The following is a 111,183-nucleotide window of genomic DNA, read 5'->3' on the forward strand; positions in this document are numbered from 1 at the left end:
TAATAATTATTCATTGCCAATCATATTTGTCATAAAGAGTGTCATTTGAAAGCTATTCTTAGTGTAGAATCTGAATTCTGTAGTATTTATTCTACATATTATAATATTAATTCTGAAGTATGTGGGATTAACTCCAGAAATCGTTATTCATATGATGAACATGGCGTGCTTTTATTTTGAAAAGTTCACCGGAGGTACGTTCCCTAAACCGCTAACCGAAAGCTTTACACTCCCTAAAAAAACATTCTTTGTCATTGCTTGTGGTGTCACTAATAGATTTTTTTTTTTCGTTAGCAAATGCTGCTAACCAGCTGTTGAGTGTTATTCTATGACTGATTGGAACTGTACTGCATTGTTTCGCCACAGGGTGTGCTGTCGTGTATTTTATGTTTGGTATGAAGAAGAAGAAAGTTAAAAGAGGCATTAGCGGCCTGTTCTCAACTTCTCCCTCACTGCACTTTGGCTCTCATGGAGAGCAAGTTTGCTCATGTGTTCGAAATAAACGATAGCCGACGTGCAAAGTAGCAAGTGGGCTGTAAAAATAGCGAGCTTAGTGGTGTGAAAAACGCGGGAGAGCTAAGTGAAGCTGACGAACAGCTAAGCGGAGCTAAGCGATGCTAAACGGAGCTAAATGAAGCTAAGCGACTGCTACTCAGTCCGTCGACGTGGAACAGTCCATTGTAGTGCGTGTGTGTGTGGGAGATATAAAACAAATGCAGCATTCAAACGGCTTTCTTTTTTGTTTTATTATTTGTTTGTTTGGTATGCTGAAATAATTATACATGATTAATAGTTGTGGGTGCTGCTGGCTCCGACGGCCCAAGCCCTTGGTGGTTGGGGCAAGGGCAGCTGGTTGGGGCCCCCTACTGGTTGGGGGCCTAAGGCGATCGCCTACTTCGCCTGAATAGTCGATCCTCCTATGACTCTAAAGAAGCTACTAACCTAATCATGTGAATCAACGAATTAACTCTAAACACCTGCGAAAGATTCTGGAGGCTTTTCAAAACTCCCAGCCTGGTTCATTACTCAAAACCGCAATCATGGGCAAGACTGCCGACCTGACTACAGCCCAGAAGGCCATCATTGACACCCTCAAGCAAGAGGCTAAGACACAGAAAGAAATTTCTGAGCGAAGAGGCTGTTCCCAGAGTGCTGTATCAAGGCACCTCAGTGGGAAGGAAAAAGTGTGGCAGGAAACGCTGCACAACCAGAAGAGGTGACCGCACCCTGAGAAAGACTGTGGAGAAGGGCCGATTCCAGACCTTCGGGGACCTGCAGAAACAGTGGACTGAGTCTGGAGTAGAAACATCCAGAGCCACCGTGCACAGGCGTGTGCTGGAATTGGGGTACAGGTACTGCATTCCAAGCCACTTTTGAACCTGAAAAAGCGGCAGAAGCACCTGACCTGGGCTACAGAGAAGCAGCACTGGACTGTTGCTCAGTGGTCCAAAGTACTTTTTTTCCAGATGAAAGCAAATTTTGCATGTCATTCAGAAACCAAGGTGTCAGAGTTTGGAGGAAGACTGGGGAGAAGGAAATGCCAAAATGCCTGAAGTCCAGTGTCAAGTACCCACAGTCAGTGATGGTCTGGGGTGCCATGTCAGCTCCTGGTGTTGGTCTACTGGGTTTTATCAAGGGGAGGGTCGATGCAGCTAGCTATCAGGAGATTTTGGAGCACTTCATGCATCCATCTGCTGAAAAGCTTTATGGAGATGAAGATTTCATTTTTCAGCACGACCTGGCACCTGCTCACAGTGCCAAAACCACTGGTAAATGGTTTACTGACCATGGCATAACTGTGCTCAATTGGCCTGCCAACTCTCCTGACCTGAACCCCATAGGGAATCTGTGGGATATTGTGAAGAGGAAGTTAAGAGACACAAGACCCAACACTGTTGAAGAAATACCCCTCAATGTCAAGTTATAACTCTCATTTATTGACAAAGATGAGGGAACCCTGAAGAACAAGAAAATAGCTAATTAGCCACAGCATACTAACTTAACTGAATAGAAGTAAACAGAACAACAAGTACTAACACAACTGATAACATATCTTTCTCTGTACATATATAAGCCAAAATACAACAAGAGGCACTTAATTGACATTAACAGTGGGTAGACTTACAGAAATATGTGTGGAGCACAAATAGCACACAGCAATAGCATAAACGTCTCATACAACTACTAACTCTCCCACTGTTGAGATGAATAACACTACCATGGAACGGCTCCAACTCCCTAGCGGCCAGTGGCATTCTCTTCAACTGTGGATGAGCTTAAGGCCGCTATCGAAGCATCCTGGGCCTCCATAACACCTCAGCAGTGCCACAGGTTGATTGCCTCCATGCCACGCCGCATTGAAGCAGTCATTTCTGCCAAAGGATTCCTGACCAAGTATTGAGTGCATAGCTGATATAATTAATTGAAGGTAGACTTTTTTTATATTAAAAAACACTTTTTTGTATTTGTCGGATGAACTATGTTAATTTTTTGTGATTGGGATTTTTGGTTTTTTGACTTTTTTGCAAAAAATCATCAATAGTAAAACAATAAAAGGCTTGAACTACTTCAGTTGTGTGTAATGAATCTAAAATATATGAAAGTCCAATGTTTATCAGTACATTGCAGAAAATAATGAACTTTATCATATTATGCCAATTTTTTTAGAAGGACTAGTATTCTATTGTGTTTGATGCAATACCAGAGGGTTCTTAAAGTATACAACCATACACTTCATATGGATATTAACGGGTCAGATTCAACCTTCAGTGCACCACGCCTTCAAGTAGGGGGCCATCCTACAATCCGCTTCAGTTATTCGCAGTCGGTCTCAGCGACACATGCAGCGATCCAACGCCAGATTTAGGTTGAAAAAGCACGAAAGCTGTACCGCGTACAAACAGGAAGGATTGTCTCAGGAGTGATTTGTTCGAGGATTTTAAGTAATAATTATATTTTTCTTACCATGCATGCATTTTTAAACGTTGTGAAAAAAATCAATGGGAGAAATTAGCTGCTACAGCATTAGCATTACACTTCGCAATATTAACAAAAAATAAATGCTACCTGCACAGTTTTTTTTTTGCTTTTAACCAAGAATCCAGACTATTTTACGTCCATATCTATAAAGAATTCAGGGATATAAGCATTTCTTCAAAAGAATTTTCAACGGAAAAAGCTCTGTTTACATTTGGTGGCCTCTAATTTCCTTACTGACTAGCCTCATATTTCGTAATATTTACGGAAAATAAATGCTACCTGCACGATTTTTTTTTTTTTTTTTTGCTTTTAACCAAGAATCTGGACTGTTTTACGTCCATATCTATAAAGAATTCAGGGATTTAAGCATTTATTCACAAGAATTTTCACCGGAAAAGCTCTGTTTACATATGGCGGCCGCCACATTGACAAACAGACTACCATCGTACTTTGACTTCTTTACGTAAAATAAATGTTACCAGCATGTTTTTTTTTTTTTTGCTTTTAACCAAGAATCGAGACTGTTTTACGTTCATATCTATAAAGAATTCAGGGATTTAAGCATTTATTCAGAAGAATTATCACCGGAAAAGCTGTGTTTACATATGGCGGCCGCCACATTGACTGACAGACTAGCATTGCACTTCGACATATTTACATAAAATAAATGCTGACTGCACATTTTTTTTTGCTTCTAACAATGAATCAAGACTGTTTTACATATATATATATCTATATCTATAACGAATTCAGGGATTTAAGCATTTATTCACAAGAACTTTCACAAGAAAAGCTCTGTTTACATATGGCGGCCGCCACATTGACTGACAGACTAGCATCGTACTTCGACATATTTACGTAATATAAATGCTACCTGCACGTTTTTTTTTTTTTGTTTTTTTTGCTTTTAACCAACAATCAAGACTGTTTTACGCCCATATCTATAAAGGCTTCAGAGATTTAAGCATTTAATCACAAGTTTCTATCAAAAAAGCTCTTTGTCTGCGATTCCACCTGGTCAGCTTTGACGGCTACGCCATCAATGCAGACCCCCTATCAATCGGTCCAGCGCCCCGTCAATATCATTATGAAGTCTATGATTATAACAATATTCACCTAAAGGTGGAAATTGTGACATTCCAATCTTTGATCCAGTCCCTTTATAAATACCATATAGATAAATAGATAAATACTATTTATCTCCCAGGGTGCAGACAATTAAAAAACCGGGTGGCATTTGCCAAGGCCCACAGCCTGTCAAAAGGATGGACGCTGGAAAAGTGGCAAAAGGTGGATTTTTCAGATGAATCTTCCACTGAATTACACCACAGTCGCCACAAATATTGCAGGAGACCGACTGGAGCCCGCATGGATCCGAGATTCACTCAGAAAACAGTCAAGTTTGGAGGTGGCAAAATCATGGTCTGAGGTTACATCCAGTATGGGGGTGTGCAAGAGATCTGCAGGGTGGCAACATAAATAGTCTGAAATATCAACAAATCTTAGCGGCCTCTTACATTCCTAACCATAAAAAGGGACAAATTCTGCAGCAGGATGGTGCTCCATCGCATTCTTCAATCTCTACCTCAAAGTTCCTCAAGGCAAAGAAGATCAAGATCGTCCAGCCCAGTCACCAGAGATGAACATCATTGAGCATGTCTAGGGTAGGATGAAAGAGGAAGCATGGAAGACGAAACCCAAGAATGTTTATGAACTCTGGGAGGCATGCAAGACTGCTTTTTCTTTGATGTTCCTGATGACTTCATCAATAAATTGTATGAATCCTTGCCGAAGCCCATGGAAGTCATACAAAATATTAAATTGGGATCTCACAGCACCACTACTTAATTTGCTTATGTTATGTAACATATTTTTGTATTTGAAGTACATTTTTTGTTCAATTTTCACACTACTTTCTGTAGGCGACAAAACTTTGGTCTCTCCAAAATTTGACCTTTATGTCTTCATTGAATGATACATCTTTTTTCAGTGAAACAAATATATTTTTGTACATTCAACATCATTTGGGAGGGTCTTGGCTTTTATATGAGCCATTTCTGAAACCAATTGAATCATTAAAAGTCAGGTTATTAGCAATTGTTTATTTAAAAAAAAATGGATGAGCAACAACACTTTTGTCAGGGACTGTATTAGCGCTTTCAATTTTTCATAAACTAACTAAACTAGGCTTTATTATTGGGTTGTTACTTGTTATGAATTTTTACATTTTATTCTACCTTTACTATTTTTTGAGGAGTTGGGGTGACATTTTGGACTAAAGAGGAGGCGCTGCAGACTGATTTAATGGCTGGTTCCAACCAGCTAATCTCTGGCTGGTTGGTGTTGTTTTGAGCGTTATAATTGCATGAAATTAAAGTATTTTTTTTAAATGTATGTTGTGTTTTATATTGATGTTTATGTGCAGCAGCAGTATCATAATAAACATACAGACCACAGAAATGTAGGCTACTAAACAAAATGTGTCCCCGCCCCCCCAACAAGCCAAGTCTTAAAATTTGATTTGAAGCTATGACCAAAAAAATGGTGGGTGATGAGAGAAAAATGCATACAGTACCTGTCAATCTGTACGGTTTCGGCGTAATTTGTACAAATGAGCACTGATTTTTAAATGTGTACGCCGTACATTCAAAATCTGTTCGTACAAAATCGTTTTTCGTACATTACGTTTTTTTTTTTTTTCTCCGTTCGGATTTGGTCACCGTTTCGGCAACGAGACAATGTGTGTTACTATGCGTTAAGTTGGTTGAATGACGCGAGAAAAGTCAGAGACACGGAGAGAGAAGCGTGTTTGTTGTGACGCTGTAGCAAACGCGATGCTTGGCTAGGTGGTGCCAATATTTCCTGACTTTAGCTGACAGCCTACGCCTAGATATCGCATGCATATAGAACTAAATGCGAAATGACAGACGCGGCGGCGTTGGTAAACAGCCGCCATTTTAAAGCAGTAGACTTCTCAGAAAGGCTCTGTTGTAGTGAACCTTCCGAGTTAACCTAAGTAACTTTTTATCTAAAATACTCCTAAATCAACAAAATCTTGACTTGAATCTACCTTTTTAATGAAGAAACAGTAAATTTTCACATGTCGAAAGTAGACAGAAGGGAACTAATGCAAAAACGGGAGCAATTTTAACAACTTTAACGGTTGATTCACAACATTAAATGACTTCCAAATATATCAAAGGTTACTTTTTTTTTTTTTTTTTTTAATGAAAAATAAATGAAAAAAAAAACATGAAAGGTAACACCAGTTACTTTGCCAAGTATCTAATTACTCTTACATTCTGGTAACTGAGTTACTAACTCAATAACTTTTTGGGAGAAGTAACTTGTAACTGTAATTAATTACTTTTTAAAAGTAAGATTAACAACACTGGTCATAAAAATGAAGTCTGCAGAATGAAAAGTGCCGAAAGCGCAGATTTTATTCTGCCAATTTGTTGCTGAACACAATATGCCCGCAACTCTTGCTGAGCACTTCTCAGAATTAGCAAAAGAAATGTTCCCTGACTCAAAGATTGCATCGGTAAGTTAATTTTATCAATTGACCTTTTTAATTTCTAACTGTACACACTAACGAACTACCTTCAAGTCAAACTGAATTGCGAGCTGAAATGCAGCCATCAAAAGACATGATAGAAATTGCCAAAAGTGCTACATACAATTATAATAAAAGTCACATTTAAATTTTAGTAATCAGGATGTAGCTGGAGATATTGATTGTTCTTTGATTGCACCAGGTCTTTCCAAAGGAAAGGCCAAGGTAATGCTGTTCTGTGACTTTATTGTACTTGGCATACGTCACTATTTGTAAGATTGCCAACGGCCTTGGGTTGACAGGTTTAAAAATGGTTAACGCGTTTGGACGGCTGACATTCTACAAATGGAGTGTACATGTTTTTTTTTCGTTTTTGTTTTTGAAAATGTTCTACATATTACAAGCACGCTGGTCCCCATAAGCCTGCGATTGCACAAATCAGTGTATTTTAAAGACTATCAAGTTATCCTATGTTGGGAGTTATAGCGCCATCTCCAGATCAAACTGCATCAACGCTAGTGTTTTTTTAAAATTTTCTGTCTGTCACCACTGTCATCTGCTCCCGTCAATCAAATTTCCAACAAGCAGGGTGTATGTTTCACCTCTGCCCCTCGTCTGTGCACAACAGTAATCACCAGCAACAAGTGCGGGCGCCTAACTGAAGGCTTTTACACAAGGTATGTTCCTCAAGTTCCTCTCTTGTACAGTTGCACACTTTCAAACTAAAACCACTGGAACTACCTCAACGACCTATTTTGAGACTTGTGCTCAAAACGGTACCCAAATTACATCTCACCTTCTCATTTGCAGATTAAACTACGAGGTCACAAGCAAGCAATAATAAGTAAGACTTGATTACACTTGAACGTTATCACATGTTGAATCCATTTTGTGATGAATGGTTTCTTGTTCAGTGTCCTATGATAGGATTTTGTCCATCCAAAATCTGAACGAGGTTTCAAATCCATGGAAAGGCTTCACCATGAACCGTTGCCTGGTGTTGGCGCTGGTCGTGCTGCTTGTGGGCGCAGGGGTCCATCAATTCCACAGTGAGTTTAAATTGTATACTTATATAAAGTCTACACACCCCCGTTGAAATGCCTTTTTTGTGAATTTTTAGTCACAAAAAGTTTCTTTAATATCACAAAAACACGGCATTTGAACAGGGCTGTGCACTATTTTTATGTAACTACGTATTTTCACTCAATGTTTTGTCCTGTAGATGCCGTGGACATGTTTGTAGAGGAGACGGGCATTAGTTCTTTCATTGGAAGTATACAAGATGGGTCAATAACTCAGGTATTTTTTGTCTGCTTATATAACGTAAATACCGTAATTGTCGGACTGTAAGCCACTACTTTTTTCCAGTGCGGCTTATTTTTTGATTTACTGGGTTAATAGGTAACACTTTGTTTGACAGAGGCGTCATAAGACTGCCATAAGAACGTAACAATTATGACATGACACGGGCATTAATGAATGCATATGATATACAGTATGTCATTTAGTGTCATCCTGCAAATCATGTTACTAACTCCATTTATGTCCAGCATGTCACGAACTCCATTTATGTCCAGCTCTGATCTTTTACATCCATTCTAAAGTGAGATAATTTGTCAGATGACACAAAATGATACAGTGGGGCAAATAAGTATTTAGTCAACCACTAATTGTGCAAGTTCTCCCACTATTAGAGAGGCCTGTAATTGTCAACATGGGTAAACCTCAACCATGAGAGACAGAATGTGGGAAAAAAACCAGAAAATGACATTGTTTGATTTTTAAAGAATTTATTTGCAAATCATGGTGGAAAATAAGTATTGGTCAATACCAAAAGTTCATCTCAATACTTTGTTTTGTACCCTTTGTTGGCAATAACGGAGGCCAAACGTTTTCTGTAACTCTTCACAAGCTTTTCAAACACTGTTACTGTAGAGTATTTTGGCCCATTTCTCCATGCAGATCTCCTCTAGAGCAGTGATGTTTTGGGGCTGTCGTTAGGCAACACGAACTTTCAACTCCCTCCACAGATTTTCTATGGGGTTGACATCTGGAGACTGGCTAGGCCACTCCAGGACCTTGAAATGCTTCTTACGAAGCCACTCCTTTGTTGCCCTGGCTGTGTGTTTGGGATCATTGTCATGCTGAAAGACCCAGCCACGTCTCATCTTCAATGCCCTCGCTGATGGAAGGAGATTTTCACTCAAAATCTCTCGCTACATGGCCCCATTCATTCTTTCCTTTACACAGATCAATCGTCCTGGTCCCTTTGCAGAAAAACAGCCCAAAGCATGATGTTTCCACCCCCATGCTTGATAGTTGGTATGATGTTCTTCGGATGCAATTCAGTATTCTTTCTCCTCCAAACACGAGAACCTGTGTTTTTTATCAAAAAGTTCTATTTTGGTTTCATCTGAACATAACAAATTCTCCCAGTCCTCTTATGGATCGTCCAAATGCTCTCTAGTGAACCGCAGACGGGCCTGGACGTGTACTTTCTTCAGCAGGGGGACACGTCTGGCAGTGCAGGATATGAGTCCCTGGCGGCGCATTGTGTTACTAACCCTTTGTTACTGTGGTCCCAGCTCTCTGTAGGTCATTCACTAGGTCCCACTGTGTGGTTCTGGAATTTTTGCCCACCGTTCTTGTTATCATTTTGACACCACGGGGTGGGATCTTGCATGGAGCCCCAGATCGATGGAGATTATCAGTGGTCTTGTATGTCTTCCATTTTCTAATAATTGCTCCCACAGTTGATTTATTTAAACCAAGCATTTTACCTATTGCAGATTCAATCTTCCCAGCCTGGTGCAGGTCTACAATTTTGTCTCTGGCATCCTTCGACAGCTCTTTGATTGTGGCCATAGTGGCGTTTGGAGTGTGACTGACTGTGTTTGTGGACAGGTGCTTTTATACTGATAAAAAGCTAAAACAGGTGCCATTAATACAGGTAATGAGTGGAGCCTCGTTAGAAGAAGATAGACCTCTTTGACAGCCAGGAATCTTGCTTGTTTGGAGGTGACCAAATACTTATTTTCCACTCTAATTTTACAATACTTACAGTCGCCGCTGCTGGCGGAAAAAAACTTCTAATATTCTTCGTCTTCGAAGGGGGATGTGGCATGTTGTATTTATGTCGGGGCTGTGTGCGTGTGTGTGCGTGTGTGTGCGGGTGTGTGTATGGGGGGGGTCAAGTCATCAGCCAATCAAACTTGTTTGAGGAGGAAAAAAATGGACTGGCACATGCAGCAAATGAAAGGGTCAATGTCAGAACTAATGAAAGGAATTAACTTAATGATGGTAGGGTCAATTCTATCCTTACAACATATGGGAAGACGATCTAAACTATCTATGTAACTGAATTCATTATATAATGCAAATAAGTTGCTTAAAAGTTGGTGGGGACAATTTGAGCATCTTGAAAAGTTGGTAGTGTTGTGTCCCTACTGTCCCTATGCCAACCAACACCCTTGCATTTATTAATGCTCATGGCAGTGCTGTTTTTTTTTTTTTTAAATAAAAATTGCAAACCTTTTATGTCTTTTCTTTCCAGATCTCATTGTGGGATAAGTTCACATCATGGTGGGCATCTGAAGAACTTGGCGCGATAAGGAGACGGAAAAAGCCCATTGGCAGTAAAGGCGTTCTCAAGCCTAAAACCACGAAACAATGATGGACTCCTACTTTCAGATTTAAAATGATAAAAAACAAACACCATTGTCAACACCGTAGCGTACTATGTATTTAATAGCAAACAAAGACAAGAATTTGGTGAATTCAAATGTCTGAAATAAAAGAAGATAAAAAAATATATATGAATACAGAATAAACCAAATATATATATATATACAATGACTTTTGGGACACTCTGTATGAAAGATGTTTAAATATTTATGCCAGCAAAATAAACGTATCAGAATGAATATTGATTGGACAGCTATGAAATGTTCCGATAGGTATCAGATTTATCAGAACTGTGTGAATAAATGTAACCGGTTGAACAATTCTCATACCCGCGCCACAAGACGTGTCCACACGGCAGGCAGATGTGGTGACCACTAGGCCAAAGGAAGGCCTGGGTTAAAACTTCACCTGCCAGCGCACCCACTTGAAGGCATCGTGAGGGAGGTTTCCACGCATCACACACTACGGACCCGCGTGTACCCATTACATACACTGCTGGCCAAAAGTATTGGCACCCCTGCAATTCTGTCAGATAATGTTCAATTTCTCCCAGAAAATAATTGCAATTACACTTCTTTGGTAGTAATATCTTCATTTATTTTGCTTGCAATGAAAAAACACAAAAGAGAATGGGTAAAAAATTTAAATCATAATCATTTTACACAAAACTCCAAAAATGGGCCGGACAAAAGTATTGGCACCCTTTGAAAAATCATGTGATGCTTCTCTAATTTGTGTAATTAACAGAAACCTGTTACTTACCTGTGGCACATAACAGGTGGAGGCAATAACTAAATCACACTTGCAGCCAGTTAAAATGGATTAAAGTTGACTCAGCCTCTGTCCTGTGTCCCCGTGTGTACCACATTGAGCATGGAGAAAAGAAGACCAAAGAACTGTCTGAGGACTTGAGAAGCAAAATTGTGAGGAAGCATGGGCAATCTCAAGGCTACAAGTCCACCTCCAAAGACCTGGATGTTCCTTTGTCTACCGTGTGCAGTGTCATCAATAAGTCATCAATAAGCCCATGGCACTGTGGCTAACCTCCCTAGATGTGGACAGAAAAGAAAAATTGACGAGAGATTTCAAGAAAGATTTTGCAGATTGTGGATAAAAAACCTCGACTAACATTCAAACAAGTTCAAGCTGTCCTGCAGTCCGAGGGTACAACAGTGTCAACCTGTACTATCCGTCGGCGTCTGAATGAAAAGGGACTCGATGGTAGGACACCCAGGAAGACCCCACTTCTGACCCAGAGACATAAAAAAGCCAGGCTGGATTTTCCCAAAACTCACCTGAGAAAGCCAAAAATGTTTTGGAAGAATTTTCTCTGGTCAGATGAGACAAAAGTAGGGCTTTTTTGGGAAAAGGCATCAACTTAGAGTTTACAGGAAAAAAAACTGGCCTTCAAAGAAAAGAAAAAAATACGGTCCCCACAGTCAAACATGGCGGACGTTCCCTGATGTTTTGGGGTTGCTTTGCTCTGGCGCTGGACTGCTTGACCGTGTGCATAGCATCATGAAGTCTGAAGACTACCAACAAATTTTGTAGCATAATGTAGGGCCAAGTGTGAGAAAGCTGGGTCTCCCTCGGAGGTCATGGTCTTCCAGCAGGACAATGACCCAAAACACAGTTCAAAAAGCACCACAAAATGGTTTGAGAGAAAGCACTGGAGACTTCTAAAGTGGCCAGCAATGCGTCCAGACCTGAATCCAATAGATCTCCCGTGGAGAGATCTGAAAATGGCAGTTTGGAGAAGGCACCCTTCAAATCTCAGGGACCGGGAGCAGTTGGCCAAAGAAGAATGGTCAAAAATTCCAGCAGAGCATTGTAAGAAACTCATTGATGGATACCGGAAGCAGTGGTTCGCAGTTATTTTGTCTAAAGGTTGTGCTACCAAGTACTAGGCTGAGAGTGCCAATACTTTTTTCCAGCCGATTTTTGGCGTTTTTCGTAAAATGATGATAGTTTTTTTTTGTTTTTTTTTGTAATTCTCTTTTGGATTTTTTCCATTGCAAGCAAAATAAATGAAGATATTACTACCAAAGCATTTGTACTTGCAATCATTTTCTGGGAGAAATTGAGCATTTTCTGACCGAATTGGCCAGCAGTGTAAATACATGTAAATAAAAGGAACCTTTATTTAATTCACTGCCATTGACGGCGATAGACGTTCAATTCATTTGAACTGGGAGGGTGACAGCGATCATTTCAAATTTCAACTGTACTGGCTGGATATCTCTGCAGTGGGGCAAATAAGTATTTAGTCAACCACCAATTGTGCAAGTTCTCCTACTTGAAAAGATTAGAGAGGCCTGTAATTGTCAACATGGGTAAACCTCAACCGTGAGAGACAGAATGTGGGAAAAAAAAAACAACAGAAAATCACATTGCTTGATTGTTAAAGAATTTATTTCCAAATTAGAGTGGAAAATAAGAATTTGGTCATCTACAGACAAGCAAGATTTCTGGCTGTCAAAGAGGTCTAACTTCTTCAAACGAGGTCTAACGAGGCTCCACTCGTTACTTGGATTAATGGCACCTGTTTTAACTCATTATCGGTATAAAAGACACCTGTCCACAAACACAGTCAGTCACACTCCAATCGCCACTATTGCCAAGCCCAAAGAGCTGTCGAAGGACACCAGAGACAAAATTGTAGACCTGCACCAGGCTTGTAAGACTGAATCTGCAATACTGTAGGTAAAACGTTTGGTGTACAGAAATCAAATGTGGGAGCAATTATTAGAAAATGGAAGACATACAAGACCACTGATAATCTCCCTCGATCTGGGGCTCAATGCAAGATCTCACCCTGTGGCGTCAAAATGATAACAAGAACGGTGAGCAAAAATCCCAGAACCACACAGAGGGACCTAGTGAATGACCTACACAGTGGCACCTCCAGAAATTTTTCATAGGGGTGGCCAGATGGGGCCACTTGAAATCTTGGGGTGGCACACCAAAACTAAAAGCCGTAATTTCAGGTTTTCATTATATTATTGCAGTAAAAAGGTCAGGGGGAAACTATCAGAAAGACTTAAGGACACGGTTACTGATATACTTTGGTGTATTGTGTAATATTTGATGTTACGAATGATTTAATGTGCATAGTCCATAACTGTCCAGTCAACATTTTGAGTTCCATAACAATTCTGTTTTATTGTGTTATGTATATATTAGGCATAAGGTGTACATTTGACAAAACAATATAATTACTGGGGAAAAGCAGGTGCTGGCAGATTTGCATTTGGGATGAAATGCATAACTGATGCTACAACAATCTAACGATATACTGGCAAGCGAGGTAGCCAGTGGGGTGGCCAACAAATTTATAGGGGTGGCCATGGCCACACCTGGCCACCCCGTGGGGGTGCCACTGGACCTACAGAGAGCTGGGACCACAGTAACAAAGGCTACTATCAGTAACACAATGCGCCGCCAGGGACTCAAATCCTGCACTGCCAGACGTGTCCCCCTGCTGAAGCCAGTACACGTCCAGGCCCTTTCTGTGGTTCACTAGAGAGCATTTGGATGATCCACAAGGACTGGAGAATGTGTTATGGTCAGATGAACACAAAATAGAACTTTTTGGTAAAAACACAGGTTCTCGCGTTTGGAGAAGAAAGAATACTGAATTGCATCCGAAGAACACTATACCCACTGTGAAGCATGGGGGTGGAAACATCATGCTTTGGGGCTGTTTTGTCTGCAAAAGGACCAGGACGACTCATCTGTGTAAAGGAAAGAATGAATGGGGCCATGTATCGAGATATTTTGAGTGAAAATCTCCTTCCATCAGCAAGGGCATTGAAGATGAGACGTGTCTGGGTCTTTCAGCATGACAATGATCCCAAAAACACAGCCAGGGCAACAAAGGAGTGGCTTCGTAAGAAGCATTTCAAGGTCCTGGAGTGGCCTAGCCAGTCTCCAGATCTTAACCCCATAGAAAATCCGTGGAGGGAGTTGAAAGTCCGTGTTGCCCAACGACAAAACATCCAAAACATCACTGCTCTGGAGGAGAGCTGCATGGAGGAATGGGCCAAAATACCAGCAACAGTGTGTGAAAAGCTTGTGAAGAGTTACAGAAAATGTTTGGCCTTTGTTATTGCCAACAAAGGGTACATAACAAAGTATTGAGATGAACTTTTGGTATTGACCAAATACCTATTTTCCACCATTATTTGCAAATAAATTCTTTAAAATTCAAACAATGTGATTTTCTGAGTTTTTTTCCCACATTCTTTCTCTCATTATTGAGGTTTACCTATGTTGACAATTACAGGCCTCTCTAATATTTTCAAGTGGGAGAACATGCACAATTAGTGGTTGACTAAATAATTATTTGCCCCACTGTATCTTTGTCAATGGCACTGAAACAATCATTTACTGTCAACGACAGCCAGTGAGTTACGAGAAGTGCATTTGTTGCGAATGAAGCAGACACGCTGGTTTAGCAGACTTAGCTTTAGCGACACTCACACTTCGTCGCTACCATATCTGGGTGCTTATAGAGATGCGTGCCATGCTGGTCTAAGTCCACCACTTCCAGAGACTCGTAGGCAACCGGAACACAACACGGCGCCCGCTCTTGCGTGTTGCCGTTCTCAATATGAGAGTTGAGCAGCACGGCGTGGTCTTTGGTGTTGACCATCGGGAAGGTGCACAGGCCGTGGCAGTTGTTGATGTTGGCCGTGTTGGGACCTACCAGGAAACTCTGCAGGGAAACAGTGAGGCTCTTCAAGCGGCACGCGTCCTTCTGGGTCGAGGGGTCAGGCTGTGCTCGGGTGGCCCTCGGTTTGGGTAAAACCTCACGGCTAACCATCTTTAAGGCCTTCAACAAAAGGAACGCGCTGTACTGGCTTTCTCCTGTGGGGTAAGAAATTTCAGTTAAAGAAAATCGAAGAAAATTGCGGCAGACTAACATTGGCAAATATCGTATCATTGTCCCCCTCCAAAATAAATTGACATTTTAATGATTTACACCCTTAATAATCAAATATTTCATTTGTTTCCAAACGTTAACCAATGTTCCATTGAAAGAACCCAACATTATATGGCGGAAAACACAGGCAATACTGAAAAAGCAGTTTCTGCTCTTGCGCTCCTCTTTAAAAGAAACTGATGTATTTTAAGGCAAAACAACTGTTGTTTTTGATAGAACAATATGTCTATATGCTGCCATAGCAGATTCATGGCCTATTAAGCCCCCAAACTATTTTTAATTTGTCCCTTTTACCCTGGAAACCCCTGTTTACAGACATCGCGCAACCGCTTTTGTTTCAACCCAGCCATAAAAATAAGGTAAGTAATTATATTTATTATTCAAAATGTCTGTCATTTTTAGCTTAGAATCATTATTCAATGTCCAATATTTTGTTAAAAAAAAAAAAAAAAAAACGACTTTAAAAAATTGTTCACTCGCATATTTTAAACTTTTAAACAAATGATGTCAGAATGAAAAAATTGGTGTCTGTAAAAAAAGTCACAGATATCTGCCTCATAACTATCGCCTAATTGTTTTTTTTGTTACTTTCGCATTTTCCCCAATATGTTAGATGATATGGAGCTGATCCAAACAAAGAAATTAAAAAAAAAAAACAGTTTAAAAGGGTAAATACATGCAAAAGAACATCTCGACCATTCCTTGGTGTCTGCGATTTCTGCGTCGCAACCCTTGTTATATTACCATGTTTCACCCATAAAATTCCCAAAAAATCCAGCTGTGGCCATTCACAGCTGTGTCTTGACACTCAGTGATACATGCTACATGATGTTTTCGGATCGAAACAAGGTAAGTACGTGATAATAGTTTGTTAAAATCATGGCGTCTGTAATTCTGCTCTCGCGTGCTCTCACCTCCAGATAAGGTTTTGCTGTTTTTTTAAAAAACATTTTTTTCAAAAAATGCCCTCCTGTTCAAAATTTTTCTTCCCCCAGAAAATTGAGATTTTAAGCTTTCCAATAATGTATCACACATGCATATCGGACAACTTTGAAATTTGGCCAAATTGGGGGTCTCAGAGCGGAACTTCAAGTCACCTGAGTGTTTTCCGCCATATTCCAAAATCTTCACTATTCTGCGCTTCTGAGTTACCTGATACAGGGTTCAACTTGGAAAAGGCGCATAGTTCCCAAAGCCTCTGTAGCCTCGTGATGCTCCTCTGGCTATCACCCTTGTCTCGTAGGACCTCTGTGACCTGCGCCATGTTGAGCTCCAAACTCTGCCTGAGCTCGTCGATCAGGCCCGGGGGCATGGCCAGCTCACCCCGGTGGACGTGATAAGTGGAGCCCGTGAAGGAGAATACGGTGGGGGCCGACGAGTTGATAAGTTCCGCCAGAACGGATTCACTGGAGGACGGGCCTAGCGTGACCGGGGGCGGCGCCTGCAGAGAGTCCAGCCGCAGCGGAGGAGAGTCCGGACGGTTCTGAGGAAGGACACCGCTCAGAAAGCGGCGCAGCTCGCACAGGAAGGAGATGGATCGAGAAGAGTCGGTAGCACTTGTGCTTTTGACAAATAAAATGTACAATGAATGAATGAATTACATTTACTCCTACTATTGTTACTAACTAGTTTTTTTTCATGTAACTTGTAATTTTTATTTTTTTTAAACTTTTTTTTTTATTAAAAAAAGAAGGAATGAAAAGAGCACGAGACGGGCAAAGAGTGGGAGGCTAAAATTTGAAAGCATTTCATAAATGTTCTGATGTGTACAGTAAAATTATTTAATTTATCGTGTTTATGACTAGGACTGCAGCTATCGATTATTTTAATAGTCGTTTAATCGATGAACTAGTTTGTTCGAATTGTCGAGTCATCGGATAAGGAACATAAAAAATTAAAATACCTGTGCTGAGCCTCAAAACGGTATAAAAAATTAATAAATGAGAATGCAAGTACAACAAAAGAACAATTGGTTAACTTACATAGCAAAATTCCGCTAGCTTAAATGCTATATAATGCTAACTTTTTTTTTTTTTTAATGTTCTTAACCAATGGTTCAAACACATTCCCATAAAAATACACTACTAAAAAAAGCTAAACATACCTATAAACTAAATTCTGAATGCATTAAAAAAATCATTAGCTCAAACAAAAACTTAGCTTATGTTGGTCTTAACGGGAGCAGCTGCATTCAGCTATGTGAAATGAGTTATATCATATTCACTGTTGCAATTAGAGGGCGGTGTGTCCACCCAAATAAAAAAAAAAAAACTAATTGCAAACACTTTCAAAACGAACCATTACAACGCCACTTTAATTAAACAAATACCCAAAGCAGTAAAATGTTATTCGAATCTTTTTCTAATCGAATAACTCGAGTTAATTGATTAATCGTTGCAGCACTATTTATGACAAACTAAACCATTTGAGAAGAGGTCAAATATTGCGAAATCTAAAGCTATTGTAAAGTACACGCTCCATTGACTATACTGGTGTGTTTATCAAAGGCACACAGACAAAATGGAGTGAATCAATATATCTCATATTCATGACTCTTGTAAACAGAACAAGTCAAAGCATGTCATAATAGTATTATAAGCAGGGGTGCACATAAGTGGTCCGCATGCGCGCATGCGTACTGGACGTAGACAAATGCTCTGGCCCTCAACGGCTTCCATACGCTTTTGCGTACCGATGGCTGACCACTGTATTTGCGGCGGACACGAGAAAATAACTTCTCAAAATTTTGAAGAGGCAGGCCACACTGAGTAATTACTTTCGTGATGGGACGAAATGAGCCGAGGTTCCGAAGCTTGTGTCGAGTAATGGGAGGGGGGTTTCCACGAAGCTTATAGCGAGGCACGCTTCATTTCGGCAAAACCCGAAAATGATGACGTGGAAAGCCTCGCCGGCGGCCGGCTGAATCTCGTGAGTGCTTCGGAAGTGATCCAACGTTTGGCGCACATTGCAAAAACAGGACAGACTACGGTATAAATTGGTTGCAAAACGCAATGGCGATCGCCTGTTATCTCACATTTTGTGGATTTCGGGCTCCTGTACTTGTTACATCTGTGCGCAACAGTGCAACCAGTGCAATCTTTTTTCGAGCCTTGTCCTTTGCTTGCGATGGAACCTGCGCGAAAAGAGCGATCCTCCCCTGTATGGGAACATTTTGATTTGATTGCTTTCAATAAGGTAAGGGAGAAAAACTATAATATAAATGTGAGTGTGTGTGTGTACCTATCTGAACCAAACATCAACAGAATGAACAATCCATTAGTGTACTGGGAGGCACAAAAGAATACCTACCCAAATTTATATAAACTGGCACTCACATTTCTCTGCACCCCAGCTTCATCTGTGCCTTGTGAAAGAATATTTTCTAAAGCTGGTGAAATATTTTCCAAAAAAAAAAAAGAAACTGTTTAAAGCCAGCCACTGTGGGAAAGCTATTATTTCTAAATAAAAATGAATAACAAATTACCCTTAGCACTTGTTGAATTTTGTTCACATACTAAATTACTAACACAAGCACATTCATATCTTTGTCTTCAGCAAATAGCCATTGAATTCATAACAATGTTGACCTCTTGGGCTTCTAGACCACTTGATGGCGCCATAGGGTAAATGAAGCACCATTAAGCTTTGCTACATGTGCAAACCAATTGGCTGCAAAGCTTCATTGCTTCATTTGGCCATCACTAAATTACTTCCGTGTTCCCCCACCCCCGTCAAAAGACAGACAGACGACAGAGACGTCACCGGAGCTACCGAAAAAAAGGACTTTTGCTGAAAAGTGGCTGCAGGAGGTACCATGGTTAGAAGCAAATGATGCTCGCACGGAAATGCGGTACAAAATGTGCCGTGAGAATCCCAATGTCGCCGATAAGAGCAGCGCATTTTATGTAGGGTCAAAGAATTTCAGCCATCCAAACTTTGAAAAGCACAAAAAAAACAGAGCATGTGGCAATTAAGCAAACTATCGATGTCAAACAGGACCCCACTCGCCCTATGGACAAGTGGCGGAATAAAGGTAATGAACAGCGACATGCACTGACAAACGTGTTTATGCTCGCATTTTACAAAGCTAAACATGCACGTTCAATGAGGTCTTATGAGGAGGATATCCCACTTTTAAAAAGGCTTGGAGTTAATGTGGGAGCCGCATAATGCCCTTTATTTTGAATTGGTGCTTCTTATTTCTTTACATATCACTTCAAAGTAATGGCAATTTTGTTGTGCCAGTTGATGTTAATCAAGCATTAATTGTTAATATAATTAATTAAAGTTAATTGGCTCTAAGTAAAGCTTGTCATAAATTTATCGCATCAGGCGGGTCGGCTCTCAAGCTCAATGAGGACCAAGTCACATCTCCAGGTCCTCCTCTGAGAACCTGGGCAAAAAACTAATGTGCACCCCTGATTATAAGGCTGACTTCAAATAGCATTTGCAACAAGCTACAAGCTAGTATGCTTAGCATTGAAGAAACAAATGGTATGGCTGCAACATAATGTCGCTAATTAGCATAGCTAACATAATTTGCATCACACTGAAAGCAGTACTCAATCAATCAAGGTCATTTGTCTTAAACCGTTTTGTACAGTGTGTAAAAATGTACCGGTAGCACAGGCGGAGTTTGACTTTTGGGGCAGGGGGGGCACAACATGTTGATGACCCAAATACGCAGAGTCAGCAATAAAATTAACTTACAAGAATATTTAAAATAATAAGTTGACAATGAGCGTTTTTTGTTTCCCATCATTCTTGTAGGGAATTCTAAATCAGGCTACTTAGGCAATACTTTTCGCCAAGATCGTCATCCATTGAATTTGGTACGCCCCCCGGTGTCGTGCCAATGTAGTTACCCCAGCCAAAAATTGTATCCCCTGGGCGGCGCCATATGGAGGTAGATTTGTGTCTTTATTATTCAACAAAAAAAGTTCAATTCATTTCAAGAAAATTTTCAATCATAGAAAAAAGTTTTTGAATGCGAAAAAATATTTGAGATTGAAAATTTTGCATATGAACACTTGATTTTTCATTGCAAAAGTTTTCTTTGATTGAAGCAATCCTTTTTGTTTTTGGGCCATATTATGATTAGGACGTTTGTATCTAAATCATTCAATCCGCCCAAAACTTGCTTTAATTAAAAAAAAAAAAAAATTTCAATCAAAGAAAAAATAAATTATTATTATTTTTTTTTTTACTCTATTATATATATATATATTTTTTAAATTATATGCAAAGCAAATGACTGTCTAAGGTGCTCGAAAAATATTTTTGACCCATTATAAAACTGTTTTTTTTTGTTCATTTCATTCATTTGTGTTGCAGTTTTATTGCTTTACAACTTATATATATATATATATATATATATAAGAAAGTCAATTACCTTCTACAAAAGTGTTTGCCCCACACGCAAAATGTAACTGAGTAACTTTTACATTGAATTAATGTTAAAAGGGCTATATTTTACTTAAAGTAGATTTATACACAGTGGTATGAAAAAGTATAACTATTTGGAATTTCTCACATTTTTGCATAAAACACCATCAAATGTGGTCTGATCTTTGTCAAAATCACACAGATGAAAAAACTGTGTGCTTTAAGTAAAACCACCCAAACATTTATAGATTTCAATATTTTAATGAGGATAGCATGCAAACAACGACAGAAGGGGGAAAAAATAAGTAATAGAACCCTCTGCCTAAGGAGACTTAAGGATGAATTGAAACCAATTTTTACCAAACACTTTAAATCAGGTGTGTGCCCAATCACTGATGTGTGGTTTAAAGCTGCCCTGCCCACTATAAAACACACACCTGGTAAGAATTGTCTTGATGAGAAGCATTGTCTGATGTGAATCATGGCTTGGTCAAAAGAGCTGTCGGAAGACCTGCGATCAAGGATTGCTGATTTGTATAAAGCTGGGAAAGGATACAAAACCATCTCTAAAGGTCAGGATGTTCATCAATTGACAGTCAGAGAAGTCTACAAATGGAGAGAGTTTGGCACTGTTGCTTCTCTCCTAAGGAGTGGCTGTCCACCAAAGATAATGCCAAGAGTTCAGAGCAGAATACTCAGCGAGGTAAAAAAGAACCCTAGAGTGTCTGCTAAAGAAATCACTGACACAGTCCAATATCTATATGCACACATCAACTATACTGTATGTAAAACTATGGCCAAGAATGGTGTTCAAGGGAGGACTCCACAGAGGAAGACACTGCTGTCAAAAAAAAAAAAAAACAATGTTGCTTGTTTAATATTCAAAAAAAGGCACTTAGACACTCCACAGAAGTTTTGGCAAAATATTTTGTGGACTGATGAAATCAAAGTTGAATTGTTTGTGAGTAACACACAACGTCGTGTGTGGAGGAAAAATGGAATAGCTCACCAACATCAACACCTCTTCTCCACCGTTAAGGATGGTGGAGGGAGCATCATGATTTGGGGCTGTTTTGCTGCCTCACGGCCTGGACAACTTGCAATCCTTAATGGAAGAATGAATTCAAAAGTTTATCAGGATGTTTTGCAGGAAAACCTGAGGCCATCTGTCAGACAGTTGAAACTAAAAAGAGGATGGATGCTGCAACAAGACAATGATCCAAAACTCAGGAGTAAATCAACTTCAGAATGGTTTCAGAAGAACAAAATACATGCTCTGGAGGGACTAAGTCAAAGTCCAGACTTGAACCCCACTGAGATGCTGTGACATGACCTAAAGACAGCGATTTATGCCAGACATCCCAGAGATCTAACTGAACTACAGCAGTTTTGTAAAGAAGAATGGGCCAAGATTTAGTCCTGATCAATATGCCAGACTGATCTGCAGCTACAGGAAGCGTCTGGTTGAAGTTACTGCTGCCAAAAGGGGGAGCACAAAATATTAAATGTGATGGTTCACTTACTTATTTTTCCCCCTTCTGTCATTGTTTGCATGCTATCCTTGTTTTCTTACCATTCTCAATAAAAAATGAAAACCTATATACATTTGGGTGGTTTTAGGTAGTTAAAGCATACACTGTTTTTTCATCTGTGTGATTTTGACAAAAATCAGATCACATTTGATGGTGATTTTATGCAGAAATATGAGAAATACCAAAACGTTCAGATACTTTTTCATACCACTGTACACCAGTACTTTTACCTGAGTAAAATTTCATCTGTGTAATAATACTTTTACTTGAGTAGATGTAATAGATTGTTACTTTTTCCAGTCTGCTTCAGGATGATAAAAATGATGGTTTGTATCAAAAGTAAAAGTAGGACTACCTGATGTCTTCACGAGGGAAAAGAAGAACTGGAGTCACGCTGCTGCTTTGTGTACTTCCACCCGAAAGAAGTTCTTTGATTCTTTTCTCTGCAATAACGACACATGGATGAGTGTGTGTATGGCAAAAACCGTTTTTTAAGGAAATACTTAATAATATGATACAAAAAACTACACCAGAGATACCCAAAAAAAAAAAAAAAAAAAAAAAAGAATAAAGAATAAATTTTTTTTTTTTTTTTAAATAAAAACGTGACTTTTTTTCTTTACAGTCTTCACTATGTTCCCAAATTAGCAACACTGGTAAAAGAATGAAAAAACAAAAACAAATTGGAATCATCAGATAAAAACTAAAATTTTGTCCAACCAGAGTGTTCATTTTTCTAAAAGAAACAATTTCTTTGAATATTTTCAAAGGAAAAAGTTCATTTTCCCCAAAGATAGGCTTAGGAAAAAAACACAACCAAAGTTTGGATCCTTTCACAAAAAATTAGGCAATTTTTTTTTCTATGTCAATAAGCAAAATGTCAAACTTTATCTCTTATGAAAAATGTCTCCCTCACCAAATGTTCATTTTCCTTTTTTTTCTATCACAAAAACGTTTTTTTTTTGTTTTTTTTTTTAAATGGAGATAAAGTGATTGCCGGTATATAACTAGAAAGTCTCAACATAGACTTCATATTTGTATTGACGGGTCACAACCGCCAGCCACTGCGCAACCCCTTCAAGTAGGGGCTGTCCTACAGTCTGCTTTAGTTATTCGCAGTCGGTCAAACGCCGGATTTAGGTTGAAAAAATACGAAAGCTGTACCGCATGCAAACAGGAAGGATTGTCTCAGGAGTGATTTGTTCGAGAATTCAAGGTAATGATTATATTTTTCATACCATGCATGCATTTTAAAACGTTGTGGAAAAAGTCAATGGGAGAAATTAGCCGCTACAGCACTGGCATTATACTTCGCAATATTAATGTAAAATAACTGCTAACTGCACGTTTTTGTTTTTTTTTGTGCTTTTTACCGAGAATCGAGACTGTTTTATGTCCATAGCTATAAAGAATTCAGGGATTTAAGCATTTATTCACAAGAATTTTCAATAGAAAAAGCTCTTTGTTTACATATGGCAGCCACTAATTTCTTTACTGACTAGCCTCATAGTTAGCAATATTTACGTAAAATAAATGCTACCTGCACATTTTTTGCTTTTAACCAAGAATCGAGACTGTTTTACGTCCACATCTATAAAGAATTTAGGGATTTAGGGATTTATTCACAAGAATTTCACAGAAAAAGTGATTTGTCTAATATGGCAGCCGCTAATTTGCTTACAGACTAGCATCATAGTTTGCAATATTTACGTAAAATAAATGCTAATTGCACTTTTTTTTTTTTTTTTTGCCTTTAACCAAGAATCAAGATTGTTTTACGTCCATATCTATAAAGAATTCAGGGATTTAAGCATTTATTCACAAGAATTTTCTCCGGAAAAGCTCTGTTTACATATTGCGGCCGCCACATTGACTGACCGACTAGCATAGTACTTCGACATATTTACGTAAAATAAATGCTAACTGCACGTTTTTATTTGCTTTTAACTAAGAATCGAGACTGTTTTACGTCCATATCTATAAAGAATTCAGGGATTTAAGCATTTATTCACAAGAATTTTCAAGGAAAAAAGCTCTTTGTGATCCCACTGGGTCAGCTTGGACGGCCACGCCAACAATGCAGGCCCCCTATTAATCGGCCCGCGCCCCGTCAATATCATTCTGTACTCAATGGTGTCAAAGTGTCCAAATTTTGAGCCAAATTGAACATGTAAAATGTGAATTGTCTTGCATTCCTCTCAATATGTGTACGTTTACAGTTGTTGGCGTTGTCATATTTTTTTCTCTTTATAGAAATATGAATCTAAAAAAAATAATGAAGCAAAACAACAACAACAAAAACATACTCATATTCAAGGACTTTGTTTCAATTGAGAGCTTCCATCTTAGGTCTGCCGTTGCTCCTTGTCCTGTCAGCAGAATATATTGCATTCCTTCTGATAAGCACACCGCCTGCAAAGCAACAGCAACAAAAAATATTGTGGACATGCATATACCACTGAATTGTCTAGACTGTGATGGAGTTTACCTGTGTATTGGGATACAGAGACTGACTGGTGAATGTGATCTGGTCCAGGTCACCTCTGTTGACCGGATGTTCCAAGGTCAAGAGCAGTAATGGCTTGCGTTGGAGCAAAGGGGATTGTGGGAAGCCAAAGTCGAGCATCAGGGCTTCCTGATCCTTCTCTTCAACCACCAAAGACACTAACAAAGAGCAAGTTTGTCATTCCAAATTTGATGGACATGTTGGTTTGAAACATTTTGAAAAATAAGCCTTCACTTCTGTAGTGTTCTGCTACATAACAGGTACAGTGAGCCCAAAAGTAATAGCACCCCTCTAATTCTGTCAGATAATGCTGAATTTGTCCCAGAAAATGATTGCAAATACAAATGTTTTGGTAGTAATATATTCATTTATTTTGCTTGCAATGAAAAAACACAAAAGAGGATTGGGGGGGGGGGAATCATTATCATTTTACACAAAATCATGTGATGCTTCTCTAATTTGTGTAATTATCAACATCTGTTACTTACCTGTGGCACATAACAGGTGGTGGCAATAATTAAATCACACTTGCAGCCATTTAAAATGGATTGAAGTTGAATCAACCTCTGTCCTGTGTCCTTGTGTGTACTACATTGAGTATGGAGAAAAGAAAGAACACCAAAGAACTGTCTGAGGACTTGACAAGCAAAATTGTGAGGAAGCATGGGCAATCTCAAGGCAAGTCCATCTCCAATGACCTGAATGTTCCTGTGTCTACCGTGCGCAGTGTCATCAATAAGTATACAGCCCATGGCACTGTGGCTAACCTCCCTGGATGTGGACGGAAAGGAAAAATTGATGAGAGATTTCAACGAAAAATTGTGCGGATGGTGTATAAAGAACCTCGACTAACATCCAAACAAGTTCAAGCTGTCCTGCAGTCCGAGGGTACAACAGTGTCAACCCGTACTATCCGTTGGCGTGCGAATGAAAAGGGACTATATGGTAGGATACCCAGGAAGACCCCAATTCTGACCCAGAGACATAAAAAAGCCAGGCTGGAGTTTGCCACAACTTATCTGAGAAAGCCAAAAACATTTTTGAAGAATGTTCACTGGCCAGATGAGACAAAAGTAGAGCTTTTTGTGACAAGGCATCAACATGGAGTTTCCAGGAAAAAAATGAGGCCTTTAAAGAAAAGAACACGGTCCCCGCAGTCAAACATGGCGGGGGTTACCTGATGTTTTGGGGTTGCTTTGCTATCTTTGGCACTGGACTACTTGACCGTGTGCATGGCATTACGAAGTCTGAAGACTACAAACAAATTTTGCAGCATAATGTAGGGCCAAGTGTGAGAAAGCTGGGTTTCCCTCAGAGGTCATGTGTCTTCCAGCAGGACAATGGCCCCAAAACACTTCAAAAAGCACTGGAAATGGTATGAGAGAAAGCACTGTAGACTTCTAAAGGGCCGGCAATAAGTCCCATAGAACACCTGTGGATAGATCTGAAAATTGCAGTTTGGAGAAGGCACCCTTCAAATCTCAGAGACACGGAGCAGTTGGCCAAAAAAGAATGGTCTAAAATTCCAGCAGAGCATTGTAAGAAACTCATTGATGGATACCGGAAGCTGTTGTTCGCAGTTATTTTGTCTAAAGATTGTGCTACCAAGTATTAGGCTGAGGGTGCCAATACTTTTGTCTGGCTCATTTTGTGTAAAATGATAATAATTTTTTTTTTTTTCATTCTCTTTCGTGTTTTTTCATTGCAAGCAAAATAAATGAAGATATTACTACGAGAGCATTTGTAATATCAATCATTTTCTGGGAGAAATTGAGCATTACCTGACAGAAATGCAGGGGTGACAATACTTTTGGCCAGCACTGTAATAAAACTTAACTTACAGAGAAAGTTTTTTTTTTTTTTTTTTAATTACATAATTTATTTGATATTTACAATATTTGGCATGATTCCAGTAACAGGGTTGCAAATTCTTATTAATGTTATCCCTTTTATCAACGGTGGAAGATAGCTGTTACTGTTAATCAAGAGGAAAGTAAAAATATGGGTTTTATCAGCTGGAAGCTCAAAATGTCTGAAAATAAACAAATGAATACTTGAAATCAAGTAATAATAGGCCCTGAATCTATAATTTATGAAAGTGTACCTTTCCATCCACTGAAATTCAACAGTTTCTTACCTTGATTTCCGCATTTAAAGTTTTGACCCCTGAAGTAATGGAGAGGCACTGTTTATGCGCCATCTCATGTTGAAGCTTAATAATGTTGGCTGAACTCAAGCTTCTTATGCAGGCCGTTTTCAATTATGTTTTTCCATAATTTGTTGCAAGCCAATAAAAATGGGCCGATGGCACTTCTTTGGACACCTGTTTTAGTATTTTGTATGTAGATTGTTTAAATTTGAAAGGTGGAACATAAACTATCTCCCAATTCTGGAATGACCCAATTATCAGCTGTGCTCAATGTATTTTTAGTGGCTTATTTAGCTCATCACCTGCCATTGACGGTGATTGTTCAGAATTTTTGAAATGAGGCTTAATCTTCGAGTTAGCGGGTTTTAATTAGTCGGTGGTGTTGATTTCAACAAATTCCGTGCAATTTGTTAGTTTCAGTGCTCCAGAGTGGCTAAGCTAGTGATATCACATCTATTTTTTCACCGCTAATTTTTTTTTTTTTTTTTTTTGTGGGAACGAAAGGGACACACTCCAATAGAATGAGCACGAGTGGCAGGAGCACTCCTCTATATTGTGGTCGCATTACGCATCTAAAAAAAATATGCCTGCAGAATGAAAATAATAACTGCAGTTTAGTGTGATACTGTTTTGGCCGCATGGGTATTTCGAACAATGATCTGCTTTTTTAATTTATTTGACTATGTTAAATCTGTTAATATCGTTTCTTATGGCATGCTAGGCAGGCACCATCGACTCGCGCTAGCTTAGCCACTGAAACGAACAAATAACTGAATAAACTGCACGGAATTTGTTAAAATCAACTCCACGAACTAATTAAACCCACGTTAAATTGAAGATTAAGTCTAATGTCAACATTTCTGACTTTCCCCTTTAAAATAAAGACCTAGCCGTTAAAATGTCTGTAAAAGTTGGAAAGCAATAAAACAAAAAAACAAAAATGAATGAAATGAACAAGAATCCTACGAAGTATTTAGTCATCGGTCAAAATTATTTTTCGAACGAATCATGTGACTAGCACCTTAGAGACTGTCCTTTGATTTGCCTGCCTAAAACTACACCTGAAGAAGCGGATTGAACACGAAAAGTGTCAAAACGTGTACATATATTATATATATATGGCAGAAAACACTCAGGTGACTTGAAGTTCCACTGAGACCCCCAATTTGGCCAAATTTCCTATATGCATATGTGATACATCATTGGAAAGCTTAAAATCTTAATTTTCTGGGGCAAGAAAAATTTTGAACAGGGGGGCATTTTTATTTAAAAAAAAAAAAAAAAAAGGTAAACAGCAAAACCTTAACTGGAGGTGAGAGCACGCGAGAACATAATTAAAGACACCATGATTTTAAAGAGATATTATTGCGTACTTACTTCTTTTCAATCCAAAAACTCCATATAGCATGTATCACCCAGTGTCAAGACACAGCTGTGAATAGCCACAGCCGGATTTTAGGGGGATTTTATGGGTGAAACATGGTTATATTAACAAGGGTCGCGATGCAGATATCAAGGAGTGGTCGAGATTTTCATTTTCATATATTTACTAGGGCTGTCAAACGATTAAAATCTTTAATCGAGTTAATCACAGCTTAAAAATTAATTAATTGTAATTAATCACAATTCAAACCATCTATAAAATATGCCATATTTTTCTGTAAATTATTGTTGGAATGGAAAGATAAGACACAAGATGGATATATACATTTAACATACTGTACATAAGTACTGTATTTGTTTATTACAACAATAAATCAACAAGATGGCATTAACATTATTAACATTCTGTTAAAGCGATCCATGGATAGAAAGACTTGTAGTTCTTAAAAGATAAATGTTAGTACAAGTTATAGAAATTTTATATTAAAACCCTTCTTAATGTTTTTGTTTTAATAAAGTTTGTAAAATTTTCTATCAAAAAATAAACTAGTAGCTCGCCATTGTTGATGTCAATAATAATTATGGTGCTGAAACCCATAAAATCAGTCGCACCCAAGCGCCACCAGAGGGCGGCAAAACACCAAAAAACACAAGTAACAAGTGGAAATGACACTTTGCTGTCATTTTAATCTGTTTGAGTGGGGCATGTGCATTAAATGCGTCAAATATTTTAACGTGATTAATTATAAAAAAATAATTAACACCCGTTAACAGGATAATTTTGAAAGCCTTAATATTTACCCTTTTAAACTTTTTTTTTTTCTTTGTTTGGATTGATTATTGATCATCTAAAATGCTGGGGAAAATGCGACAGAAACGAAAAAAAAAAAATACAATTGAACGATAGTTATGAGGTAGATATCCATGACTTTTTTACAGACGCTAATTTTTTAATTGTGAAGTAATTTGTTTAAAAGTTTAAAATATGCGAGTAAATAATTTTTTTAAGTCTTTTTTTTTTTTTTTTTTAATTAAATATTAGACATCAATTAATGATTCTAAGCAAAAAATGACAGACATTTCAAATAATAAATATAATTACTTACCTCTGTCGTCTACGTCTGTAAACCGGGGTCTCCAGGGTAAAACGGACAAATTAAAATAGTTCGGGCACTTAATGCGCCATGAATCTGCTATGGCAGTATATAGACATATTGTTCTATCAAACACAACAGTTCTTTTTGCTTAAAATACAGTAGATTATTTTAAAGAGGGGTGCAAGAGCAGAAACTGCTTTTTAAGCCTTGTCTGTGTTTTCCGCCACATTTATTATATGTATTGTATGTATGTATTGTTAATTTTATTGCTGACATTGCGTTTCGGGGTCATCAACCAAGGGCGTAGGTTTTTTCTCACTATTGGAAGGGATGATATAACAGCATAACCTGCATGTACACTTTTTGCTGGTGACGGGAAATTAATAAATCCAAACATATTGGGTGAACGGGGGTCACGGCAACATTTCTCACCAATGTGAACATAATTAATTAATAGGCTAAATGATTAATGCAAAGTAAATCTGTATTGACCTGTACTAACTTTCACACCTCAAATTTATAACGTCTTAATCTGATCATTTTCGTTAAATCTAGTCAAACAATTTTCTCCATCTTGTTTTGAGTGTTAAAGCCTAGTTAACACATTAATGCGTCAGATTCTTCCACTTACTTCAAGTAAATATTACTATTTGTTCATACTGAGCCCATACATCTAAAAGTTGGTCATTTTTTCACCTAAATCAAGAAAAAAAATTGCTTTCAAATAATGTTTTGAACAATATTCTTGAATTAAGAACATTTCTGACAAACTAGTTTTTCTTTTCAGATTAAATAAATATACAAACTTTTTGCTTAAAATAAGTCTATTAAGCTTATTTTCAGCAAGCTCTTATTTCAAGAACTCTAAGTGTGTAAAATTGACTTGAAGCACGGTAGCAGTAGCAAAATTAGTGTTGTGTACCCCACCTCCAGAACATTGACGTCTTTTTACATTACTTTGAGGGGCTGCTGCTGGCGGAAAAAAAAAACTTCTAATATCCCTCGTCTTCGAAGGGGGCGGGGGAGGCGGCATGTTGTATTTCTGTCGGGCTGTGAATGCGTGTGTGTGTGTGGGGGGGGGGTCAAGTCATCAGCCAATCAAACGTGTTTGAGTGAAAAAATGGACTGGCACATTCAGTGAGTGAAAAGGAGTCAATGTAAGTCTGAACATAATGAAAGTTCTATAATTCACTTAATAATGGTTGCATCAATTCTATCCTTACAGATATAGGAAGACAATCTAAATGACCTATATAACTAAAGTCATTATATAACGCAAATAAGTTTGCTTAAAAGTTGGTGGGACAATTTAAGCATCCTGAAAAATTGGTAGTGTCTCTCCCTACCGTCTCTATGCAAACCTACGCCCTTGTCATCAACATGTTTCCCCCTCCCCACAAAGTCAAACTGCCTATGGTGACTATCACCATCGATGGTGATACACATGATCATTCACCTTCCAATTAAAGCCCATGAAGTTTTATAATAGCCTCAGGTTTTGACATCATTACCTTCAGTGGAATGGAGGAGCTCCAGTCCACCTCCTGTCCTCTTCGTTGCGTCTTTTGCCAAGTCCATCAAGACCACCAGATTCCCAGATGCCGCGCACGTTCCAAATGCACCCGGCATCATTTGGCCACCGACCCCTAAAGCCTCTCGCATGGCGGCCAGCACGTCTTCCAGGAAGCACGCGGTTGTGCTCCGTGGCACGTAGGTGGCTGGTGTGGAGAACATCAGGGGTGTCAGGCTCCTTTCTCCTGTTGAGAGATAAAATTTCTTGTTCAATTGAATGTCTTCTGAAAATATATATTTATATATATTTTTTTAGATTACCTGTCATCGTGGCCTCTGGCAGGCCTACACAGCAGAGCATCAGCAAAGCGGACAGCAGCATTTTCTCTCGCACAAACTTTGCCGTGGGAGTGAGCGTTGAACTTTTATCAAGGGGTGAGGCGTATAGATGGTGGGTGTTTTTTCTCACCCACCTCCTGTTCTCGCCAAAATAGGAAAATCCTGGTGTCCTTGATCCTCGTGGATTCCAACCAAGAGAGGAAAAAAGTGTCATATGGGATCACACAAAGGTATGAAAAGCATGTTTGTTGATTGAATGGAAAGTAGACTCAGGAATGATTGCTATTTTATCAAGCTGAGGGATAGCGCTGAATTGAATAATACTGGTTAACATCCATTCAAATTCATTTTTATGAACATTTGTATGTGAAGCCACTTTTCCTTGATGGAATTGAAAAAACATGGATTGTTAAGTGAAGGTAAATAAAGACTATGCTTCCTGCAGATGTTATCAATGCTGGTACTATTCCAGCCAATCAAATGGGTGTACGCCAGATTGCCTGCCCTTCCTCGTGACGTCTTACTTACCAATACCCATCATCACGTGCACCTGTGCTCAAGTGTTTATTGGCGTGGGTATAACTGACATTACAAAATGAGTGTGCTCATAAGCAGTATCATTTTTTTGTGTTAAATGTTATTTGCTACTAGAAATTCACCATTTGCAAACATAAATACTAGGGTTGTTCCGATCATGTTTTTTTGCTCCCGATCCGATCCCAATCGTATTAGTTTGAGTATCTGCCGATCCCGATATTTCCCGATCCAATTGCTTTTTTTTGCTCCCAATTCAATTCCAATCATTCCCGATATTTTTTCCCGATCATATACATTTTGGCAATGCATTAAGAAAAAAATGAATAAAACTCGGACGAATATATACATTCAACATACAGTACATAAGTACTGTATCTGTTTATTATGACAATAAATCCTCAAGATGGCATTTACATTATTAACATTCTTTCTGTGAGAGGGATCCATGGATAGAAAGACGTGTGACTTTGTATATTGTGACTAAATATTGCCATCTAGTGTATTTGTTGAGCTTCCAGTAAATGATACAGAAGGCCATGCCCAAATGCATGATGGGAAGTGGAACCATGACAAGTGGAACCATGAGTGCGTAGTGCTACCAATTCATATAGCTTCTCTGCAAGTGGATATAACATAAGGTGTTAAGAAAACGATTAATTGATACCATGCTTCCCCACATTGCTTCCCATGATTTTTCTTATCGTAGGGAGAGGGATTGTAAGGCTTTAGCCAATTAAATAGGCTCCAAAGGCTTCCAAAATTCACTCTACTCATTATACGCCGCCTTTTAGCTCTCTATATAGGCAAAACGGCGCCTTTACAGATGGAGCGCGACAATGTGTGAGTGGGTCGTGCAGCGCATGCATTAATTGCGTTAAATATTTTAACGTGATACATTTTTTAAAAATGTAATTACCGCCGTTATTGGGATAAATTTGATAACCCTACCTTAAGCCTAAACTAAAGACTCTGGATAAGTGTAACATATTATGTCTGTAACGTTAAATACAATTAGAAAACGATTTAATTAAAAAAAAAAAAATATATATATATATATATATATATATTAAAAAAAGGCATGGCCGACATTTTTTTGCAGATTCCGATACTTTGAAAATGACGTGATCGGACCCGATCTACATCTCTAATAAATACTTTGTCTTGTCTTTGTCTTGACACTCGGTGAGACATGCTCCACGGAGTTTTTGAATAGAAACAAGGTAAGTGCTCGATAATATCTCGTTAAAATCACGGTGTCTTTAATTGTGCTCTGTCACTCTCTCACCTCCAGTTTGGGTTTAGGTGTTTAGAAAAAAATTTTTAAAAAAATTTAAATGCCTCCCTGGACGAATTTTTTTTCTTCCCCCAGAAAATTGAGATTTTAAGCTTTCCAGTGACGTATCACACATGCATACAGGACAATCTTGAAATTTGGCCTAATTGGGGGTCTCAGAGCGGAACATCAGGTCACCTGAGTGTTTTTCGCCATAGTCATGTACAGTGGGGAGAACAAGTATTTGATACACTGCCGATTATGATGGTTTTCCCACTTGCAAGCCATGTAGAGGTCTATAATTTGTATCATAAATTCTCTTCAACCGTGAGGGACGGAATCGAATACAAAAATCCAGAAAATCACATTGTATTAATTTTTAAATAATAAAGTTGTATTTAACTGCATGAAATAAGTATTTGATACATTACCAACTAGTAAATATTTCGGCTCTTAGTTCTTTTTTAAGAACCCCTCCTGTTCTCTACTCATTACCGGAAGTAACTGCACCTGTTTGAACTTGTTACCTGTATAAAAGACACCTGTTCACATGCTCAAACAAACAAAGAAACAAACTCCAACCTCTCCACAATGGCCAAGACCAAAGAGCTGTGTAAGGACATCAGGGATAAAATAATTGACCTGCACAAGGGTGGGATTGGCTACAGGAAAATAAGCAAGCAGCTTGGTGAGAAGGTAACAACTGTTGGAGCGATTTTTAGAAAATGGAAGAAGTTCAAGTTGACGGTCAATCTGCCTCGTTCTGGGGCTCCATGCAAGATCTCGCCCCGTGGGGCATCACTGATCATGAGGAAGGTGAGGGATCAGCCCAGAACTACATGGCAGGACCTGGTCAATGACCTGAAGAGAGCTGGAACCACAGTCTCGAAGAAAACCATCGGAAACACATTACGCCGTCATGGATTAAAATCCTACAGCGCACGCAAGGTCCCGCGGCTGAAGCCAGTGCATGTCGAGACATGTCTGAAGTTTGCCGCTGACCATCTGGATGATCCAGAGGAGCAATCGGAGAAGGTCATGTGGTCGGATGAGACCAAAATTTAACTTTTTGGTCTAAACTCGGCTCGTCGTGTTTGGAGGAAAAAGAAGGATGAGTACAACCCCAAAAACACCATCCCAACCGGGAAACATGGAGGAGGAAACATCATTTTTTGGTATCTAGTGTGCGCGCTGCACCGCTTGAGTCTTTTCTGGCCACAGAAGTCACTTCTGCTCATTACTGCACAACACCAGCATATGACAATAGACTTTCATAAACAGGACGAGTTTGAAGTACGGCGCTCTTAATTTGCCACTCATTGTTCATTGTGAAACCATGAGCTTGCTTAGTCTCGCACGGTCTTAACCTTTCTGATCCCATCGGCGCTATAACAGCATGCGTTAGCTTACGCATGCTAATCGTTTGTGAATGCCGTATTAGATGAGCAGCGCAACATCGCGCTTATGCGTTGTAGTTTACATCCTTAATATTGAAGACGAAGGTGTTAATTTCGTTTGGTAATTTCGAGACAAAGACATGCAGATGTCGTGCATCGGGATTTGGGAAGTTACCTCACGTGGGGAGGACAACACATTTACGTTCAAGTGATGCCAGTAGATGGTATCGGCGACCTAAATGTTGGTACTCGCCGATACCACCAATTCGGGCCGGATCGGCGCCCCCTGCCGGTACTGGTATCGGTATCGGTGCAACTTTAAGTCATATACATACACCCATACAGAAATTTGAGTCAATATTGAAAGAAAGAACCAGAAAATTCATTAACAAACTCAAAAACTCCATAACTTAGCTCAGGGGTCGGGAACCTTTTTGGCTGAGAGTCATGAACACCAAATATTTTTTAAATATAATTCTGTGAGCGCCATACAATATGTTAAAAACTAAAAATACAAGTAAAATGTGCATTTTATGTAATTTCAACACTTTTGAAGTACAATAAGTCTCTGAATTCTTTTTAATAACTCATACAAATAATAATAATTAAATCAAATAATAAATATTAAAATAATTATTTTAATATTTCGTTGTGTCCACAGATTGATTCACCCTATGTTTAAAATGTTTCATCTTATTTCGTTGTGTCCACAGATTGATTCACCCTATGTTTAAAATGTTTCATCTTATTTCGTTGTGTTTGTGGAAAATAGACACACAAGTTTCAGCCTGAAAAGACTGTTGTACTTACGGTTTTAAACCAGTAGGGGGCAGCGTTCGTTTCTTGACGTGCATGGGCAATAAATGTTCGCATTTAAGAGCAAATAAGGAATCAGCAGTCTTGGCAGCAATGCGAAACAGACGTTGTAAACTAATTTTTTTTCTTGTTTCAGGTGAGATAAAGAGTACAATTTGACTGTTATATTAGCGGATTGCTTTATTTTAGGATGATTGTGATGTGTACTGTGTGTTAATATAGTTCAGAAATATGCTAATCATTAAGTATGTTTATGTATGAGTGCAGATGTGTTCGTAATGGTGAGCGGACGACGAGTGAATGCTAGTAGTGTCTAAAATGCAGAAGTTAAATGTTTTGTCACAAAAACTCGTATTTGTTTATTAATAAGAATCCGCATTTTACAGCGAATAAGAAATGCGGCAATGAGAGACGTTTTTTTTTTTTTTCTTGTTTCAGCTGTACAAGAAAAATGAAAATAAAAGAAAATTAAATGTGAAACAACAGACTGAAGCATTTAATCTCTGTCTGCACCACGCTTCAGATGCATAGCTATTATTGCAACCGACTGCCACACGCATCATCAGGCTTTTCAGGCGTTCGTTCTCCACTGCCGCTGTGCCGCACCTGTCCTAGTGTCCTGAATGTCGCCTGATCACTGGATTGCCAATGGAAAAAATGTGAGCGCCCCTTACTGGTTGCTCTTTTTAACGCTTCCCCTGTGGCTCTTACGCCTGCCAAGTTTTCCCCAAAGTCCTAGCACCCTTCGCATTACATAACAAACTTTTTTTTTTTTTTTTTTTTTGAAAAATGAAGATTTGTCTGCGAGCCAGATGCAGCTATCAAAAGAGCCATAGGTTCCCGACCCCTGACTTAGCTTATTGGGGGATTGCACGCAAGCATCAGGTGCATATCGCCACCTTCGGTACAAGAGTCTGCAGCACCCATCGGAAGGCGGGCTGCTACACTGATGGTTTTCATTGGTCGATATCTTGTTCACCTTCCCAATCTTGCTTTACTCGTGTTGCTGCTGCTAGTGCTCGATTATGGTATTGTTGCACGGGGCTTATCGATTGCGCTGGAGGCAGGAAAAAAAAAAAAAATCAATTCACAATGACACAAAAAAGAAAACAAAAGTAATGTGTAATGTAGGCGAAAATTTGAAAAGTAGTAGGAGTAAAAAGTAAAGATGCACCGATACCGATACTAGTATCGGCAGGGGGCGCCGATCCGGCCCAAAATGGTGGTATCGGTATCGGCGAGTACCAACAAAGACGGCGCCGATACCATTTACCGATCCATTATTATAACATTTGACCGCAGCCTTTTTTTTTTTCTCCTGGCGCTCACTACACTTTGTCTCTGTGTTGTGTGATGACACGTGAACACCAAACAGCTATCGCTATTGGCCTGCTCCAGACCAATGAGAACGGGCCAATAGCCACTTCTGACCAATGACATGGCCGACATGGCGACATGCGGCGGTCGGGAAATATTTCAAAATAGAAATCCCGTCAATTAAAATCAATGGCTGCGTGCAAGATTTGCGGCCTGAAAGTTTCGAGATGTGGAGTTAAATCGGCCAGTTTCAATACCTCGAACCTGATCAAAAAATTTGAAGACGAAACGTGAACGAACACAACGAGTTTGAGCCTGCAAGAGCAGGACTGCTATCTAGAGGAAGGGCGCTGGACAGGTGCAACAATCTCTGGTCAGTTGACTACGTCTACTTTACTTTTATTGTCTTTTACTGAAAGAAATGCTGCAGTAATTTGGGAACTGTTTCCAAAGTAGAGTTGCCACCTTTCAGAAATAGAAATAAGGGATCCCCCCCCCCTGAAAAAAAGAGGCTAATAGAGAGACGGGATGCTGTGGTCAAATATTATTACTTATAATTGTTAGCGTCCACAAATGCGGAAACAAGGTTGGACCTCGAAGCGGACAACAAGCGGGGGATAAGTATAAGGGTTTAATGATTGCAAACAAAAAATAACACGCGATCGCGGGATAGTAGAAATAACAAAAGGAGTCCGTGACAGCAGGTCAACGGAGCTCAATACTACAAACTCGAGGGTTACCTAAGACGATAGGCAGCGAGCCAAAAAGCCAAAATAAAAACACTCAAATACCTGCACAGGGTAGAGGTTACAAACGAGTGCAGCACACTAACAGAAAAAACCCAATGCAGGGACGTAACAAGCAAATGTAGCGAGACTATAGTGCGAGATGTCAAATGGCGATCAGCAAAGCAAATATCTCGGCAGCCTTCTCTGAGCTCACCCGTGCTTAAATGCTGCTTTGATGAGCCCGCATTGGATTCAGGTGCGACGTCAGGAACGCCCCCACTAACAGCCCAGCAACAAAACACAATCTAACCAGCAGCAGAATGTGACAATAATTTCATGAAAGTTGCACTGTTTGGCCTTTCAGAGGTTTAAAAAAAGTTTACTCAGTTCATTCAGAGTTTATTATTATGAACTTATTTTTACTTTCTTACTGTTGGGCCAGTATTATACTTTGTACTAGTCTTTTTCCTATTTTGCAAAGGTAAGCAACAGCCTGACAAAGCCTTGCTAGCAATGATTTCACATCCAATTATGTAGCTCTTTGGGGGGGGGGGGGTAAACAAAAAAAATCATATATATATAAACGGGGTGGTATCGGTATGGTATCGGTATCGGCCGATACTGCACAGCCAGGTATCGGTATCGGGGCCAAAAAATGGTATCGGTGCAACACTAGTAAAAAGTACAGATACGTGCCGAAGAATATAGTGAAGTTAAAGGAAAAAAGTACCACAAGTACAGGTACACAAAAATGTACTTAAGTACAGTTACAAAGTACTTTTACATAGTTACATTCCACCACTGCTGCCAGTTGGACTTGGATAGTATTATTCACAGTTAGGGCTGTCAAAATTATCGCGTTAACGGGCGGTAATTAATTTTTTTAATTAATCACGTTAAAATATTTGACGCATTTAACGCATATGCCCCCACTCAAACAGATTAAAATGACAGCACAGTGTCATGTCCATTTGTTACTTGTTTTGTTGCCCTCTGCTGGAGCTTGGGTGCGACTGATTTTATGGGTTACAGCACCATGAGCATTGTGTAATTATTGACATAAAAAATGGCGAGCTACTAGTTTATTTTTTTATGAAAATTTTACAAATTTTATTAAAACGAAAACATTGAGGGGTTTTAATAGAAAATTTCTATAACTTGGACTAACTTTTATCCTTTAAGAACTACAAGTCTTTCTATCCATGGATCGCTTTAACATGTTAATGCCATCTTGTTGATTTATTGTTATAATAAACAAATACAGTACTTATGTACCGTATGTTGAATGTATATATCCGTCTTGTGTCTTATCTTTCCATTCCAACAATAATTTACAGAAAAATATGGCATATTTTATAGATGGTTTGAATTGAGATTAATTACGATTAATTAATTTTTAAGCTGTGATTAACTCGATTAAAAAATTTAATCGTTTGACAGCCCTATTCACAATGTATGTACTTGCAGTAATCATAACCTACAGTCTGTTACAAACAATGCAATGTAGACACAGTAGGTCTTTGCAAATGTTCGCTATGTTGGCTTCCAAAATACATACTTATTTGTAATGGACAAAAAAAACTTTCATCCTAACAAACTGCAGCAGCTATGATATGCGCTTATTGTGTTTTCGAGGCACCTGTAAGTAGTATTTATTTCCTAACAGTTAAGAAAAAAGGATTTCCACAGAGGTGTTGATGCTCTCACAGCTGCAGTGATGTTATGCAGACAGTCAAGGTCGATGTTGCCCAACACATTCAGCCAAAGCTCATTCTTGAGCATCATAAAGCATCACTAAAAAGAGTTGTCTTCTACACTTCGTTGGTGTTCACCGCAGGATATATTGTCGTCTGGCCTTTAGTCCTTTTAAAACGCACCTTTCAGCACCATGTTGAGCAGAGGAACGTCCTCCCTGCTTCCAAGGATGCTTGTTGGGAGGTCTGCTCTTCACATGGACATTGTTTTTCCCTTCATAGCTCGTTGTAAAAAATATTAGAAAAAGTCTGCAGATGAGTTGACCCTGTGACAGAGGTGTATGAAGTCATATTTGAGAATGTCTGAACCTAAGTTCTGCTAAGTTCTTGTAAAGAAACATGACTGACTGCAGCTGCTCACGGCTTTAAATTTAAACATGTTTGAAACAGAATTCAGCTCAAAAACACAAATATAGCTACAGAAAAATATTTAAAAGTATATATATAACCACAATATACAACCATAACTTCATAATGTATTGAGGGGACACAGGGCGCGGGGCCGATTCATAGGGGGCCTATCTCAGACAAAGAGCTCCATTGAAAATTCTTGTGAATAATTGCTTAAATCCCTGAATTCTTTATAGATATGGACGTAAAACAGTCCCGATTCTTGGTCAAAAGCAACAACAACAAAAAACGTGCAGGTAGCGTTTATTTTACGTAAATAATGCGAACTATGAGGCTAGTTAGTAAGGAAATTAGCGGCTGCCATTATTAAACAAAGAGCTTTTTCTGTTGAAAATTCTTATGAATAAATGCTTAAATTAATTCTTTATATAGATCCTACTCACATGACGTCACAACCACGCCTCCTCGCCATATTGTCCGTCAACTCGTCGTGTTACGCATTACCACTATGTAAATTCCTCCTATTATGGCGTGTTTTTCTGCTCGTTAACATTAATAATCAAAATGGTGAAGGCGTGTGTGGCAGTTGGTTGCAATAACAGAGAAGATAGATGGAGAGACTTGAAGTTCTACCGTATTCCGAGAGACTCGGAGAGGAGAGCGAGATGGACTGCTGCAATTCGACGAGAAAACTGGGCTCCAAACGATTACCACAGATTATGTAGTAGTCATTTTATATCTGGTAAGATGCATTTAATATATATTTAGAGGGTTTTGGGCTGTCAACCACAATTAAGATCATTGCGAGGCTAATCGCCGACAACATAGTTTCAAATTCAAGATGCTGATTTCTTCCACCATCATTACATTTTGAATAATATTTAGCTGGTACCAAGTGAAAGAAGCTGGCCTCGTCTATGGATCATCAGTTAAACAGGTGTGTCCAAACCTTTTGCAAAGGGGGCCAGATTTGGTGTGGTAAAAATGTGGGGGGGCTACCTTGGCTGATTTACATAGACAAATTTTAGCAAGCCGTTCTGTGTGTCACATTTGCTTTATTTTTTTTCTTTAATTCATAATTTCAACAGTCTCGTCTTTGTGGCGTTCTCTTTCGACACTCGGGCTTTTGCGAAATACTGCTGCTGTGAAATTAAACTAGCTTCAAGTTGCTATAATTTCGCGCTGCGTATCTTCCCTGTAATGTTGTCGTACATGTCAGCGTGTCTTGTTCGGTAATATTGCGTCACATCGAACGCTTTGAAAACAGCGACTGTCTCTTTGCAAATGAGGCAGAAACAGTTGTTGCGTGTTTTATTGAAGAAATACTCCAATATCCACCTATCCTTGAATCGTTCGCCATCGCAGTCAACTTTTTTTTTATTGATTGTCGCCATTTTAGAAAATTGGAATTAAAGGGTCACACGGGGTAATGTTGCTTAGAGTGCTGCTCTTAAAGTTTTTCAAACTTTCATGAGAATAGGCTGATTTTGTGTGGACAAGATAGTTGTAGATATCAGGGTAGCAGATGTCAGGCAGAGAGGGCGAAGACAGCGGGTCAAAAAATATCGATTTAGAAATCAAATATGGATCTGGTGAATGGATAGACTGAAGCTTTTCCACATAACGCCTTTATGCAGCGCATCCAATGAGTTTACAGCATCTGAAAGCACCGGGGCTTCCATGAATTGCACGACAAATTGAAACCATTGAGAATACGGATAAACAAAGACGCACAATATGGCGGCCGGATACAGCGACACGTCATTCTGTGACGTTGGTGAGTAGGGTCTATAGACGTAAAACAGTCTGTTCTTGGTTAAAAGAAAAAAAAAAAGAGTGCATGTAGCATTTATTTTACACGTGTTGTTTTTAGCAGCCATTTTAATTTTCGTCTCAGTCTTAGTCTTTTGGATGATAAAACGTATTAGTCTTAGTCATATTTTAGTCATTTCAAACTGTGTTTGTCTTCCTCTAGTTTTTGTCAACGAAAAATTAAGACTAATTTCGTCTAGTTTTAGTTTACTCAATATTTTCGTCTGTAAAATTCGAAAGTTTAACTCCAAAAATACTGTAAAAATTGTATGTAAAAAAAAGTTGTCCGAGAGTTGGAGGACGCTCGCTGTTAGCAATAGCCTAATATCAACACGAACGTGAATGATATGCTAATGCTATGAGTTACTAGTTAGTGTGTGATGATCACTTAGCACAGAACTGTAAAGGCTCAAGTCAACATTGCACATTCTCTCTTGCCAAGATAAAAAGACAAATGAGAAGACTGGAGAGGACACGAGTGGGTGAGTTGGGGGATGCGCAGCATGTCACAAGAGGGACACAACCAGACACTGCTACAATGCAAGCTAACTACACATAAAATGTCACACATTGTGGACATGTGACGGAACCTGGCGCATACTAGTCTTGTTAAACGAAAACTGGCATTCGTGTCGTTATATTTTTGTCTCCCAAAACAAGTTCTTAGCTCGTTATCCTCTTGTCATCGTCATGAAAAAATTGTTCGTTGACGAAATATTTTCATTTAGTCATGGTTGATGAAAACAACACTGATTTTACGTAAATATTGCGAACTATGAGGCTAGTCAGTCAGTAAATTAACGGCCGCCGTATGTAAACAAAGCTTTTTCCATTTAAAATTCTTGTGAATAAATGCTTAACACTAGAAAACCCAGCAAAGGCCGAATCGGCCTTTCTCCAAGATAAATACTCCTAATATTCCCATATATGAATGGCTCTTGTCTGACAACGACTTGCCAATTCAAAAGCACTTGGGTCATTTTGCCCACCTCTGGATTTTTCCGGGTAGAGGCCAAATCGGCCATTGCTTGGGACTATTAGGAGTACAAGAATTCTCTGGGACTTCTAGTGTTACATCCCTGAATTCTTTATAGATATGGATGTAAAACAGTCTCGGTTGAAAGCTTAAAAAAAAAAAAAAGAGCAGGTAGCATTTATTTTACGTAAATATTGCTAACTATGAGGCTAGTCAGTAAGGAAAATGGCGGCCGCCATATGTAAACACAGATCTTTTTCCGTTGAAAATTCTTGTAAATAAATGGTTAAATCCCAGAATTCTTTATAGATATGGACATAAAAGACTTTCGATTCTTGGTTAAAGGCAAAAAATTGTGCAGGTAGCATTTATTTTACGAAAATATTGCCAAGTATAATGCCAATGCTGTAGCGGCTAATTTCTCCCATTGATTTTTTTTCACGCATCAAAATGCATGCATGGTACGTAAAATAGAATAATTATCTTGAATCCTCGAAAAAAATCACTCCTGAGACAATCCTTAGTGTTTGTATGCAGTACATCTTTTGCACTTTTTCAACCTAAATCCAGTGTTAGATCGCTGCATGTGACTGATTGCTAATAAATAAAGTGGAGTGTTGGACGGCCCCCTTCGGGAAGGCGTGACGCAGTGAATGGGGAATGTGCCATGTCAATACATTATCAAGTCTATGATAGAACATTGTTTTCATATATAAAAAAAAACTTCATAAAAAAAAATCTAATACGTAAGTTGTTTTTTTTTTAATAATGAGTTTCCTGTTTCTCTTAAAAATATTTTAAATAAAACTTTATTAAATCAGTTCTACAATAGAAAAATTGATTTGCCTGTAGTTTTAACAAACGTAAACACAAAAATTGACAATATTTACTCAAATATTTACCTCAAAAGAGAATTTTAATCATTTTTAAGTCAACAATGTCTTTAAACTCTTCATCGACCATTAAATAATTTTAGTTGTTTGATCATTGATTAGTTCATTTGCTGTTAACCACTCAGTTCAAGTAGATTGGACATCTATCACCGTTTATGGCAGCCAATAAGTAAGAACACCTTAATCTACAATTTGAGCAACTACAGTTAAAAGGTCAGTAGTGTTCATGTGCAATAAAACAGAGGTCTGATCTTACCTTGCACAATATCAACAAAATTCCTGTAATACAGACAAAAAAGTGACAGCAAATTTCAAATATCATATGAAACATTTTATTACTATTCATAAAATGCAAAGGAGGGGGGAAAAACACAAATAATTCATTTGTTATGATTACATCTTAGGCTAGAAAGCACCAACACCAAACTGTGAGCAGCCGGGTTTTGCTGTTATTGCACCTCCTAAAAGCTGCCGTAACAGTCAACACACGACAGTAGGACTACTACATGCTGAAAAAGTCGTCGCCGTGTCGTTTGAGAAGACTACACTGACTTGGCTTGATGGATGGATGTGCGAGTGAGACCCCGCGTTCCCCAATGGCCTTTTTGTCCCCACGGAAGATTGTCCATTAAGAGAGGGATCTGACTTATGCCAACTGTACAAGTATGGAGATGTGATAAAAACATTCCTGAGTTAAGACGCTTGGCAGGACTGAGCATTTACAGCCTTTAATAGAAAGGCTTTTCGTTGAATTTCTACAAGATGAAAGCTTCATACTCTCGTTTCCAATGCACATTGTCTTTCGACTTTGCCAAAAGTACTTTACTGTTTGTTTTGGAGTTAAAATATGAGAGCCCACTGGACAGCTCAAGTCTGGTAAGCATGCGTGTCCTGATGTACACTAAACTTCGGTACTAATGAGATGCCATTACCCACTAATAGGGCATTAATTTAACTCATCGGGTGTCACTGACGGCACGACACGTCCAGTTCATTTTGAAAGGTTAAGGGCAATCAACATCTGTTACATATGAACTGGAGGGGTTGGTAGTAATGTTTTACTTAGTTGTCAATCACTGTCAATGGCAGCAAATGAGTAATTAAAAACAAGAAAACAACATTACGATTAGGGATGTAAATCACCAATTTCATGATCCGGTAGATTCTTTACGAAATATATTTTTGCTGATTTTACAGTCCACCACTATTCGATTCAAGGGAAAATAGTCAGTTCTTTATTAAGAAATGTTCTCATATCAATGTCTGATCTTGTTTTTCTTTATCTCTGGAAAATAAAGTGATTTAATTGCAGGTAAACAACAAAAATTAACATTGTTTTGTTCATTAAACCAAATTTAATCAACAAAAATGCAAAATCGAACTGAGGAAAAAGTTAGGACACCCTCCCACCTAATAGCTAGTGTTACCCCCTTTGGCTGAAATAACTTCAGTGAGACGCTTTTTGTAGCCATCTACCAGTCTTTGACATCTGTCTGAAGAAACTTTGCCCCACTCCTCAACGCAGAATACTTTCGACAGTGACTGACTGTTGAAGTGAGAGAAAACACCATGGTAAGATCAAAGGAGCTGTCTGAGGCCTTCAGGAAGAAGATTGTAGATGATTATGAGTCTGGTAAGGGATTTCAAAAGGTCTCAAAAGAATATAAAATCCGCCATTCCACTGCCTGGAAAATAGTCTACAAGTGGAGGACATCCAAAACAACTGCCAACATGCCCAGGTATGGCCGTCTAAGCAAGTTCACCCCGAGAGCAGGCCGCAAAATGCTAAAAGAAGTTTCCAAAAACCCTAAAATGTCACCACGGGACCTACAGCAGGCTCTTGTTACGGTTGATGTGAAAGTGCATGCCTCTACAATCAGAAAAAGACTTCACAAGTTTAACCTTCATTGGAAGGGTGCAAGGAGGAAACATTTGCTCTCCAAGAAGAACATGAAGGACAGACTGAAGTCTGCCAGAGTGAATGCAGACAAAGATCAGGACTTCTGGAATTATGTTCTTTGGACAGATGAATCTAAAATTAAATTATTTGGACACCAGAACAGAGGACATGTTTGGCGTAAACCCAATACAGCATTACCGGAAAAGAACCTCATATCAACTGTGAAGCATGGTAGTGGAAGTGTCATGGTTTGGGGATGCTTTGCTTCAGCAGGACCTGGCCAGCTCACCATCACAGACTCCACCCTGAATTCTATCGTGTATCAGAAGGAGCTTAAGGAACATATGAAATCATCTGTGAAAAAAAGCTGAAGTGAAACGAACCCTGCAACATGGCAATGACTCAAAACATATCAGTAAACCAACCAAGGACTGGCTGAAAAGGTAGAAATAAGTCTTGGAAGGGCTGAGTCAAAGCCCAGATCTTAATCACATTAAGATGCTGTAGGGTGACTTGATAGGGGCTGTACATCCAGGAAAACCCTCAAACATCTCACAGCTGATAGTATTCTGCGTTGAGTAGTGGGGCAAACTTTCTTCCGACCGATGTCAAACACTGGTAGGTGGCTACAAAAGCGTCTCACTGAAGTTATTTCAGCCAAAAGGGGTAACACTAGCTATTAAGTGGTAGGGCGTCCTAACTTTTTCCTCAGTTAGAATATGCATTTTTGTTGCTAAATTTGGTTTAATGAGTAAAACAATGTTGTTTAGCTGCTGTTAAATCACTTTTTCCTTAAAGAAAAACAAGATCAGTGAATATCATAAAAAACTGAATATTTAATGAGGTGTCCTAATTTTTTCACATTACTAATTTTGCTGAAAGCTAAAAGAAATATAAAGTAATTTTGATATTTTTGACAATTTAGATGCTGATACATTCCAGAAATTTTAAGAAAAATCGTTTTAGCATTGACTTTATCGGATCGTTACAGTCTACTTTGTATGCTACCCGGGCCAGACAGCATAGAAAAAGGTAACACAGCAACAACAACAACAAAATCTGTTTTTTTTCCAAGTGAGAGCTCACTGTCGAATGATTTGCTACATCACATTTAAACAATTGCCATTTGACTTTGTTCAATCTCCCGTGCCATTGTGGGTGTTTTGACAAACCACCATACTTCTGAAGCGACAATAATGTATTTTATATTTAACAAAATCACTGCAATCCATGTATGACACAGAGTTACAAAAGTGTCTGGAAGCTGAAATAATAAGCAGGTTCTCACTTGCACATCCCAAAAAATCTTTCCGTTTTTTTCCAACGAGAACAAAAGGAACGACGGCAAAAGAGTCGCTTTTTGAACGATTAGCTAAAAACATCCTTGTTTTACGTGAAGGAGAGCACCAAGCTGTCTTGTCCGACTAGCAGTTCTACAAACAGGACAGGAATCTGTAAGACAAATTTTAACCACAGAGATATGACAAAAATGTCACTAATGATTTTTAAAAAGCATAAAAACGACTCAGTGCTGGCTACAAATGAGACTACAGCAGGGTGGGGAACATCAGCAGACATTTGGTGTACTCAATGACTCTACAAGATATCTGGGCTTTTGGGTGAAATAGCAAGTTAGACCAAAAATGCGCTGTAATCTTTGTAAATGAAAGTCTTAATCTTGAATGTTTCAATTTCACAACAGGTGAAACTTCCTGTTTGTCAGAATTGGGGTTATAAACAGTGTTCTTTATCTTGATCACATTTTCACATCATGACACCAAAATATCTTCTGTAATTTTTGCACTATAATGCGCACCTGACCTATAAGCCGCAGCTGTCCTCAATCTATTATGGGATATTTACACCAAAAGATATTATCCGGGAACACTAATTGACAGCGGCATCATACGACTGTCATAAGACCAAATGAACCACCGTGAAGCTTTGAATCAATTGGCTGCAAAGCTTCATTGCTTCAAGAAGCTTCATTTGGCCATCACTGTTGTTGCCCAACATGCCTCCTAGCATGCTTTGCAGCGCTACAGATGTAAACAACAATCAAAATTCATGTTCTCTGCTAATTATATGTTCAGTTACTGTTCCAGTTGTTTCATTAATTGCTTGTTATGGTATTTGGTAACACTTTATTTGACAGTGGCGTCATAAGTCTGTCTTAAGACTAGGAGTGGGAACCTCTTGGCACCTCACGATACGATATGCGATACAAAGCTCCTGATAACGATCTGACGTTATGGCGATACGAGGATTATCGGTACATTGGTCAGGAAAGGATTCTAAGATATTCTACAAACAACTAATAAACAGAAAAACAAGCTTCTGCTGTGAATTGGAATGAGTTTATCACTAGTAGACGTCCAATCCATTTGAACTGGGAGGGTGGCAGCGAATGAACGAATGTTCATCCCATCCCTTCCACTTCAAACAGATTGAACGTCTATGGCCGTCAGCGGCGGCCAATGCCAGGCAATGAGGTAATTTTGGGCCATTTAAGGTCATTTACCTGTTGATTTTCAGTCACTTCCTGTTGATTTTGGGGTATTTTATGGGTCACTTCCTGTTCTGTAACTCAAAGTAAACATCACTTCCTGTTTGAGTTACAGAACAGGAAGTGACCTGTTCATTTTGAGTTACAGAACAGGAAGTGACCTGGGAATCACCCAAATGAATAGGCAGTGACTCAAACTCAACAGTAAATGGCCTGTAAATGCCCTAAAATGAACAAGTGACCTGTAAATCGGACCGAATACCTGTGAATGCTCTGGTTTTGAATGAACAAACGTTTCCCAGTCTAAATCGATTGGGCGTCGAGCACTGACCTGTAGCATTTTTTTTTTTTTTTTTAAATATTTTGACACCTTTTCAAAACGATATCTCGATTCTTGACAGGAGCATATCGATAACCTTTTGGGATAAAAAGTATCACAATATATATCACCATTTCGATATTTTGTCACACCCCTACTTAAGACAGTCATAATTATGACATTACACCATCATTGGCATTACCGAATGTTTATGACAGATGTCATTTTCGTCCAGCAAAGTATGTTACTAACTCCATTTATATCCAGCTCAGATCTTTTACATCCATTCAAAAGTGAGATAATTTAACACTAAATGACATCTGTTATAAGCATTTATTAATGCTCAAGACAGTGGCAAACAAAGTGTTACCAAAAACCAGAACTAGAAATTAATGAAACAAATGGAACAGTAACTGAATAAATACCGCATTGGCCCGAATATAAGATGATTTTTTTGCATTCAAATAAGATTGAAAAAGTGGGGGTCGTCATATTCGCGGTCTAGACATTGTACCCATTCACGACACTAGATGGCGCAAAATATCATTGAAGCGATGTTTTGTCATTAAAGATCTCAGCTACTCTCAAGTTGAACCAGTTTGCATTATTTTATTGCAATGTTTTTCCTTGTTTAGATTTGTTTCAAGACTACAGTTAGACTTTGTGTTGATGGTTAGTGCAGTTATTGCAATCTTGTTTTATCACAATAGATTGGTTTATTTACATTTCAAAAACCAGAAGCCATTCATTTATGAATGTGATTGCACTTTAATTTACATATTTAAATGTTCAGATATTAAGATTTGAATGAAGCAAAATAACATGCTTTTTTTCTCAAATATATTGTTATAATCATTTGTTTCAGATGTACTGTAATTACTTTCTGTATAAAAATTAATTTGGTGCTCAAAAAGTCTTTTTTCAAACTTGAGTCTTGAAAAAGAGGGGGTCGTCTTATAATCAGGGCCATCTTATATTGGGGCCAATACGGTAATTAGCACAGAACATGAATTTTGATTATTTTCATCTGTAGCCCTGCTATGCATGCTAGGAGGCATGTTAGACAACAACAGTGTTGACAGCAGGTGGCAGAAGAGGTTGGCTGTTTCTCCAAAGGGAGCAGTGATGGTCAAATGACGCCTCTTGAAGCAATGAAGCCCATTCGGTTAAAGCTTCATTGTGGTTCATTTCGTCTTATGACAGTCTCATGACAGTCTTATGACGCCGCTGTCAAATAAAGTGCTAACGGTTAATACCTTTTGGTGTTAACACAGCCGTGTTTACACCAGGACAGCTGCAGCTTACTGTCCTGCGCGTGTTACATTTGGTGGGCGGCGGCTTATAGTCATGTGCGCCTTATAGTGCGAAAATTATAGTATTCAATCAGCAGGAATCCCGGGAAAACCCACTCAGGCACGGGAAGCACATGCATAACTTCAAAAAATGGTTGCCTATATTAAATGCTTTATTGAGTGAGTCCACTCAGCCTCACACTTCTCTCCTGCTTAGCAGTGCGACCAGTTTTTTTTCTTCTTGCTCAACAGTGCAGCTTTGTTTTGTACTTAAGTTATTGTTAATTTACAAGTTTGTGGCTTTGACTTTGCCATATACGGCTCTGTGGCACTGCTATCAAAGACAACTCATTCATTGTGTAATTAAGAGGCTGTCCTCGGCAGCATGAGCGTCAAAACGTGAGTGAAGTTGTTGCGCTGTCCGAGCATGAAGCAGAAAAACGAGTTTACTGCCAAAAATATCGTTGTTTTTGCAATGCGAGTATTGCGGATCCGCACATCGCGATGACGGTGTTCAAACAATACCTCGTTCAGGGCTACTGTGAATGCTCCACTACAGAATGCAAGTCGCGATAAAATAGAACTGTTGGACATTTTGGAAAAAAATTGGAGCAGCCCACTTTCGTACCGCAGGTTTTAATGCACAAATCAGATTTTTTTTCATGTTTTTTTGACTCGAGTCAGGCATTAATTTGATGGTCTGAACGGGACAGGTCGCATAAAAGTGGACCGTTTCAAATCCGATCTATGCCACTTTCGTATGCGGTTAAAATCCGATCTGGGCCAAATTTTCCCAGAATTTGGCTGCGGTCTTAACCGTCGGGAAGTCCCCCAAATCGGAATTCATGCAGCAAGTACGTCAGCAAAGAGCGAGAGGCACGGAGGACTGCAACATTGGAGCTGTACATTAGCGCCTAGCTTAAACTTGGCATTTTGGGAAGAGGTTGGCTTGACAACAGCCATAGATCGAGGATAAGCCTGGTGTTACAGATGGAGAGTAATTTATCCTTTTGTTCATGTGCGTTCATTTTCCCTTTCACTTTGTATGTTGTGTTTTCACCTGTATTTTTGCTTTGCAGTAGTTTCCACCCGTGTGATCACAGAGGGCCTCCACAGCTGGAACCACTTCATCTCAGTTTCTCATCCAATCATGTGTTCTTCCTTCTGCTATATGTAGAAGTTGAATTGTTTGGTTTGTTCAGGAGAAGCGGTGGCAGCTCTCCATTTGGTTATGTTTTTTACTTTGGTTGTTCTGTTTATGAAGTTTACTTTTTGCCACTTGTTTATTAATGATCTCGTCTTTTTTTCCTTTAGGTTGGCACAGAGCACAGAGGTAGGGACTTTAGGTATACACCTGCAGGTATACATCGTGTCTCCCACCTCACGTAGGTAACCCTCTGTATTACTCCATTAAATAGGGCGGCAACACCACCCATGTATTTTGGGGCACTGTTGGTGCCTGCCACTGTACTGATTTAGTTTGGGGGTTGTTTTGGGTTCTAGGTTTAGTTGGGGAACTTTTTATTTTGGTGTTTGCTAGTAGTGCGACAATTAATCGATTAACTCGGGTATTCGATTAGAAAAAGATTTAAATTAAATTTTGCTGCTTCGAGTATTCGTTTAATTAAAGTAGCGTTGCAATGGTAAATTTTGAAAGTGTTTGTATTTAGTTTTATTGATTTTGGGTGGATACACTGCCCTCTAGTCAGCCTCATTTCAAATGGCTGAATCCAGCTGCTGAATGTTAAGACCAAAATAGGCCAAGTTTTTGTTTGAACTAATGGTTTTTTAATGCATTCGTTATTTAGTTTATAGGTATATTTAGCCGTTTTTTGTAGGAATATGTGTCTGAACCATTTGTTAAGAGCATTGTAAAAAAAAAAAAAAAAAAAAAAAAAAAAAAAAAAAAAATCTTATACCGTTTGAGGCTCAGCTGAGGTATTTTAATTTTTCATGTTGCTTATCCGATTATTCGAACCAACTAGTTCATCGATTAATCGACAGCTGCAGCCCTAGTGTTTGCTGCATAGTGCAGGGGGTTGGGTAAATGTGTGTGTGCTCTGTATCCATTGTTTTTTTTCTGTTAAACTTTTAATTTGCAAATTTGTCACGGCCTCCTCCTTTCATACCTGCCGTCTTATGTTACGCTCGTGGACCCTGACCACCAGGGGTACTCGTAACACCTGGGATTGCTCGGTTTTCATTTGTGCTCTAAATAAGCAATATTTCAAGATTGCTTACACGGCTGAGAGTCGGGGCAAACTGTCTGTATATGTGTGCGTGCATGCTATCAAGCCATATAAACTTTGAATATCAGACTAAACGGGGATTATTTATGTTATTTGTGTCTTTTGGAAATCAACATACGATTTGTGCATTAAGACCTGCGGTATGAACCTAGCTTTTTTGTGGTTTCTTGCCCATTCTTGTCCTACTTAGATCTTTAGAAAATCACACTGATGAAAAACAATCAGTGACAAAAGGTGTGACTACTTTTTCTTATTATAAAAGATCAGAAAAATGAAAAATATATAAACCTGAATTTTATGTGGGTTTTAAAATCTGTCAAAATACCATAATTTTTTTTTTTCATATGGCTGGGTCTGAGGCTTATATTCAGGTGTGCCATAAGTTTCTTTTTCACACTGACAGTTACATTAAGGATGAGCTAGGTCTGCCCCTCTAGTTCCAGAGTTGGTAGCGTAGTTCAGAAGATAACCTGGACGTGAAGACTTGAATGCTAGGGCATAGGTTTGGTCTTAACATTGGTAGGGACGATATTACCGTAATGCACATAATGCAAACGATGATCCAAATAAGGGACAGCTAGCTTTACTTTGTTACTTGAGGAGGCTGGCCTAACCGCAGTAGTTTTGCAGGTTAGCAAGTTTAATGTTATGCTAACTTTGATGCAGGTTGGACTTTCAATAGCAAAATTAGTGGCGTTGTTCTCACTTCCACAACATTGACGTCTTTTAACATGACTTACAGTGGCTGCTGCTGGCCAAAAAAAACCTAATATCTCTCCTCTCTGAAGGGGGCGGAGGAGGCGGCATGTTGTCAACATGAATCTGTCAGGGCTGTGTGAGCATGTGAGTGTGTCTTTCTTGTGGCATCAGCCAACCAAACGTTTGTTTGGGAGGGGGGGGGGGGGATGGGGGGGTTAAGCAAGTGAAAAGTGATAAATGAGTCTGAACATAATGAAACTAATTCACTTAATAATGGTAGGGTGTATTCTATCATATCAACATATGGGAAGACAATCTAAATGACCTATATTTCTCTTTATATAATGCAAATAAGGTTGCGTAAAAGTTGGTGGGGACAATTAGAGCATTCCTGAAAAGTTGGCAGTGTTATGTCCCTACGGTCCCTCTGCAAACCTACGCCCTTTTTTGAATGGATTTGGTGGTAATATGGAGTCAGATTAACACTTTCGTAAACTAGTTATGTGTCCAGGCTACAATTATCCGAATGACAATAGGTTATCGACAAGGTTTTTTGAATGTTGTTCTCCAGTTTGTGACCGACTTTAAATGAATAATGCAACAAATTTGCGACTTAAGGTTTCCGCTTCATTGCGCATTTTTCAACTGGTGCGACTTCTAGTCCAGTGCGATTAATAGTGTGAAAAATACAGTACTTTATAATGGCTGAAAATCTCAGATGGCAAGGAATCAGTTGATACGTCCCAAAAAATTACACTTTGAATGCAGTCATGCTTTCAACTAAGAATGTATGAATAATGCTATCTTGAAATTTCAACCAAAAGCCCAACATTCCAAAGTATTTTGGAAGCAATTTTTTATAAGTATACTTTGGGGAATATACTTTTTTTCCCCCATCAGTTCCACAGAAAATTTTTGTTCGTAAAATTATAATGTGGGCCATTAAATGTTCCCCACCCCTACAGTCAGTAATTGTGTTCAAACAAGAGTCCCAAAACACTCACAAAGAAGTGTTTTACATCAGTGCGGCTCTTGCAAATACCCAAATAATCCTCGGGAAGGGCGTATGTAAGACTTGCTTTGCACCATTCAATTTCATGTTCAAAACAGAAGCACCATTTGTCCGTTTTCCTGCAGAGTTGAAGTAATACAACAACAAAAAGAAGACTCCGCCACACACAGCACCTTGGCATGTTGCAGCCTTGTTTGATAAGGTCATGTGGTGGCTAAAGTCTGAATGCGGGAGTCACAATGCAGCACCAATAGATTTTTTTTCCTCATATATATTTAGACATACATAATTACATATTAAATATAGCTTTGCGTTGGCGCTTTTGTACAAAACAGTGTTTTTTTTTCCACTGAATGTGTGTTGTCCAAAAGTGTTGTACACCCCAATACAATATTAAATAGATTAAATCAAAGGCCAAAAACAGGGGGGTTTACAAAGAAAAAATAAGTCCCTGTGTATAACACAATGTATCATGTTTCTTTTTTTTGGGATATTTGTCCACTAGGAGAATAAATAAAATCAGGCACGGTCCAAATTTAGCACCAATGTTTTCTGACAGCGAGTCACATACTATATTGCATTGTACAACACATTTTAGGATTTAAAAAAAATTAAAGAAAAGGCAAGTGGGGGGGGGAGCATAAATATATAAATCTCACAAATGTACAGTCAAGAGAATGAATCATATTCACAGTACAAACACAAACGACACAAAAAAATAAAGGTGAGAAGTAGTCCAGTAGTTTTTTTGTGGCAAATGGTTAAAGATTTTCCCAGTGTGTGAGGATGCACGTGTGTGTGTTTAATGTATTTTAGAGTCGTAAAACCCTGGCATACACCCGCGGCGCCCAGCAGTTCAAATAAATATACAAAGTTTAGCTTAAGAGGTTTAAAAACTTCCTGCTTTGATAAGGTCTCAAAGTAGTGCCACTTGGAAAACATTAATAACAATAATAATAATAATAAATACAGACATATGCGTCCGTTTTGTTTCCTGTCCTCATTCTTATTATTATTATTATTGCTATAATCGACCTGGATTTAGCTTCACTTAACAGCAGTGCCAGAGAGAATGAGCAGAGCACCAGTTTATAGCAGAATATTAAATCATGTTCACACCTTCAACGGTTAAAAACAAAGTTGAAATCAACAGATTTTGAAGTAAACACGCTTTTATATGTCTAATGACATATATTAGTAACCTCATTTGATGTATGTAAAGTCTGAGGTTACTGAGGAGTAAAGGGAAAAACAGAATTGGATCCAGTTAGTGAGAAAAGTAGAGCTCTGAAAGCAGTCAAATTGAGTTCATAAGCTTTTAGTTTAAAAACAAAAAAATTAAATTGAAAAACGGGTGCGTCCTATCAATACCAAACCATTCTGCTACAAACAACTGTATATTGTTATCCAGTGTGAACTTAATTAAAATATGAATTTCCTCATCTTGCTTCATAGTTAAGATGTAAGAAAAAGAAAAAAAAACACAGTTGTGATGACATTTGAGCAGACATCAATGAACAGGTCCAACGGGAATTCTCAGAGAGGAAGTCGTGTGCTTGTTGCATTAATTCACCGAGTTGGAAATTCATGTATCAAACAGTAAATGACATCTAAACACAACCGGTTCCTTTGAATTCTGCTCATGGCCATCACTACAGTGTGTATGTTTGCGTGTTTACGTGCGTGTGTATCAGTACAGAGGCCGGTCTTGGAGGCGGTCCGGTAGTATAGATGTATTAAAGCACCAGTGAGTGAGGAGCAGAGTGCCTTGGATCCACACCTGGACATTTGCATAGTTTATTTGATGTTGAGGTAGTTTTCAGCAATTACCTGAAAGGCCACAAAAAAGGACACAATGAGGGACTTCACAATATCAAAAGACATCAGTAAAATACCTCTTTACCACTGAACCCACTTGTTACTCAAGCTTACGGAATACTTTTTCTAGTACTAGCTAGCTTAAACTGTTATTTTAGGTCAGGGGTCAGCAACCTTCAATACTCAAAGAGCCATTTTGACCATCTCCTGCCAAAATAAAAATATCAGGAGCCATAAAAGCCCTTTGACATGTAACATTTTAATGAACTTTAACCATTTTTTTTATTAGTTTATCTATAGTTTGCTTATGGTCTGCTCTATCATCTTCAAATGTAGAATTAGATTTCAGAACTCTAAAATCCAATTGAAATTCAAGTCAAATACTCGATTTCTTATTGGTTGCCGTTGACTATGATAGCTGTCCAATTGACTTGAGATAGATTGGACGTCTACTAGTGATGAACTCATTTCAATTCATAGCAGAAGCATGAAAAGACCTGGTAAGTCAATGCAATGACGTTAAACTGAAGTTATATCTAGCTTATTTCTCAAACGATTATTTTATTAATGTCAAAGCACCTGTGATTTACTCAGTGCCTGCCATTGATGTCCAATGCATTTGATTTTCTGCGATTTTAGCCATGTTTTTTTGATGCAGAATGAACAGCAGGCGTGCTGAGATTGAACCATGGGGAACGCCACAGCTCATAACCCGTTCCCAGCTAAAACAGACTTCCACTCGGGATGAACTCATTGAAATTCACATCGGAAGGATGATTGGGCGTCTAACATTGTCAGCAATAAAAAAAAGGTCACTATTAAGTCACGAAGAGCTACAGCTAAAGAATAAAAGAGCCACACGCAGCTCTGGAGCCACAGGTTGCAGACCCCTGACTTAGGGTAATTATCAAACATTCCTGACTACGGTGATCCCTCGTTTTTCGCGGTTAATAGGGGCCAGAACCCGTCGCAATAAGTGAAAAACCGTGAAGTAGCGCCACCCCAAAAAATATTTTCAAAAATGTATATTCTCTTTTTTATTCTTTTTTTCTTAAATAAATAAATAAATATATATAATTTAGATATGTGTATATTTAAAATATATGTGGGTGTTTAGTGTATTTATTCAGATTTAGCATTGGGAAGAAAAAAAAACATACATATATTTTAGGGCTGTCAAAATTATCGCGTTAACGAGCGGTAATTATTTTTCTTTAATTAATCACGTCAAAATATTTGACGCAATTAACGCACATGCCCCGCTCAAACATATTAAAATGATAGCACAGGGTCATATGCACTTGTTACTTGTTTTTTGGAGTTTTGTCGCCCTCTGCTGGCGCTTGGGTGCGACTGATTTTAAGGGTTCAGCACCATGAGAATTGTGTAATTATTGACATCAACAATGGAGAGCTACTAGTTTATTTTTCGATTGAAAATTTTACAAATTTTATTAAAACGAAAACATTAAGAGGGTTTTTAATATAAAATTTCTATAACTTGTACTAACATTTATCTTAAGAACTACATGTCTTTCTATCCATGGATTGCTTTAACACAGTGCTTCTCAATTATTTTCTGTTACGCCCCCCCAAGGAAGACGTAAATGTTTCGCGCCCCCCCCAACTCTCTGCCGCCACTGTAAATAGTATCATTCGTCTATATTACTATTATAAGTACGCCTCAGCCTAACATTGTGTCCTTTTTTTTCTATTAAAGAAAAAAAGTAACATAGATCAACTTATAATAAAGTATAACTTTTTTAACATTGTGTTGCTTGTAACAGAAAAGACTTAACGCGCATCAATTTGCCTGAAGTTAAAAAAAAAAAAAAAAAAAAAAAAAAAAAAAAAGTCACATCCAAACTGTAAAAATACACTCAAGGTACATTTTTGACCATTTGATACTGAAAAATAAAATGTAATAAAATCAGTAAATAATAACAAATTCAAATTGATTAGAAACATTTACTCTTCAGGACAACATGCCAAAAACTGCCGGAAAAAAAAACAAAACTGAATAGAAGGGGGGGAGTCTTTGGACAGAAGGAAAGTTTTTATTTTCGCTGATTCACCACAGTGCTCACTGGTTTACTGATATAACACTGACAAAGCGGGACGATTGTGAAAATTGGCAGTATTCGGCACATTTTCGCTGAAAAATAGTCAAGCGGCTTATCAATGAGATTGAGGTCTAATGTCTTTAAGTGGCGTCTTAACTGATTTGGCTTCTCCGCTATAATCATTTTTAGACTCAGTAAACAGTGGTCTTTCCTCATTTTCCACTATATTAAAAGTCAAAGGCAAACGGCCCGAAAAAAGCACATTCTCGGCGGCCGAGGGAGAACCGTAGGTGAGGGCGGTGGTCGTGACGATCCCAAGCCGAAAACGGCACTTCTCGGCCGGACACGTGAGAACCGAAGAAGACAGTGGGTCGCTGCGTGAGTCCAGCTCTGCATGAGTGTCTTCCGTGTGCTCTTGCTTACTTCAAAAATACTGCACGCACTTTGAAAATGAGAGCGCCACTGCCACCCACGGAGTGGATGTGCAAGTACACTTTATTCTAGTACGGCAAAAAAAAAAAAAAAAAAAAAAAAAAAAAAAAAAAAAGCATGTTCCCCGAGGTCACTCGCGCCCCCCCTGGCATCGCTCTGCGCCCCCCTGGGGGGGCGCGCCCCACCATTTGAGAAGTACTGCTTTAACAGAATGTTAATGCCATCTTGTTGATTTATTGTTATAATAAACAAATACAGTACTTATGTACAGTATGTTGAATGTATATATCCGTCTTGTGTCTTATCTTTCCATTCCAACAATAATTTACAGAAAAATATGGCATATTTTATAGATGGTTTGAATTGCGATTAATTACGATTAATTAATTTTTAAGCTGTGATTAGCTCTATTAAAAATTTTAATCGTTTGACAGCCCTAATATATTTATATATGTATATATTTTTTAATGTTTTTTAGGCACTTCAAATGTAATAATTATGGTAATTATTATTATAATTACAATTATTTTTAAACAGGAATAAAGCAGAAAAATACTTGGCTTTATTAAATGCTTCACTGAGTGACTCCACTCAACTCCAAAAAAGCTGCTCACTTACAGGGATGCCGCAGCAACTGTTTACAGGTTAAACAAAGATTGACGCATGCGGCGCTTTGAAGTTTGCTTCTCTGACCAGATCAAACATTAAACGTCTGTCAATCATTGTTAACTTTAATAAGCACTTCAGTGCACTGACTGCCAGATTAAAAAACAGCAGGGAGAGGGAGGGAGAGCTAATCTGTATTTTTTTTGAGGGGGGGGGGGGGGGGGCACGATGGACTGAGGGGCGCGAAGTAGTGAGGAATCACTGTAGGTCCAAAAATGATCAATTACCAAAAATATATGTAATGTAGCTATGCCAGTGACATACATGTGAGGCTGACGAATTAAAATGTTCCAATTTTTGTTGCAGGCCACATCATTTTCTTTGCGCGACAACCACCTTTAAAGTCAGAAGCCAGTAAATGCCCCAACCCCCAATTATTTTGTCGTTTAACTCATTAGCTGCCATTTAAAGTGACAGGTGAAACAGATACATTTTTCTCCACTATTACACATCAGAAAAATGAAATTCCTTCTTTTCAATATATTAAACAAAATACAGTTTTAGAACCATTGGTCTACTATGATTGGAGACTGTCCAGAGTGTAAATAGAATAAACTCCAGCACGTCCAAGAATAGTAGAAGAAAATAGATAACTAAAACCCGGAACGTGCAGTGGAAAAAGGAGCAAGGATCAGTCTATGTACCTTTCGGCAACTTGTTTTCTCTTCTAATTTCGGTAACATAGAACTGAAAACGAGCCTATATCAGTTTTGTTTTATATTAAATGGTTGTATATTATAGATGTATATTTACAGTTATGTCAAAAATTATTTGTATTATATGGTTGTATATTATCATCCATCTTCTGAATCGCTTATCCTCACATGATTCGCAGGGATGCCGGAGTCCCAGCTAGCAACGGGCAGGGTACAGCCTCAACTGGTTGTCAGGGCAGGCACATAGAGACAGACAACCATCCACGTATATACTCACACCTACAGACAATTTGGACTGTTCAATCAGTCTACCACGCATGTTTTGGGAATGTGGGAGGAAGACGGGTTACCCGCAGAGAACCTACAAACATGCAAACTCTAGAAAACAACTTTTCATATTTTATTTCCTGGTTTGGTTAAATAAACTCATAGTGGAACAACAGATAATGGCTCATTTTCAGTTTTCCCTTTTTTGTGAGAAACAAATTAACCACGGAAATAGTCTCGTTTTCTATTTTCCGAAATTAGAAGAAAAAAATCTGTTGCCTGAAGAACACATGAACCCCAAGAATTCTTTTAAATAACAATATTGACTCTTACCTTGTTCATTGAGAACAATGAACTCCCTACAAGCTTCTCTCTCTCTGATTAGTCCTTACGCCACCCTCCCCCCACCCCCAAAACCTATTTTGGTCGGGAGCCAGGCAGCGGAGTGGCGGTGTAGGTGCCATGCATGCCCTGAGTTCTTCGCATGCTCCCGCCACCACCTGAGCTGCTGGCAGGAGGTAGGGGCAAGCGGGGGGAGTAGTGCACTGCGTACGGACGAGAGGTGGAGGAGACGGACAGAGAAGAGGAAGAGGAGGGCGGGAGAACAACAGAGGAGGAGACTGTTAGCACGTGGGACGAATGGACCCTTTGGGTATGAAGAGAGGAGTGGGAGGGACGGGACGAGTGGGGCGGCGGGAGAGTGTCAGTCGACACGTTGGAGGACGGGGCGCTGTGCAAAGGTGGCGGAGGAGGAAGAGCGAGCGTGGGAGGGGAGGGGCTGTGCAGCACCGACTGAGTGCGACTGTGCTGGGCCTGTGACAGGGAGGGGGGCAGAGGCGAAGGTGCGGAAGCCTGGCGCGTGGAAGCGGGTTGGGAGAGACTGAGTAGAGAGCTGAGGCCTCCAGAGGTGGGCGGCGAGGCCCCAAACTGATGGGAGGACACGGAGGGAACCGCGTGATGAAAGGTACCTGCGAATCAAATAGCAGAAATGGACGGAGCGGGGGCAAGCCAAGAGGGAAGCAGAGACAAGTAGGCAAAAGGAGAAAGATGTGGGAAGGGGGTAGGGGGCAAAGAGAGAAGCCGGGGCTGAGCCAGGTAGCGCCAAGCAAGTTTCACACAAGCGAACACAAAGCAAAACAGAGTCAAGCAACAATTCAATTAAAAAATAAAAGGAATTAGCTTTAAAGGGGACATGAAACTTTTTAAAAACTTCTACCTAGACAAATAGAACTGATTACATTTTATTTACATTATCAAACATAATAATGTGAAGTGCAGGTGTTTATATTTATTCATTAAGGTTCACCTTTTAATGCAGAGGTGTCAGAAACATTTGTCGCAGGCCACATAGTTGGTTTCCTTTGGCTGGCCATAAAGGCTACGTCTACACTAGGATGAATAATGGCCTTAAATGTGTTAAATTAGTTGGACTATACGGCATGTCGGATACACTAGTAGTACACCTATTATCCGGATTAGTTAGACGGATAATGTAGGCGGGTAATATTATCCGCCGCTTAATATGGACTGCTGTCTCCGTACAACAATCGGATACTAAGGAAGTGACGTCATGCCGTCGCCATTTTTAGTGCGGCATGGCGGCATCATAAACAATGGAGGCGGACGACCACGACGTGGCATTCCTGCTCTTCTTTTCTTTTCCACACATTTTTCTTGAACCTTCAAACTACGTCGCAATAATATGCTTTAATTCAGTGCCCATTTGTGGTCCTTCCATCGCGGATGACGCAGAGATGAGCGTTTTTTTTTTTTTTACAGAGCTCGTCTCCCCCGTCTCCGATCAGTCAGCTGCGGGGCTGGCATCCCAACTCGATGCCGACCGAACATGAGTATATAAAAATGCGTAGAGGAAAATTAAACCCCCATAAAGTCACCTGCGTGATACCCCCAGTCAAAGAGGCGGCAATCAATTTTTTTCCATGACATTTCTGCCTGTCAAAACTTTCACCATTTCCAGGATGCACTGTTTTGCACAAGCACTCCTGGTTGCGGCTTCCAGGAAATATACGCAGCGCCACACCATATCCTTTTATTTGTTATTTTCCAAGTGGTGAGAGCGCAATTGAGCATCGATTTTAACATCCCATGTACCGTATTCTTCAGACAATAAGTCACTTTTTTTTTTTCATATTTTGGATGGGGGTGCGACTTATACCCAGGAGCGACTTATGTGTGAAATTATTAACAGGTTGTTGATGTCATTTCACATGTTATTTTGGTGTTTTGGAGTGACACTAATGGTTTGCTAAACTTGTTAGCATGTTCTTCATGCTATAGTTATCTGAATAACTCTTAATAGCTATGGCCACGTTCGCGTTCAGCCTTTGGCAATGTGTTTTGCCTTTTTTACATTGAAATGCATGCTTTTAGTTTGTGGCACTTTCACGCCCAAGTGGGGGCGCACTCACTTACGCAAAGAAGAGCGCTCACATGGCAGAAGAAGATGGACAGCAGAAGACGTACAGCTACGCAGAGAGTGAGAGGGTGAGAGAGCGCGAGCAAGAAACACGACTGTGAACCTACGTTCAACTTTTATGCATGTAAAATATCTCTACAGAGGCAACGCCTGTGTCTATCATCTTTTCTGTTGTTGTTGTGTGTTTTCCACCCGCGATCGGACACTTAGAGCCAGTTGTGTGGTTGTTTGAACAATGTGCTAATGCTAGCGAACGCATGCTAACAGTTTGTGTCATTGCTGTAATAGTAGCTAATTTTCATTTATTTACGCTGATGCGAAACCCGTTTGGTATCGAGGATGAAATTGATTCAGCAAATTATACGGACGTCCAGCATCGTCATTTGAGAATTTAGCTCGCTGCATAGTCAGGACCGACCCGCAGCTCCCTGGTGAGCACAGTATATTCGGATTTTGTTGTTCATGCATCATGTAACATCATACTGTACACTTATTCAGCATGTTGTTCTCTATTGTATTTTTATATTAAATTGCCTTTCAAGATGACATACCTGTTCTATATGGTGAATTTTATCAAGTAAATTTCCCCACAAAATGCGACTTATACTCCGGTGCGACTCATATGTTTTTTTCCCCTCTTCGTTGGGCATTTTACGGCTGGTGCGACTTATACTCAGGTGCGACTTATAGTCCGAAAAACATGGTAACGATGTCAGGCTTTTGTTGTTTTCTAAAGATTTATTTCAATCACAACACGGCGACTGCTCGTAAAAACCGAGCGTGATTTCCCTTCACTCTCGCTCCTGAGTGATGCACTGAATTACGTTCACGAAAAAAACAGTCATCACAAAATAATGACAGTCTAGAAGGTGTAGTAATTGCGAAATTACCCTCCGGCGAGTAATAACTTTCCATTTCAGAGGTAAACCGCAAGGGCGATGACATAACATATGAGGCTGCTCCTTTCTACGCATGTGTAGTTTGCCCAAATGCAGGCGTACCTTGCAGAAGACGGGGGGCCTTAAATGTAAGTGTGGACAGGTATAAAAATAATCAGCAAAATACCCTGGAGAAAATTATCTGTCCTAGTGTAGACGTAGCCTAAGTCTTTCAACTAGAGCTACCACAGCTAATCATCTAGCAAATAATTTGACAACAATTTTGATCGTCCATGAATCATTTAGAAACATTGTTGTCCTGAAAAGAGTCCTAATCGCAAATCTTTATTTCCTTTTTTATTTTACCTATTTGGATTTATTAGAAAGAAAAAAAAGGAAAAACAGTATTTTCTTCACTTACTTACTGCATTTACTGTGCTTTTATTTATTCTTTAAAAAAGGGAAAATATATCTTTTTCTATATTTTTAAATAAAGAAAAAAGCATTCTCTTAATTTTCTTATTAAGATCATTCGGATCTTTACGTTCGGATCGTTACAATGTCGTAGTTGTGATGTCCATGACCATATATGGTCCCTTGGCCACATGTTTGACACCAGATTCCAGTGTAATAGCTTTGGGTGTCTAGAATTTTAAGAGATGGGACCCAAGGACTGAGGAGGCTTCAGTAAATGGCAATGTAAAAACCCAACTTGATGCCACAAGGTGGCAGTGGAGAGCAATATGGCAAGCAAGTGGCTATTACTTTATAATAGGTGCTATTATTTTTATTTTCCATACTGTAAATTCTCCTATTTTTTATGTCTCCTTTAAAAGCACGAGAGTTTAAAAATTTTCGTGCAGGGGGAATGACTGACAAACAACTTCCAAAACATACACCCAGAGAAAATGAAAAAGATGGGACACTCGATTTTGTTGTTGTTGACCTGATCAAATTGTCCACATGCAGCATTTTCCATGGGTGTTTGCAACTGCAGCCATGCAGCCAGTCAAAGCGAGGCAGCACAGACAGCCATGGGCAGCAGCAACTTACCTTCATGGTTAGTGCACCTGTTCTAACGCTATCCCTCACTCTGATAGCTTAAAAATGCTGAAACTGGCAAGAAATCGACAATATTTATTGACTCACCTCCTGCTGCTCCCCCTGCAAGCCCAGCGCTAGAGAAACTTCCCAGGCCAGAGTGTCCGTTGACCATTCGAGCATTGGTGCTCGCACCGGAGCTTCCTGTCTGGGCTCCGAACAATGTCTGTAAGACCGAGGTCCCTCCCAGTGGGAACTGAGAGCCCAGGTACTGACCCACCGATGATCCTGTTGAAACTGTGACAGGGCTGCCACCAACTTTGCCGCTCAGTATGCCTGCGCCGCTACTGGCGGTGGCAGCAGCTATGAAGAGGTTCTGGCTGGAATGGCTGCTGCTCGTCTTTAGCTCCCAATCCCGAGGTGTTTTCTGCTTCTGTAAAAGTTGGCGGGGGTCAGAACCGCTGCTTGCCTGGCCTCCTCCGCTGCCGCTACTACGGTTGCCAGCCTCTTGGCTAAGGAAAGGGTTGGGATTGGTGTAGCTGGATTGCTCTAAATCGCTCCCTTTCCTGGCCTGTTGATGGTATTTGTAATCAGCGTCAGAGTTTGATCCTCCCATTCCAAAAGGAGAGCCCCCTTGTCTCGGGTCAGAGTTAGGTTGCTTGGGGTCAGAAATGGGTGAAAAAGTTGACTTCCATTTGCTTGTAGAAGACAAAGATGACGACGACGAGGCCTCGCTGCCTGTGCTGTTTCCACTGCTGCTGCCCGACTTCCTGCCTAGAACAAAAAAATGGAAAAGCGGATATCAGAAAAATGTTGTAAAGGGGGGCAAATATGCAAATTTTACTTTTCAAATGTTTAAAATACTTTTGACTAGGGCTGCAGCTATCGAACATTTTAGTAGTCGATTAATCGATGAACTAGTTTGTCCGAATAATCGAGTAATCGGATAAGGAACATAAAAAAATCAAAATACCTAAGCTGAGCCTCAAACGGTATAAAAGAAATAAAAAATGAGGATCGATGTACTACAAAAGAACAATTGGCTAACTTACATAGCAAAAATCTGCTAGCTTAAACGCTATAAAATGCTAATTTTTTCTCTTTTAAATGGTTCAGACACATATTCCCACAAAAAAACGGCTAAATATACTTATAAACTACTTTACAAATGCATTAAAAAGCTTTAGCCCAAACAAAAACTTAGTTTATGTTGGTTTTAACAGGGAGCAGTTGGATTCAGCCATGTGAAATGAGGCAGAATAGAGGCCAGTGTATCTACCCAAATCAATAAAACTAAATGCAAACACTTTCAAAACAAACCATTACATGGCCACTTTAATCCAACGAATACTCGAAGCAGCAAAATTGAATTAGAATCTTTTTTCCATATCGAATACTCGAGTTGATAGATTAATCGTTGCAGCACTACTTTTGTCTTTGGGGTACTTGGTGGAAAGAAAACAACTCGCAATGTGTTTGTGACTGCATCAGATTGGATAATTGTTTGATTATTGAAGACAATTTTGAAAAAAAAAAAGTCACAGGAATGCTACTAAATCACAACAGAAATGGTTTAGATCAAAAATAAATAAATGAAATAAAAATATACCTCTTTCACTGTCGCCAAGTCTACAGGATCCATCTCTGCTGCTGTCCAAGGATATCGTAGCAATCTTTCTTTCAATTCTACAAGCAAGGGAAGTGGAGGGTAAAATGCAGTCAAAGTAATAAAAATAAATAAATAAAAAACATAACCCCGTCCCATAAAAAAAAAAAAAAAAATCCATATTTCGTGGCGCTTTCAGTATTTTGATTAAATATGGTCTCATGTAAAATGTTGTATAATAACCATCACAAGTAGAAAAACACAATGTCAGGATTAGCGATCAGGCAGCATAGAATAGGATGCCAACATACTGTAATTTCCGGACAACAAGCCGCTACTTTTCCCCCCTCATTTTGGATCATGCGGCGTGTGCAATGATGCAGACAATTTGTGCATTTTTCTGACGGCCGCCCGGGGTGCTCAAGCATGGAATGTGGGAGTGAGACACATGGAATATAAGTGTCGAGGAAGACGCTAGTTTGCACTATTACCGGTGGTTTAACTTTGTACGTTGTGCATGAATAGAGGTGGCGGACCCTTGTCTTTGTTCATGAGTAGAATTGGCAGATCTGCATCATGGAAAACGCTAGAAAAAATTTAATTGGCCATCCAAGTTGTATGGGAAGTTTTGATGACCCGCGGCGAGAGATCGTTTGCCAAGACTCGCCTCATGCGAAGAGAAGCTATTGCACAGGTATCCCCGGGGAGCCTAGCAGCGTCAAGCGGTGTGAAAGAAGTCCGCCATCACCAACGGGTTTCGAGGGGCCAGTCTGCTGCGTGACGAGGACGGCACGAGCTCAGGAGTGAATTTGCCTCATTATGGGAGACATTGAAGGCGACAGCGAAGGAGAGACTGAGTAGGTGGGTGGCGAAGTGTATCTGAGCGTCTTCATATCCGACAGTGAGGGTGAAGACTTCCATGGTTTGAGTGCACAGGAGGAAGATGAAGACTGCTAACAAAGACTTTTATGTTTTTAATAACCAGCCCAATTACGGTAGCGGTGTACCGCCATGCTGATGCTATGTAACTTCCGTGCCGCTGCTATATAACTGCCGTGTTTGCTAACGCTGTTTGGAACGAAAAGTTAAGGTGTGTTATTAAAATTCTGAAAACTTGTGTATTTCTTTGTCAATAGCTCATGTTACTAAGTGGGCACACGCGGCTTATAGGCAGGAGAGGCTTATGTATGTACAAATTGGTTTTTCCTTTAAAAATGTACTGGGTGAGGCTTGTAATCAGGGGCGCCCAATAGTCCAGAAATTAAGGTACTTTCACTCACAATGGATTCACACAAATACTGGGTTCTACACCACACATGGCTGACTTGTGTACACTCCACCCCTCCCAATCACTTATCTCTCTGACCCCCCCTTCCTTCTTGGTCATCAGGCCCCCCACATGGCGTCAATTGGAAATACTAGCTAACGATAGCACTATCATATTCATAGTTAGTATAGGCGTATAATGTATTTCTTGTTGTTGTTTGTGCTTCTTCCGTCTCTCTCCTTCTGTCTCCCAATAACTCCTTCCTGTTCGCTGCTTTCTCCTAATAAACGAGGCAGGTTGAATGATCCCAATGGGAGTATGTCATACTTCCATTTGATACATTAAAACTGTTCAGACCAATCGGACACTCAGATCTCCATTCTCCGTGTCAATCAGCTGAACAGGACAGGTAAAAACAGGGGAAAAAAACCTTCACTAGTAGGTGAAACCAATAGAAAGCAAATGTTATTTATTCGGTTCCATATGTCTGTGTTCAAGTTAACGCAAGAGCGAATAAAGGCATTATGATCAAACTTGCAGGATAAGTTTGTAATATGAAACAAGGAGTGATTAAATTTTGGGGAAGTGGGATCAGAATGTCAGAATAGAAATTTTGCAGTAACTTGATAAGACATTAGCCTATTTCACTAAAAATTTTCACTGTAAGTGATATGATGGCCAAAAAAAAGGGTTAAAGGTAAAATATTTGGCTGCTTAGACGGAATTCTGCTTGGAATGCTCCTCTAGTTTGGATGAAGTAAGGGACCTCGGTGTATTAGAAGCAGTGAGTCATGATGAAGGGGTTTGTGTGTCCCAATGATCCTAAGAGCTAAGTTGGCTGGGACTCGGTGCTGCTGTCAGGGTCACCCATGGAAAATGGGTTATACAGTAGATGAGGGACCACACTAAGAAGGGCTCAGAAGTAGAGCTGTCCCGACTAGTCGACTACGTCGCTGTCATCGATGACGTTAATGCATCGAAGAGCACACCATTCCATCGGCGGTTAATGAAGGGTTAAAAAAATAGTGTGGCCAAAGCATGGACTTAGTTCAACGAAACAAAGGAGGGTACACTGTCATGTGTAGTCTCTGCAATGCCAAGCTCATATACTACGGCCGTGAATGAACACCTGAAGCGCAGTCACCCAGTTGTAATTTTGGAAGACGACAGGAGACAACAAGCTGGCAGATCGGAAGTCCATATAACTAACTAACAACATTTTATATCAAAGTTGTCTTTATGTGTGTCGTACCAACGTGTATCATTGTTATTTTCAAGTACTTCACTCCAGTGACAAGTGACATTTATTTATCAACTTTGCTGCTGCTACCGAAAGCTGTAAGTCTAACAATCTCTAGTCTGCGCACAGCATGCGGATTGTATTTGTAAGAATGATGGATGCTCCCGCTTGGGGAAGAAACATTTAAAAAATGAATACAAAATGGAAACACTGGTCTGCTTACTATAGTCAATGACTGCACTAATCTTACTTACTTTATGATATACAACAATATTATGTATATACTAGGGCTGTCAAAATTATTGCATTAACGGGCGGTAATTAATTTTTAAAATTAATCACGTTAAAATATTTGACGCAATTAACGCACTTGCCCAGCTCAGACAGATTTAAAGGACAGTAGAGTGAAAGGCCCACTTGTTAATTGTGTTTTGCGGAGTTTTGCCGCCCTCTGCTGCCGCTTGGGTGCGACTGATTTTATAGGCTTCAGCACCCAGGAGCATTGTGTAAGTAATTATTGACATCAACAATGGCGGGCTACTAGTTTATGTTTTGAATGAAAATTTTACAAATTTTATAAAAACGAAAACATTAAGAGGGGTTTTACTTTTAATCTTTTAAGAAATACAAGTCTTTCTATCCATGGATCGCTTTAACAGAATGTTAATAATGTTAATGCCATCTTGTTGATTTATTGTTATAATAAACAAATACAGTCATTATGTACCGCGTGTTGAATATATATATATCCATCTTGTGTCTTATCCTTCCATTCCAACAATAATTTACAGAAAAATATGGCCTATTATATAGATGGTTTGAATGGCGATTAATTACGATTATTTTTAAGCTGTAATTAACTCGATTAAAAATTTTAATCGTTTGACAGCCCTAGTATATACATATAGTAGAATGCTATATTATTAATGCTACATATTTTAAATACAAATTTCTTTTTTTTTTTTTTTTTTTTATGTTTTGAATCATGTTGGAAAGGAAGTCAGTGTTCTGAACCTATTAACACTCCATTCTTTTGCAGTAGTTCATGCTATCAGCATTTAACCTCATTGTTTATTTGTGATTTATTATTGTCATTTATGTGTTTATTTGTACTTTAATAGAGAATTTAAGTGTTTCAAGATGTCTTAGTGAATTAATAAACGTCAACAAAAGCGTACTGTATTTTTCAGCTACTTTTTACTCACCTTTTCTCCCCTGCGGCTTTTAAAAGGAAGCGGCTTATTGATGGATTTTTTTTTTTTTAACAAAAGAGCTTAGTATTTTCTTTCTTTTTATTTTTTTAATGGACAGTTAAAAGTATTTTAAAAGAATGACTTTCAGAATTTTGCCATGACTTAGCTCTCAGCCGCTACACTAGCACAGATCAAGCTGGCCAGAAGCTCTTCAGACTTACTCAAAAACTCAGATGAATATGGTTCCATCTTATACTATATGCTGCTACAAAAGAACAATTTTATATGGATGGGCATCCACTATTTGCTACGACAAAAGAATGCGATGCTAGCATTGATTAGCCATTTTCAACTGGCACTCGGAGGAATTTATTGCCACAGTATGCTAAAACAAAGCTGCCAGATAAGAGCTAGCACTGGCTGTTAAAGTTTTTTAAGAGGATTTCAACCACTTCAAGTTTAGAAGGCAAGGGAAAGTGGCTATATAAATATCTTTGCAAATGGAGTGGCCTGTTTTTTTTAAAGTTAGTTAACTTTTAACTCATTCACTCCCAGCCATTTTCACTGGAGCAAGGCCCTTCGCTCCCGGCCGTTTTACTGGATTTTGACTGATTTTGCAAGGCCCACAGAAAATTCTGTTCTATTGCTATCTGGACATGGAACCCACCAAAAGAAAGATTAACTCTCTTCTTTCAGCAGAAAAAAGTTAATATCTTTTTCCATTCTTTAGAAATCAGCTTTAGAAAATAGCTTAGTTTGACCAATTTTCCAATTTCTGATGAAAAAAACGGAGAAAATTAGCTTTTTGTAAACGCAAAAATTTTAAACATAACTGACTTTAACACGGCTATTTTTTGCTTCAGTTACATCCCAAACATCTGAATAATGTTTTCCTTTTACAAAATAACATGAGCAACCAGCCAAATAGCGCTTTTGATAGCAAAGTAACAATTAATTCACACTTACCTAACTAAGAGATGACGTTTGGTGGCTGCGACAGCAGTTAAACTTTTCTCTCATTGCCGACTGTCTCGTAATGATGGATTTTTTTTGGTCTTTTTTTTTTGTGGTGACCACTGTCTCGTTCACCTGGGGAACTTGTGTTCCTGGGGGGGAACTGGTTTGGCCGTGCAGGACACTCGAGCGTGCGGGGGACCTGAGCAGCAAGCCTGCTGAGGGGCTCTGCTAACTTACTAGCACGGTCAATACAAAGTTGCACTAGTTGAATCGGGTTGGGGGGTTTTACCAAATGCGCTACTGCCCTCCAGTGGCCAGTTTTATTGCTTTAAAATTAGTTTTGAGGCTTGTTTTTTGTTTCAGAGATAGATGGGAAGCTATAGATTCTTCTTGTAAAAAAAAAAAAAAAAAAAAAAAAACAAAAGACATATAAATACAATTTTGGGACAATGAAGCATTTAAAAATAGAACGTACTGTATTTATACATTTCTGGGAGCAAATGAGTTAAGCATTCGGACAACACGAGTTGGTGATGTTGATGCGTGTTTATCTGGCTAAGAAATACATTTTTGATCAATCAAATATTTCTGTGTAACATCTATGTGAATATCCAATGTTAAGGTATGGACAACTGCGCCTTACAGTCAGGAACGGCATATATGTGGATTTATTTCCAAAATGTTGTGAAATATGGCCAGTGCGGCTTATAATCAGGCGCGCTTTATAGTCCAGAAATTACGATAATTGCTAGATTAGTTTAAAAAAAAAAAAGGGGGGGGGGGGGGCGGGGGGATATTGGAATCGTCGACTAATCGTTAAAAAAGTTTGCTGACTAATCTGAAGGAAAATAGTCCTTTGGGACAGCCCTAGACCTCTTATGAGTAAAAAGACAAATGAACAGTGTTGTCCCTTGTCCAGACACAGTCTCAATTAAGGGAAACAAAAGATGGTCCACTCCATTGAACCCTCTGGAACAGAGCTCTCTTCCGAGAGCGGCAACCTAAACTGTGCACTTGTACGCAAGTTGTAATGCCTTTAGTGTAACTAGTAGCATAATTCACTACTCAACTAGTTTGAAATAAATTACCGTGAGCTGGTGCTGTCAGCCGGGTATCCTGAGTCCTCATCATCAGTGCTGGGGGCAGAGGAGTAAAGACCAGTGCCGTTGACCTCCAAGGGGCGCTCCCGCTTTAGTACTGGAGGTTGGTCCAGGGTCGTCGCGCCCGGGCTGCGGCTCGATTGCTCGGGCGAGGAGATGGCGGCGATCTCCAGGGGCTGGTTGATGTTATTCACCTGTTGATGAGGGACATTACCTCACCTTTAAATACCAAGATCAAATTTGTCAGCGGGATTCTCACCATGGAATTGATGTTGAGAGGCGATCCAGAGGAATGGTTGTTTGCACTGATTCCGGGGAAGGACCTCCGCTTTGGGGAGCCGCTGGCTGTGACGACTCCCGTAGAGCCTCGCTTCCGCCTCCCCCTCTTGCGCCCTTCTTGAGTAGCGAGGCCGTGTGCAGGGTGTGATGACGACAAGTGAGTATGATGCGCACCGGGTGGCTGGTGGTTGTGGTTTCCGTGGTTGCTGTGGTATCCCTGCTTGGTTGAGCCAGCGTGGTGGTGGAGGCGCGATCCACCGGTCACGCCGCCTACGCCTCCTGATGACGAGGAAGAAGAGGAGGAGGAGGAGGACGAAGAGGAGAAGAAAATTCTCCTCCGCAGCTCATTGTCTTGGGGCTCAGTGTCCGACTCGGCCTCCTGACGTTCCTGGCTGTCTTCTGGAAGAATCCTCGGGGGTCCATCTGCATAATGAAGAACCCCTCCGGTGCCGAGTGTGGGGCTCTGGATCGGACCTCCTCTGCTCATGGGTCCCGCCAGAGGGGTGTTCGTGTGGAGAGGCGATGAAGAAGCACCATTTTGTTCCTCTGGGTGGAGACCTCCATTCATGAGCCCTGAGCTAGACGAATAACCTACAGTGAACAACAAAGACAAAGTACAATTAGTGTTCCTGCTATATATAGAGGTTGGTTCATTATTTCCTTAGGTAACTTGTTAGACATTTTGGTTGTGTGTAGGGGTAGGAAAAAATTCGAAATGGTGATATATCGTGATACTTTGTATCCCAAAAGGTTATCGATATGCTCCTGCCAAGAATCGAGATATATTTTTAAAAGGTGTCACTGTTGGTTTAAATGGCCCAAAATTACCTCATTGCCTGGCATTGGCTGTCACTGACGGCCATAAACGTTCAATCAGTTTGAAGTGGGAGTTCAAATGGATTGGACGCCTACAAGTGAAACTCATTCCAAGTCTCAGCAGAAGCTTGTTTTTCTGTTTATTAGTCATTTTGTAAAATATCTTAGGTTGATTTCCTGACCAATGTATCAATAATCGTTGTATCGCCATATCGGTAGATCGTTATCGCAAGCTTTGTATCACAAATCGTATCGTATAGTGAGGTACCAAGAGGTTCCCACTCCTAATTGTGTTCCAAGGGTTGTTGATGTAACAAGTGACAATATCAATCTCTCAGATTAAAATATGGTGTGGTGTAAAAAGAGGAGACCAAAACCATTAGAAGTTAAATCTTGTGCCAGGATCCGACCCGGCCCAAAATGTTAAGCATTCACATTCGGGTCGGGTCGGGCCGCCCTGCCAGACTAATAATATATTTAAAAAAAAAAAAAAAAAAATGGAGAGCAGGCTCTCTGTATTGCGCTTTTGCTTGTGCGTGCACGCACGCACGCACGCACATGAATGCCGTGGCGCCGCCCTCTTTTTCATTTTCTCCTGCTCTGGCGCCTTCCGCGTGTACACAATTCCACAACTCCTCATCCTCGTGGTACTTTTTCAATATGGAGCAGCAAAAAGTTAAAAACAAACTGAAGACGGGGGAATGGAAGAGGCAAGAATGCACGGGTAGGAGTGAGGTGTGGAAAGAATTTCAATTGATCGTGGAAGATGCAACAAAAGACTGTCGGCTTCGTCGAATGCAACAAATATATACCCAAAACTTTCCAAGTTGGCAAAAAAAAAGTGTCAAATCGCCATTTTTAGTCCGAGCCGGTCTAATTATTTCCCTTATTTCACAGGAATAAAGAGCAGGACTTGAGGCCGCAAGTTGCAGTCTGCAGTCAAGGCCAGCCCGCAGTTTAAAAGCTTTTATTTCATTTTTATTTTTTTATATTTTTGGTATTGTTGTAATTACAATAAAGAATGTTATTTCAAAGGATTTGTAGTTTTTTTTTTTGTTTTTTTTTTTGCTGCTGTTCCCTCTCCTCGTCAGAGAGGCGCGTCCATGTAAGAACAATATCCCACACACTAAGAAATATATTTGACAAACTTTCCCAGCGTTATTTCATTGTGTAAATGCTTTGATAAATTCTCATAAAAATATGTAGACTTTAAATATTGAGTAAACTTTTTTTCCCTGACAACTGTGAATTCGTTACGGAAGACATTTTTATTTATGCACACAAAGGCAACACAAATGTGATCCTTTAGAATCTTCTGTGTGTGTCTGCAAAACCGCATTTTTTTTTTTTTAATATTAAATTTTCCCAGCGTTATTTCGTTGCGTAAATGTTTTTATAATGACCATAAAAATATGTAGACTATTTAAACATTAAGAAAACTTGCGTTTTTTCTGCCAACTCGAAGAAATGAAAATAAATTGCTGCTGCGTTTTTTGTCTTTTTTTCCCGCGTCACTCCAACAAATAAAAAAATTTAAAAATCGGGTTTTTCGTGCTCGGGCCTGCAAATCTAGTTAATTGATCGGGCTCGGGCCGGGTCGGGCCTCAATACCAGCGGGCCGTGTCGGGTCGGGCTGGATTTTTTAGGCCCGAACTAGGCTCTAAAAACCATTCTTGGCATCAAATTCAAGAAAAATCTGACAGCAACAAAAAAAAAATCATTCGTTCCGGAGTGGCTTTCGTATGACGAACCGCATATTACATGTAAAACGCCGAATTTGTTCTAAGCACTAGAGGCGTGCGAAATTTCCGATTCTTAGACTATTCGCGATTCGGCAGTGGAAGATTTCTGAATGATTCACAAACATCCAAATTCCGATTATTGAATTATACCAGGTAAATGGAACTAAAACACACTCAGCGCATTAATGACATCTGTCATGATGTCATTAATGCTCATGGCAGTGTCATTTCATAACTATCATGGTCTTATGACAGTTTTATGGTGCCACTGTCAAATAAAGTTTTACCAAATACCAGAGCTAGCAATTTATGAAACAACTGGAAGACTAACTGAAGAAATAATTAGCGCAGAACATGGATTTTGATTATTATTTAATATTTGTAGCGCTGCAATGCATGCTAGGAGGCACGTTGGACGACAACAGTGTTGACAGCAGGTGGCAGCAGAGGATGACTGTCTCCCCCAAGGGAGCAGTGATGGCCAAATGAGGCTTCTTGAAGCAATGAAGCTTTGCAGCCAATTGGTTCAAAGCTTTATGGTGGCTCATTTGGTCTTAGGGCAGTCCTATGATGCCGCTGTCAAATAAAGTGTTACCGGTTAATATAGTTTGGTGCAAATATCCCATAATACAGTGAGGTCAGCTGCTGCTTATTGTCCAGTGCGGCTTATCTATGAACCAATGCTGTTTTCCTGTCAAATTTGGTGGGTGGCGGCTTATAGTCAGGGGCGCCTTATAGTCCAGAAATTACGGTAGTTAGTTTCTAATAATCGAGTAATTGGATAATAAACATTTATTGCGTCGCAGAATAAATTTTAGGGATGTAAAATAAAGGCTTGCCAAGATTGCACTTGCAAAATAAAATTCCCTAGTGTTTCTTCAAACTATGCAGAATTGCACTTTCATTTAAAAATACCTGAGCTTAGCCTCAAATGGTATAAAAAATGAGGATCTAAGTACAACGAAAAAGAACAATTGGCTAACTTGCATAGCAAAAGCAAGCTTGAATACTATAAAATGCTAACGTTTCTTTTAACAATGCTCTCAACAAATCGTTCAAACACACATGCCCACAAAGAACGGCTAAAAAATACCTATAAACTAAATTACCAATAAATTTAAAAAAAACTAACACATTAGCTTAAACAAAAACTTACCGTATCTTGGTTTTAACAGGGAGCAGCTGGATTCAGCCATGTTAAATGAGTTATGTAATATTCACAGTTGCCACTAGGAGGCTATCAAGATCCACCCAAATCAATAAAACTTTCAAAACTAACTATTATCACGCCACTCTAATTATTCGAAGTTATTCGAATGATATTCGGAGCAGCAAAATTTGATGAAGCTTTTTTTCTAATCGAATTACTGTAGTTAATTGACTAATCGTTTCAGAACTAGATTAATAACAGCCAAATACACTTACATCATTCAATATACTGAACCTAACATTTAATACTTGAGGGATGGGGCTTCAGAAGCGTTAGTAGTTTTTTGTCGAAAAACGGCCTTCAACAGGAACAGGCTTACGTCGCAATTATACTTTGCAGACATTTTTAAAGATCGCTTATCTGGACCATAGTGTCGTGGATGAATTATGCATTTACTAGCACATAATTTCTATTTGCCAAAACTCATTAATTTTTATGTAACTTATCTATTCTAGACGAAATGTCCCAATTTAAATCATTTTTCAGCCATCAGCCAAACTAATGTTCGTGTCGGTGCACTGGAAAATGGTGCATTGTCCGCGTTGTTTAAGAGTTCCGTGATTGAAACACAACTTGCTTTAATGCTCTCATTTTTTTATCTCGCTAAACCTTTAACCATTAATTAATCATAATTGACGCATTAACATCCAACCCCTATCAAAACATGTTATTTCTCATTCATTAAAAGAAAAAACTATCCTTATAGAGTCCAAAAGATATTTCTTACCATTGATTTGACTGGCCTGAGACACAGGACTGGGAGTACTTCTCTGCAATGAGACAAAAAACAGCAGATTGTGACACCAAACGAAAAGCGAGACTTATCATATTGCTGAAAATGCTTACCAGCCTCTCAGCCCGGCTGGGTAGCACCACGCTCGCCAATGGAATGCTGACTGGAAGTTTGCTTGGGTGAACAGTGCTCAGTGGAATACTTATTGGAAGGCTTGTGATACTGCTGTCTGCCTGAACAGATGGACTTTTTTCCTTTCCAACCTGAAGGGGAAACAAATTACTGTTTAGCAACCAGAAGAACAACAACCCACATACAAACATGGAATAATCAATTACCCTCTCATTGTTCTTCTGAGTATTCTGGGAATCTAAAGCATTAGGAGATGGGCTGATCTGCTTGGCTCCGACAGGTGAGTGAAGACCACCCATTTCCCCTCTGAAATGTAAGACATGAGTACCATTGAAACAATTTGCCACATTTCAGGAGCTTTTTGCAGCTACACACCTGTGTGTGGGCAGCCCAGGACCTCTCAAGTGGCTAGCGACTGTGGGCTCCTGGTTGAGATGCCTGCGCAAGGCAATTTTAGCCGGGGAGAAGCGTGTGTAGTCGGGAAGAGCGTGGGAGACGTGCTGCCTCTGTCGAGCCTCCGGCATGGACGCTGCGAGATCGTGGTCGGGAGAAATTGGCAGATAGCGAGAAAGAAGCTCCGCTTTGGCGTTCCCGCGCTCGAAAGAGGGCGAGCTAGTGCCGTTGATGGAGCAGTCCGGACTTATGCCGTTGAGAGATGTGACTGAGGACATGCTGAACTTTGAGGTGTCCATGTCAGCGGAGGAACGGGATTCCAGGTTCTTTCTGTAAGGGGACCCCTCACGAGGGCTGTAAGACTTGAGCTGAAGAAGCTCTTGCTGCCGTTGACTTTTCTCCAGCTCCACAATGCTAATCTGAAAACAGCAGAGGGAGCCATTATATCATTCAACAAGCCCCAAATGTGTCCCTATACAGTGGGGAGAACAGCTATTTGATACACTGTCGATTTTGCTGGTTTTCCCACTTGCAAAGCATGTAGAGGTCTGTAATTTGTATCATAAGTTCTCTTCAACTCTGAGGGACGGAATCTAATACAAAAAAACAGAAAATCCCGTTGTATGATTTTTAAATAATAAATTTGCATTTAATTGCATGAAATAAGTATTTGAAACATCACAAAAATCGAACTTAATATTTGGTACAGAAACCTTTGTTTGCTATTACAGATACCAAAAGTTTCCTGTAGTCCTTGACAAGGTTTGCACACACTGCAGCAGGGATTTTGGCCCACTCCTCCATGCAGATCTTCTCCAGAGCCTTCAGGTTTCGGGGCTGCTGCCGGGCAACACGGACTCCTAGCTCCCTCCATAGATTTTCTATCGGATTCATATCTGGTGACTGGCTAGGCCACTCCAGGACCTTAAGATGCTTCTTACGGAGCCACTCTTTAGTTGCCTTGGCTGTGTGCTCTGGGTCGTTGTCATGCTGGAAGACCCAGCCACGACCCATCTTCAGGGCTCTCACTGAAGGAAGGAGGTTGTCAGCAAAGATCTGGCGATACATAGCCCCATCCATCCTCCCCTCAATACGGTGCAGTCGTCCTGTACCCTTGGCAGAGAAGCAGCCCCAAAAAATGATGTTTCCTCCTCCATGTTTCACGGTTGGGATGGTGTTCTTGGGGTTGTACTCATCCTTCTTTTTCCTTCAAACACAACGAGCCGAGTTTAGACCATAAAGTTCAATTTTGGTCTCATCCGACCATATGACCTTCTCCCATTGCTCCTCTGGATCATCCAGATGGTCAGTGGCAAACTTCAGACATGTCTGGACATGCACTGGCTTCAGCAGCGGGACCCTGCGTGCGCTGTAGGATTTTAATCCATGACGGCGTAATGTGTTTCCGATGGTTTTCTTCGAGACTGTGGTTCCAGCTCTCTTCAGGTCATTGACCAGGTCCTGCCGTGTAGTTCTGGGCTGATCCCTCACCTTCCTCATGATCAGTGATGCCCCACGAGGTGAGATCTTGCATGGAGCCCCAGAACGAGGCAGATTGACCGTCAACTTGAACTTCTTCCATTTTCTAAAAATCGCTCCAACAGTTGTTACCTTCTCACCAAGCTGCTTGCTTATTTTCCTGTAGCCCATCCCAGCCTTGTGCAGGTCTATTATTTTATCCCTAGTGTCCTTACACAGCTCTTTGGTCTTGGCCAATGTGGAGAGGTTGGAGTTTGTTTGTTTGAGCATGTGAACAGGTGTGTTTTATACAGGTAACAAGTTCAAACAGGTGCAGTTACTTCTGGTAATGAGTGGAGAACAGGAGGGGTTCTTAAAAAAAAGAACTAAGAGCCGAAATATTTACTAGTTGGTAATGTATCAAATACTTATTTCATGCAGTTAAATACTAATTTATTATTTAAAAATTATACAATGTGATTTTCTGGATTTTTGTATTAGATTCTGTCCCTCACAGTTGAAGAGAACTTATGATACAAATTACAGACCTCTACATGGCTTGCAAGTGGGAAAACCAGCAAAATCGGCAGTGTATCAAATACTTGTTCTCCCCACTGTACTTCTCAATTTGAGATCACCAACACCTGTTAAACTAGCAGTGCTCTCAACTCACTGGCTCCCATCAAAATTCAAATGAATTGGTCAATGGCGACCATCAGTAAAACTGGCAATTTTCGTCCAAACGCGTATTTCAATCCTACCTGCAACTCCAAGCAGTGCCTCTCCTTCTCAGAGATCTGTTTCCGCAGTGCCATTTTCTCCTTCAGCAGACTCTCCAGACACAAATTGCCCCAATCCAACTTCAGCTCCTCACATCGAGACTTAAGCTGAAATGCAAACTCCATTTAAATTCTCATCACTAAATCATACATTTACCCTGGATATACACTTCTGTTCAGAATACATACTCAAATGAAACAGAACAAATAAAGGGACTGTGATGATGGCACTTATGTTAAGGCACGATTAAAATAATTAACTGAGTTAATTAATTTGTGAGATAACTCCTAAGTGTAAGGCTAAATTAAACGCAACACAATTAAATATTAAAGTGTTCACTGCCAGTTGAGAAAATGTTTGGTGGTAGTAAGCAAAATAGGAACTTTCACATTAAAAACATCCTTAAATGGCAATAATAGCCTGTAAATACAAACATTATTCCACTTGAATTCAACAACAATTAACTATTTTAATGACCTTTTCTTGTCTTATGTTAAAAGTTTTGTTGACGTTTAGATTTACAGCAGGTTTTTTTTCTCGATATTTATTTGTGTTGTCTTGACAAATGCAACTGTATCCAATGTGTTTATTCACTCTGCATCCATGCGGGCATATATCCGAAATGTATCAGATTTGGATCGTGTTTCTAATTCCAGCCATAGACTTCATAATGGTATTGACGGGTCAGATCGGTCATGCACTGCGCCTCGCCTTCAAGTAGGGGGCCGGCCACATCAAGAGGAGCAATTCAAACACGCATGCAGCGATCGAATGCCGGATTTCTGTTGAAAAAGTATGAAAGCTGTACTGCATACAAAAAGGAAGGATTGTCTCAGGAGTGATTTGTTCAAAGATTCAAGGTGATTATTATATATTTCGTTCCATGCATGCATTTTGAAACGTTGTGAAAAAAATCAATGGGAGGTATTAGCCGCTACTGCATTGGCATCATTGTTCGCAATATTTACGTAAAATAAATGCTAACTGCACATTTTTTTGCTTTTAACCAATAATGGAGACGTTTTACGTCAATATCTATGAAGAATTCAAGGATTTAAGCATTTATTCAAAATAATTTTCACTAGAAAAGCTGTGTTTACATAAGGCGGCCGCTAGCTACATTTACTAACTGACTAGCATTGTACTTCGACATATTTGTGTAAAATAAATGCTAACTGCACGTTTTTTTTTTCTTTTAACCAATAATTGAGACTGTTTTACGTCCATATCTATAAAGAATTCAGGGATTTAAGCATTTATTCTCAAGAATTTTCAACGAAAAAAGCTCTTTGTGATTCCACTCGGTCAGCTTTGACGGCCTCGCCAACAATGCAGGCCCCCTACTTATCGGCCCCGCACTCTGTGTCCCGTCAATACATTATGAAGTCTATGTTCCAGCCACATGAGTTTGTACTAATTTACACTGGCATGACATAAATCCCAACTTGTGCCACTTGATGGGTGGAAATAAATAATGATATCACTTGACCCATGCAGTGTAAATCCAAACCATAAATTGAAACCCGAACAATACTGGCATCTCACCAGCAGCACGCTTTGATCTCTTAGTAAAGCCATGTCTCTTTCAAGCTGTTTGGTCTGCTCTTTCAGCTGATGGTTGTGGGCCGATATCTCCTTCTGGGCTTGCAGCAGGTCCTCCACAGTGAGAGCTTTCACTCCCAGCTAACCCACACACACAAAAACACAATGTCACTTTTCAATGTGCCAGACAAGCGTGTCCTTGATGACAATGCAGTGATGCAGCATGTGGGATTCTCATGTACTTGGTGGATGAACAAAGTACACAACACACACAAAAGTAACTTACTGCATTACCTGCCATTTGGCGCTAGATGGCCAATCCATTTTGGCTGAAAAAGCTTGGGAGCGAACAATTGCTGCTAGTGCTGCAACGATTAATCGATTAACTCGAGTATTTGATTAGAAAAAAAAGATTTGAATTAAATTTTGCTGATTCAAGTATTCGTTTGATTATTGTGGCGTTGTAATGGTTTATTTTGAAAGTGTTTGCATTCAGTTTTATTGATTTGAGTGGATATGCTGCCCTCAAGTCTGCCTCATTTTACATTGGTGAATCCAGCTGCTCCATGTTCAGACTAACATATGCTAAGTTTTTGTGTGAGCTAATGTCTTTTTTAATGCATTCATAATTTAGTTTATGAGTACATTTAGCCGTTTTTTGTGGGAATATGTGTCTGAACCATTTGTTAAGAGCATTGTAAAAAAAAAATAATAATAAATAAAAAAAAAGTTAGCATTTTATAGCATTTAAGCTAGCGGATTTTTGCTATGTAAGTTAGCCAATTGGTGTTTTGTTAAACATAGAACCTTATTTAATTATTTTTTTATATCGTTGGAGGCTCAGCTCAGGTATTTTAATTTTTCATGTTCCTTATCCGATTACTCGATTATTCGACAAACTAGTTCATCGATTAATCGACTATTAAAATAATCGATAGCTGCAGCCCTAATTGCTGCTATCCCTCCCTATCAAAATGAGCCAGCCGTCTAGCGCTGTCAATAGAACTGAAGCATAAGAATTCATTGGCAGTAGGCATGTGCCAGTTACCGGTTTCAAGGTTTACCGCGGTATGTAAACGTCATGGTTCCAAAACCAATAAAATTTTCAGTCATACCGTAGTACGGTATTAGCTATTTTTATGTCCCAAAAAAACAGCTAGAAATCCGTGGCTTGGAGCACCAGCGTTCACCCCTCCCCCTCCGGTTGTTGCTTTGTCCAGTGTCTGTTGGTGACACAAGTATGTCGCCGTGCTGTAGAGTAGACACAATGGCTGAAGGTGGTGAAACTACACCTGAGCTTTTTCCCCCTTCAAAAAAGGCAAAGTCACTAGTATGGGACTACTTAGGCTACCGAAAAGAAACAGACGGCCGCGGCTTAGAGGAGGAAGGACAGCCGACGTGCAAGACATGCTTGCGGAGGGCGGTTGTCAGGGGGAGGCAGCACCTCCAACGTGATTTCACATTTAAGTGACCATCATCCGTCACTTTATATAAAATTTAAGGTAAGTAAAGGCTGTCATGAACGTTTCCCATCAACTACGAGAGTTTACTCCAGCGTGTTTAGTGTGTCTAGCGATGGTAAAACAAATACTATAACTTAAGCTTGTTAACAAGGCCGATAACATGGGTAGTTAGCATGACAAGATGGCTAACTAGTTTCCTCTCCACCATTCAAAATAACATTTTCAATACAGCCTGTGGTGTTTTTTCTCTCTGGGAACGTTCTGTGTTGAGAGGGTGTGTGTGTATAATATGTAAATAATGATATGAGTCATAATGGTAGTCACACACGTGCTCTGTCTCTTGCTCTCGCTCTCTATTAATATTCAACTAATTAATATTAATAATAGTGATATGTGTTTAGCATCAAATCAATTTGATCATACATTGCTTAAGTCCAGTTCTATATTACCTAGCGTTCTTGTTCTAATGTTGAGCAACTTGAGCTGTGGCTGTGGGTTTAGTCTACAAGTTCTATAGATTTCAATTTTATTTAAAATATTTAAGTTATTTATTTTTTGTTATTTCATTAATTTTAACATTATATCCATGTTGATGTTCCAATTTGCAAATATGTTGTGAAAAATATTTTTTAAAAGCCTGTTCAATGGGGAAAAAAAAAAAATTTTAACCCATACATCTATAAATAACACATTTTAGAGCCTATCATCGCAATACCGTGATACCGCGATATTTTTGCTCATCATATTGTCAAGATCTCATACCGGCGCATGTCTAACTGGCAGCCCTCTCACTTCAAATTAATTGGAAGTCCATCGCCATCAGTGGCAGCCAATGAGTTAATGGTTGAACAACTTAAAGGGACAGACAACACCGAGGAAAAATGACCATGACGGTTGTTCAGTGTCTAGGTGTGCAAATAGCTAGTTTCTTGGACAAATTATTCTTTCTGTTGTGGTGGACATAATAAAGATGTCTTTCCGTTTAAAGCGCAAGTTTTGTAATTATCTTGATTTTTTTTAATCACTAAGTATTAAGTACTAAGTATTTAAGAAAAAATACACCGTAAATGTTGTTGGCAGGCTATCAGTACATTCCACGACATTTCACATCACACATTTTGTGGACTTACCTCATCCAGTTTTGTCTGGAAGAGACCTTTGATTTTGTCTTTGTGAGACTGACAGATGGAATGAAGCTGCTCTGCCTGGATGGTCAAATCCCTGTGTTTTTGCTGTAGACAAAAGCCACGAAATGGGAAATAAGAATTTAGACTTAGGATGGTTAAAATTGTGAGTTAAGCATCACACAAGAAAATAATGTGCTCGGATAAATTACCTTCTCCTGCTCTAAAAGCTGCTGTATATTTGATTGATACTGAGGCGTCTTCATGTAGGCCATAAACTGGAGGTATTGAACTTTGATGTTATCTGTCAGAATACGAGAGTAAACGGTAAATGAAAGAGGTTACTCTAGTTGACTGAAAATACTGGTCTGGATTTCCGCTTATCATCAGCTGACCTAGCAGTTGTTGCAGACCGGGAGGGGTCGGGCTCAGCAGCAGTTGATTGGCTGGATAGTGCTGAACCTTAGGAGGTAGTTGGTAAAAGGGACTCCGCGGTTGCAGGTATGCATCTGTTACAGAAATATGAGAATATAATTCCTTTCAATATTAAGATGATGAATAGTGTCTGGTGTGATTCACTGACCCTGAGGGGGAGCTGCAGAAAGTGTCTTGGCATGCAGCAATTCCAAAGCGCTCTGGTTCTTCTTCTTCTCGACAGCCGGTGACGCCTTCTTGGGTCGACCCCTCTTCTTGTTATTCAGTTTGCGACCCTTGGCCAAGACTTTTGTTTGGCGGGGCTTGGCAGATGGCTTGACCACAGTCACCAATGGGGGGCGCTCCTCCTCCTCACAGGAGTCCTGCTGTAATCAGCAAAGATGATCACTTTTCGTGTTAGCTAAAATGCATGCAGGGATCGCATGTAGTAGGCCAATGCTCTACCTTATTTTGTTCCTTAGTTTTGGTGGGTGTGGTGCTATTGCTTTTGCTGTCCTTAGTATCTTTCTGCTGACGTCGCCGAGCTGCCTCTTGCTCTTCCTGAATTGATAAGTTTGATGGATAGGGAAATTCCAATCAAAACAGCTGTGCATTTAGTCACACATAGGAGGATTCAAGACTTACCCTGAGTTTAGGATTTTTGAGACTCGCAAAGTAGTTTTCAAGCTGTAAAAGAGAGAGGGGACATTTTGAAATAAAACCAAGGCATGCATTTCAGAACAACATTTTTTAGGGAACCACACAGTGATGTGAAGTGGGGAGAGATAAATCACTAAAACTGCTTGCGCACTCACCCCTCCCCATCACACCCAAATCTAACCATCTTCCCTATTCCTATCCTATTGGTTATAGGGATATCCTATCCCCACATGGTGCCCTTTTGGTAAGGGTGGTTGTAAAAGGAGCTTGAAAAGCTACTTCCAGCTAGTAGCATAGTTATTCAATCATCTTTTTACAGGGTAAAGGCCTGTCACGTCGCCACTCAGCTTGTTGTTCTTGTAGACACTAACTTTGATGTCATACTCTTCCGTCATTCGTGAACCGATTGTCTTGTAACTTGGAAGCAATGTAGCATGGGCAAGTATCTATTGATCCTTGGAGCCTGATTTTTAATTTTCTGTATCATGGCTGAATAATTAATTGTAGACTTATTTGTGCCTGTGTTCCTTCTAGGTCACGTGTTAGTCAGTAGTTAATGTGCCTGTTGCTTGTTTTACTTACTATGGTGCGGTCTATGGTGTGCAGATAATAGGAAACTGGCTTTCCAGTCCAGGACACGGAGCCCCTCAGTGGCGAGAGCTCCACCACACGCATTATTGTGCCTATATCTGTAGGGGGGGGGGGGGGGGGGGGGGGGGCAGAGACAAACGTCAAGGCTAAACAACTCACTGGCCGGTCAGGAGATAAAAGTATGGCACTTACCACTCAAGTTTCTGCTATTTATTCGAAAGTTCGAAGGTGCAAATGGTTTGGAGGATACAATTTTTCCACCTGAAAAATAAAATTGTCATGAATTCAAATGTGCAGTGCAAGATGACGCCAAAATTCAGAAGTATGTAATGCCTGTATATGATAAGAATGATTTTTATGAAGGTATTTCCAGGGGGCTTTAAGTACTCAAATTTAACAAGAGGAGGGAGCCAATATTAAAATTTATGTCAAATGAAAGTAGAACCTAAAATTGACCTACACAAAGCACTGTTGGCTTTTGAAAAAAAATTAAGGTTTTTAGGTTTGCCTTATAGTGCGGAAAACACGGTAACTACATTTTTCCTTGATTGGACAAGGGAGGCTTGTACTTGGATAATGCATTACAGGTGTGCTGTCAAACGAAATTTTGTTGCAGGCCACATTGTAGTTATGGTTTCGGATTATGACTGGAACCATATAAATGTTTAATGGCCACATATTATTTTAGTATCCACCAGAGATTGGTGGATGGCTAGTTTGGAAAAAAAGAATTTCTTTATGTTCTCTTTAAGTTACTTTAAAAGGGCTCTTGTTAAAAAAAAAAAATTAGGGCTGTCAAAATTATCGTGTTAACGGGCGGTAATTAGTTTTTTTATTAATCACGTTAAAATATTTGACGCATTTAACGCACATGCCCCGCTCAAACAGATTAAAATGACAGCACAGTGTAATGTCCACTTGTTACTTGTGTTTTTCGGTGTTTTGTCGCCCTCTGCTGGCGCTTGGGTGCGACTGATTTTATGGGTTTCAGCACCACATGAGCACTGTGTAATTATTGACATCAACAATGGCGAGCTACTAGTTTATCTTTTGAAAATTTAACAAATTTTATTAAAACGAAAACATTAAGAGGACTTTTAATATAAAATTTCTATAACTTGTACAAACATTTATCTTTTAAGAACTACAAGTCTTTATATCCATGGATCGCTTTAAAAGAATGTTAATAACGTTAATCTTGTTGATTTATTGTTATAATAAACAAATACAGTACTTATGTACCGTATGTTGAATGTATATACCGTATTTTTCGGACTACAAGTCGCACCTGAGTATAAGTCGCACCAGCCATAAAATGCCCAACGAAGAGAAAAAAAACAAATGCAAGTTGCACCGGAGTATAACTCGCATTTTTGGGGAAATTTACTTGATAAAATTCAACACATATAACAGACATTTCATCTTGAAAGGCAATTTAATATCCATCCATCCATCCATCCATTATCTTCCGCTTAGTCCGGGGGCGGGTCGCGGGGGCAGCAGCTTTAGCAGGGAAGCCCAGACTTCCCTCTCCCCAGCCACCTCAGCCATCTCCTCCGGCGGGATTCCAAGGCGTTCCCAGGCCAGCCGAGCGACATAGTCTCTCCAGCGTGTCCTGGGTCGACCCCGGGGCCTCCCGCCGGTGGGACATGCCCGGAACACCTCTCCAGGGAGGCGTCCAGGAGGCATCCGAACCAGATGCTCGAGCCACCTCAACTGGCTCCTCTCAACGCGGAGGAGTAGCGGCTCGACACAAAGCCCCTCCCAGATGACCGGGCTTCTCACCCCATCTCTAAGGGAGAGCCCGGACACCCTGCGGAGGAAACTCATTTCGGCCGCTTGTATCCGGGATCTTGTTGTTTCGGTCACGACCCACAGCTCGTGACCATAGGTGAGGGTAGGAACGTAGATCGACCGGTAAATCGAGAGCTTCGCCTTTTGGCTCAGCTCCTTCTTCACCACAACGGAACGGTGCAGAGTCCGCATCACTGCAGACGCTGCACCGATCCGCCTGTCAATCTCCCGCTCCCTCCTACCCTCACTCGTGAACAAGACCCCAAGATACAAGAACTCCTCCACTTGGGGCAGGATCTCATCCCCGACCCGGAGAGGGCATGCCACCCTTTTCCGGCTGAGGACCAATGTTGGGAGTAACGCCGTTATAAATAACGCCGTTACGTAACGGCGTTATTTTTTCAGTAACGGGGTAATCTAACTAATTACCTTTTCCACCGTTACCGTTACTGACGGTCAAAAGCGGTGCGTTACTTACTCTGAATAAATTGAAGAAACTACCAGCAGTGTCGAGTCGAGACTCTGCTCTGTTGATTTGTCATCCAAGACTTGGGGTGCGTTCAGGTTCGAGAATAGCGCACGTACTTCTGACTACAAGCTGTTTACCCCTGCTCATTCAATTAGACAATGCTTTCCAAAGTTTGGAAACGTTTCTGTGTTTGCTACACCTGATGCTAGCCTCGTTCCCATCTCCCACTGTCAGCCAGCAATAATTCTGCTTCCATCTTGAGGACGGCAGACGCTTTGAAGGTGACGTGAATTGTCGGAAAACGGGCCTACCTGAATGCAGCCCCTCGAGAGATGTGATGGAAGTGATTGTGATTTTGACTGAGGGTTAGACTCATGTGTCTTCGTAAGCCAATCAGAGCCGGTGATTTCACAAGCAACCCGGAACAACGCGTGCGGCAAACACACACACGCAAAACAGATGCACAGAGTCGGGATGGCAGAGCATTCAGAAGAAAAATTGTCCTTTAAGAGGTGGAGATATAGACACTATTTCAAGTTTGTCGAAATTAAAGGAAAGAACCTGCATGTAATGTGTAACTTATGTCCCGGGGCAAAGCTTTTGTCGACATCTGTGGTAAGCAATTCAAATCTGCTGAAGCACCTAACAAGTTAACTACCTGTCTGTTCTTCTCTATTCCACTGACTCGAATACTGCTCAGAAAATTTCAAATTCTTTGACATACAACAAGTTCTTTTTAAAGTAACGGAAATAGTTACTTTCCCTGGTAACTAGTTACTTTTACTATAGAGTAATTCAGTTACTAACTCAGTTACTTTTTGGAAGAAGTAGTGAGTAATGTAACTAATTACTTTTTTAAAGTAACGTGCCCAACACTGCTGAGGACATGGCGCCACAGACTAAAAGCATGCATTTCAATATAAAAAAGTCAATAATACAATCGAACACACATTGCCAAAGGCAGAACACGAACGTGGCCATTGCTATTAAGTTATTAAGATAACTATAGCATAAAGAACATGCTAACAAGTTTACCAAACCATTAGAGTCACTCCAAAACACCAAAATAACATGTGAAATGATATCATAATGTGTTAATAATTTCACACATAAGTCACTCCTGAGTATAAGTCGCACCCCCAGACTTACAGTCCGAAAAATACGGTATCCGTCTTGTGTCTTATCTTTCCATTCCAACAATAATTTACAGAAAAATATGGCATATTTTATAGATGGTTTGAATTGCGATCAATTACGATTAATTAATTTTTAATCTGTAATTAACTCGATTAAAAATTTTTAATCGTTTGACAGCCCTGTACTAAATATATCTCAACTTTTTAGAAATGATCATTTGAAGTCTTAGTTCAGCGCATTAGAGACAAAGCCACTATTTGAGGGGAAAAAAACACATAGACTGAGTGTCTTTTCTTGGTGTAATCTACATGGAGAAAGCGCAAAAACAAGATGCCATACTAACCTTCCTTCATGTTAGCAAAACGTTCCTTCAGCTGGTGATCTACTTCTGGTCCAAAGGCAAAATTATTCACAAAAATAATACTACAATGAGAAAGAATGAGGCGTCAGTTGGAAAATGTCAGAAAACTTAATAAACACTGCGCTTAAACTATTGTAAACGCCAACCTTGTGTTAGCGATCCTTTCTTTCCATTCTTCAGACAGAAAATCTCCTCTCTCCAACTGGAAAGCAAAGGATTGTTTTCAAAATCCCCAAAACAATGCTATTCAGAAATGTGCACATTACTTACCGTGTACTCGCCATGTTTCTTCCCATACCATTTCATCCACTTTTTAAACTCTTTGTCCATGGTCTGCAAGAAATAACATCAACGTTCCGACACAATTATTACTCCCGAAAGTAGAAAGAGAATCAGAAATTGATACATTTGGAAAACAACTACTGAAACGGTCACTAGCCAATGGACAATTTTCTTAATCGCTTGTTAAAATACAGTTGTTTTGAGTCGTATATTTTACCTCTGCATAGGTTGCTGGAATGTCTGCCTTCTCTACCCCGTAGTAGTGTTTACAGTTGGTCGCTGCTGCAACCTGCAGCACTACCTGACCCACGCCTACACAGTAAAAATATTTGACTGAGTACTGACAAATAAATAGGACTTTCATGCTATCTGGCTAGCCTACCGCTGCCGAGGTCCACGAAGGTATCATCCTCCATCACTTCCATCTCGTCGATGATCTGCGCCACCAGGTCGAAAGAGGTCTCGCCATACACTTCGGGCGAGAAGGGCTCGTAGTTGTTCAGCTTCTCCGGGTCAGTCACCGAGTGGTTGTACACCTGCTGGAGGATGTGTCGCAACAGCCCGTTGGAAGGCCGCTTGTTCAGCTTCATGGGCTGGGTGGTCCCTTTCCACTGAAAGGAAACAATATATTCATATTCAGCTTAGTACACAATAGTATTGTTACATTACTGTTAGTTTAGGATTACGTTACATTCATTTCACTCGGTACTTACCAGCTGGTGAATGCTGTCGATGGCCCTGTTGTATTTGTCGCACAATCTCTGCATACTCTCGAAACTGTTATAATGTAAACAACAAAAACAGCACAAACGTATTGACAACATACAGTGGTACCTTTACATGCCAAGTTAATTCGTTCCAGGACCTTGTTTGTAAGTCGAAATGGTGGTATGTCGAGCAGGATTTTGCCATAAGAATATGTTATAACTCCATTAATTTGTTCCAAAACCCGAAATTCTACACTAAATCCTTAATATATACTGCTGGCACTGTTGCTAACAGCAATTACACAGAGCAAAAAAAAAAAAAAAAAAAGAATAAAAATAAATAGATAATAATAAAATAATAGTAATAATAATAATAAGACCTGTAATGACGTAATGATCGGGTTCTAATGTGGTGAACGTGTTTTGCGTGGTGTACCTGAACGCACCGCTTAGCTGACGTGACAGCGTGCGAGAGGACTATTTACTTTCATTTTTCAAGTTCAGCTTCGGCAGACAGTAGGCATTTTGTGTTGCAAAAGTTCTGAAATAAATGATTAAAAACCTGGCAAAGCTGGCGATTTTATGATTTGTTACAATCATAATATTGTCACCTTAACTTATAAGACTGGCGAATGGAGGTCGGAGGAGGGCCGTCGAGATCGTACACATTCTACAGCCGCATTGTTGAGCCCATTCACAGACGCGCACACCATGCTCATATTTTTTTTTTCATTTCCATCTTCATCTCAATGGCAAGCCTCACTTTTTTCCTTTAATCACCACCTGCACTAACGTTCTTGGAACTCATGTTGATTTCTCTCACAAGAAAATCCGCTGTGCGTCCGTCTTGCAGGAAAACAAAAACGCTATCATAAATCGTCGTATTTCCAGCATGTCGTCGGATGTAGAAACAAATGGCGAGTCAAATTTTACGTCGGATGCCGAAAAGCTTGTGTGTCGATTGTTGAAGCAATTGTATGTCGAGGTACTACTTTATTTGAATTCAAATGATGGAACTGTACAACATAAACTCAACTTCAAAAGAGTGCCCAGACATTGGATAAATCCGAATTAGGTTTATCTTTCTTTTTGTGACAACAGCTTCAAGATGGGTTGTTAAAAAAAGTACTTTAGAAATATGAAAAGTTGTTAAGTAAGAGTTGTTGAGTAATAGAGTTTTGTTTTTATTAAACTTCATTGTTTCTTTTGTCATCCAAAAGTACAGAGAAAATAATGCTTGAATTTGACAATATTTTATAAAATACTAAGTAGGTCCTCCTTTAAATGCCATTTTCTCTTGTCCTAGTGTCCCCCCAATGACCAAACTGAATCGCAAAACCGTTTACACGAGTAGGTATTATGTTTCACTGTTGTTATGATCAATGTGATATTTTGAATATATTAATGATAATTCTTGGAATGTGTTTCCCCACAACATGCATACAACCCTCTTACCATAACCTTTTTATCATGCTAGAAGAAGAACACGTTGGATTTGAAATCAGACAGTTTTCCAAAAGAAAGGCTAAAGCAAATTCATGTCCTTGCTTCAATTTAAAACAAAAAAAATAGCTCACCTTAATTTAATGTATCTCTCTACCTCATGCAACCATGTTATGAACAAAATCAAAAACATGATTTTGTTTTTCTTCATTCACATAAATTTTGGTCAGCAGTAAATGACAGACAGCGAGCTGTTACTTCTCAAAAAAAAAAAGGTAATAGTACAAGATTCGCAACTGTTAATAGGATTATTTCAAGTATTGTAAATATAAAATAAATCATGTAAAAATAGTTTTACCATTGATCTGTAAGATGAGCTAATCAAATCTTTCAAAATTTATTATTACTATTATTGATGAATGTGTAGCAGAAAATCTGAAAAATCAATGCTTATTTTTAAAAATTAGGAAGCCAAAATGTCCTCCAATTCTTGAATGTTCGCTGAACTTCACTCCATCACGCATCTCGTGCGCGTGTCCTTCTGATACTGACCTCTTGGTGTCGTAGTCGATGAGCACATAATTTTCCATTGCCAGCTTGAGGTCTGGAATCTCCTCGCACACCCACCTGTGAAACACATGACAAGAACAATTACGCACATGACAGTCACACAGTAATAAAAAAAAAAAAAAACGGTGAGTAAGAGTGCAGAGGCGACACTTACCGAATGGTCTCGATGATTTCATGGGCAGCATCATGGTGTTTATCCTGGAAGGAGAAAGAAGTGACAATTACTATAATGTCACTATAGATCGGAACAAACACTACAGAACTCCGCCCCCTCCACTATGAAATGTAACCACTTGAGAAGTAAGCTGTCTCTAATAGGATTACACATGCATACACTTACACTATCTGCCTTTGGGTATACTCATAAGCAGAGTGAGGCAATATGTAGGAAGTGACTTCATGATTACAAAGAGCATGTTTGCTTTTCTCAGTCATTACTCACACATTAAACTGCTGTCTATGGCCCTGTTGGATTTGTCACACTGCCTCTGCATACTCTCAAAGCTGATACAATGAAAACAAGAGTGGATAAGTGACATCATATGTAGGTTTTACCAGATCAGGATTTTGGGGATCCACCACTAAGGAATTGCCTGAATTCTGCCTAAATTGACAGTAATATAAGGGTAAAACATCAGTACGGGTAGTCCAAGGGTTAAAGCGTACCCGACTTACATGATTTCGACTTTACGACGCTGGATTGTCCTCCGAAATCTTGTCTCCAGTCTTTTGTCGCGTAAACAGTACCTTATTGTACCTCGGAGTATCTTATTTTTAACTTTATTTTATTAATAAGACTGTTCTGCCCTTTGCCCATTGTTTTGTGATGCATGCTTTTATTTTGACACAGGAAGCGTAGACCAGGTAGTACTTCCGCAAACACGCGAGTAAAAGCGCATGTACACACGAAGAAAAACGTATTTGTGCACACGAAGAGCACATGCGCACACACGAGTAAGAGCGCATTTAAGCCCACGATGAAGTCGCACAGCCGAGTGAGAAAGGGGAAAGATTACAGTTTAGCTCATTATCTAGCTGGGACTAAGCGCCAACGAGTTGCGAGTACACTACAATGACTTATAATGCCCCTTTCCCACTGGAACTAGTGGGTCAACGCGCGTTTTTTCCAAGCTGATGCAACCCACTAGCAATTGGCATTTGGCACCTTTCCCACTGACAAAAACAAAAGCGGTGTCTTTTTTTTTTTTCCACCCGTCTAACCCCCCACCCCTCAGCCGTGCGTAAGGTTACGTGACGTCACCACGCTAAAATGCGCGTCGACAAGTGCGACCGAATTCATTCAGTTCAAGGAAGTAAACAATGCAGAGCAACATGGAAGCCTCCTTTCCGTTTGTGTTCTCTGTTTTCATGCTTTTTACTGCCCTCAAAATGATCGAAATGCAGCAAAGGATCAACACTCTGCTTGTGCTGAGGCAACGTAGGCGAAATGAATTCTTCTTCTTCTACTAGCTTTGTTATGAGCATCGACGTAACGTTTGTGGGGCATGTTAAATGGTGGGGCGACTGGCACGTTGTTATGACGCATCACATAAGAGTCTACGTCACCACGTAGATTAGGGTGTTGACTGTTGACCCGGGGTTTTGCTTTCACACTGCATGACGATCAGAGCCTAGGTGATTTTTACGCGGATCGCTTGGCGGGTTGATTGACACGGGTGGAGGCGGGTCGCTGCACCTTTCCCACTGCCACCAATAGCCGATTCTTAGTGGATTGACATGGGTTTTTTGGTCAGTGGGATAGGGGTATAATAAATGTTTCTGGATAGTTACTTTGAGATTAAGGGGTACTTAAGGTGTTAATTCTGATTCACGCGGAAATTCGGGTTACAGCGCCAGCGTAGGAATGGAACTTGTTCATAATCCGAGGACTACCTGTACGCGCATTTCCATTATAGTTTTGTCACAAAATAAAAGCGATATTTCAAACATTTCGGAAAAGTATAACTGCAACTTCAGCATAGATTGCTTTTTCGGAAAAGCATCGTAACTCTCGTGAAGTCTCATCTCCTGAAATCTTACTGAAGGAAAATAGACGTCCAAAACCTGGTGCATGTGGAAGGGAAGTGGATCATGCGATGGGGTACATCACGTCCTGTGGTGTACAAAATAGTGATGTTCCGATCAGATACGCAGTATCTGTACGCACTACACGATACGGCTATTTTTTTGCGAGTATCGGATTTGATGACAAGATCGGATCCGATCCAGTCGTCACCGTTTTCAGTACCATCGTGCTTTTTGGCTGCTCTAAATCAAACATCTAGGCAAATATGTACCAAATATATGCTGAGCGAGACTACCGCTCTTTAGAAATTAATGATAGTAACAGAGCATTGTGCAATATTCTTAACGGGGTACCAACCGTGCTCAGTTAATGTTTTTTTTTTTTTTTTATTATTTGTACTGGTCTAAAAATATATGTAACAAATCTGCAGCGGATCGGATAACTTTAAAAAAAAAAAAAGTCTTTCCCTGCCAGGGGTTCAATCAGGCACGCGATGATTGTTCTCCCTGTCAGAGTTGTTTTATAGTTCCTGGGTGACGCCGGTCCCAAGCTGTCATAAAAAGGGGTGGGTAGCGACAAGAAGGGCATCCGGGGTAGAAGCAGTTCCAAACAAGTCATGCAAGGGACTCACTGTGGAAAATTCCTGGCAGAGAAATGCTATAAATCATTTCTTTAACATGACATTTTAAGTTTAAAGTTAAAAGGGACACGATTGGACATTGATCAGCGTCAATGGCACTGAAAGAATTATTGTGTGCTAAAATTATAATGTGTTACTGATTTTTTTTGTGCAGTTTAATGCTTACATCGTTTGATTCACTGTTGTTATTTGCGTTATAACGGTGCACTAGAACTGCTAGAATTCAAATTCGAACACAAAAAGACAGAGGTCACCTTTAAAGCTGACCATTTATTAAATTTAATAACCTTAGATGTAATTCTATTACGTTTGCAAGACAATTCGCATTGAAAATGTCCAGAATATTCTTTTTTAAGTTATTTTACTTGGTCCTTTATAGTTGCTACTTCAAACAGCCATATTTCTATTAATAAGTGGTTGACTTGATTAAATTTGAATATTTTAGAGATAAATGTAACAAGGGATGCCTCCGATCGGATTACGTTATCAGAAATGGGGCTTGATCACGTCATTTTCAGAGGATCGGAATCTGAAACAGCGGAAGTGGAAGTAAACACCGCCTGTAGGAAACATTATGCAAGCTAGCTGTCACTTGAAGCTAATGGTAATACAGCGATCCCTCGTTTTTCGCGGTTAATGGGGACCAGAACCAGAAATAAGTGGAAAACCGTAAAGTGGTGCCCCCCATGCATGGAAATGGATACATGTTAGACATGTTTAACTTTACCTCTTTCCCCACAAAGTATCATTTAAACAAATATTATGTGTACATACAGTTTAATAAATGTTTTTAAAGCACTTTAAATGTTATAATTATGATAAGTTTTAAACATGTTACTGTCCCATAGAATTATTTTTAAACAAGAAAAAAAGTAGACGCCCAATTTATTTAAAAAAAAAAAAAAAAAATTCTTGTCTTTATTAAATGCTTCATTGAGTGTCCACTCAAATCCGCTCCAGCAGCTCACTTACACACTATGAGTTGCCACTGCAACTGTTAAACACCTTAAACAATGATTGACGCATGCAGCCCTTTGAAGGTCGAGGATCTGGCAAGATCAAAGCTTTACCGTGTGTCAATCATCGTTTACTTTAATAAGCAACTCCAGTTCACTCTATGACGAAGAAAGAGCAAGGAGATGGAGGGAGGGCGCGAGCGTTAGACCATGCGATTGGCTCGGGACAGCTTATCTGTATTTTTTTTTTTAAATTGAAAAAAAATCCGTGATGGATTGAGAGCTCGAAGTTTGAAGCTCGAAGTAGCGAGGGATCACCGAATAGCATCATGCTAGGAATGTCCCCGGCCCGATCACATGATCAGAAATGGGGCCGAACGTGCCATTTTCCAAAGGATCAGAATCGGGTGAAAAAGACCGGATTTTTAATATATATCAGGGCTGTCAAACGATTAAAATTTTTAATCGAGTTAATTACAGCTTAAAAATTAATAAATCATAATTAATCGCAATTAATCGCAATTCAAACCATCTATAAAATATGCCATATTTTTCTGTAAATTATTGTTGGAATGGAAAGATAAGACAAGATGGATATATACATTCAACATACAGTACATAAGGACTGTATTTGTTTATTATAACAATAAATCAACAAGATGGCATTAACATTATTAACATTCTGTTAAAGTGATCAATGTGTAACCCCTGTGTCAGCGCCGCCCCGCGTTCCGCTCCCACCTCTGACTAGGCCGGGACGCGAACCCGCGCGCCAACGACGCTTCCACTCGGCAGGCAAGATCGGTAACCACTGCACCAATAAGGTCGAGCCAACGGCACAGCCGCTAGCGTCCTTACATGAAGGAATCGGCAGGGAGGTTTCCACGCTCCACATGGACTTGCGTGTACCCGTTACACTCACCCCCCGAAACCTTCGCTGCCGATCCGGGTCCACGGCACCATTGTAACCCCTGTGTCAGCGCCGCCCCGCGTTCCGCTCCCACCTCTGACTAGGCCGGGACGCGACCCCGCGCGCCAACGACGCTTCCACTCGGCAGGCAAGATCGGTAACCACTGCACCAATAAGCTCGAGCCAATGGCACAGCCGCTAGCGTCCTTACATGAAGGAATCGGCAGGGAGGTTTCCACGCTCCACATGGACTTGCGTGTACCCGTTACACATGGATAGAAAGACTTGTAGTTCTTAAAAAATGAATATTAGTACAAGTTATAGAAATGTTATATTAAAACGCCTCTTAATGTTTTCGTTTTAATAAAATTTGTAAAATTTTCAATCAAAAAATAAACTAGTAGCCCTGTTCTGTCCTCAATGTGTGTAAGTACACAAATTGACAGATAGCGAACATAAGTTCCAAAAAGAAATCAGACGGTGTGGCAAAGTTGCATGGGCTTTACTGAAGTCATCTCTTTTTGACAGGAGCACGTTTCTAGTATTTTTGTAAAACTGAAAATAACAAGGCAATGTGTCAATAACTTGCATAAATCACAAAATAACATAAAATGTACACACACGTGTCCATTTGAGCAGTAGCACTAGCCAATTAGCTCACAAGCATCTAACAATGTAACTGCATTTCACCATATATGTGAACAAATTCAAATACACATCATCAATAACTATCTAATGCTCATGAATATAAACAAAGGAGGAATATAACTCACAAGCGATGCATGTATTAGCACTTTGAATTGCCTTGTGTTGAATTGTGCTATATAAATAAATTTGCCTTGCCTTGCCTTGCCTAGACACAAACAGTGTGACGGGACTATGAGAACTGCCACTGAATACTGGATGCGGACGTTAGCTAGTCTGAATAGCACTGTCTATTAGTGTGAGTTCGCGTCGACATATAATCACGTCAGAAAAGCGCGCCGAAACCCAAATAATCAGCTGCACTGAATCGCCGGCAGAGGGCGACATTACGCCACATAACATATGCAAGTCACACCCAAGCGCCAGCAGAGGGCGGAAAAACTCAATAAAACACAATTAACAAGTTGGCCTTTCACTGTACTGACATTTAAATCTGTCTGAGCGGGCCTAGTGCGTTAATTGCGTCAAATTATTTAACGTGATTAATATTAAAAAATAATTAACGCTCGTTAACGCGATAATTTTGACAGCCCTAATATATATATATATATATATATATATATATATATATATATATATTTTTTTTTTCTTTTTTTTTTTTCAAGGGCTAAAAAGTACAAAATAATCCAGAAATATAATGGCATTGCCAAAAAAACAAAAATATATACTTTTATATTCCGCAACACTTCCAGAAAAAGCAGAAGTAGTATTGTAAACAGTACAGTACGGTAACAGAAAGAAAGAAAAAAAAATTCTCAAAATGAGGCAATTTGGACGCAAAAACATATGATCGAGACATCCCTACATCATGCAACAGGTATGTCAACAATATAGAAATAATTTACATTTGGATTAATATTTTTCTCCTTATTACATTGCCGAGGTATCGAATCAGTACTTGGTATTGGCAGATCCTCAAAATCAGGTGGCGACATGGCGTGGACACAAACTCGGTGCAAAACTAGGTGATCGAGAGACAACACTTAACGTAACCTTTTCACTCCTATTGGCTGTTAGCGATTGGTGGTGTCAGTGGCATAAACACCTCATGTACTGATCATTTGATGTGGGCCCTCTCAAGTGTTATTCACTCATTTGTTCGTGCCACATAATGTCACATTCAATTAGTGCTGCGACGATTAATCGATTAACTCGAGTATTCGATCAGAAAAAAATATTCAAATTAAATTTTGTTGCTTTGAGTATTCGTTTAAGTGGCATTGTAATGGTTTATTATGAATGTGTTTACATTTAGTTTTATCGATTAGGGTGGATACACTGCCCTCTGTTCTGCCTCATTTCACATGGCTGAATCCAACTGCTCCCTGTTAAGACCAACGTAAGCAAACTTTTTGTTTGGGCTAATGTTTTTTTTAATGCATTCATAATTTAGTTTATGGGTATATTTAGCTATTTTTGTTGGAATAGGGGTCTGAACCATTTTTTAAAGAGCATTATAAAAAAAAAAAAGGTTGCATTTGATAGCATTTAAGCTAGCGGACTTTTGCGTTGTAGGATTGTTCTTTTGTTGTACACAGATTCTCTTTTTTTTTTTTCTACTGTTTGAGGCTCAGGTATTTTAATTTTTCATGTTCCCTCTCCAATTACTTGATTATTCGAACTAACTCGTTCATTGATTAATCGACTACTTAAATAATCAATAGCTGCAGCCCTACATTCAATCAAGTGACGCCAACGCATCCAAAGCAGACTCGATTAAATTTGTTATAAATGACTGCAAGCTTCACAATTACACACAGTTTCAAAAATCAGAGTAAACCACAACAAATGTATGCATTTATATACGTATATGTACAGTTGGCCGTGGTGGCTCCCTATCAAAGGACCAGGAAATGTCAAGCTGTGTGCTGTTTAAAGCAAGTCTTAATGAAAAGGGTCGAGTACAATAAAATCCTGGTTTCAAAATGCTTCCAAATTTCTCCCAGAGAAAATTGAAGTATAATTTACGAATCTGTCACGTCACAAACTGCAAAGATGACCAACTTCAACCAGCTCACACACACACATTTGGACCTATATGCTACAAGAAGAAGTGTGGTGAAAAATGAAATTCGACAAACTGTCACCTTAAATAAAACTATAACCTGCAGGGCTCAATGGTAATCATGACTGCAGTGCGCAAGATCCACAGGGCGCTCAAGTTGCACTACAGTGCAAGCAGCGTGAGCCCGTAGCCTTAGCTGACCCACTGACCCACTTTCCCTACTCGCACTGCATCCAAAGGAGTGCCTCTTGTGGAGGTAAGGAGAGAGGGAATGAAGTGAGGTGGTGGCAGAGGAAAAGAAAGGAAAGCGAAAGTAAGGCGAGGCGAAGGAGTGCAGAGGAGCGTAAAACATGGCCAGGCAGTGGCAAAGAAGGAAAAAACCTGCTATTTGTCAGCTGCTCTGCGGCTTGAGCAAACAGATCACAGGCTGTGGCTTCCCGCGCAATATTACCCGCCAACATTTTACAAGCTGCGCGCGCACACACATTCAAATACATGCAGAAAACGCTATTTCTTTTAGTTAGTAGTTTTGTTGTAAATTTACTACCCTGTCTCGCAACTAAGCCTCCGATACTCAAACACTATACTGCGATAGGACAGAAATACATATAAAATTTCCGGTATGCATGCGGGATGCCACATGAGAGAAGTCACATGATCGCACAGAATGGCCCACAGCAACACCAGCAGAAAACCGAGGCTATAAATAAACCGTGAAAGGGAGACACTCTCATACACTGTACATTGTGAACACAGTTGTACTAATCAAAGGGTGTGAGAGTTTTAGCAGCATTCATGACTACAGACTGACTGATTTAGCCTTCTCGGCACCATAAAGTGATATCATCTGTTCTCCAATCAACTCCACAGCAACTGATGATGCATGGCTTTTCCTGAAAAGACCTTTTGTTCCTTCTTTCTGTGTAAATAACTTAAATGTGTCAAAGTTTCCTACAAGAGGACAACAGGCTGATGCCTGCAGTTTTATTTTTGTTGAACTGTTGACTAGAGATTCTCTGAATTTGGTATATGAGCAGAGTTTATGTTTCAAAATCTGCATACAAAGTGGCTGTGTCTATCCTTGACTGCTCCAAAAAGTGGTAGAAGGCTATCTTGAATTAGCCAACATGAGTTGGTAAATGAGGGCTATATTTCTTGTTACATCTCAAATGATTGTGAACTTTAGACATTCTCCACCTTTTACGTAGTATTCCCTGTCGTCTTGCTGCCATAACATTCCTACAGAGTAGTGCAGGAACATGAGATTACCCCTCTGACCTTTCATAGTAATTAATCATTCGATTAATCATTAAATTTTTACACTACACCCTAGTTACACCCTATTAAACAGCCAGTAAAAACGAACACCAATCAACATTTCCAATTTGTGATAGTGTAAACTGCCCATCCACAATAACACAGGAATAAAACCCAGTGAGCTGCCTAATTTAGATTTTAGCTTTCATTAGATTAGAATACGTTATGTAATCAAGCGTTAGATGCATGGTGATTGATCAGATCATACATTGATATGAAAAGGAAATATGTAACGAGATGAGGCTTTACACACAGGTAGATTGCTAGCATTATTAGCTTCCATTCCCAACTAATGAAGAAATATTCATTATAGTTAAACTCGAAACACGTATTTAGCAAGACAACATATTGCCTTGTCGTAAATATTAAGCTTCATTATTAGACATGTGCCGATTATCGGTTTCAAGCTATAACATGATATGAAAACTTCACGGTTTCAAAACCGCAAAAATTTTCCATCATACCGTACCTACGGTATTAGATATTTTTTATGTCCCAAAAATGCAGGGAGAAATCCCTCGCTTGCAGCTGAAAGGCTCAACCCTCCCCCACCAGTTGTTGCTCAGTGTCAGTCAACTATGCTACACGATGGCTGGAGGAGGTGAAACTCCTGAACTTTAGCCCCCATCGAAGAAAACTAAATTGCTAGTATGGGAATACTTCGGCTACAGAAATTTCACAGACGGCCGCGGCTTAGAGGACGAGGGCCAACCGACATGTAAAACAATTTTGAGGAGGGCGGCTGCCGAGGAGGCAATACCTCCAATATGATTTTGCATTTATACAAAATCAAAGGTTACTAAACACTAGTAGTGTGCCAAAAAATTGATTATTAGATGCATCGAGATTCGACATGTGACTATTCATAAATGTTCAAAAACAATGATTTTCCCTAATAACTTTATGACAGCCGCAATTAGCGGAACGAAATCCAAGACATGTCTGCCGCCCGGACACCTTTAACGGACGCACAACGTTATTATGACTGCAGCTAAAGTTACTGAGCGAGAGATTTACTCCTGTTCAAAAGACTTGAAAATAAATTTGTGTATGAGACCGGTGTTGTTGAAAGAAGGACTGACTTTGAAACACCTAATGTTTTTGCACCTTCTTGTGAAAAAGAGCATCTCTCGGTCAGCGCTTGTGTTGTACCGGCATGTTGAGAAATAAGAACTGCCTTTGAAATGCTTAACGTTTTTGCACTTTCTTGTTAAAAAAAAAAAAAAGCAGCTTAAGGGCAGCTTTGTGTTGTATGGGCATGTTTCCATCGTTCCTGTTGAATCATTAGGATGTTTTAAATCAATAATGGACATAAATTAGTTTGGCCACTGTATTAATTAATATTATAACTTGCTAGTATGTTTTGAAAAATAAAATCCTGTTCAATGGAAACAAGTTTTCCCCCAAACCCTGATATTTTAAAGTAACACATTTTAGAGCCGTAACTGCAATACTGCGATACCCTGAAACCGTGATATTTTGGCTTAAGGTTATCATATCATACCGTTCGAATCTCATACCGGTACATGCATATTCATTATAATGTAGCAGGGATGAAGCAAATTAATTTTATTCTCCTTCATTTAATAATTTATATATTTCTTAGATACCTCAAAATACATCCGAACTGCGGGCATGTCGGCTTATTTCATTACATCATCACAACAGTACAACGGTTCTTCACACTCTTTCGGCCATTTAACCGAAAATGAAATTGTAGCTGTTTTCGGCCGAACGTTTTCGGTCATATCTCTAATAGTAAGTAAGGGTGTAACGGTACATGTAATAGTATTGAACCGTTTCCACACGTGGTGCTCGGTTCGGAACGGACGCATACCGAACGAGTTTCTGACGAAATATAACCCTTACTTTTCGAGGCTGTGAGTCGATCGGGTTACAGTTTCTTTGTGTAGATTATATTTACTCCGTCTTCTCTACTATGAGGACCAAAACGGTAGGACAGTATAACCCAGAAACGTCAATAGCGCGACAACGTGGCCGCCGCGAGAACACAGTGAAACGCGGGTGTTAAGAGTCACTCAGCCAATGCACACCAGTCGCAGTGTGGCCGCGTGTTAGATGCGTCCCAGAAGCGTCTGAACGCGACGCACGCGAAAAAAACGGCAGAGTTTATTATTTGACGTGAGACGCGGCCCTCCTGCATCAATATTACTACCGGTAGCTAGATCGGGCACACCGGAAGTCACTCGTGTAAAAATACGGTGGATCCGGTCGATTTTCAAACTAATATGCAATCATAACCTACTTTTTGAGTCCATCAGATCTTGAGTGGTAGATCGGGGCACAGTTGACTTGTCTTTGTTGATTTACTGCTGTCTTCTCTGCTATTATAATAACCAACATGGCCCCGTGTTCAATACATAACCCTCCTACCACAACAAAACAAGTAGGAACTAATATTCACATAGGAACTAAAGGTATACATAAAATATACAATATAAATTAATACTACATCACATTTGTAAAATATAAACACATAATAAAATAAATCATAGCCCATTTAAATCAAATAAATTGAAATGAGCTAAAACACCTGTAATTAAATAATAAGAATACACATCCTGCTTACACAATTAAATTTATTAATTTCTGTGTGGCACTTTAACTTGAGAAAATCCACCAATAAAGCTTTTGAAAACCGTTCATAAGAAAAATGATTCATTGAGGCATTTTATTTGTAAAATACATGTTAAAATCTTTGTCATTGGGATTGCTTTTCTCTTTAGCACAGGACTTCTTTTTTCTTCTTTCAGAAAGAAAGCTGACCAATACGCTGGGTCTGAAAGGCAAATTGTTGTTGCATTATCTTTAAATACTCGCTATTTTTTGAGCAGAATTCTAGCTTTGTATAGGCTAATGTTCCTATTGTTGAAAGCACAAAGTGAGTAATAAACAACTAGCACATTTATATTTTGCATTTTGTTTTCTTACTGTACCGAAAATGAACTGAACCGTGACCTCAAAACCGAGGTACGTACCGAACCGAGATTTTTGTGTACCGTTACACCCCTACTAGTAAGTATATAAATATTCTTTGAAACGTCAACTGTACTAAATGGTACATGGTATAAGCATGTTAACCTCACAGTGGTGTACCCTGATACTCTCTCAAAAAAGGCTTCAACTCAAAATTGGGACAATACCAATAAAAAATGGATGAGTATATGATTATTGAGCCCTTAGTACGGTTTACTTCTCTTTCTTATTCCATTGTTCCAAAAGGTAAAATCAACTAACAATGAATTTTGTCAATGTGATGTGATGTGTGTGGGCATTCGAAGCGGTTGATGAGTGCGCGTCTTGTAATACAACACAATAGTCTTCTTGTGCGTGTCGAAAAGGCATTCAGTACTGCACCCATGCAATGTGGGTGAGAGTGATGACATCATCAGCTATGAAGTGGAAGCAATTGCACCAAGCCAGCCATAACACAGGACTAGGGATGTCTTTTGGAATTTAAGTGCTACTTCCATCCTGCCCTCTGTAGTGTTGACCATATGGACACGGGGAGGGGAGAGGAAGTCTCGCCCCCTTGATAACAGTTGGGGGTGTGTTTCAAACACGCACCAAATAGTTTGCCATGCTTCAATGACATGACACAGGCACAACCATATCGCAAATTCCTGCCACGCTTGTTCTGGTGCGTGTATCCGTATGGACCATAACAAAAGGAAGAGGGCGAGGCAGTCAAGGCGGTTGGGGCGAGATAGCAGTAGAGTAAGAGGGAGGGTCAATGTTTACACCCAAGAGCAGCCTGGAGTGGCTGATTGTGACGACTACATTTCTGTACTTAACAGCGTAGGCAGAGAGGAAACATACAGAAAAGACCCCCCACCCCCTTGCATATTCTGAGAATTTCCACAGTTTTTAAACTCACTTCTTACTGTCTGACCGCAATCACTACAGAATAGAAACATGTTTCATTTCAGACGTCTCATGAAGACCGAAAGAAAACCACTTCCTTTGCCGCTGAGACAGTAGACTAGTCTGTGTATGCACTGCACGTCGCGAATAAAATAGTTAGGATATGAGTCTCAGTTACGTCATGTAAGGCTGTTCAAATCGCTCAAATATTTCGATTACGTTTTGATAGCGAGCTCAAGTGAACAAAAAAATACCTGCATCCCCCACACATATTAGTACAATGCAATGTGGTACATAGAGCACATAACACTTCTTACAAATACGGGTGATAAAACGTATCAGATGCAGTGATCCCTCGCTACTTCGCGCTTCAAACTTCACGCCCTAAGTCCATAACATAATAAATACTGTTAATAAATGCAGTATTCTACAGAGCTGTCCCGATCCGATCACGTAGTCTCTTACTCGCGCTCCTGCCTCGTTTCTTGGTCAGGCAATACACAGGAGTTGCTTATTAAAGTTAACGGTGATTGGCAGATGATAAGGTTTGATCTTGCCAGAAACGCTTGGAAGCCAAAACTTCAAAGCGCCGCATGCGTCAATCATTGTTTAACTTGTTAAACAGTTGCTGTGGCAACTGTGTGTAAGTGGAGCAGATTTGAGTGTACACTTAATGGAGCGTATAATAAAGACAAGCATTTTTCTACTTCAGCCTTGTTTGAAAATAATCCGATGGGACAGTAACATGTTTAAAACTTATAATTATTACATTTTAAGTGCTTAAAAACATTTATTACAATACAATAAACACATGAAAGTTGTATTTTTTAATTATACTTTAAGGGAAAAAACATTTCATATGTATCTCTTTCCACTGCTAAATTTGAATAAATATATTGAACACACAATTTCGGGGGGTCACGACTTTTTTTACGTTTTTCCACATATCGTGGCGGGTTCTGGTCCCCATTAACCGCGAAAAAGGAGGGATCGCCATACATGTCATGTAACGGAAATGCACAAATCATGCCAAAGCATGACGTCAATACGTCATCACAACTTGTCTACAAAAGCGTCCGCCCAAACAACATAAAAACAGATTAAAAAAGTACTCACTGCAAATTAAAAATAGATAAGTCTCAATCACATATTTTTGCACCAGAGTTGGAGCCAGAGTCACCTGATTTTGAGGCTCTGCCGGTACAGAGTACTGAGTACCAGGCGATGCTATAAATTTATCAGGTAATTTACAAACCAAGTAATTTATGACAAAAGGTATTTTTATTTATTTTGTAATATCATTGTCCATCTTATTTTGTTGCTTTGTAGTCATTTAAAAACAATTCTTAAAACTTTTTTCCACCCAATTCCGATCTTCTAAAAATTTTGCATGTTATAAAACATTTATTTTTTTGTTTCTTTTGACGATATCCTTGTACATCTTAACTTGTTACTTTATAGCCCTTAAATATATATATTTTTAAAAATCAGATATTTTTTCCCCACACGATTACGATCTTAAAATGACGTGCTTGGGCCCGATTTCTGATCACATGATCGGATTGGGGACATCTCTAATCGTTATACCTCTGGATTATTTTGTTGCTTGTAACCCATAACTCATTCACTGCAACTGACAGCTATAGGCGTTAAATTTATTTGAATGGGTATGGCTGGGATTGAATAATCGTTTTTGACAATCACTGCCAGCTACCCAATCAAAATTGGATTGGACGTTTATCGCTGTCAGTGGAAAGCAATGCGCTAACACTTGGAAACACAGTGGTTCATCGACATGTGATCTTTTCGACATCCGACGTAAAATTTAACTCGTCATTTATGGCGATATATGACGACATGCTCGAAATACGAAAATTTACAACAGCGTCGCAATTCATTGCTTCCCCGCAAGACGGCAGCACGGCCGACTTTCTGGTGAGTGAAATCAACATGGGTCCCAAGAAGGTTAGTGCAAGTGGTGAAAAAAGGAAAAAGGACACGCTTACCATTGAAGTTAAGATAGAAATGATTAAAAAAATATGAGCGTGGTATGCCCCTTAGTGAACTAATCAGGCCAGAATATGTCTACGATCTCGACGGTCCTCCTCTAAACTACGTTCAAAATAATTGTCGACAGATTAATGCTGAGGTTACCCTAAATTGTGTCTGTCTCTAGAAATTCCATCAATTTCCATGCAATTTAAACAGTCTTATAGTGCTATACGTCTTCTACTCCATGTTATTCGGGATAATCTCCGGTTTCCTAAAACCCTAAACAGGATAAGACTTAGAGTAAACCTATGTATGTATGTGTGTCATATACAGGCATCAAATGGGAATTGGACGCTTCAAACATGGAGCGTAAATCCGGCCTTAAGGATGAAAACAGCCTTGCCACTGAGGCCATGTGCTATAAGGCGAGTGTTAAGTGGAAACAGATGTTCAGTCTAAGCTGGTAAAAACAAACTGTACAGTATATGCTTGCATATACTGCTTGAGGGCAGTATACTGTACGTCTACTTCAGTGTTATACGATACGCGAAAAAGGTATTATTAAACCAGTGTCAGGCAGCATTATTATTTACCGCACATTTAGCACAATAAAATTTTAAAGTGCATGTGACACGAAAAAGCATGTTTATTTCATAATTCACGCGGTATTTTATGCTCCTGAATGATATGGACCGCATGGATGTGGGTGGAAGCGATCGCAATATTTATTTAGTTTTTTTAATCCCGCGCCATGAAAATGAGTGACTTCCTGCTTCAGTCTTGCATTGAGGAGGAGGGCGCTGTGACGTGTACGGGTGAAGGCGTCCTCTTCGCTGTACAGCCGTACTGTTGTGTATGAAGACTAAGGATTCAGCTGATTTTGCGGATTAATACGTTTATTTTTCGCATCACGCCAGCCAAACGGCTGCAGAAAAATCTTGCTGTATAAGGGAGAGGCGTATGCGCCTTTTTGGAGTTTCAAAAGGTTCCCATTCACCGCGGATATTGGCCAAAACAAGCCCTACTACTGTGGGACCATTGGACTTATGAGGAAGTGAGTAAACATCTTGTTTTGTATTATGTCAAATACTGGGATCATTTTAATATGTAGGTGGCTTGCATTTTGTGGCCTACATGCATGCGGGGCAGCTATTTTTCGGCACAACACCGGCGGCTTGTCGCACATCCATTCGCCGGGAGAGCACTATATTCGGCTTATTGTGCTCATGTGCCCAGTGTCCTGTCAAAGTTTCCACCCAATCAGAAATTGCAACTTTGAGTTAAAAATAGCCGCAAATCCAGCAATTACGAAGTAAACACTACAAACTTTGTTTAAATTAAGGACTACTTACGTTTGATCTTTGATAGGCATGTGAAAAGCTCTCCTCGTGCACATTAGCTGCATGTTAGCTGCACAACAACTGCAGCCGCCCTCCTCCGAGGAACGAGCTGTAAATTGCTCTCCGGCGAAGACAATCGACAACCCAGTCGTCATGTCAAAACATCCGAGCTAGTTATGTGTCATTTTCAGCTTCGAAGACTTTGAAACATCACTCGGTTCGGGTTAGCATGTCGGCTAGCTGTCACACCTCTTGGTTTGTTTACATTCTCCGAACCCGGGGAAGGGAAATGACATGTGTCCGATTTAGGTGTCATAAAATATCGGAGGTGCAACAGTAAAGGTGAAGTCGGCAGTTTTGACCATTATGGAGTAATTTTGCCATGTCGTCCTGAATAAGTGCATTTTTATTATTTCATATTCCATTTAGCACAAGACTTATTCGTCATGACCATGCCATTTATTTAGCAATTGGGGAAAATACTTGGATAAAAAGAATATCCTGTAAAAATATTGAAATAAAGAGACTGAAACAATGACATTTTGCAGCTCTCTTTGTCGCGTTTTCCTGGTTGTGAATAGTTCCCCCTCGACGGGCTGACTGGTCCTTCTCAAGCCATGCCCGGCAGTGGTCATAGTCAATAGAAATCTAGACCTCCGAAGGGTTAACGTTACGTGAGCGAGAGACAGTAACGTTATATTTTTTTAGCGCTGAGAAGTCTACTGCTTAAAGATGGCGGCTGTTTACTAACGCTGCCCAGACGCGGCCGGGTCTGTCATTTCGCTTCTAGTCCTAAAGCCTTGAAATTAGTGCTGCAACGATTAATCGATTAACTCGAGTATTCGATTAAAAAAAATATTCGAATTCAATTTTGCTGCTTCGAGTATTTGTTTAATTAAAGTGACGTTTTTTATTGATGTGGGTGGATACACTGCCTTCTCACATGGCTGAATTCAGGTCCTCCCTGTTAAGAGCAACATAAGCTAAATTTTGTTTGAGCTAATGTTTTTTTTTTTTTTATGCATTCGTAATTTAGTCTATTGGTATATTTTGCCTATTTTTGCGGGAATATGTGTCTGAGCCGTTTGTTAAGAGCATTGTAAAAAAGTTAGCATTTGATAGCGTTTAAACTAGCGGACTTTTGCGATGTAAGTTAGCCAATTGTTATGTTGTTGTACATAGAGCCTCATTTATTTTTATACCGTTTGAGGCTCAGCTCAGGTAATTTATTTTTTCATGTTCCTTATCCGATTACTCGATTATTCAAAGTAATGGTTTATCGATTAATCGACGACTAAAATAATCGATAACTGCAGCCCTACTTGCGATATCTATGAGACGCATCGGACAGTACCTGCTACCACACTGCGGGCGTAGTTTTTTGCAACGTCGGCGTAGTTTGTAGCGGCTGTCGGCTGCAGTAAGGGTTTTTTTTTTTTTTTTTTTTAACTTTATTGCTTCTTCCTCTACGCACGTGACATCAGCGCGTTGTCCCGCATTAAAAGTAGTCCGGGCAAAACGTGATGCTTAGAGCTGGCAAAATTAAACGATTCCTCGAGGTGTATAAAATTACTCTGATCAGTTTTTAAACTCGAGTTACTCGAGTATTCGTTTCAGTTCTATACAAAATATCACGATATATCACCATTTCGATATTTTGTCACACCCTTATCGCAAATCCCCCAAAGTTGCAATGTCAGTGTTTTCCAATATCATTCAGCCCTAATATACACTCACCGGCCACTTTATTAGGTACACTATGCTAGTAACGGGTTGGACCCACTTTTGCCTTCAGAACTGCCTCAATTCTTCGTGGCATAGATTCAACAAGGTGCTGGAAGCATTCCTCAGAGAGTTTGGTCCATATTGACATGATGGCATCACACAGTTGGTGCAGATTTGTCGGTTGTACATCCATGATGCGAATCTCCCGTTCCACCACATCCCAAAGATGCTCTATTGGATTGAGATCTGGTGACTATGGAGGCCAACTGAGTACAGTGAACTCATTGTCATGTTCAACAAACCAGTCTGAGATGATTCCAGCTTTATGACATGGCGCATTATCCTGCTGAAACTAGCCATCAGAAGTTGGGTACATTGTGGTCATAAAGGGATGGACATGGTCAGCAACAATACTCAGGTAGGCTGTGGCGTTCCAACGATGCTCAATTGGTACCAAGGGGCCCAAAGAGTGCCAAGAAAATATTCCCCACATCATTACACCACCACCACCAACCTGAACCGTTGATACAAGGCAGGATGGATCCATGCTTTCATGTTGTTGACGCCAAATTCTGATCCTACCATCCGAATGTCGCAGCAGAAATCGAGACTCATCAGACCAGGCAACGTTTTTCCAATCTTCTATTGTCCAATTTCGATGCGCTTGTGCAAATTGTAGCCTCAGTTTCCTGTTCTTAGCTGAAAGGAGTGGCACCCGGCATCGTCTTCTGCTGCTGTAGCCCATCTGCCTCAAAGTTCGACGTACTGTGCGTTCAGAGATGCTCTTCTGCCTACCTTGGTTGTAACGGGTGGTTATTTGAGTCACTGTTGCCTTTCTATCAGCTCGAACCAGTCTGGCCATTCTCCTCTGACCTCTGGCATCAACAAGGCATTTCCGCCCACAGAACTGCCGCTCACTGGATATTTTTTCTTTTTTTGGACCATTCTCTGTAAACCCTAGAGATGGTTGTGCGTGAAAATCCCATGAGATCAGGAGTTTCTGAAATACTCAGACCAGCCCTTCTGGCACCAACAACCATGCCACGTTCAAAGTCACTCAAATCACCTTTCTTCCCCATACTGATGCTCGGTTTGAACTGCAGGAGATTGTCTTAAACCATGTCTACATGCCTAAATGCACTGAGTTGCCGCCATGTGATTGGCTGATTAGAAATTAAATGTTAACGAGCAGTTGGACAGGTGTACCTCATAAAGTGGCCAGTGAGTGTATATATACAGTAGATCCATTTTGATCTGTTACACTTGTGTAAATGGAAAGTAGATTCACAAAACTGTTGAAATTGCAATAGTTTAATGAAATTATTGAAAACAATGGGCTGAATTTTGAAGTGAAAAGCTTAATCCAGAAATATATTAATGGGTGGCCCCAAAGCTCCATGTATAAAGGCATGCACTTACAAAAATAGAGCTAATTCATTGCATATTAACCATGTCTCGGATCCCTGTTTAAGGAGCAAAGCTCTAATCGACGTGCCAACATTGCGAGGTGAGTTAAGGTGACACATGGTGTGCCTTGCTCTAACTTGTCACACCGGGGTTGTCCTCACCGCAGGAGCGTGCCCGAGCTCGGAAGTGTCTTGCACCGGAGGCTAGCTAACAAAGCCAAAACACAAACTACACGAATACACAACTACACAACTGATATTCCACGGCTTGTTGAAGAATCACACTTACGTAAACCGGTAATGGCCAAGGGTAGCCAGCGGCTTCTGCTCCAACCGGCGATTTGAGCCTGAGCTCCAGCTTTTCTCCCATTCTCCCCTTGACGGCGGCTCGGGCTTGCGGCTAGCGAGCGAGGCTAGCTGGTAGACTGCTCTCCGCGAGCTACAACGTGAACATGTTGAGGGGCGTGGAAATGTCTTTTGAGGGAAAAGCAAAAGAAAAAAAGCAACCCCAAAAAGGCGTCGAGGCGCTGAACGAGCACAAGGTGACGTTTAACTCGGTTCGGAATTGTCAATAAGAAATATCCTCCTTATGACCACTGGCAATAACACCTCTTCTGTGTGGCCGCCATCTTGCCCGGCATTGAAAAACTATGGCAGGAGGCCACACAGAGGGGAGCGTGACGTCATGGAGGAGGAGTGGCTTTAAGGTCAGAGAACTGGCGGGTATTTTTCCCTTTTTTTTTTTTTTTTTTTTTTTTTTTTTTTAATAAGACCTTGCAAGCTTTCGAACAAATTGCCGATTCACACAGAGTCTAAATCAAAATAAATATATATTTTAAGTACGCAAACGTATTTTCGAGGCAGAACGTCACTTGTCGACAAGCTTGATGTGATCACGTGAGAGTGTTGACACGTCACAAAGCACAGCTGGATTGGATTCTAACCACAAGCATCATTCATAATAAAAACAAGTGACACATTTTCCAAGAATTTCAGCACAGAATGTAAATGTTTTCTTAGCACGACAGTACTGCACAAAAAAATACATGCAAACAGTTATATTGTTGGGTGAAATTAGACTATTGAGCACACAGCAAAAATGTTTGAAATAACAGTGTTTTATTTAGCCTCAGACTAAAATGCAATATAAAGTTTTTATGCAAAAAAAACTAACCCTTTCATGCATGAATATTATTTATTTATTTATTTATTTATTTATTTTCCCCCTTTCTATAGGGCACTTATTTAACTCATTGCCTGCCATTGACGGCACTAGGCGTCCAATCCATTGTGGATGGGGGTGAATGAACGTTCATTCGCCCCTCCAGGTCAAATGAATTGGACGTATAGTGCCATAGGCGGAGTTTGACTTTTGGGGCAGTGGGGGCACAACATGCTGATGACCCCAAAACGCAGTGTCAGCAATTAAATTAACTTACAAGAATATTTATAATAATAAGTTGAGAATGAGCATTTTTTTGTTTCCCATCATTCTTGAGGGGAATTCTAAATCAGGCTGCTTAGGCAATACTTTTTACCAAGATCCATTGATTATCCATTGATTTTGTCATCCATTGATTATGGTACGCCCGCCAGTGTCGTGCCAATGTAGTTACCCCAGTCAAAAATAATATCCCCTGGGCAGAGCCATACAGAGA

The 111,183-nt window shown here is 39.7% G+C and overlaps 2 protein-coding genes across 8 annotated transcripts; both read right to left on the reverse strand.

Moving 5' to 3' along the window:
* Positions 1-9,562: 9,562 nt before the first annotated feature.
* Positions 9,563-31,831, reverse strand: amh (anti-Mullerian hormone). Its single transcript, XM_057841228.1, has 7 exons — positions 31,050-31,831; positions 30,728-30,973; positions 24,570-24,745; positions 24,388-24,493; positions 22,437-22,524; positions 16,317-16,726; positions 9,563-15,088 (listed from the first exon to the last, which is right to left on the reverse strand). Exons 1-7 carry the CDS (start codon positions 31,279-31,281, stop codon positions 14,688-14,690), a joined length of 1,659 nt encoding a protein of 552 aa, XP_057697211.1. The 5' UTR covers positions 31,282-31,831; the 3' UTR covers positions 9,563-14,687.
* Positions 31,832-45,520: 13,689 nt separating this feature from the next.
* On the reverse strand, positions 45,521-110,179 carry dot1l (DOT1-like histone H3K79 methyltransferase). 7 transcript variants are annotated; one of them, XM_057840783.1, is made up of 30 exons: positions 109,815-110,179; positions 90,773-90,816; positions 90,601-90,675; positions 88,612-88,675; positions 88,281-88,509; positions 88,116-88,210; positions 87,887-87,949; positions 87,763-87,818; positions 87,599-87,678; positions 84,048-84,116; positions 83,847-83,953; positions 83,250-83,291; positions 83,070-83,165; positions 82,774-82,990; positions 82,586-82,699; positions 82,403-82,494; positions 82,197-82,298; positions 79,607-79,744; positions 78,043-78,168; positions 75,806-76,242; positions 75,637-75,736; positions 75,412-75,561; positions 75,293-75,335; positions 70,778-71,388; positions 70,507-70,712; positions 64,765-64,841; positions 63,436-63,929; positions 63,264-63,363; positions 59,133-59,767; positions 45,521-54,728 (listed from the first exon to the last, which is right to left on the reverse strand). In XM_057840783.1, exons 1-29 carry the CDS (start codon positions 109,893-109,895, stop codon positions 59,217-59,219), a joined length of 4,659 nt encoding a protein of 1,552 aa, XP_057696766.1. In that variant the 5' UTR covers positions 109,896-110,179; the 3' UTR covers positions 45,521-54,728; positions 59,133-59,216. The 7 variants fall into 7 exon arrangements, with proteins under 7 accessions (XP_057696766.1, XP_057696765.1, XP_057696771.1 ...); XM_057840782.1 differs by having other exon boundaries at positions 63,264-63,929; positions 82,774-82,987; XM_057840788.1 differs by lacking the exon at positions 59,133-59,767.
* Between the last annotated feature and the right edge of the window lie 1,004 nt (positions 110,180-111,183).

The sequence above is a fragment of the Corythoichthys intestinalis genome, chromosome 7, assembly GCF_030265065.1.
Source record: "Corythoichthys intestinalis isolate RoL2023-P3 chromosome 7, ASM3026506v1, whole genome shotgun sequence".
Lineage (NCBI taxonomy): Eukaryota > Metazoa > Chordata > Actinopteri > Syngnathiformes > Syngnathidae > Corythoichthys > Corythoichthys intestinalis.

Excerpts from the sequence above, each read along its gene's own strand:
- amh (XM_057841228.1), bottom strand. The coding sequence starts at position 31,281 with ATGACACTTTTTTCCTCTCTTGGTTGGAATCCACGAGGATCAAGGACA. Across the intron at positions 24,494-24,569 it reads CTCTGTATCCCAATACACAG|GCGGTGTGCTTATCAGAAGG; the intron begins GTAAACTCCATC and ends GTTGCTTTGCAG. Across the intron at positions 22,525-24,387 it reads AACAAAGTCCTTGAATATGA|AGAAAAGAATCAAAGAACTT; the intron begins GTATGTTTTTGT and ends TCGTTATTGCAG.
- dot1l (XM_057840781.1), bottom strand. The coding sequence starts at position 109,895 with ATGGGAGAAAAGCTGGAGCTCAGGCTCAAATCGCCGGTTGGAGCAGAA. Across the intron at positions 90,676-90,772 it reads GAAATCATCGAGACCATTCG|GTGGGTGTGCGAGGAGATTC; the intron begins GTAAGTGTCGCC and ends TGTGTTTCACAG. Across the intron at positions 83,166-83,249 it reads TCAAAAATCCTAAACTCAGG|GAAGAGCAAGAGGCAGCTCG; the intron begins GTAAGTCTTGAA and ends TTATCAATTCAG.